Below are 122,012 nucleotides of genomic sequence, written 5' to 3'. Positions count from 1 at the left end.
AGTATCTGATCCAATTCACCAATTTCGACCAATCAGTGATACCCGTCAACGATTGGTACAACAAATAACCTATTCACTCAAACTTCCATATGCGCAGCCAGAGACTAATTAAGTCCGTTTTTGGGTACTTGATCAACGATACTGCTAGGACCAAGGAGGATCAGCAATGTTGGCATCGCATGATGCAACTTTCGCATGGCACGGTGAAAACAAACAATTTAGTGGTGTTTTACTTCAGGAATGGGACAATATATCATCTTAGCACTTCTTATATTTTTTTAGATTAGGAGATGAATATGTCGGTCCAGCATCACCTCATCTCGAACATGCACGTCGTTTGTTCAACAACGAAGTGGTTGATTCATCAACCCAAACACAACGGCAGAGTGGCCTCAAAGTAGCGTGTTCCGAAATCACGCGAGGCCGCACCGCCGGGGCGCGGCAGCCAAGTCAAACCCGTGGCTCCCTTGCCGCCCGTAGCCGGCCGCAGCGACGGCACCGCGGGTTGGTGCGTGCCGAGACCGCACGGGCGCTGCATGCTGCGCGGTTGCCAGGCGCGCACGGGACTCCGATCCGCCGCACTCCATCCCGCTCCCACTTCTCCTTGTGTTCGCCGCACGCATTGCGGCATGCCTCCCCCACTATCTAGTGCTTTCGATCGCAACTTGGCCGGCGCGGGCGCCCCGGCCGTCAAAACAATTCCGACGCGTCTTCTCGGCGGACGCGCGCGAGGCGCGCCTCGAAGCGCACGGCGGACAGCCTGTGCCACACTGGCACACTGCCCGTCATTGGGACGCTAGCACGCCGCACGCCTCGCCGTAACTTGACAAAGGCAGGAAAAGATTCACCTTGCTTCAAGGGCCCCCTCTCCCGCTCACGCGCCTGCCGGCTTCGCCGAAGGTGAAATGCACGCAGGCGAGATCACTTGGCACCTGATCAAGCTAGTGGACTACCCGCACTGTTGACCTCACTGGGGAAGGCGAGCATATCCAGGTAGATCAAGCAAACCTGGAATTTTTACGGGGTTCCAAGAAAATCGATTGGATCATAAGTACATTAGTTCATCGACCCGTGCTCCCACACGAGCTAATGCTTTTAGAAGCTATTGTATTTGAAAATTATTTAAAAATTAAACTTCTAGCTAATAATCAAAATTGTTTACCTACTACTCTCTTATTTTTCAATACTTCGACATAATGATATGTACCTATCTTTGTCCAGTTGTGATTGATTTTTAATTAATAATTACTCTATGCACGTTTTCATCCATATTCATACTTTTTCCATTTTGTATCGCACCTCCAATCTCCCGTACATTATGTTTAGCATACAAATCAATATTTTTCATCGATTCCTCACATACATGTATAAATGGTCTAAATAGTGGAATTCATCATGTGTATGTACTTTAACTTAGTATTTTTATATTAACAATGATATAAATAGGTAATTTTAGAATCATATATTAGTTTACTTTTTAACATTTCTGTATGATGCACATGAAGATAATTAAATTAATATTTAGCCTTTTTACTTTAGCTTATTTTTAATAGCGACACACGTCGATAACATAGATAAAATTTTAGAATGACATTTTAAGTTATGATTTATAATGATGTGTATTAGTAAATTGGATGAAGATTATAGGGTTACTTTAGATTATTTTTTATAATAGCTGAGCTCGGTAATTTAGATATAGGTTTAGAGCTCATTTTTGAATATTTTCATCATGATAGTGGTGGGTAACTTTTTAGAAAATATAATAGATCGATGGTTATGATTATTAGAGTTTAAAGGATTGGTATTTGATGTTTTTAATTTTATGAGAATTTATCTCTTTTTTCTAGCTTGTCTCATGTGAACTAATGCGGAGTCTCTAATGGAAAAAAAATGAAACTACATTGCTACAAAACTGTTACCATAAGCTACCCATTTGTTAAATATTTGAACACAATACTTATATAGATATATACTTAATATCTTCATCCAATTGGGTTAGATTTTAGTTAGTAATTACTCTATAATATTTTTATCCACATTTATAATCTTTAAATTTTCACTTTGCATCGCAGGTATGCGCTTGAATTTGTTTAATGAACCCTAAGTTTGAGATACAATTTTAGCATAGAAATCTATATTCTCATCACTTTATATCCTTATAAATGGTGTCACACCTCATGCGTATAGGATCTTAATTATTATATCGTATACCAATAGTGAAAGATATAGATGATTTAGAATCATATATTGCTGTATATTTCTAATTAAGATTATTTGATTGAAACGTAGGGTTACCTCATGTTATTTTTAATAATGGCATGTGTGGGCAATATAGATGCAAATTTAAGGGGTTACTTTAGCCTACAGTTATTTGATTGAAACGTAGGGTTACCTCATGTTATTTTTAATAATGGCATGTGTGGGCAATATAGATGCAAATTTAAGAGTTACTTTAAGTTAGTGGTAGGCAATTCAGTTGTAAATTAGGAGGTTATTTTAAATATTGTTTATAATGGTATAAGTGGGTAATTTGGATGAAGATTAGGGGGTTACTTTAGTTTATTTTATATAATGGCAGAGGTGGGTAATTTATATATAGATTTAGGTTGTTACTTTAGGCTATTTTCATAATGGTATAGGTGGGTAATTTTTTAGAAAACATAATAGATCTAATGGCTACGATGATTTGAATCTATCGATTGATGGTCGGATGTTCTGCTTTTTTGTGAGAATTTTTAGAATTTCTCTCTTATTTCAGAGTGTCCACCTAGAAATTCTACGTGCCTTTAGCTGAAGGCTTCAAAAGAAACCTCCAAGATGGAGATGGATTTGTTTTCCAACTGCTATATGAAATGGATTTGGGATTACGAAATGCAGGTAAAGAAATCGGACATCGAATCTGACTTCGCCATTCGCCCAGGCTGGCCTGTCCCTCGAAAGTCGAAGGCCCAGCACGGCAGCACCAAGATGCTGCTCGCGCAACCACGACCAGAAGGCGGCTGCAAACAGAAGAGGCACAGTCCAATACGGGCATGGGGGATACTATTAGATGATCGATACGATTCTGTCCAGGTGCACAACGTTGCACGAGCGCACGGTGCGTGCGTGCGCGCTCGCGCTGTAGCCACGTGTTACAAGTAGTAAAAGCCTCTGGCATGATCTCCGTTTTGCGGCACCGATGGAGACTTGGTCATTGGTCAATCAGGCACTCGATCGCACGCCACAATCCAGCTGTCAGATCAGCATGCATGCATGAACGTATCGCGAGTGTGGTCATGGGTCAACGAAGTCTTTGCTCGATCTTCACAACATTTCCTCCATCTCGCGCCGTGCATTGATCGGCCGTCAACTTCCACTCGGCGAATCTACAGCTCGTGATCTTGCAAAATCCGACGCGCACATGCAACTGTGCAGGGCACGCCATCTACTACGAGTACTCCTACTACTACCACGCCGGCGCCGGCCGGCGCCGTGGTTACTGCAGCATCGAGCTGCGGTTTGGCCGGCGGCGTGCGCGGTGCAGCTCCCTTCGACCCTTCCCCCGCGCCACACCTGGGGAACGAACCCTCATTCCCCGAAGCATATCCACATCTCGGGCGCCAAAGCCCCATCCGCGCGCGCGCGCCCAGTTCTGACCCGCGGCGCTGGCTGCTGCATGCCCTGCTCTTGGGAACCTTCCGCGGCCACATGCGTCGGACACCTGTTGCCCGTGGATTGGGCGCGGGAACCCCCGGGGTCAAATCCTCATCCCCATCCGGCGCGCAGGCAGGCAGGCAGGGGAACAAGAACAAGGCGTGCGGCGACCTGACCCGCAGCATTGTCTCTGGAGCCGTGCCCGGAAGCAACTGGACAGCGCAGCGCGCACGGTGAGCGACACACGGTGGCGTGCGCGGGGCGCGCCGCGCCTCGTTGCCTCCCCACGGTCCCCCCTCGTCCTCCCGCCGCGCCAATCTCTGATGCTACTGCACCAGGTGTAGGCGGCACGTAGGATAGGAAAGAACCGTCCGCGAAGTCTCTCGTTCTTCTTCCGTAGGCACGGGCGCAGGGCCTATAAATAACTCTGCCGGGGAGACTTCCACTCCATCACAACAACACACTCACACACAAGGTCGATCACATAGCAGCAGTGAGCTCACGACTCACAAGTTTCCAGGCCCAATTTTAATTAGCGAGTAGTTTGAAGAATTGCAGCAATGGTGTGTCGTGTGCTGGTAGCGGCGATGGTACTGATGAGCCTGGCGCAGCTCTCCGTGGGGAGCAGGAGGCTGATGGAGCTGTACATTCCCCCTGCGAGCGACCAGCTCACGTACCACCACGGCACCGTGCTCAGCGGCGACATCCCGGTGTCCGTCCTCTGGTATGGCAGGTTCACGCCGGCACAGAAGTCGATCGTCTCCGACTTCCTCTTCTCGCTCACCACGGCGCCGGGCGCGGCCACGCCATCCGTCGGGCAGTGGTGGGGCACCATCGACCAGCTGTACCTGTCGAGCGCCGCCACGAACGGCGCCGGGCCGGCGACGCCGACGCGCGTGCTCCTCGACGCGCAGGTGTCCGACGAGGCGCGGTCGCTGGGGAACTCGCTCACGCTGGCCCAGATCGAGGAGCTCGCGGCGCGCGCCGGCGGGAAGAAGGGCGGCATCGCGCTGGTGTTCACCGACAAGGACGTGGCCGTGGAGGGATTCTGCAGCAGCCGGTGCGGCAAGCACGGCGCCGATACCAAGTCCGCCTACATCTGGGTGGGCAACTCCGTGAAGCAGTGCCCCGGGCAGTGCGCGTGGCCGTTCGCGCAGCCGCAGTACGGGCCGCAGGGGAAGCCCCTGGTGGCGCCCAACGGCGACGTCGGGATGGACGGCCTGGTGATGGTCCTCGCCACCATGGTGGCCGGCACCGTCACGAACCCCTACGGCGACGCGTTCTACCAGGGCCCCAAGGAAGCGCCGCTGGAGGCGTGCACCGCGTGCCCGGGCGTCTACGGCAGCGGCGCCTACCCGGGCTTCCCCGGGAACCTGCTCGTCGACCAGACCACCGGGGCCAGCTACAACGCCAACGGCGTGAACGGGAGGAAGTACCTGCTCCCGGCCTTGTACAACCCGGCGACTTCCACTTGCAGCACCTTGGTGTAGTCGAGTCTGTACTCACTCTGTAGTGATGTAGTCTGTACCTGGACACCGTCCATGTTTCTGTACGCTTCCCAAAGTTGTACATATACGAGTTTGTTGGACTTGAAACTTGGAAGAAATGAAACTACTTTGTTCGTTTAAATTGTTTGATGGGCCCTATGCTTTGTCCCCAAAGTTTGAGAATCCTGTCATACCAGCCCAAGGACCATTAATACTGGAAGATCTCCATCCGGCCCAAATAAAAAAACCACGAGCCCGCTGTCGCCAACCAGGATCTGCACGAACCGCCTGATCAGATCTGTCCGCCGCACGGCGGCGCATATGCAACGACGACGGGCGCCGGCGGCCGGCAGCTGACTAGTGGCCGAACTGCCTGTCATGGTAGGCGAGCGAGACGGACGAACTCATGCATCAATTTCAGCAAGGTATCTCAGGTGGCACATAGGGGCTAAAATTTAGCCCCTGTCACATCGGAAGTTTGGACACTAATTAGAAGTATTAAATATTGGTTAATTAAAAAACTAATTGCACAACTTCGAGGCTAAATCGCGAGACGAATCTATTAAACTAATTAGTCCATGAATTGACAATATGGTGGTACAGTAACCATTCGCTAATGATGGATTAATTAGGTTTAATAGATTCGTCTCGCGATTTAGCCTAGAGGTTATGCTATTAGTTTTGTAATTAGCTCATATTTAGTCATCCTAATTAGCATCCGAACATCCGATGTGACAGACTATAGTTTAGCCCATGTCTTCCAAACACCCCCTCAGTCTCGAGTTCAACTTCTTAATCGAGTTCGTCTCTTTTCGCTGAAATTCGCAGTTTAACATCTGTACTGTAGCGCAATCGGCTGCATTACAACTTTAGAAGTCATAGCCGATTCAGCTCTCCTCCGTAGGTAAGGATTTCCTTCCCAGCCGGGCAATGCGAGCTTTTCGTTCACTATTACACACGTGACCTTGCTTGGCCATATGAGACGAGCAATCGAGAATACCAAACACGCCCTAAAATGCCTTTGGCTACTCCAAAAAAAGGGCTTTGTTGCTCCATACGTAGCTGCAGTAACAAGTTTTTTTAATTCACTAAACTTTTGAGAGAGGCCTACTTGATGAAAATGTGTTCTAAAACAACCAAAACAACCAAAGCGTGATATATCATACTAGGAAGCGTGATTGTGAGAGGCCTACTTGGTGAAAATGTGTTCTAAAACAACCAAAACAACAAAAGCGTGATATATCATACTAGGAAGCGTGATTGTGAGGAGGGCATGCTTCCTCGACAGATAAAAAGGGAAGCTACCCAAATCCCCTGTTACGAACCCATAACTATCTTTGAGGCTCAATTTCTTAGGCCAGTCTTAGTGCACGATTTCATCATAGTGTTAACAAGACTGCCATGTCATTTTTTCAATGAAATGAAACTGTCAGCCTCAGTGCAACAGCTGAATGGCACAGTTTCATAGATAGCCTGCAACATTTAATTTTAGCGTGGAGTTACAATCATATGTGTTATGCGATGAAACTATAACATCATTTTATTAAGTTTCATGGGACTTGGTAACTGTGCCAGGTGGGTATCATGGGGATGAAACTTCTCTCCTCACTCCTCATAATTAGGCTTCCAAGTCAGCAAAACTGCTAAAGTAGCATAGAATTTAATGCCTATAAAACTCTTCATGACACTTCACTGAAACTGGCCTTAGGATGTATCTTGGTTGATCAACTGTCCCGTTTCATTTTACCATGCTGTACTTCTCATAAAAACCAACTCCACTCCACCAACTCCAGAAAAATACGGAGCTGTTGTACGTGTTTGGCAGATTGTAGTGCTCCAGCTCCAGAAATATGAGAATTTAGTGGGAATGTTCTAATTTGCCCATGGTGGATAGTTGGTTGTGTTTTAAGCATTAGGAGAGTTGTTATTTTATTTTTTGCCGCTCCCACAGTACTGCCGCTACACTACTTCGTGGAAAAAAATAAAAGCTAGCTCGACAATGAGCATGGCAAGATATAAAATGAGATGTTCCATCCAATAATATTCCAATAACTAAAATGTTCAACAAAATAATATAAGTTATGGAGTAATGCTCCGTGCTTCCTTTGAAAAGGATCCCAAGCCGAGCAAACTCGAGTATGTACAAATAATCATCGTTCAACTACCATTGCTGGAATCCTCGTCGTTAGAGTCCAACTTCCACCATGACTTCCTCCTCGCCTTGCGTGCCAACTCCTCATCACCATCACCGTCGCTATCCTCGAACACCACCTCTTCCTCCTCGTACCTCCACTCTAGCCCCTTGAGCACATCCATGTCCCACCACTTCCTAGACACTGATGGCACAGCCGTCCTGGCCTTCCTGATGATCACCTCCGCCTAGCTGAACCCAACGTCCACCCACCTCGCAAGCCCGGACTCCCCGCCAACCACCACCGATCGCACGCCCCTCTCCCTCGCCACCCGAAGCAGGGAGGCGAGCTCGTCTTTGCCAGACCCTTCGTCGAGCACCTGCTGCGCGTGTTCCCAGAGGGACGCGGCGGGGGTGCGCGTGAGCGCGACACGGACGCCGGCGCGCCCGATCTCGTCGGCGGGGGTGCTGGCAGCGGCGTTCGCGCACACGGTGAGCTCGCGGGTGACCTTCTCGTACTTGAATTGAAGGAGAGCGCGGCAGCGAGGCGTACACGGCGGCCGCCGCGGGAGGAGTCGATGCGGGAGAGGCGCTTGGTGTGCTCATGTGCGTGGATGGCATTGAAGTGGCGCAGCAGGGCGCAGAATCGGCGCGCGTAGACGCGGCAGAGGTGGGTCGTGGCGGCGGACACGGCGGGGGCCAGGAGGCGGTGGCACGGGTGGACGAAGGCAACGGAGAGGCGGAGGCGGCCGAAGGATGTGGTGGCAAGGTGGAGGCGCACAACGGTGTCGTAGAGGGGCAATGTGGTGGGAGGACGCGACGTGGCCAGGTTCTAGTGGACGGCCACGGCGGTGCTCGGCTTGCGGGGTGCCGGTGCCGGAGCGGTCAGATGGAGCGGGAGATGGACGGGGCAAAGGGATGAGAGGGGGGCGACGGGAGCAGTTTGACGTTTTTTTTTCTTTTGTCCAACCGGTACGTTTGTGTAACGAGTGTAATGAGTGGTAATGGTGGTTAAATACTCACCAACTCCATAAGGAGGTCTGAAACTGGAGTTTTGGAGCATGTTTGAAGTACTAAAAAAATGTGGATTTGACCCCTAACTCCACCTCTTTACTGAAGCTGGAGTGGGTGGTGGTAGACATTTGATCGTGAGGTTCTGGAGTTGGTGGAGTGGAATTAATTTTCCTCGAGTGGAGAGAAACCCCCTTAGTCACGCAACACTCCCATTCGTGTGCCCTCAAGAATTCAGGGACACCGAGGGCATGTTTGGTTTGAGTTGCTTATTATAAGCAACTTAAAGTTGTGTTGGCGCTAGAAATCGGTCAACCGAATCCCCAGCGTCTGACACACGACCCGGGAGAATCTGCTTAACTCCTGTTCGGGTGATTGCCCTGGTGCGTTTCGCGCGGCGTGCCAGCCAATCTGACGTGTTGATTGGCAAGGAAGGATACGTGTCAGATCCAAAAGTCACGATCGGCTAAATTTCCGATCTCGAGGGAGCTTATCAGCGAATTAGCCGATTTGCCGTAATAAAGAAATAAGCTATGAAGCAACCGATTACTGTAGCGGCGTAGAAGGAAACTACCGGAGTAATCAGTACAACGCTACAATAACAGCACTAGGAACAGATCTAATCGGCTATATGCAAAATAAGTGAGTTAAATAGCAGAATATAAGGGAAGCCGAAACTGCCGATTCCTAGCTGGATAACTGGTGATAAAACTAGAAAAAACAGGTAAAACCTATGATTCTAGTAAATATCGATAACTAGTGAATAAAACTAAACGAAACAACAGCGATGCGCCCGAAGTTAAAGCTTAGAATTTACTCGGTAAACGGAACTTACAAGATCGGCCGGAGATCAAGTAGATGCAGCCCCGCCAACCCGTACGAACTCGTGAAAAAGAAGAAAGTATTTGGCGAAGTCGCCTGCTTGAAAGTAAGTACGAGGAAATAGTAGTTTGTTGTATTGAGTAGTTGATATGTTTACAGATCTACAAAGGTAGCTATTTATAGCCCCGTACAGGCGACTCCTTATCCGACTAGAACTCTATCCCTAATTCAAATAGAAAACAAATATTTACAAGTATGACTCGTACTAGGTTGGTTATTATACGCTTCATGGGCTGATCCCTTCTTCATCCTCATGATGCTTTCCAAGCCCATACCGGCCCAATTATTCCAACCTCCTAATCGGCCGATTCCTGATCAGCAAAAGGTAACCGATCGGGAACCTGGCGTGTTCGATCCGAACCCCAAGGGTTAAGCGAGGCAGAAATCGTCGGCCGATCCCGTACTGTAGCATCGGCTGATCTTGGACTGTAGCGCCAACCAACCGATCTCGAACTGTAGCGCCATTCGGCCGATTTCCAACTGTATTTTCCCATTTCCTCTCCTCCTGGCGCCGATTTCACTTGTGACGAAATCTGGCGTCAACAAGTTGCTTATTTGAAGTTCAGCTGTTTGGATATCTTTACTTATAAGCATTGAATGAGATGGATATTGTCATATTTGCTACTAATCATTGAGATAAGCATTGAATGAGGTGGATATTATCATATTTGCCCCTAATCATTGAGAGAGAGGGAGGGCAACCAGGCATTCAATGAGGGCAAGAGGTGTAAAGTGCATCTTTTAGTCCCCATAAGCAACTCTTGTGTTGCTTATGTGCTAAAAATAACCAGCCCCATAAGCAACCCAATAAGCAAGGATGATTGGTTTCATAAGCAAATAAGTTGCTTATTTTAAATTGCTTACGTATAAGCAACTCAAACCAAACAAATCCGAATCTATTTCTTGATGGGTCAAAGATGCCAAATTTAGAGCGAGGCCTACGTTGTCTAGTCCGTATCTACTTTTGAGTACAGCATCCATTCTGCGCATTCACCACTGACCAGTGTTGGTTTGACTTTGACCCTTTAACCATCGAGACTCGAGAGTAAAAACACCTCGCAGTAAAGTTCAAATCTCGATAGACCAGTCGAAAGAAAGTTGGGAAGATTCTGCGGTATCCTCGCGCAGCTTTCCCGGCTTCTGTGGGAATCCGGGAGGCACCGCGCCTGCGTCCCTGCCAGCCTTCTCCGCCGAAGCGTCCCATCCACTCCACTGCCATCTCGCAATCAGCAACCCCTTTGCTTGCCTATTCTCCCAGGTCCCCAGCTTTTCCCCGCGCAGAGCCTACCCTCCTCTGGTCATTGAAACAGGCGAAAAAAGCTCGGTCTTTTGATATCGCGGATCGCAGTCAGGCATGGACAGATTCCGGCGCCGCGAATTGAATCCGCTGCCCCGTCGGAACGGGTCGAATTCAATGAACAATAAACAGTGAGCACCATGTCAGGGGCCGGGCGCAGTAATGGCGTTCCATGTTCGCGGCACCCGCGCAGCCCGTCGATCGCCGTTATGGCCGCGCTGCGCTCCGGTTACCGGGATAGTGCCGCCGGACCGGACAACGTAGACCACATGCCATTGCTGGCCTCTGTTTCTGGCTTGCGTTGCAGCTTCAGAACCCCTCCTCTGCCTTTGAACGCGGCGATGTTTACTGCGACGCCGTTCTGGTCGCTTTGACCTGGCCCATGCGTGAAGGCGTTAACAGTGAAGAAGATACTGGTGGTATAGACCAGTGGCCAGAGGGGATGTTTGATGGTTCGATGCCAGGAATAAAGTTCGATTTTTTACCTGATTAGTTTCTGATTCGTTATCTCCTGCCGGCTTTTCACCCTGCGATCCGCTGCCTGCAGCCACCGGATCTACCCGGCCTGCCGTAGTGCCGTGCTACCGCCGGGCCTACACAAGGAACAAGGCCACGAGTGTTTGACCGATCTATTGATAGTCCGATACCGTCAGGCCGGTGGTTCGACGATTCCCGTTATCGTCGTACGGTAGTTGTTGCGAGTAAAGGAGATTCTGAGCCTGGGGTCCTTCCTTTCTGAAAGTGTCTCGATGGCCACCCTTGATGCTTGAACTATCACCCATACCGAGGAGCTAGCGTTTGCATTCTTCGGCTGGAAACTGCTTACTGAAGGATGGGTTGCTCTCAGAGGCCCAGATGCGTCATGCATGCAAGGTCGCCAGCCTACTCCGGCTCTGCTGGGAGCACTCAGATCATGGACCATCCATGGCATCGATCATTGGGGATCTAAGCTGTTCTCGAGCTAGCTTCATTGGCCTCTGTCTTAAACTTAGGTCCTATTTGTATACGTTTTTCCTAGCCACGCTTGGATTATAATCTAAACGAAGATTTTCTCCCTTCTCGCTTCTCGTAGTTCAAATCGTTGAAGCGGCTTACCACATAAGTGATTCTCGCTTATTTCCAAGCAAAGCGTTTGGCGGGATTCTCGCTTATTTCCACCGATAAACCGCTTATGAGCGGATACAAACAGGGCCTTAGCTGCTTCAGCTAGTGCAGATGGCTGATGGCAGCCAGCATTGGTCACTTGGCACTCATCAACTTCGTACAGCCTAGTCCTTTGCTCCTTCTCCTTCGCCATCACCTACTACATCCCCAATTTTCAAGCATCCCGTGAGGCGGCGGCATTGTTCATTGCATAGCCGATTTCATTCAATTCATACGTTCATTCATTGTGACACGACAGTCGGCCGAAGTGTCAAGCCCGGCCATGTCCCCAAAACGATAGCGACTGTCGTGGCGCCATTCAATCCCCTCCTCCCCTCGTTTCACTCCTCGAAAAGCGACTCGAGCCGAGGGATAGAGAGATGACGCGGTAGAATGCCATGCCACTAGCATGGGAGACTGTGCTAAACCAAATAGTGATAGGCTTACAAGGTGGTCACCAGCAGCCGTGTCCTAGCTGTGCCCTCCATCGTGCCGTGGCATCCCCCAGCCCGTTTGTACATATACGCCCATGCCACCACGGTCACCACGTTCCTCTGCTCTCCCTCCCATCGCAGCCTTGCCCTCCATAGGCCACTGTGACCAGCTTCTCTTGCGTTCCTGTGGCGCCATCTCGCTGCTCATCTCCATAGCAAACCTCAGTAGCTTACCATAGTAGCTCAAGGAAACCACACCTAGCTTCCGGCAGGATCTCCCTGAGCTTTACTGCGAGCGTTCATTGATGGAAGAGCCTGCGCGAGACAGGAGCTAGCTCACAGATAATCTCGCTCCAAGAAGCTTCCCTGCTTCCCTTTGCTGCCCTAGATCGATCTGGTGCCCAAACACCTTTACTTCCTGGCTGTACGAGATGGTCTCATGGCCGTGAGCTCACCTCGCCGGGCACTCCTCGCGGCCGTGTTCTTTGGCTTCCTCCTCGCCGCCGCGACCTGCATCCGCACGGCGACCTTCTCCTCTTCGCAGGTACGACACCATCTCAGCACCGCTTCAATTCTTGCAGTCACACTTTTCTTATGGTACCTTGTCTAGTGTCCGTCTCTGACAGTGCGTCGCGTTTTTTGAGCTGTGCAGAACCTGGCGGAGGACAAGTCGCGGCTGGGGTCGACGCCGCCGAGCTGCCACAACCGGTGCAGCGCGTGCAACCCCTGCACGCCCGTCCAGGTGACTACCGTGCCGGGGCTCGGCCGCTCGGCCCGCGTCACCGACGACACGGTGGCCGCCTTCTCGCGCTACTCCAACTACAAGCCGCTGGGGTGGAAATGCCGCTGCGACGGCCGCCTCTACGACCCCTAGCGTGCCGCCGCTTCCCTTCTCCATGGCGCCGCGGCAACTCGTGCACTCTGCTCCCTCCTGTGAAAAGACTGGAGGCCCAACACAAGTGTGGTCTGCTCTCGGTTAGGTAGCTCCTCTGCTTCCAAGATTCTTCATCTGTTCGTGCCCATGGTGGCTAGCTTCACAAGCTTAGATCGAGCTTGCTGCCTTGGAGCTTGTACTGGCCGTAGCCGTAGCCATATTTTTGCTCTCCGCTAGCTGAAGCAATTTAAGGGTTGTTTGGATACAAGGGATAAAGTTTAGTCCTATCACGTCGGATGTTCGGATGTTAATTAGGAGGACTAAATATGAACTAATTATAAATTGATTGTAGAACCCCTAGATTAATTCGCGAAATGAATATATTAAACCTAATTAATCCATCAATAGCAAATGGTTACTGTAGCATCATATTGTCAAATCATGGACTAATGAGATTTAATAGATTCATCTCATAAATTAGACTCCATCTGTATAATTAGTTTTATAATTAAATTATATTTAATACTTCTAATTAGTATCTAAAATATCTGATGGGATAGACTAAACTTTAACCTCCGGAGCCGAACAACCCCTTTACTCGCGTGTAAAGAGTGATTGGGGGGCAGTAAAAATTCCAGCACCACTGCTAGTAGTGCTCAGTGCTCTGGTAATGGCAGGTTATAAAAGGCAGGCCTGCATGGCAGCATGTGACTCGGCTCTGACGGCTGTGCAGGTAGCCTGAATCTACCGCTGGATCGCAGTGCTGCTGCCGCTGCCGATCCGAATAGCTAGCGTACGTACGTCGTCGTCGACGCTCGACAGGGCCCCAGTATTTGCCGGCTGATTGCGCTTGTAGCCTTGCGTGACGTGTGGCCGCGCGAGCGAGACCCATCAGGGGTATAGTACGGTGCGCCTGAACCTGATCATGATGTGATTTTAATCTGCTGCCGCTGCTGCTGCCTGTTCCCTGAATAACTATCGTTTTCGCTCCCGAGAAACACCTTTGACTAAATATATATATATATATATATATATATAAATATTAATATTAATATTTATGATACAAAATTAATATGATTGGATAGATATTTGAATCTAATTTTTTTAATAAATTTATTTGAAGATACAAATGACATATTTAGGGATGACGAAAGGAGTAGTTATTGTGAAATGTGACCATCATCGCCTCTGTAGTGTCTGTAGTCTGTACGGCTCTGATGGATCGCCATGTGTTGGGTTTACTGAGATGTCTCCCTCGTGCCGAGCCGCTCGTATGGGAGGGATCAGGGATCCCCGGTGTGGTGTGGGGCTCGTGGCGCTTTGGAGGTAGCAGCAGCAGCTTGCATGGGGGCGTTGCTCTTGTCGGGCTCGCGCGCTATGTAGCCTGTAGGATGTCGCTGTGTGTGCGGGGTCGGGGACGTGGGGTGGGGCGCTCTGGAATTCTGGATCCCCCGGTAGGGAGTAGGGACGGTGCAGGTGACCCCTGACATTGTTGGTTTTCAAAATTCATGTTTGATGCGGGAGTACTGGTGCTCCTCACTAATGATTTAGTGGCAGCGCGTGGTTGGGATCGGAAATGAGAAATTTGAACAGGTGCTCGGTTTTTGTTGTGAGAGGAACTGTCAATGCTTGATTGTTCTGTGGGGACAGGTTTGTCCGCCTTCAAATCTGGCATTTGTTGTTGCGTTCGTGGGTAGGTAGTTGTTGGGCCCAACCTGGATGGGCTTACTGCCTAGCGTTTGGTAGCCTGGATTTTTTTTTTGCGATGTCGGCCGTCAATTTGCAGTCGCTCATCATCGTAGCATACGGCCCAAAACGGCTATCATGGACTGGGCCCTTTCAAGAGCCCAAAGCGCGGCTCATTTGTTAGTGTTTTTTTTGCTCTTTTTATCAAAGCTACTATTAAGCTGCTCCGAGCACAAGTACCTACCACGGCACAAATTTCAATATTTCAGCATGGTTTGACTTGGTCCTCCGGTCGTGTGCGGTGTGCCATGCCCATGCGTGAATCATGCACGAGGCACTTTTTAATGTATGTACGGCGGAAAATATCGACCAATTTTACTTCTTAATTAATAAAATGCTTGGGCAGACAGATTCTCGAGGGAAAAAAAAACTACATCGAGCAATTTCATGTGACCTACACTGCCTGGAGATGGGAGCAAATCGAGATGGCCAGGGAGACAGATCTATGCTGCCAAACAAAGCCAAACTGCTGTCGGTTCTGATCCGGTGATCTTGATCTATCCAATAATAAATCCACCCCATCAGATCCGGAGTAGTAATGGTGAGATGCTATCGTTCCAAAATACGGTGACAAGTAATTTCCACTCCTCACAAAACAACTTATGGAAATGGTGAGATGCTGTCGTTCCAAAATACGGTGACAAGTAATTTCCGCTCAAAATATACCAAATTTTATAGATCCATATGTTTGCATTAAAAACCCGTAATTAAATGTTACGACAGATATTCTGGAGATTATTATTACAGTTTTTGCCTAGACTGGTTAACGGTCAGCTTCCGAACAACCTTCCGAAAACAAAGGAGTAAAGAAGTTGTAGACACACGCATACGATCACGCCAGAACTACACAAATGTTGCAACTTGCAGGTACCTCGAAGGTTCGAACCAAATAATCCTCCACAAAGAAAAATGAAAAGTAAAAGTAAATTACACGCACCATACAACAACTTGTCAGGTGGTTGCGGATGGGTCCAATAACTTATAAATACTTAATTTAGTGCAATAACTTGACAGTTGGGTGCACGTTGATCCAATAACTTGTAAACTACTTAATTTAGTGTAATAACTTGGCAAATTAGTGCACTTACGGTCCAAACATTATAACGGCAACGTATTAAGCAAAGTAGATGGACATGTAAATTTTCTTCCAACCAATAATTCTTAATTTTTGTCACTAAAAGTTGTTGATCGTGATCAGGCTGTTGTTTTTCAAGTGTGTATATAAATTACTTGTTCATTAGTTAAAATTGAATAATATTTTAGAATTACATAATTAGCATTACCGAAAGATTAAAGTCCAAAAATCAGATCATGTGACATTAGGTTTTTTCTGGATTCTACTCATGTACTCAACATTTTGTATACAAACATGTTTGTCTCATTTTTTAGCTCATTTTTCCTTTCTAAGCAAGTACATGAGGCTTTAAAAATATTTATGCCAAACTCCTAAAAGGTATTGTTAGTATGTATTAATATATTAGTATTTTGTGTAGCTGAACAATGGATATAATCAAATATTTAAAAAACAATGAGGGTGAACTTATCAATATCAAATATGAAATTAAATATTCCCAATCAAAATTAAATCATTATATAAAATAATAAATAGGAAGACATAGCATTAATTTCCTGAACACTAAGAGTTTTAATCTTGGTCAAATACAGTACCATTGCCATTGCGACGTGAATATCCATGGTCAAATAGTCCTCAATAATTTGTTCCGATGTGTAGAATTAGCAAATATGTTGCTTGTTATAACATTTAGACTGCGGATGCACCAATTTATCAAGTTATTGCGTTAAATTAAATATTTTGCAAGTTATTGGACCAATCTGCACCCACCCTATCAAGTTATTGTATTAGATTGAATATTTTACAAGTTGTTTGATCAATCTGCACCCACCTATCAAGTTATTATATTAGATCAAGTATTTTACAAATTGTCGGACTAATCTGCAGCCATGTGACAAGTTGAATAAATAGAGAGGGTGTCAGAAAACCTCCGGTCCGTATCAGTGAAGGCGTATCGTAATCTTCAGATCCTGACACTTCACTCAAGTCTCCTAGCATCTTGACATCGCCTGGTACCACCCGTTAGTTGTGCCTTCAGTCCGATTCAGTGCATGCAGACAAACTGCACCAAGTGAACAACTTGCCAATATTTACCAAGATAAGCATAGCCATTTGTCTCGGAGTTATACGATTTAAGGCTTGTACATTATTGGTTTGCAGTTTGCACAACCACACTAATTTGTTTGTTACTCCCCGAACCAAACGAAAAGAATTACAAATGACACTGACAAAAACACATTAGAAAGTTGAAGCCCTGCTGCCTAGTTCTTGGGGAGGAGCACGTCGCGGACCAGGTCGTCGAAGTTGCGTTGGGACGCGCCGCCGGGCTTGGCCGCCTCGATGGCCTTGTCCCTCCACTCCCGAGCCTTTCTCCTCATCTCCTTCCCCTGCTCCCCCTCCATGAGCTCCGTGATGAGGCTCGCCACGGCGTCGCGGCGGACGTTGCTGTCGATCTCCATGCCGACGCCCCACTCGCTGCACTGGTACCGGCAGTTGGTCTGCTGGTCGGCGAAGAAGGGCCAACTGATGACGGGGACGCCGCCGCAGATGGTCTCCAGCGTGGAGTTCCAGCCGCTGTGCGTCAGGAACGCGCCGACGGCCGGGTGGTTGAGCACCTCCTGCTGCGGGCACCAGCTCGCCATGAGCCCGCGGTCGGCCGTCGCGGCGAGGAACTCCGGTGGCAGCACGGCGCTGTCGCCCTTGACGAGGTCGCGGCGGATGATCCACAGGAACTGCCGGCCGCTGTTGGCAAGCCCCCACGCGAACTCCACCAGCTGCTCGTTGGTCATCACGGTGATGCTGCCGAAGTTAACGTAGACGACGGCGCCGGGGTCCCTGCCGTCGAGCCACCGGAGGCACTCCTCCTGCTCCTTCCACAGGCTGAGGCTGATGGAGGAGCGCGGGGTGGGCGGGTCCTCGCGCGCCAGCAGCGGGAGCGGGCCCAGCGTGTACACCTTGCGCGCCAGGCCCAGCGACTCCATCGCCGCCACCGCCTCGCCCTCGAGCTCGTCGAATGTGTTGAAGATCACGGCCGACGCCCCCGCCGAGCGCCCCGTCTCCTTGAGGACGTAGTGCACCATGAACTCGTCCGGGTCCGTCGTGCGGATGAAGCTCGGGAAGTCCCGGAACCTCATGTTCCGGAGCCCCGGCACGTCCTCCACCGGCGTGTCAAGGAATCCGTTCGTCAGCTGCTCGACATCTGCGCGCAGAAATAACAAGTTCAAGTCAGATACGGTTGCTCGGTCACTCACTGAAGCATGGACGGGTGCAATTAATGGCACATTTACATAACGTTCGCGGCAGAAAAGTTTGACGCACCTTTGAGCGGGGCGAGGCCACGGGTCATGAGGAGGCGATAGTGCTGGTAGCCGAGGAAGCTGATGGTGCTGGCGGTCCAGAGCTGGACGTAGGGGAGGCCGAGCTCCTTGGCGGCGTCGATGGAGAAGCCCATGACGACGTCGGAGACGACGCAGGTGACGGGCGGGTGGCCCGTGGCGGGGTCGTTGAGGGCCGCGAGGAGGCGGCGGAAGGGGCCGAGGCAGGTCTCCGTGGTGGACTTGCAGAGGGAGGGGATGTCCTGCGTGACGTCGTCGTCCTCCGACGGGGGTAGGCCGTCCGGGATGGTGGCGAAGCGGAAGCCCGGGACGCCGGCCACGGCCGCGGCGCCGCGGGTCCGGACGAGGCGGGCCTGGTTGTACTCGGTGTTGACGAAGGTGACGTCGAAGCCCCGGGCGTGGAGCAGCTTGGCCACGTTGAGCATCGGGGTGATGTGGCCCTGCGCAGGGTACGGCAGGCACACGGCGTGCGGCTTGCTCTGCGCGGCGCCGCCGAGAGAACCCATGGTGATCTGAGATCTACGGTTGCGTGGTTGCTGGCTCCGGCGTTGGCTCTGCTAGCACTGCTGCGTTGCACGGCGAGGGTGGTAGCTCTGGTCACTTGAGCTGGTTTCTTGGTGATTTTGCTGGGGATGGGGTCAGCACGGGCGGGGCTATTTATAGGCGTCGATAGGATAGCAAGTATGGTGGTGGATGGGCGTTGATAAATCCGGTGAGTACACGATGTCGTCTGCGATTGGGCGGGGATATTTTAATTTTTGTCGGTTTCGGCTCCTTCCTGGGTGGAGGCTGGCGATCTTTAGCAGCCTCGGGTCAACGTCGCACAAGCAGCCGGGCCGTGATCTTCTGCGCACCCTGCAGCAGGCAGCAACGCCATGTCGGCGATGCGATCTGGGAGCTTCGCCCGCGTGCGCGGCGTGCGAGCCGCGCGTCTGGCTGCCCGGATCGGCGGCTGCGCCATGCAAGGTCGGCGCACGCTGCCGGAAAACATTCGGTACGCGACCACGCGGGTGTTCTTTGACGGCAAGCAAGCCCTCGCCAGCCAAACCGGACGCGCGTTCTCATCATCGTCTCTCATGAGAGTAACGAGCCGTACGCTGAGCTGCTAGGCTAGGCATGCTGCAAAGCTGTTTGAGCGTTCGTGATTCAATATTTTATTGTTATCAGAGTCTACCTGCATTCAAACTCTTGCGTTGTGTTTGCGTACGTGCTGATAGCCTGGGGGTAGCTCCTCAATGATTGTTACGGAGTATTCTTGCAGCGAAACTCTGCACGCAGCTTCTTGACTACTCACAAATAATCACAACTGCCGTCATGCCTGACAACCGTTTGTGTGCTGGCTGATGGAAGCGAGAAGACCCAGACGCCCAGAGACGTGGAGAAGAAACTGAGTAGGCATGATACAGTTCAAATATTGCTCCGTACTATATTAGTACGTTGCTGTTTCACACAGTAACTGTTGCATGTCTAACGACGGTCAAACTTGGGTGTAACCATTGAAGTCGTTGACCCAAAATCATGTGCCATACTATTTCTAAACGAGGCAGATTGTTTATGGTTAGTTGTACCGATCAGTCAGCTGATGGCATCTTTCCCACACAACCGATACCGTTGCGTGTTGACAAGCAGTGCCTGCAGCTTTATTTTTTTAGAATATCTCTATATCAACTTGCAATATTAACAATTGCATATTCCTAGTAGTTTGGTATTTATTTTATCAGGAGTACACCTTGTACACACATACATCATTTCCTGATGCACTAGTACTAAATATTGCAATTTCACACAACTTACAGGTCATCAAGCACACATATCACTCCCGGTCGGCATTCATTGATTTCTGTGTCTTTGAACAGAGTGTTTGCGATTCATTGATCACTGAAGGTGTTAAAAATTTAACACACCATCCAAACACCCCAATGTGTTAAACTTTAGCACTTCATTTGAGAGTGTTAAAACTTTAACACTTGTTAAACTTTAACACAGGATATCCAAACAGGCCTTTAATCAACAGTTCCACGTGATTGCACAAGTGCTGAGCTACCTTCACTTATTTCTAAATAAATATAGTCGTGTAATGAAATTGTGTGGCGGCTTAGCCATTCTTAGTGGGAGTTTCATGGTCACAATTACCTCGAGTGACACATCATCTAAAAATGTTTGGACTAGGATGAAACACCTCCCCTCAATGCATAATTTTATCTCTTGTTGTTTCCTAGGTTACATGTAAGACACAAGCTGTCTAGAAACAGTGTAAACAGGGTTTCATCCCTTGAAACCTATTTCACATCTCTCTTCATTAATACACTGCCACATCATCAAAAATGCTGACATGACAGTCTATTTAATGCCCATAAAACCCCATTGAGAATGGCCTACGCTATTCCCACTTTTATCATGCACTTACTAGGGTTATTTTTGTTGACATGACATGGAGCTAAAAAGGGAGAGAGAGAAAGTTACATATTCATGGATGAAAGGATCCATGGCCCTTGAAAGGGGTTAAATTGGAACTTTTTTAATTTATAGAACAATAAAAGCAAATTTTAGCCTAAAGTTAGAGTATTAGTTGCATGGAACCCGCTAACAACTGACTATTAGTTGCATGGAACCCGCTAACGACTGATTATTAGTTGCGTGGTTAGTATATTGATATTCAAATAGGCCCTCTGGTAATTTTTAGAGCTAATGGTTAACTCTATGAGATCCAAGCATAATCTTAACTGGGTGGTTGCCTAATAGTTATCTCGATTATCAGCTGTATTTTTAGATCTATTATAGCTATTTCTATCATGAGTAACTATTACTTCTAATGGATTTATTTAAGTAGGCAAAAAATGTTAGAAAATTGGCCATTGCAAGTTGAAGTTGGCAACCTTGGTGCAGTGACAATGTTGTCGTCGTCGATCAAGTCTTTGACATGGAAATGGAATTGTGTACTCCCAAGCGAGGCAAGCAAGCAACCAATTCATCATTTCATCAATTAAAAATCTGTGGTGACATTCTTGCTACGTCACCGGAATCTCATCTGTTGATCAGCACTTCTCGTTGACCTCCAACCTACGCAACTGTATACGCAATGCTACCATATATAAGCATCCACCTAACCATTTTTTATTAGGACCAGCTAGTTTGTAAAATGGCTGGGGCTTTTAAAGGCTGCGCGTGCACACCAAGATCTTTAGCATATCTCCACGCAATTGTTTATGCGATGGTATCTTGTAAGTGCATCGCACTTAACATTCTTTTAAGACGATTAATTATTACTTTGTAAAAGCGGCGTGGTTGAAGTATCATTTCAGGATCTGCTTTCAGATTTTGCCGCTTGAAATAACGGGACGGATCTGGCAGAGATCACACCTGCAAGTGTGTTGTGTGGATCAGTAAAGTTGAAGTGGCTGTGCCTCCGAAGGCTGCGTGTGTATTTCAGTTCACCGAGTCATGCTCGACTTGGATCATTGCAGCTGCTCCTTCACGTGCTGTATATATCCCTATCAGTTGATATTTCTTTTCTTTTTTACCATATGATGATATGAAGTACTGTATCTGCGTATCATGAACTGAACTGGTGGATCATATCGTTGAATTGCTAGTGACCTCCGGCCCTTTTGATTAAAGCGCGTAAGATTTCCTCGTTTGACACCGTTCCGGTTCATCTGTACTTCCGACTTCCATGACACCAGCTTCCCTGCTTCGCCGAGAGGTTTCCTACTGATCGAGAAAGGTGCGCCGGCCGGTGATCCAGACATCAGCGGCTTCTTTCCGTCGACAAACGGCACCGGAGATAGAAAAAAAAGGCCGGCCGATGCCACATCGATGGTCGATCTCACTCTCATCCGGCAAAGAGCGCATGGCTTGGAGATCCGAGATCCTGAACCTGACCACTTTGCTCTGCTCGCGTAGTCGCATCGCTGTTTCCCTTTGTTACACTACTGTTCCATCGGTCGATACCTTTCGACGCGGACAGAGAGCAAGGCCTTTCACCCCAAATCCCAACTTTAGTACCGTACAAAAAGAAGATTCCCCATCACATCAAACTTGCGGTACATGCATGGAGTACTAAATGTAGACCAAATTAAAAACTAATTGCATAGTTTTGTTGTACTTTGCGAGACGAATCTTTTGAGCCTAATTAGTCAATATTTGGATAATAATTCACAAATACAAATGAAACGCTACAGTGTTGCTTCAGTAATTTGGCCATCCCAAAGTTGGGCACCTAAACAAGGCCCAACTTGGATGGATGGACGAGCAAAACCGAGTGCCAGTCGCATTGTGATTGGCTGCGGGAGTGCAAGGTGATGACGACCAGCCTGTTAGCTTCAGCTTATTCAGGGGCTATCAGCCATCAAATAGTATTTTCCTCTCATAACAAATCAGCTGTTTCAACTTTTCAGTCGGCTTATAAGCTGAAGTGAACAGGTCCGAGCCCAAAAATCGGTGCGTCCCCGGTGCGTCCCGCATCCGGTGCACACCCAGCCCGCGGGGCCGACAAGTAGAGCGCGAATAAGGAGGTGTTTGTTTCTTTAGTCCCTCCTAAAAATTTCTGTCAAATCGAATGTAGACATCAAATGTTTAGATACTAATTATGAGTATTAAATATAGACTAATTACAAAACTAATTGCACAGATGGAGATTAATTTGCGAGACGAATCTATTAAGCCTAATTAGTTCATGATTTGACAATGTGATGCTACAGTAAATATATGCTAATGATGGATTAATTAGGTTTAATAGATTCGTCTCGTAAATTAGCCTCCATCTGTGTAATTAGTTTTATAATTAACTTATATTTAGTTTTCCTAATTAACCTCCGAATATTCGATGTGACATGAATTTTAGGAGGCCTTGACCATCCAAACACTCCCTAAATCCGACGGACCGACGGAAGGCAAAGCGCGTCTGGGAAGGCAGGCGTCCAGCGGCTCGTCGCGCTCGGCTCGGCTCCGGGAACCGCGTAATCACTCGCTCGGATTAACGGCTCTACGCGACACGTACTGACTCACTGCTGGCAACAGCAAGCGCGGAGCTGCCGTGCCTTGCCTACGTGGTGTGCTTGGCCCAAAGATCACGTCCAGCACTATCTGTCTCTACCCTTCGACATTTGCGCAGGTCAGATCGGAACGAGGAGCGGTCGCGCACAAGGAAGGGCTCCGATCTCCAACGATCGCCTCCGGCGACAGTGAAAGGGCTCGGCCAGTTTTTGTCTCGACTCTCCTGTGTCTTCCATGTCACTGTGCGTGCTACAATTTTTTCGTTTGGCTCCTCCAGCTCTTTCTTTACGTACAGGAGTTCTTTTGTCCTCTTTCAGTGCACATCCGCGACTATTTGCTTGAATCTCTTACATACCAATATGCCATCTTATCGCTTCCGCTATTGCTCGAGAAGTCGCGAGGACACCAACGCCGGGGTCAGGTCGGCGAGCATGACGCCGTTTCTTACGTCAAATTAAAGCTCGTAGTGATTGCGATCGGGTGGCGGCTGATTTTTGTTAAACAAGAGAACTGTTGATTATATTAAAAAAAGATGAAACTTAGATGGGATAAAACGATAAATGGAAGAAAAAACAACACGTGCGTGTTGTATTGGGCCATCAACATATGCTCAACTCAACTCAACTATCGATCGGATTGGTACATCGACACGATCCGCAACAACTCTGACCGGCTGGATTGGGACATCGACACAAGCCGCACAACATCACTCCGCTCAACTCAGACTCAGCCATACTAGCCGGTCATCTCCAGCTATCACTCCACCCTAGCGCCATTCCTGCAATACCCATACAGGCTATCACTCCACCCTAGCGCCATTCCTGCAATACCCGTACCATCGGCACCACCACTTGCTACCTTCTTTTTTATTTTCACTTTTTTGAGAAAGAAAGACAAGAGAGAAAGGGAAGACAGCCTTGCCACGGCCGAGCGACGAATGCCGAACCACCACACCAGAAAGTACCCGATGTCGCCTTTAGGTAGGGCGCAATGTTAAAAGCACCGTCAACAGTTCCAAGGGTTAGATTTTCATCCACATTTTCATAGGACGGTGAGGATAAGAGAGGATGCCTCCAACGAGAAAGCGGCACCCTCAAACGTCGCCATCCAGAAGCGGCACCCTCAAACGTCGCCATCCAGATTTTCACTTAACGTCAACTAGCCTACCCACGGGGGAGCTGTGGGGGGAGCGGTTAGAGCCTAGCTGACCCCACGGACATGCGGTGCAAAGAAGGGACCGATACTGACTACACCACCATGGCGCTGCCAACGCACTTCCGCTTGGCCGCAGCCAGCCACACCACCACCACCGTGTCGTTGACATGCACCCGAGCAAGCCGCTACCGGCCACGCCACAACGACGCCAACGATGCACCTCCGCAAAGACCATGCAAACGATGGCAGGGACACAAGGCGCCTTGTAGCAGCCCTGGTGCCGCACCGTTGCTGCCAAAGCCCCGGGCCGCGAGCCACCCCATCGGGCTGATTCCGTCGACGGCGACGCACTACCCGCCGCGGCAGGCCACCCGCACCTCGTAGCCAGCGCGCCAGCGGCCGCCGGAGCCGGGCCTCGAGCACCCTCACGCGGCAAGGCGCGACGGAGGAAAAGCCGCCCGCCCAGGCCACCCGTGACCCCTCACCCTCACGTGGCAAGGCGCGACGGAGGAAAAGCCGCCCGCCCAGGCCACCCGTGACCCCTCCTGCAGCAGAGGGAGCCGACCGGCAGCCGGCGAGCTGCATCCAGTGTTGGAAATATTTTGGAGGTGGTCAAAAGGGAAACTAACAGAGAGGAAAAACATGAGGGATAAGGTGATGCCCGACTACGTTTCCCTCGCAAATGTCCACCTCGCGCCTCGATCGGAGGCGCAACTGAACTATGGTTGTGGCCCGAGCGACCCTGCGCTATAAGAAGTAGGGGAGCCAGCGGGTTTTGGGTTGACTGCTAACGCACCAAAACCTCCAGAGAACTCCCCCTACACGCCAACCCAATCGTGGCAGCGCTGGAATCACCCGAAGGCTACCGCCACACCACCATCGCCGTCCCTGGACAGACGAGGTGGAGGCCCGAAGGCAGGCGTGATCTACGTCAAGCTTGTACACCTACGGCGAGTACATCTATGGCAGCTCCCATCCCGGCCTCATCCACGACAATCATGGCCGGATCGTCGCAAACTATGGCTGCTGGTTGGATGTCTCATCCCTACTCTAAGTGGTGTTCATGTTCTTAGATGCGTAAGATCCTGTATAGATTAAGACTCAGTAATGTAGTTTCCTACATTTGGTATCAGTTAGCCAATGCATCTAGACATGGACCCTAAGGCTGTGTAGATTGAATCTTAGTGTGCAATTGAGTCGCATTGTACTGGTTTTCTTTGTTTTGATCTACACAGTAGCTGTCTAGTATGAATTGCTATGTTATTAGGCTTCTCCCTATTCGGCTACATGTCACTGCTCGAGTTTTAGTTCACTAGCATGATCTATTAAGTTAAGATTAGACCGAAATAGATCTCAGTTAAGCCAAATTTCATGCCTAAGCTACTAGATCAGATCCTAATTCATGTAAGTAAGTGATTAAGGTTAGGATTCAGCTACTGTTTTTCCCCAACTACCCACTGTTCAGATCCAAACCCACGCTGTTAGTACCCCACGCGCATAAGCAATTAAATCGCGAAAGCATTTAGAAGGAGGGGAGATCAATCGAAAGATCATAAGAAAGAAATCCCAAAAGAACCTCACCCGAACAAGCAGCCTCAGATCGCTGCGCCCGAAACTCCTCGAATTCGCGCAGCCATCAGTCTTGGCCGCCGTCATCATCGCCGGGCAGAGCCGCCGGACACTGGCGCCTAAGACGCACCCGCCCCGCCATCAGGTTCCACGGCGGAGCCCCTCGACGGATCCGTGCACGACCAGGTCGCACGCCGGCTTCGGCGAGAGGGCCCGCAGTGGGGCATGGCTGGGGCAACGGTAGGGCGGCCACTGGTGGCGAGGGGTGCTGCTGGAGGCAGAGAAGAAGGGAAAGAGAAGGGGAACAGCTGCTCGGGCTGAGGCTCTTGCGGCGCAGAATAGGAGCAAAATGAATTAGGGTTCACCGGGATGCGCACGATTGCTGGTTTTGCTCCTCCGAAACCCACGCACAGCCGTTGGATTGATCCAACGGGTGAGATTCAGGCGAGCGCGTCGCACGGGCCGAATTGGTGGCCTGCCCGTCTGCTGCTGGGCTGAGAGCCCATGCATGAGTGTGTTTGAAAGGTCCGGGCCGAAAGAACGTATGGACCAGGCCATAAGTTGGGCCGCGCGTCACGCAGCAAAAGTATTGCTAGGCCATAAATACTGCTAGGCTGTTCCATTTCTGCGTGGCAAATTCGTTGGGCCGTAAGTGGGCTGCTGCCATGCTACGATGCACCATGCCGTTCACAAGCCGCGACACGAGTATGCAGCACTTTAAGTTGGACTGAGCAAGTCTTGTTTTTTGCTTAGTGCGCATAGGGCCGGTTGCGGGATGGTTAGTTGAGTCTGGGCGTTTTGAGTTCTTCGCACAGTCCACTGATTATTATAAGTTAAGCTACTTAATTACGCCAATTAAGTTCTCAGTTGCATAATTAGTTAACTCAGTGATGAATTTCTGAATAAATAGAGCAACGCCAATTTTATTTCAGAATAATTTATTAAGGCACACAATTAATTCTGACCAACGTTGATATTAATTGAGTGTGCATTTTGTTTAAGTTTTAAGTATTTTGCTTCTGTCCAACGGTGTTGCAAAATTGATTCTTGTTATGTTGTTTAAAATTTGTCAGTAATTTGCTTCCGCCCAATGGTGATGCAAATTATTTCATGTCATTTTAATTGTGTCTTTGTTTCTGCCCAACGGTGACGTTTTTAATCGAGCCAACGCAGATTAATTTCGTTATTTACTATTGTCACCATTACTAATTAAGAAATTTCTTTATTTACTCAGACTTGACTCCATCAAGCGTCATAAGCTATGTCAACGGCATACAGAAGCTTGGGGGAGATAACTTTACCAACTGGAAGAATGATATTGGGTTGGTCCTTTGCATCATGGACAGGGACCATTCCATGAGGGATAAGTATCCTGGTGCTCCTACTGCTCAAGGGGATAATGACACCACCCTCCCTGAGCGCACTGCTGCCTATGAGAAGGAAAAGGAGCGGTGGGAGCGATCAGACAGGGTAGCCCTAATGATCATGGAGCAGACGATAAACCTGGCAATAAGGGGAGCCATTGAGAAACATCCCAAAAGTGTCGTACATTTCATGGAGAAGGTTGAGGAGTACTTCAAAGGCTCCAGTAAGGCTAATGCTAGCACCCTCCTGACTAAGCTAATGAACACCAAGTATGATGGACAAGGCAGTGTTAGGGAGCATATCATGAGTCTCGTTGACCTAAGGGATAAGCTCAACGACTTGAATTGCCCCCTTAATGATGAGACACTGCTTCATCACATCATGCTCTCGCTGCCTTCAGTGTTTGAACCCTTTAAGATAAACTATAATACCAGCGACGCGAAGTGGGATATTCCCACACTCATCGCGAAGTGTTCTCAGGAGGAAGAAAGGCTCAGATCAGAGAAGGGTGATTTTGCCAACCTCATCAGGCACGAGGTGAACAAAGGCAAGAATAAGCAAATCGCTCCCTTTAAGAAAAATAAGAAAAATAAGAAACCTAATCAACCTCCTCCTCCTAAGAATGATGGGTCAACCTCGTCTAAGGGTCCTAGATGCCATCACTGTAAGGATTATGGACATATTAAGAAGCACTGTGCTCAGTTCAAGGAATGGTGCATCAAGAATGGTAATGATGACTTGATTTCTATAATCGTTGAGTCTTTTTATGTAAATTTTCCATTAAGTTCATGGTGGATTGACTTTGGGGCTACCATTCATGTTACTAATTCCTCACAGGGATTATGTGGCGCGCGGACTATAAGAAGGGGGACTCACGCCGTTAAAGTTGCAAATGGGCTTGAAGCTGAAGTTGAGGCTATTGGAGATCTCTCTTTAGAACTTAGCAATAACTTTATACTTCATTTAAGTAATGTCCTTTATGTACCGTCACTTAAGAGGAACTTGATTTTAGTTTCAACATTAGATTGTGATGGATATTCTTGCAATTTTGGAAACAATCAGTGTGTAATAAGTTTTAATAATCAGATTATTGGCCATGCCCCTTTGCATGACATGCTTTACTTATTACCTCTAAGTGTTAATTCCTCTGTGCTGAATGTAAGCGATGTCAATCTAAGCGTAAGAGAAACACTGAGACTTCGTCGAAATTGTGGCACTTCCGCTTAGGCCACATTTCGAAGGGGAGGATGGAGCGTCTCATTAGAGAAGAGATACTTCCAAAATTAGATTTCTCTGACTTAGATAAATGTGTTGATTACATTAAGGGAAAATTTGCAAAACAAATTAAGAAGGATGGAGCTAAGCGCAGTTCAGGATTATTAGAAATAATTCATACTGATATATGCGGTCCATTTAATGTAAGATCAGTGGATGGTTATAATTATTTCATCACCTTCACTGATGATTTCTCCCGCTATGGATACATTTATCCCATACACGAAAAGTCTGAAGCACTTGATAAGTTTAAAATCTTTAAAGCTGAAGTAGAAAATCATCATGACTTAATGATTAAAGTGGTAAGATCAGATAGGGGAGGGGAGTATTATGGGAAACACTCCACATATGGACAAGTTCTGGGACCCTTTGCCAGATTTCTCCAAGATAATGGTATAGCAGCTCAGTATTCCACTCCTGGTGAGCCTCAGCAAAATGGTGTTGCTGAGAGAAGAAATCGCACCCTTATGAAATGGTGCGTAGTATGCTCAATAACTCTACGCTGCCAGTCAGTTCGTGGATGGAAGCTTTAAAGACTGTCGCACACATTAATAATCGTGTTCCAAGTAAGTCAGTCCCTAAGACTCCCTATGAGCTTTGGACTGGTAGGAAGCCCAGCATGAATTACTTACATGTCTGGGGTTGTGCAGCTGAAGCTAAGATATTCAATCCACAACTTGGAAAATTAGACTCTAAGACTGAAAGTTGCTACTTTATTGGATATCCGGAAAAGTCAAAGGGGTACCGCTTTTATTGTCCTAAGCGTACCACTAAGTTTGTGGAGACAAGGCATGCTGTCTTCTTAGAGGAAAACGGATGCATTGAGGCTAGGAAAATTGATCTTGAGGAGATTCGGACTTATGAGCCGTTACCCATAAGACAGGATTGTTATGCTCCTATGCCACATACCACAGTTACATCTCAGGTCGTGAAACCTCTGGTAATGCAAGGGGAGGTAACACCTACCTTAAGCGAAAATGTAGATGCACCTGTGATAAGTGAGCATCAAAGTGAAGATGTGACAGAACCTGCTGATGGATTGCAAGGGGAGACAACTGATGAGCCCGAGGTGGTTCAGCAGGACCCTGCTCAAGAAGAAGCACCACAGGCAGTAGCACCACAACCTCTGAGAAGGTCAACACGTGAGAGGAAGTCCAACCTTTCCGATGAGTATGTGTACACAAGTGAAGAAGTACACGACATGGGAAGGGTGGATGACCCAAACTCATTTAAGAAAGATATAGAAAGTGAGCACTCGCATAAGTGGTGCGAGGCCATGTAAGAAGAGTTAAAATCCATGGAAACAAACAGAGTATGAGACTTAGTAGAGATTCCTGAAGGAGCCAAAACAGTAGGCTGCAAATGGGTCTACAAGACGAAATATGACTCTAAAGGGAAGATCAAAAGGTTTAAAGCAAGACTCGTAGCTAAGGGCTTCACTCAAGTGGAAGGAGTCGATTATAACAAAACCTTCTCGCCTGTCTCCAAGAAAGATTCATTTAGAATCGTTATGGCCTTAGTAGCTCATTATGATCTTGAGCTGCATCAAATGGACGTTAAGACGGCATTCCTTAATGGTGACTTGCATGAGAATGTATACATGAAGCAACCTGAGGGTTTCGTCGTGGAAGGCAAGGAACATTTGAGATGCAAACTAAGAAAATCCATTTATGGATTGAAACAAGTGTCCAGGCAATGGTACCTTAAGTTCGATGAAGTAATTAAGCAAATTGGCTTCATTGAAAATAAGAAGGACAACTACATATATGTTAGGATTAAGGGGAGCTCTATAATCATCCTAGTGCTTTATGTGGATGACATCCTGTTAGGAAGCAGCGATAAGAACTTGCTGCATGAGACAAAAGGATTCTCTCATCGAAGTTTGACATGAAGGACCTCGGTGATGCCACTAATGTCTTAGGCATTGAAATTCACCGAGACAGGTCCAAAGGTGTATTAGGACTCTCTCAAAGAGCCTACATAGAGAAGGTCCTTGAGAGATACAATATGAGCCAATGTTCAGGCACAGCTGCTCCGATTGTCAAGGGCGATAAGTTTGGGTTATTTCAAAGTCCCAGGAATCAATTAGAAGTTGATCAAATGAGAACGATTCCTTATGCTTCAGCTGTCGGAAGCATAATGTATGCACAAGTGTGTACACGTCCTGATTTGGCCTTTATAAGCGGGATGCTTGGAAGATATCAGTCTAATCCAGGAATAGACCATTGTAAAGGAGTTAAGAAAGCCTTGCGTTACATGCAAGGCACTAAGAATTACATGCTAACGTATAAGAGAACTGAGAAATTAGAGATAATCGGCTATTCAGATGCTGATTTTGCGGGTTGTGTTGACACAAGAAGATCCACATCAGGTTATGTCTTCACACTTGCAAACACTAACAGCTGCATCGACAATGCAAGCTGAGTTTATGGCATGTTATCAAGCTGTGGGCCAAGCTGTATGGCTTAAAAATTTCATCCCAGGATTAAGAGTGGTAGACAGCATAAGCAGGTCACTGAAATTATACTGCGATAATAAGTCAGCGGTTTTCTATTCGAATAACAACAAGTCAAGTGATGCTGCAAAGCACATTGAGCTTAAGTATCTTGTTGTGAAAGATAGAATCCAAGATCACACCATTGAGTTAGAGCATATAAGTACTAAGAAAATGCTTGCGGATCCATTAACAAAAGGCTTACCTCCCATTATATTCAGTGAACATGTTGCCGGCATGGGGTTATCAGATAGCCTGTGATCTTGGAGGGTCATAAGACAACCATCTCCCATCATGATAAGTAGTTTTATACATTGTGGACAACTGTGTTACAGTGGGATTTTAATCACCATTGTCACACATTATCTCCCTATATAATTCTACTTTAAGAATGACATAAGTTATAGGCCTTTAGACCAAAGGGGAGAATGTTGGAAATATTTTGAAGGTGGTCAAAAGGGAAACTAACAGAGAGGAAAAACAGGAGGGATAAGGTGATGCCCGACTACGTTTCCCTCGCAAACGTCCACCTCGCGCCTCGATCAGAGGCGCAACCGAACTATGGTTGTGGCCCCGAGCGACCCTGCGCTATAAGAAGTGGGGGAGCCGGCGGGTTTTGGGTTGACTGCTAACGCACCAAAACCTCCAGAGAACTCCCCCTACACGCCAACCCGATCGTGGCAGCGCTGAAATCGCCCGAAGGCTACCGCCACACCACCATCGCGGTCCCTGGACAGACGAGGTGGAGGCTCGAAGGCAGGCGTGATCTACGTCAAGCTTGTACACCTACAGTGAGTACATCTACGGCAGCTCCCATCCCGGCCTCGTCCACGACAATCATGATTGGATCATCGCAAACTATGGCTGCTTGTTGGATGTCTCATCCCTACTCTAAGTGGTGTTCATGTTCTTAGATGCGTAAGATCCTGTATAGATTAAGACTCAGTAATATAGTTTCCTACACCCAGATCCGGCATCCAGCTGCCAGGACCAGGTCGCCAGCGCTGCGCCGGGGGGCGCGGTGGACACCCGCCGGCACTGCCGCCTTGTCCCCGCCGCCGATGGAGAAGCCATCACCACCCATCACCGAGAACGGCCGGGAAATGCCGGTAGAGCGCAGATCCGGCCGTCCTCCGCGCGGATCCGGCCATCTCCTGCGTAGATCTGGCTACCGGCCATGCCCACGGCGCTGCAGCAAGGAGAGAGGAGGGGAAGGAAGGAAAGGGTTGGGAGAGGAGGAAAAGGAGGGGGACGAGCTGATGGCCTCGGTGCCCTCCTTGCTGCCCGCCGGGCTTCCGGCGGCGGCGAGGGTAGGGAGAGTGGGAGGCGAGGGGCTGAGGCGGGGGACGGGGAGCCGCCCGTGTCGCCCAGTGGGACGACACGGGGGGGGGGGGGTGAGTCAGGGGCGGCTGAATTTGGGGATCAAACAAAGCTCAAAGAAAGTGGGAGGCCAGCTCGACGACGCGATTGTATATGGGCTCTCCTTTTCAACGTCTACTGTACGTAATGGTGTGTAGTCAGCACGAAGGAGGCCACGCCAGCAGGAGCCAGCCTGACCTGGCCACTCTCTGATGACACCTCAAAGATGCGTACGCGAGTCCAAGAAACAGGGAGCCGCCGCCGTGGGCCCACGCTTCATGTCTTGTTGCGCGCAAAGAAGATGAATCCAAATCTCATTTCGCCAATAAGTTTTTCTTAGGGCTGCCAAAAAGTGACAATACATGGTTGCACACCTTTGCACGTAACGGTTGCAGCTTACAAGAGGTGTGCACGTATAGATCTCCAGAGCTTGGTGGGGTGGGGTGGGTGAGACCCCGAGGAGTTATCAGCAGCCTGTTCGCTTCAGCTTATAAGCCGGCTGAAAAGCTGAAACGGCTGATTTTTTGTGAGAGGAAAATATTGTTTGGTGACTGATAAGCCGGCTGAATAAGCTGAAGCGAACACGTCATAGGTCTATAGGATATGGTTTGAATTTTTGAAGAAAGATGTGTTGCAATCATGGAGTTGATGGAACTTGTAATCTTCTAGCCTAAAAAAAACATGTAATCTTCTACGGCTAGGCGCTGGTGTAGCCGGCTGCTACCAATATGCCGTGAGAAAAATTCATGGGTACCAAATGTTTTACCACAAACTTGAAATAAATCCTAGAGCTGTTATATCATTTCAAATCGACATGGGAAGTGTCCAAATATACTGAGTGTTTTCCCCTTTTACCAAGCAAATGGTACTAAGGCTGCGTTTGGTCCCTGCACCCAACCATACGTGCACCGATGCATCCTGGATGGCTACTGGGGCCCACCCATCCCACCGTTTGCTTGCTGGATCGAATGATCTCGTTCAGGACCGAACTGTCTAGACACATCGAATGTTCTCCATAGATGTTGTATCCATCCGTGTGGGAGAAAACACCGAACGACGCCATCCAAGACGAGCGCCTCGCTTGCATCTCGCTCGCCCCCCACCCCTTCCCCTCTCCGGCTACACGGCCTTCCCTCCCGCAAGAGCCGCACGGACGGTATGCTGCTGTGCTGGTCGTTCTCTCCTGGCGGCGCCTTCACGAACTCCCCAGGCAATTAACCCTTCCTCATCCTTCCAATCTCTGATGCCCAATTGGATTGAATCGTAGGCTACGAAGGGGTCTTCTCTCCTGATTTTTTTTTATCTATTTGGGCAGTAGAGATATCTTGATGATTTTTATATTGCACAATGCAATGCTGTCCTCCGATACAATCTTCACGTAATAGCATACAATCTATTATTTAAATTAAATCTTATTTAATGTTTCATACGTTACTACATATATGTGGGATAAATTAAAATGTCTAACAACGTACATGCACCACTCGTACCATCACATTCAAACAACCAAACGAAAATCATGTATGATCATGTACAGTCAATCAAACACTTAACATATACCATGCCATTCAGGATTATTCCATAGATGACCTATCCCATTCAACCTCATCCAACCAACCAAACACTACCTAAGTTGTGAAGTGCCGAGAGGTGACATCGATAATTGATGATTCCAGTTATCAACATCAACAACATCAAGATCCCGACACTCGTGATGAATTATCCACAAGCTTGTGCTGTAGCGACTAGAGCCAGTAGCACCCTGTAGCAGATGTCACTTTGAGGTTCCTTCGGTTCCTTTGCTGAGGTTGCTTTGCTGGGCAATGCTTGCTTTGCCTAGCTGAGCAAGGTTAGGCAAGAAATAGCTAAGTTGTTTGGTTATTTTGTCTAGTGAGCAAGCTTGCCTGAGTGCTCTTACCGAAGCAGTAACATGTACAGACTTTTGCAACATATACTGCTTTTACCCACACCAGAATTACATGTACCTCAAATAAAATAATAAAGCAACAGCTATTGTGTCCCACTAACCAGCGGTACATGCAAGTAGCTGCTAGCACTTAATGCTGTTCTTTGATCAAAGCACACTTACATTGATGCTGGTGCTTTCCTTGCCCACGCCGGAGAGCAAAATTGGCTCGCCTAGCTCAGCAAGCTTTTCCTTGCTCGGACAAGCAAGCTTGCCCAGCAAAGCAACTTTCTAGAGCAGGCACCAAATGCATATCCTTGCCCAGCAAGGTCAGGCTAGGCTGGGCAAAGGATCCAAATGTCTCGTCTCCACCATGGCACTATACGTTACCACTAGGGACACGTGACCGAACAAAACCAGCCATCACTGTCACGCGCCACCTGCTTTACCACAAACCGGCCGCCTTTGTGGAGGAACATCACCTCCGGATCATCTGCGACTGCGAACACTCGTCCCTGAATCCCAGGCGTCACCGGCGGTCGGCGCAACTCCAGGCGGCCGGATACCGGGACCGGTGACGATGAGCTCCGACGACGCGCCACGGCGGCCGCACGCCGTGCTCATCCCGCAGCCGGCGCAGGGCCACGTCACGCCGATGCTGCACCTCGCCAAGGCGCTGCACGCCAAGGGGTTCCACATCACCTACGTCAACTCCGAGTACAACCACCGCCGCCTGCTCCGGTCCCGCGGGCCGGACTCCCTCGCCGGCGCCGACGGCTTCTGCTTCGAGGCCGTGCCGGACGGCCTGCCGCCGTCCGACAACGACGACGTCACGCAGGACATCGCGGCGCTCTGCCTCTCCACCACCGAGCACAGCGCTGCGCCCTTCAGGGACCTGCTGGCGAGGCTGAACGCCAGGCCAGGGAGCCGAGCGCCAGCGGTCAGCTGCGTCATAGCCGACGGCGTGATGAGCTTCGCGCAGAGGGTCGCCGAGGAGATGGGCATCCTGGCCTTGGTCTTCTGGACAACGAGCGCGTGCGGCTTCATGGGGTACCTCCACTTCGCCGAACTCATCAGGCGAGGCTACGTGCCACTGAAAGGTACCAGATTTTTGTAGGATTCAGATAAGAATTGCACCGAATCGAGTCCAAATCTAAATCCAGCAATTTGCCAAAATTGAGCAGCCTCACACTGAAATGCGTTGTCTTGTTCTGCACATTGCTAGACGAAAGTGACCTGACAAACGGGTACCTGGACACCGCGATCGACTGGATCCCCGGCATGCCGGGCATGCGCCTGAAGGACATCCCCAGCTTCATCAGGACGACGGACCGGGACGACGTGATGCTCAACTTCGACGGCGGCGAGGCGCAGAACGCGCGCAAGGCCCGCGGGGTCATCCTCAACACCTACGACGCGCTGGAGCAGGGCGTGGTGGACGCGCTGCGCCGCGAGTTCCCGCGCGTGTACACCGTCGGCCCGCTCGCCGCGTTCGCGAACGCCGCGCGGGGAGGCGAGCTGGACGCCATCGGCGGGAACCTCTGGAAGGAGGACACGAGCTGCCTCCGGTGGCTCGACACCCAGCGGCCGGGTTCCGTCGTGTACGTCAACTTCGGCAGCATCACGGTTATGACCCCCGCTCAGCTCACGGAGTTCGCTTGGGGCCTGGCGGGCTGCGGCAGGCCGTTCCTGTGGATCATCAGGCCGGACCTCGTCTCCGGCGAGAACGCCATGCTGCCGGAGGAGTTCGTCACGGACACCAAGGAAGGGGGTGTTCTTGCGAGCTGGTGTCCGCAGGAGCTGGTCCTCTCGCACCCGTCCGTCGGGCTGTTCCTGACGCACTGCGGCTGGAACTCGACGCTGGAGAGCATATGCGCTGGTGTACCGATGCTCTGCTGGCCCTTCTTCGCCGAGCAGCCGACGAACTGCAGGTACGTGTGCGCCAAGTGGGGGATCGGGATGGAGATCGACAGCGACGTGAGGAGGGAGGAGGTGGCGCGGCTCGTGCGAGAGGCCATGGACGACGAGAGCGGCAAGGCGAGGAGGGTGAAGGCGATGGTGTGGAAGGAGAAAGCCAAGGAAGCCGTGGAGGAAGGCGGATCCTCGAGGAAGAACTTGGACCGCCTCGTTGAATTTTTGCTCGCAGGAAATGATGATTTCCAAGCTGAATCTGCTTAAACATGAGCTGTGGTGATCTTCCAATTATCCTAATCTTTCTCCTGGGAATTGACTCCTTTTGTTCGAAGTGAAAGATTTCATGTCTCGACTCAACTATCAACAAATGTGTTCATGTCAATTATCGAAAGTTCGAGACGAACGAGCAAACATAGTTAGAAGATGAATGAATTGTGCGGTCTTACGAAAACAAGTACAGTGGAGTCTATGGAACGCATGATGCCTCTTTTTTATTTTCTTTTTTCTTTTTCTTATAACTTCTTTTTGTCAAGCCTTCTGTCCTTGGAGAACAGATTTTATCGGCCTATGCACAAAATGAGCCCAATATTCTAGGATGCGTCCCTTCCGGCTCATGGGCCGCACCACAACATTTGATCTTCGAAACCTTCCGATTTTGAAATTAGTGTTATAGAAGATGAATTACTGAGAGGAAGTATGAAGCAAACCAACCGACGACATATACATGACATTTGACATAATTTCGTTGGAGGGAATTGGGTGGGTGATTACCTAGCTTGATTCAGAAACTTAAAATGCATTTCCCCTCGAATTGTGACTATACTTTTTTATTTAAATTGGATGCCATATTGTTTAGAATAAACACAACACAATGAGATGGTTATAATAATAGATGGTTAGATCTTCCCTATACTATATACCACTACTAGTGTATTGTGTATCGTAAAAGAGCTCGTGATTGAAGTAGCCATGGTCCACGGCTGCCGTGTGCCGGCGTCCACCAGCGGGACTCCTGGAGTTTGCCAATGGTCATGGAGTCAGAAATTGGTGCCATTGATGTGCACGGCAAGACCAATCGTCTCCACTAGGTAATTGACGATTGAGGGAGAGATTATTTTGACGATGGACACGGCTGCAGCGACAAATTTTACCCGTTAGGCTTGTTCTGGTGCACCAAATGAGCCCAAGGCCCTTTCGGCTTATGGGCTGTGCGCAGTATCTTTTGTCCCGTTGCCACTAGCTACCATCCTACATGTCGACGTTAATCTCCACCACTACCTGTCAAAAATTGCTCACTACCAATAGCAACAGTTTCTACTCTTCCACGCCAGTATAGTATAATACGGACAGACAGAACAGTATAGCTAGCGGACTCCCTGGCCATTGGCAACTCCAGGACTCCCGCTCTGGTCGACGCCGGCACACGGCAGCCGTGGACCGTGGCTGCTCCAATCACGGCCCAGCGCCGGGGATAATAAATCCAGCCATCGCTGTAAGCACCGGAGCGACTGCTTCGTCGCGGCTCGGCGCGATGGAAACGATGCGCATATTTGATCTCTGCCCGGGCAACCTATCTGACAACCTCTGCAGATGGATTGGAGCAGCGGTGTATGAGAGCTCTCACTAGGTGATGAGGCCATCTGGCCATGATTCCTAGAGCCGTATCGATTGCGTCGTGTCGTTGATCGCTAGAGCCCTGGCCTTTCTGCCTGCTTCGCAGGAGATGCGCCTCCACATATACCACTATAAGGCTATAATACTAGGCTGCCGGCATGCCGTAACAGATTCATAGGGACCATCAGTGATCAATCCATCACCCACCACGTCATCCAAGCCCGCCATGGGCTCCAACTCGCGCCCGCACGCGGTGTTCATCCCGTACCCGGCGCAGGGCCATGTCACGCCGCTGCTGCAGCTCGCCAAGGTGCTGCACGCCAGGGGCTTCTTCATCACCTACGTCAACTCCGAGTACAACCGCCGCCGCCTGCTCCGGTCCCGGGGCGCGGACGCCCTGGCGGGCCTCGACGACTTCCGGTTCGAGGCCATCCCGGACGGCCTGCCGCCGTCCGACAACGACGACGTCACGCAGAGCATCCCCGCGCTCTGCGAGTCCCTGTCCCGGAACGCCGCCGCGCCGTTCGGGGACCTCCTGGCCAGGCTCAACAGCGCCCCGGGCCGGCCGCCGGTCACCTGCGTCGTGCTGGACAACTTCATGAGCTTCGCGCAGAGGGTGGCCAACGGGATGGGCATCCTGGCGCTCGTGTTCTGTACCATGAGCGCCTGTGGCTTCATGGGGTACCTCCACTTCAAGGAGCTCATGGACAGAGGCTACGTGCCACTCAAAGGTACGTTCACGTGTCCAGTACGGCAGGCTCCACATCCCCTTGATGGGTTCAAGTTCTGAACTGATTCTGTTTTCGCGTGAAATTCTACGTTACTCCTACTAGTTGTAGCTGTAACAGTTCGCACACATGTTTGTGCTGCGCATGTCGCAGATGAGAGCTACCTGACCAACGGGTACCTGGACACGGTGCTGGACTGGGTGCCCGGGATGCCGGGCATCCGTCTGCGAGACATCCCTAGCTTCATCCGCACGACGGACCCGGACGAGTTCATGGTCCACTTCGACAGCAGAGAGGCGCAGAACACCCACCACGCGCAGGGGATCATCATCAACACGTTCGACGCGTTGGAGCAGGACGTCGTGGACGCGCTGCGCCGCATCTTCCCGCGCGTGTACACCATCGGCCCGCTCGTCACGTTCGTCAAGAACTTGGCCGCCCACCCCGACGCCGCCGCGATCGGCGGCAACCTCTGGAAGGAGGACGCGAACTGCCTCCGCTGGCTGGACACCCAGCGGCTGGGATCCGTCGTGTACGTCAACTTCGGCAGCATCACGGTCATGACGCCGGTCCAGCTCGCCGAGTTCGCGTGGGGTCTGGCGAGCTGCGGCCGGCCGTTCCTGTGGGTGATCCGGCCGGACCTCGTCACCGGCGAGAAGGCCGTGCTGCCGGAAGAGTTCTTCGCTGAGACGAGAGAGAGGGGGCTCTTCCTGAGCTGGTGCCCGCAGGAAGAGGTCCTGTCGCACCCGTCGACCGGGCTGTTCCTGACGCACTCAGGGTGGAACTCGACGCTGGAGAGCATATGCGCCGGCGTGCCGATGATCTGCTGGCCCTTCTTCGCCGAGCAGATGACCAACTGCCGATACGCCTGCACCAAGTGGGACATCGGGCTGGAGATTGACAACAATGTCACGAGGGAGGAGGTGGCGCGGCTCATAAAAGAAGCCATGGATGGCGAGAAAGGCAAAGACATGAACGCGAAAGCAGCTATGTGGAAGGAGAATGCCGTGGCGGCAACGGAGGAAGGCGGGACCTCCAGCGTTAACATTGACCGTTTGGTCGGATTCATGCTTGAAGGAAGTGTTCCTACAACTGCAACCTGATTATCTGAACAGTGTTGTTGAATCAGTTACAGACTTGCAGTGGACTATGTACATGCCTATGAAAACCAAAGTGATTACCAGTAAATTTCCCCTGGACCACACCTGTTGTAATATGCAAGTACTACAAGTGTTCCATTCAGGATAGGACTAAACTGTTGTATTATGAGTGCCGCGTTTGTTTCCACAGTAGAAAACATGGCGGCATATGGACATTGTTTATTTTCAGAATGAAAGCGCATGTTTTCTTGTCAGTATTTTCAGGTAGGCCTGTAGTTTCACCTGTCATACTACAGAACGAACTGATTCTTCAATGAACAAAACAGCAGTATAATTCGGTGTCTGCCTCTTGATCAAAGGATTGCAAGTTAGTTCCTCGTAGAAGAACTATGCATATTTAAGATGACTAACATCACGACAGTACTTCGGAGTTTGGACAGTAAAATGCTGCTGGAACTTATTCTGGCGAATTTCTGAATTTTTAACTTGAAATTCAGTTGGCCGTACAATTGATTCAGCGAAGAAATGCATTGCAAGAATTAGAAAAGAATCGGAAATAATGAAAGAACAAATCTTTGGATGCTTTTTCAATCAAGATGTGAGTTTCATGGACTCTATCAGACCACTAATAGTCTGCAGAAGTTTGATATCAGATAATTTTGCCAGGATTTTCAGCAAGTCAGTTTGATGTGTTTGCATCTGAATTTGACGTTACAGGCCCTGAAGCTTCCTGGTTGTTTGTGCTTGTAGCTTCTGCAGAAGAGGTTGGTGGAGCTGATTGAGATCCTGCTAAGATATGCGAACAGTAAGAAGATATCAGTTTTGCTGAAAAAAGTTATGTGTACGTTGTTTCTTTGCTGCAGTTGACTTATGTCAAAAGTAAACATATAATCTTCTGATACTAAGACTTCATAGTAACGGGTACCTTTTGACATTTGAATTATATTATAAACTAAAAAAATGTGTTTCTCTTGCTGGTTTCAGCACCAAAACTAACTGAAAAAGAATGATAGGAGTGGCATACCGGAAGCATCATCAGATTCCCTTGAGACTGTATGAGGGGGCAGCTGGAGTCTGAAATTAGGTGGGAGTGAAGACCCCGATGGGAAAGAACCCTCCATCTGTGCCGTTGGCTGCTGAAAGAATGGGGGCCGTGCAGGTTGCTGCATCGACGACGAGAAGCCAGTCCTTGGACTCGGGCCACCGGGCATGTACCCCATGTATTGGTATGGTGGTCCTGAAGGGGAGGTTGGACCATACATCTGAGGGTAGTAATGTTGCAGCACTTGAGGATTGTACAATGCCTGCTCATAGGTTTTCAGATTTGATGTTTTCAGTTAGGCTGCCAGGTTGTGCTAGTGTCTAATTCTAGTATAAAATATAACACGATGCTCAATATAATAAACAAAGGCACTATCATGCAGCTAACGTGAAGTTTCACTACTGAAAATTGTGTATTCTAAGAAGAGGATTTTTTTCAAAAATACCGAATTAAGAGTTTCAGACCATGGACAGTAAATAGTACAGTTTAACCTATTTTTCATAGGGTATTATTGCCGATTATTGCGGATGTATGGAGCAAGGAACAACTAGCATGCAAGTGATGGGAGTAAAAACAAACAAAATGACATTGAAGGGAGTAGATCAAATGGTGATTGGATTGCTTGCCTGTTGGAATGGATAATCAGGTGGGTACCAGTACCTGCAAAAGTTTACAGAACATCTTCAGTGCATTATAAAAGATTGATAGTGATTGAGCTGAGCCTGAGGCCCATCATTATCTCTCACTCCCACCAATTATCATGGCTGTAAAGCCCAAAATTATCTCAGACACTATTATATGTCGAGCTAAAATAAGGAGCTCATCATACAGTGGCCCCCTTTTCAGTCCTGGCATCGTAGTACTTCGTTTAATAGTTCATTAGGAAAAAGTTGCTTGCTGTTCATTGCTCACAACAACCTAAAAACGCCTAACCAGCTGGCAGGATGGTATCAGGAGTACTAACCTTACTACAAACAAAAAAATGTCAGGTAGGGGACCTATAAGTAAACATGTAATTCGAATAATATCATCCTTACAAATCCCAAGGAAACCAGTATAGTAACTTGCATAAGTGTAAAAACAGAATCTACGCAAGGAAACCAGTATAGTAACTTGCATAAGTGTAAAAACAGAATCTACGAAGTAGCAAAATTGTTCATGAAATCCTACTACAAATTTATGGTGAGTATTATATACATGCCAATGGATTGGTACGGAGGAGCACAGCAAATATCTGTGAAGCCAAGCATTACTAAGAGCAAGTATAATAGCATGTTGTAAGTAGGCTAAATGCTGAGGTGGAGGAGAGAGGAGAGGAGAGAGAAGAAGCACGCTGTAAACTTACAGCCCACTTAGACACAAAAACCAAGAAACTTTGTGAGAGAGACAAGTGGGTCTTATATTAATATTGAAGAGCTCACTAGTATATGGGTGGGTTGAGAGATAGGCTGCAAAGATACTTACAGCTAGTAGCCGGCTGTATTATTAGGGGGCGTTGGGATACTAGGTGCTAAATTTTAGCAGTGTCACATCGGATGTTCGGATGCTAATTAGGAGGACTAAACATGAGCTAATTATAAAACTAATTGCAGAACCCTTGTGCTAATTCGCGAGACGAATCTATTAAGCCTAATTAATCCATCATTAGCAAATGGTTACTGTAGCACCACATTATCAAATCATGGACTAATTAGGCTTAATAGATTTGTCTCGTGAATTAGACTACATCTGTGCAATTAGTTTTGTAATTAGCCTATGTTTAATACTCCTAATTAGCATCCAAATATTCGATATGACATTTGCTAAAAGTTTAGCAAGGGGGTATCCCCTTAGGGGGTGTTTGGCTCAAGGTGGCTAAAGTTTAGCCCTGTCACATCGGATGTTTAGATACTAATTAGGAGCATTAAACATAGTCTAATTACAAAACTAATTACACAGATGGAGTCTAATTCGTGAGACGAATCTATTAAGCTTAATTAGTCCATGATTTGACAATGTGGTGCTATAGTAACCATTTGCTAATGATGGATTAATTAGGCTTAATAGATTCGTCTCGCGAATTAACCTAGGGGCTTTGCAATTAGTTTTATAATTAGCTCATATTTAGTCTTCCTAATTAACATCCGAACATCCGATATGACAGGACTAAACTTTAATCCTGGTATCCAAACACCTCCTCTACGATATGAATGCAGCCATTTAACTCTGCAGGAAAACAACAAGGGGAAGAGAGTGTTTGCAGGGCAGGCAACCACAGCCCATGGTGGTCTGCTGTCCGGGGTAAGAGAGAAAGAGAGGAGGGCCGGACGGGACGGGACCACCAGAGTTGAATTGCCCAAGCTGAGCTGCTGTCTGCCTCCCATTGGCCCAAATTTAATGGGCCTATCTCAGGGCCCAGCAGAAGAGGCATGGGGACACGTGGGCCCATCTGCGCGGCTTGGCAACTGAACCCACCTGTCCAATTAAGGAAAACGATAACGGAAAGCTGTGGCGTGAAAGGAACATGACCCTGATTCCATGAAAGTGAAACCCAGGCAGCAGTCAGCTACTCATCTCAGGCAAATGGAACCTCGACAAAGACCAATGCCTTTTCGCTGTTCTCGTCCCGCACAAGAGCAGCTCAAATGACTTGCTTTTCTATCACAACTCCATCTGCTTGCCTCTGAGGTCAGTTCAGCATGCAAAAGTCTCTGAACTAAAACCCTGCCCAGAGCATCAAAATTCATGCCGTGAAACTGCACGGCTCTCCCAAACTCCAAATCGTCCCAAAAGGCAGCCACTACGAACGACGTGGAGTTGTCACGACCTAACGAGTAACGCCGGCTATCCTCTCCGGATCAGAACAAGAATTGAGAAAGAGAACACAATGACAAGGCGCTGAAATGGACATGTGCCGCCGCTGTCAATTGAAAAATTCAGAGTTGCAGCGTGCTCGGATCCCACGATGACGACGCGCAGCTCCGGTGATACATTACACGCATGCACGCACGCGCACTCGATATCGACGCACGCGTATGCAGTGCTCGACTGCTCGTATCACCCGCGCATCATCGTGAGCTGAGCTCAGCTGAGCTGTGCGTATTGGCTCCAGGGATTTTAAGGCAGAACAGCTGAAACGTATAGGAGATAGGGGCACTCACCCGTACTGGGGATGGTAGAACACGGCGGCGCCGTGAGGCGGGGTCATCTGCGACGGCACCCTGTAGGGCGGACCAAGCTGCGGCTGATCCTGCATGTGGGGCCCCCGGGCTCCTCCTCCTCCTCCTCCTCTACCTGCAGGGAAACGGTGGTGGCAATGGCATGTTAAACAGCAGGGTGCAGAGGACGCAGCGCGCACCAAACAAATAATACACCGAGCAGCATAACATAGTACAGTGCAGAGCAGAGCAGGCGTACGCATGTTGCATGCATGTATTGTGGACAGGAGAGCATCGCTTGCAAGAACAGTTGTGTGGCCTGTGCAAGGGAGGTATCACCATGTGCCCTGCGCTGGACTGGGTTTGACTGACCAGAAGGGCTCTGGTTTCTTTCAGGGCATGATGGCTTGGCAAACCTACGCTTTTCTATGTTTTGGATAAATAAAAAGATAACACTGCTTCAAAAAGAAATCAAATCTGTTTCTTACTGCATTTGGTCTAGAATAATAGAAGAAAGAGGTTTCTTTAAGTGAGCACTGCTAGATTAGCACAGCGCCAAATGCTTCAAGGCTGTCCTAGCTAGCCAGCACTTGAACCTACTCCAATCTGGTGCTGCATTATTGTGTTTGTGCTGTAATACACTGAACAGTTTTGCAGAAATAGTATGCCAATTTGTTCTACCGTGAAACGGAGAAAGAAGAGCAATGCCATTATAACCCAGCTTATTCGAAAAGCGCCGTACCAACTGTATCATATCAAATCAAAAAGAAAAATAAAGATGAAAACACCACAATTTGGAATCCTAGCTAGGTTATCAGGCGTATATCGAGAGGCTCATATTGAAATGAAGGATTGCAAGGAAAATCTTCTATCGAGCGAATCAGATCGGAGGAAGAGAAGCAAAAAAAAAAGGTGCATCAAACCATCGGCACAACTATTTCCATGCACAGAATCGGGCATCTATTCCTCCAGTGGTTGACACTCAACCGGGTCAAAGTCTGAAAGACTACAGGAAAGGGTGTGTAGTACTAGTATATGCTGCCGAACATTTTGTAAAGCCATGCATCGGTTTTCACTAGAAAAGAAAGGCGGCTGGATGGATTCCCCGATTCTCCAGCGATAATTTCCACCCCTTTACACCTCACTGTCGCTGGAACGATGCAGCATACCACCAGTTGCATGCTCGCGGTCAATGCAACTTGGTCTTTCTCTGCAGGCAAAGAGGAAAATAGTACCAGCCCCACAAAGCCCTCCCATAACCGCCATTCTGCCAAGATGCTACCGGCATCGATCTTGCACACCAAGCAGCCGTTCACCCAAATGCCTGGACCAACTCTCCAACTCCAAAAAAAATGCCTAGAAGCTACTAGGGTCTGTTTGGAACGAAGAATTAGAAGAAGTCCTGGAAAAAAAAATCTCCAAAGGTAGTGGCACCCAGATTTCATGGCTGAAATACATGCGTGAGCGTGACTAGACTTAACAAGGTGGGGGGTGGGGGTGAGCAGACCAGGTAGCGTGCAGCGGATGCAGCGAATTAGGGGGCAGCCACTGCAAGGCCAGGCTGGGCAAGCACAGCCATGAGCCCATGAGATGAGATGAGACCATGACGACTCGTGAGGCCGTGAGCCATGAGCCATGGTTTGATTAGTGCCTGCTGCCTTCCCCGTCCCAATGCAGAAATAGTAGTGGCCGTCCTGGTTCCCGTGTGCTGGCGCCCAGTGTTTCACCAGCTGGGCAGCGGTGGGCCCCCACCCATCTGCCAATAATCCCCCTCCCCCATGGGAGAAATCAGGAGGAGAACACGGTTGCCCTAATCAAGCTTATCCGGTAAATCGCCGTACGGCCGCCGGCGCTAATGATGCCCCGGTTATTACTGCCATGCACATGCGCGTGCCTTGCGAGAGCAAGGGAAAGTAAAAAAGAAAAACAGAGAGAGGCAGGAGGAGCATTGATTTGGTTTGGTTCCTCGGGTCGCTCACCTCTCGCCTGCGCGGCGGGCCGCGGCGGGCCGAACGCCGCAATGTTGCAGTTGGCGCGCCGCCCGGCGATCACCGGGTTCGGGTTCTGCACAGCCCGCGCCGCCGAGTCAGGGTGCCGGAAGATCACCTGCGATGCGGAGACGACACATGGATGCATCTGGTGAGAATCGATCTGAGGCCAAGCGCTCGCGGCCGATCGGTCGGAGCACGGCACGCAACATATGGCAAGATGAGGGGAAGAAGCAAAGGAGGGGGTCGTCGAGTCGACTTACGAAGCCGTAGCCCTTGGAGCGGCCGGTCTCGCGATCGGTGATGACGACGGCCTCGAGTATCTCGCCGTAGGCCTCGAAGTGCTGGCGCAGCCCGTCGGACGGCGTCTCCCACGCCAGGCCGCCCACAAACACCTTGGTCAGCGTCGTGTCGCCGAACCGCGACCGGTTGTGGTACGGGGCCCCGCCCCCGGAACCCCCGCCGCCACCACCGCCGCCGCCCGGGGGCGCGTGGGCCGGGGACCCGCCGGCGCCAGAGGAGGACGATGAAGCCGCAGCCATCTTACGTTGACGCCGCACGCTCGCTCGCTCGCACCGTATGTATCTGCCGCCGGCGTCTCGTCTCCCCTCCGGTGTCTGGGACTCGCTCTGGACTTGCTAGTCCCCGATCGATGATGATCTTTGTGGCCGGGGACAAAAGGGCCGGGAGAGCAAAACTAAACCCGCCCGGACTCTGCTAGTGGTTTCGGGCGGGCCGGATTGCTAGGCAGAGAGACCTGGCCTCCTGCGGTTGCCCCCTCCCCTTAGGTTTCCTAGTATACTTCTCCCCTTCCATAACCTCCCGGTCTCTCCACCTCACAAGAAAGCAAGAGCAAGGATATGTCAAGAGGGGAGAGGGGAGAGAGATGGCAAGGCAGGCGGCCAGCCGAGGAGAAGGGGGGCCGTGGCTGGGCGCTGCGCTGGAAGAGAGGGGTTCGGGTGTGGGATGACAGCTGCTGCATGACCCTTTCTAGTTTCTAGTCTCGTTTCCGGTGGACTAAAATAAGCACCTGCAACAACGCCAGCCTCCTTGTTCTCCATACCAATTTCTTTATGATCCCTCCCTCGCCGCGCGGTGTGCTGCCACCTTCCCCCACTTGGGTGGGCGTCCTCCCTGTCGCTCTCGCCCGGGCGACCACCCCGAGCCCGGAGCCCACCCCGCGCGCGCGCACAAACGGCGACGGCGTAGCGGGATGCGTTCGCGCGCGCGCGCATCGCATCGGCGCAGACCGCGCTGGACTGGAGGGAGCCGTCGCCGAGTTGCCGTCGGCGGCTGGCCTAGCCGACTAGGCGAGTAGCCTAGGCTAGACTCTAGGGTGCGCCTAGTTGGCGTAGTTGTTCGCTGCTACACTAGTCGCGGCGGAGTTGCTTCCTTGCCCGCATCGGCTACCCCCGAACGAAGCTTTGGTTGCTTTTGCCATCGATGTGATCAGGTGTGGACAGGCGGACACACACGCTAGCCATTCTAGCTGGAGCAAGAGAGAGGAAAAAATCGAAAGCCAAGTGTGTAATCATTAACAAAGGTCGTCTCCGCTGCACGGTGTCGCCATTGATAACTTTGCTAGTGACGTGATTAATTGAGAGGATTCCCGTACGAGATCGTTGCCGACTCCGATCCATGCTACGCGGTTACACGGTTATGTGGAAAAACATTCTTTTGATGAAAAATCACGAAAGAGTACGAGCGGATTGCATGAAAGCGAGCAAGATCAGCTACTCTACTTCCGAGTTGACCATGCTGGAGATGGTCCCTTTTTTACTATTGATTTTGGCGAGGAGGGGAATTAAATGCGGTTCATCGTTATCCACAAGGTTGGGGCCTGGGGGCAGTGAGTCACCAGCCACGTCATCACGCAAAGCTTTGTTGATGAAGCCCGGTGCTGTGGCCTAGAACGCACTCGAAAATTTTAAAAGACATGTTGGGCTTGACCTCTCTCTCGCACGAGTTCTTGATCGGCCGTGGCGCGCAAATTGGTGGCCTGCGTCTGCGACCCTGGCGTTGGTTCGGCGCATGCTTTTGTCCTCTTGGCTCCGGACAAGTCATGTTTCAGAGTTTGGTTCGCCGAATTACTCGACGTGTCCATAGCGCGTCGTCGATTCAGTAACTCTGTAACTGACTGGATGTGTTCCCATGACAGTGCGAGTTTTGTTGCTCGATGATGGTACTTAGTAGCATTCCTAACATCCGCAATAGTAGCCACTATAAGGTAGTGGATCCAAGATAGCATGTTTGGACTTAACGACTGTTATTGTCCACTATTAATTGATATTGCGACCACTATTACTGATATTAGACCACTGTTTGCTACATTTATGATTCAAGGGATATATGAATATGAATCAAATGGTAATTAATAATGTTTAAAAGGATTATGTACATAATGATGAAGAATTATGAGATGAAAAATAAATTTTTTATTTATTGATATGAGAATTTAATGATAATATATATCCACACATCTTAATTATATCTATTTATCTGCGATTCTTACCATAAAATGTAATGGCTAACTTAAAGTTTTAATTTTTTAAAGTAAATTTGATGTTAATATTCATATACGCTCTAAATTGTGACTATTTTTTGAATTCCGCTACTGGGACTTAGCATCCGTTGTAGCATCCGTTATTCGCGATCCGCTATACCGACCCTAATCCGCTATCGTACCGCTAAATACTATTTAGTATCTTGCTTGCCACTATTGTACGCGGGATCGCCTGTTCGGAGCTAGCGGCTGCACTGCTGAAACTGAAAAGCCCGAAACCGAAACCCTTTGGGCGCAGACGATGCGGCCGGGGATATCAGAACACGCAACTGGTGATAGCAACAGACAGGCATGCACGCCGCCCCCGTCGACCTTTCCGCGGGTTTCACCACCAACCTGTCCAGACGGATAGCGCTCGCAAAATACTCCCAACAACGCCGGTCCCCGCCCAGGATTAACATTGTTTAATCCCCCTTTTCCTGCGTCGATCGATCGGCCATTAGCAAACGAGGCGAGCGAGGCTAATCCGCCCGTCGCTGTCAGCCGTCAGACGGGCCTACTAAATCCCCATGCGAGCACTAGCATTGGCTGGCCACCGGTCGGTTTCTTTAACGGCAAGCAACGAGGAGGGCAGGAAGAGGCCGCTGGAGGTCTGTCTCGTAGGAAAAAACCACGGGGCCAAACGCGAAGGACAAGGCCTTGTTGGAATGCACGATCCGTCGATCGCCACCCGACGAATAGTCAGCTGTATTACTTACTCTATCTAATCGCTCCGGGTTTCGGTTAGTAATGTGGCGAGTGAATCTTAGCTGGTGGCTGGCTGGTCGCGGTGGCGAATGAATGTCCATCAGCCGTGTAGCGGATATGGCTTTGTTTATCGCTGGTGCTTCGCATTGTTTAGTCGCTGCGCACCTGGCGTCTCTTTCGGGGGTTTCTTTTGTTTGTTGTCAACTCGCGCGGCGGGGATCGATCGCTCTTTAGCGCGCGGCGGCCGCGGCTTCCGCGCCAGCCAGCCGGCACGAAGCTTGCCGCGGCACGCCACGCGCAAAGAGTCCGTTTGTTTCGCGGCGAGCCGGCAGAGGCAACTGCTGTTGCCGGGAGGACGCGATCGAACTGCTCCGGCAGCTGGCAGACGCGACGGGCGTACGAGCGCCGAGAAATACCCGAATCGCGGTGCCATAACTTGGCCTGCCCGTAGCCGATGATGACCTGTGTTCTGATCGGTATCTTTGCCGCTGTGGCCGGCCCTGTTCTTTTCAGAAATTTTAGCAGCAGAGATCGTGTCGAGCTGTACGTCGATCTTATTAGCTGCAGTCTTGTGGTACTAGGCTGGACGTACACCGCCGGCACCTATAGTAAAGCTTGGAGGGAGTGATGCGTACGGCGAACAGGAACGCGATGCGATCAGGCCAGAGCTTAGAAGATATCTCTTCATGTGGTACGTACAATGCATGCATGGAGAATGGAATCACGGGAATGGCTTTACTGTGTCGGCAGTATCCGCGCTTTGGTTTGTTTCATCAGTGTCTTGTATGTACGGTGATTCACTTGCACTGTGGTGGAAAATTTTGCCTCGTCCAAATGCTGCAGACTGGCCGCCATTGCTGGATTCTTGACGACTGCACTGAGCTACACTACATTAATGGGAATGGTGGGAGGAAGGCTGCAACACAAGCCTGCGCAACGGGGGCGGTCCACCCGTAGCAGGCCTATGGGCGCATGGTTGCGGCCCGATGGGCTAACTCCGAAGCCCACATGGCCAGCAATCCAACATGCTTGGGCTTTAAAGCTGTGCTACCTTGACTACCATCAGCCTATTACTTCACCGTTGGGCAAGACTATAGTATATATGACTTTTCGAGCATCGATTCGTCCACTAATACTATCATCAATGCATGATAGTAGTATAGTACCGACAATAGTGGACTGGTGGGTGGTGGGTATATGGTTGTACAGTTTTGTTCAGGACTTGGCTTCTGGGCCAACCTGTACTTTCAAACAGCGTAACATCTTATGTTAACACACGGGAGAAACACCCTCTGATCTCCTGATTGTAAGTGAGGGATAAGGGCAGGCTACTGGTCGGCCCAGGTAGGTGGGTCCGTCCGACCATGCCGTGTGGGTCAAGACATGAAAACACGTGGAGCACAAGTCAGGAGGTCGGATGAACGGATTCCGTCCGGATATCACGGAATACTTATTGTGAATCGATTCGGATTGCTTTTCATGTAACAACCGACTAGGATTAGATCCTATCCGATTGTAACCCTAGATCGTCAGCCTATATAAGGCGGCTAGGGACGCCTCCTAAGGGGACATCAATTCTTCACATCCCATACCAGCAATACAATCCACCAGAACACAGGACGTAGGGTATTACTCTCCGGAGGTCTGAACCTGTCTAAACCTTGTGCCCTTGTGTTACCATTCAAACTTTTGGTCTTGTGATCTCCCCGTCTACAAATATACCACATGGGTAACCCCCTCGTGGACTGCCGGCCACTAAATCCGACAGTTGGCGCGCCAAGTAGGGGTGATCGTGAGATCCTCCCCAACGAGCTCGAGGCATCCTGCCCCGGCGTCATCTTCACCGAGAGCATGAAGGACTTTCTCGCCAAACAAATCCAGCTCCGCTTCGGGAGCATGCTGATGGACTCCAACTCCATCGTCTCCTTCGCCGACTCGGCGACCTCTGCTAGCTCGGCATCCGTCGGATCTGCACCGACAGAGCAAGTCTTCACCCAAGGATCATCACACCGCTTGCCCAGCAGGTTGGCGATCTCTATCTCTCGGAGAGGGTCTCACACATCCTCGCGGCAACCCGCCCACCCACACCCACCGATCTAATCGCGGGGCTAGATCGTATTATCAACACCATTGCTGAGTGCATCAACCACTTAGAGGCGGCACTACGCCCTGGAAGATCGGCGCGGGGAACCATGTGCCTCTTTTGGTATCAAGAACTCGGTTGTCGTGTTTTCCGAAAAACTCGGGCAGTCTTTCCAGATTCAATCCGACGTCCCACGCGAACCCACCCAATTTTCGGACTGCAGCGAGTTCCAGGTCCCTCAATTCGTCCTAACCCTAAACCCTTACGGTGAGGGCGATGACGGAAGCTCCACGTCACTAGATCGGGAAGTCTTCGCTGTCTCTGCCGACGAACCTCCTCGTGATGGCAAAACTTCTTCCCGGGAGGAAGGGTGCACCGAGAGGAATCGAGATCGCGGCAAGCGCTGCCAACAGGAACGAGCCGAGCCAGTCTGTCAGCCGCCTGCTGCCCCCGCAGCGGCTGGTGCACCGCCCGTCCTACCGGCACCTAACAACAGACACAAGAACAACCAAGGGTGCACTGGAGGTTGACGCAGGCATCCCTTACGTGCCCGCAGTCTGTAGGCCGACCTCGAACAAGCCAGTCATGATGTCTTCACCACACCCCATGCCAACCTGGGGGCTTTTTTTGCTGATATGGAAAACCTTCCGGATTCAGAGCAACTGCAGTGGATCTAGGCGCAACTCCGTGTCGCTAACGCCTAGATCAAGGAAAAGGCTTGAGCCCCAGCATGCTCAAGGAGCCGATCATCGTACTCTAGATCTACATCTATTTGGTACTCCCAAAGCCGATCTACTCAGAGTAGATCCGATCATAGCTGAGCCGATCACGGTCGCCGAAGGGGAAGTCGGCTGGAGCCCATTCAAGAGGAGGAGGTGGACCGGTCCCAGGGCAATGACCACCATCCTGACGACGACGACCGTCGACCAGATAACCACCACCACGACAACCGCCACCGTGACGGATGAGGAGACGGCGAACACCGCGGCTGGCCTGGTCGGCAACCTAATCGTAACCTCCGTGACAACCTCAACAACCGCCACGACCTTCGTGGTGAGCTCAACAACCATCACTGGGAGCGAGATGAGGCAGAGCTCCGACGGCGCGCCTAGTACGATCGCGACTTCGGCGTTTCGGGGGTCGGCAGGCAGCCAAACCGCAACGTGGAGCAAGAGGCCCGCAACCGTCGGGAGTAGAAGCTACGCTGCCACGACAATTAAAATCATCGCTATGGCGCCCCTGGCGACGCCCACAATCCACCCGAGCATGACAACAACGCACGTCCCTGGGCCCTACCGATACAATATCGCCTCATGAAAGACGATGACATGGACATCGACGGGTTCGCCGCGTTCACCCCCCGCCTCAGGGCTGTCTAGTGGCCACCCACTTCAAGGCAGCCATCAATGAGAAGTATAATGGTTGCTTCGACCCGACGATCTCACTAAAGACGTACTACACCGCGATCAAGGCTGCAAATGACACCTACGACTAGATGGCCGCCTCCTTCCCAGTGGTGATGGGAAGCGTATCTCTCCTATGGCTCGAGAACCTCCCACAAGTCTGCATCGACACTTGGGGTTAGCTTGCCATATCCTTCACCCAAAACTATCAGACTACTTACATCTGACCTGGAAACACAGAAAACCTCGACCAAGTCCACCAGCAGAAGAACAAAACTCTCCACGAGTATGTTAGCCGCTTCTTCGACAACCGCAACGCTGGCTGGCGTTGAGGACCGCGACGTCATCTGGTATGTCCGCACTGGCCTCAATAACTGCTCGATGTTCCGTACCATGATCCAGGTTGCTCCTAAGACGGTCGGACACATGATGCAGATCGTAAGTCTCTCCCGCAGTCTAAGCATGATGCGCACATAAGAGCTATGTGTATTAGATATCTTTTAGATTGACTCTAGTGCAAGTGGGAGACTGTTGGAGGTATGCCTAGATATTCCATTGTATCCATATTTTATATTGTGTTCCTTGAATATCCATTAAAGGATACTTGAATTGATTTTCAATTATGTGAATTGTGTGTGAAACCCTTTACTTGTATGGTTATTCTAAAAGTTGTCCCTAGTCGGAGTTCATATGAGGACACACATGAATATTAGACTAGCACATGTATTAGTTGATGACTATGTTTCACAAATCATGGATATGGAGATGTCAAACTAATAATGTGGGCACGCGTCGAGACATGTGTTAGGACTGACCCAACGCGAGTTACATAGTTCTCTCTTTACACAACGTGTACGCTTTATCCTTAGACCTGAGATTGTCGTATGTACTCAACATGTGGATCGACTTACTTAGGGGCTATCAAACGTTACACTGTAACTGGGTAGTTATAAAAGTAGTTTTCGGGTTTGTCACGAAGCATGCTGTGAAGCATGGTCAGTCGAGATGGGATTGGCCCCTCTCTATTTGAGAGAGACATCTCTGGGCCCCTCGAGTGATCGGATCCGGAAATGCATGGCCATGCTACGTGAGGTTAAGAGTTAATCTAGAAAGGGATTTCGAATCACAGAATCGAGAAAGAGAGGTCGGCTTGAAGGTAGACCAAATATCGTGAGGCAATGGGAATAGCATGTACATGATGTTGTGATGGTTCGCCTGATATGATCTTCGTGTGTGTATAGGAGTTGGACATCTTCCTAGAGGCCGCTACCAACTATTGGGCGAGTAGAAGTATTCGTGCCATGTCTATACGTATACGAACCTATAGGATCATACACTTAAGGGGCTGGAAGCTTAATGAGGATTTGATCCGAATTAGACCAGGTTAAGGAGTACTAATGGATCTCGAACCTAGAGGCCCGTTAGGAACCCCTATCTATTGAGGGGTGGGGGGCGCCCTAGGGTTTAACCCTTTTTGGCCGAACCACAGCCGCACCCGTTCCCACGCCCTCGCCTTTGTTGCAACTCGGCGGACTTTTGCTACGCTTCCTTCCCGCACCTGTGGATACCTTGGAGGTGTTGCATCTGCAGCACTTGGACGAGCCGCCGCACAATAGCTCTGACGAGGAACCTGACGAGTCGGCGCACGAGGAGGACGTCGCTGCACATGGACGAGCTGCTAAGGAGCTGCTCGACGTTGATGTGTGATTGACTACACTGCCCCGACACGCTTCATCAACTTCCGCATCTGGGCGTCTAGTGGTAATCCCGTGATCCACATACGACAGTTTTCCTGGTTTACGCGGTAGAAAGTTTTGTTTTGCGCTAAGCGTAGCCTACCTCGTATCCCACAAAATGCACTTTCAGTTATATTTAGATTGTTTTTTCTACGGAAACAATATATCATTTTCTTGACCATTGGACTGATTACTTTAATCGCTTCAATGCTCAGGGGCTACTCCATATGGAGTGCATCTTGCGACGCCCTTCATGTGCTTCCTTTCGATCAACAGGATGCCAGACATCCCGGAGCTCGACAGTCGCATAGCCATGCACATTTGGTCATATGCCTGTGGAAGCTTCAATTTTCTTCCTTTTTTGAACACTACGTAGCCTCTCCATCATTATGACAACACCGTATCTTGAGCCGAGTTCATTACAAGTTTCGTTGCGCATCCCGTCAGGTTCTTGTTTGACTCCACATCGCTCGGGGGCTTGAGGGATAAGGATACCCATGGGTCCCTACCGACCAGGATACTGGTTGGCCCTAGCAAGTGGGCTCACTCGATCATACCGTGCGGGCCAAGGCATGAAAATGCGTGGAGCACAAGCCAGGAGGTCGGGCGAACGGATTCTACCCGGATATCACGGGATACTTGTAAACCGATTTAGATTGCTTTTCATGTAACAACCGACTAGGATTGATCCTATTCGATTGTAACCCAAAGTCGTCAGCCTATATAAGATGGTCAGGGATGCCTCCAGGGACATCAACTCTTCGCATCCCAAACCAGTAATACAATCCACCAGAGGTCCAAACCTGTCTAAACCTTGCGCCCTTGTGTTACCATTCGAGCTCTTGATCTTGCGATCTCCACTGCCTACAAATCTACCACCTAGGTAACCCCTGGTGGATTGTCGGTCCGATAGTATGGCCCTGTTTGGCATGGCTCCAACTCCGGGTGGAGCTGCTCCACTCCAGAACTCCACATGGAGCCAGCTCCGCTCCAAAACTCCAGAACAAAAATGAGGTGTTTGGCTAGATGGGTGCTCTCAGCTCCAAAAAAGATCGATTTCAGTGTGGATTGCCATTGTTGGCCCCCAATTAAGGCCCCACTTGTCATCCTCTCTATCCCATCTTCTTCTTCCCCTTTTTCCACTGCACTGTGCCGCACACGGGAGACCCTCCACGGGCGGCGGGGTGGGTAGCGACGGGGCGGCGGGCGGCGACGGGCGACGACAGGCGGCGGGGTGGGTGGCGGCGGGCGACGACGGGCGGCGGGCGCGGCGACGGGTGGCGGGCGCGGCGACGGGCGACGGGCGGCGGCGGGCGACGGGCGCGGCGGCGGGTGGCGACGGGCGAAGGGCGACGGGCGACGGGCGGCGGCGGGCGACGGGCAGGGCTCTGGCGGCGAGTGGGGCTCGGGAGAATAGAAGGGAGAATAGAATGAAACGTTTTTTGTGTAACCAGTGGTATTGGTGGGTAATTACCCACCAACTCTACGAGAAGGTTCGAAAGAGAGGTTTCTGGAGCAGCAAAAGAGGTGCTCCAAAACTCCACCTCCATTTGCACTACAGCTCCATGGAGTTGGCAACTCCATGGAGTTTTGAAGTTGGGGTGTTTGGCTGAATTTTTTGATGAAGTTGCTGGAGTTTAGGAGTGGAGCCGTACCAAACAGGGCCTATATGTAGGTTACTTTTAGCTTTCCCAACTCTCTATTAAACACGGGCCATTATAATGATTATTAAGCAAGTTTTATTTTCTTCTCATAAGTTTTTTATATATCGAGAAAACTCATACAGAGACGAAAATAAAATTATCCCTTTATATATGAAAAAACACATGATTCCATTCGTTCTACGTCCAAGTACTTTTAAAAATAGAATTGACACATCCCGTCTTACGCCGTCCCACGAACCAAACACACCGTCAGTTACCACGGCCAAATTACCACACATCGGCTCAAGCTGATTCATTACCCCTGCCAGAGACGCGTCTGCGTATACTGTCTTCGCGTCAATTACGTCGGTCACGTAAAAATAGAAATACGCTTACTAAGTTGTTTTACGTCCACCAAGATTGCAACTCTTCTGCTCTTCCCCTCCGACTCCCCCCAATCCCGTTGCTTCCGCGGCTCCGCCCTAGGCCAACCCCTGAACCCTCCCAAATCCCCCAAATTCCCCGCTCCCACCCGCCGTGCTCCCCCGCCGCAACCCTCGTCCCCTCGCAGTCGCAGGCCCCAATGGAGGAAGGCAGCGAGGCGCAGCCGCCGCACCCACCCAACGCCGAAGCCGTGGAGCAGCCACCCCCCGTCCCAATGGACCAAGACGAGGGCCGGGAAGCAGCCGCGGAACCCATGGAGGACGGAGAAGCCGCCACCGCAGATGCCTCCGAGGCTGCGGATCCCATGGAGGACGGGGAAGCGGCAGGAGACTCCGCGGCGGCCGCGGAGCCCATGGAGGACGACGCGCCCACGTCCTCCCCGACCCCGTCGGCGCCATCCGCCACCGCGGCCGTCGACGACTCCACCATCGCGCGGAAGCGCCGCCGGCGGAAGAAGCAGTTCCCTGGTATGATTCCCACGGCCGGCGTCCGCGTCCTCCGTGGATCCTCCTCCTCCTACACCCACAACGCGTCGCATCTGACCGGCGTCCCGCGCCGCCGGGGGCGGCCCCCGACCTCCTCTTCCCTCCGCCTCGCCCGGGAGCTCGACTCCGAGGCCCTCATCGCTCTCGCCGCGGGGTTCCCTGCGGACTCCCTCTCCGAGGACGAGATCGCGGCCTCCGTGCTCCCACGCATTGGCGGCGCCGAGCAGTCCAACTACCTCGTCGTTCGCAACCACATCGTCGCGCTCTGGCGCTCTAATCCCCTTTCCCCCGTCGCAGCCAACGCCGCGCTTGCTTCCATTCGCTCTGAGCACGCGCCCCTTGTTGCCGCGGCGCATTCCTTCCTGTCCGAGCACGCTTACATCAATTTTGGCCTTGCCCCCGCTGTCCTCTCGCTTCCCCCACGGCCTCCTCCCTCCTTTCCTCCCCCATCCGTCCTCATTGTTGGTGCTGGCCTTGCCGGTCTCGGCGCCGCACGCCACCTCATAGCATTAGGCTTCAAGGTGGCCGTCATTGAAGGTCGGCTCCGTCCGGGCGGCCGTGTGTTTACCAAGACAATGCGTTCTTCTGCTGCAGAGTATCCTGACACTGTTGCTGCTGCTGATCTTGGAGGCAGCGTGCTCACCGGAATCAATGGGAATCCCCTTGGTGTCATTGCACGGCAGCTTGGATTCCCGCTCCACAAGGTGCGGGACAAATGCCCACTGTATCTCCCAGATGGCCGCCCAGTTGACCCTGACATGGATGCTCGTGTTGAGGCTGCTTTTAACCAGCTTCTGGACAAGGTTTGCCAGTTGAGGCAGGTGATTGCAGATGGTGTACCACATGGTGTTGATTTGTCCCTAGGCATGGCACTTGAGGCATTCCGAGCAGCGCATGGTGTTGCTGCTGAGCATGAAGAAAGGATGCTTCTGGACTGGCATCTGGCAAACCTGGAGTATGCTAACGCTGCCCCTCTTGCTGATCTCTCCATGGCCTTCTGGGACCAGGATGATCCATATGAAATGGGCGGAGATCACTGCTTTATTCCTGGTGGAAATTCTCAGTTTGTCCGTGCACTTGCTGATGGCATCCCAATATTCTATGGACAGAATGTGCGAAGGATACGGTATGGGTGTGATGGTGTGATGGTGCACACTGATAAGCAGTCGTTCCGTGGTGATATGGTGCTCTGTACAGTTCCTCTTGGCGTGCTCAAGAAGGGTAACATCAAGTTTGTGCCTGAGCTGCCAGCTCAGAAGAAAGAGGCCATCCAAAGATTGGGTTTTGGTCTGCTCAACAAGGTTGTGATGTTGTTCCCTTATGATTTCTGGGATGGTAGGATTGATACATTTGGTCACTTGACAGAAGACTCTGGTCAGCGTGGCGAGTTCTTCCTGTTCTACAGCTATTCTTCTGTCTCAGGAGGGCCATTGCTCATTGCCCTTGTTGCTGGGGAATCTGCAGTCAAGTTTGAGCAGGCTTCACCAATGGAAAATGTTGAGAAGGTGCTGGAAACACTTAGGAAAATCTTTTCACCCAAGGGGATCGAAGTTCCAAACCCATTGCAAGCAATATGCACTCGATGGGGCACTGACAGCTTTACTTATGGATCATACTCATATGTGGCTATTGGCGCTTCTGGTGATGACTATGACATTTTGGCTGAGAGTGTGCATGATAGAGTTTTCTTTGCTGGGGAGGCAACAAACAGACGGTATCCCGCTACAATGCACGGAGCCCTGCTTAGTGGGTATAGGGAGGCTGCTAACATTTTAAGAGCAGCTAGAAGGAGAGCTAAAAAGGTGGACTCTCCTGAGAAAATGGATATTAATGTTGAAGTAAAAGTGGATGCCAACGGTGAAGTCAAAGGCAATGTTAAAGATATAGATAGCAACATTGATTTGGATGATCTCTTCCGTTCTCCTGATGCTGCATTTGGGGGGTTCTCAGTTCTCCATGACCCATCTACCTCTGAACCCGATTCAATTTCCTTGCTGCGTGTTGGAATTGGTGCTAGAAAGTTAGGTTCTGGTTCACTTTTCCTCTATGGATTAATAATGCGAAAGAATGTAGCTGTGTTGGCTGCAGTTGAGGGTGATGAACGACGGTTGAGTACAATGTACCGAGATTTTGGGACAAGACTTGTGGGATTGGATAGCTTGGGTGATGCTGGAGAAAGCCTTATCTCTCGGATAAAGGCTGCTGCTAGGAAACAATACAAAAAGTATGCTTGGATGGTCAACTCTCACCTGTAATAGTTTTCAGCTCTGAGCGCTGAGTTCTTATGCTCGGCACGGTTACTGACCTCTGCAATTCATTCATTTGATCAATTGCCTAATTTCTATCGTCTCTCATCAATGTGTAAGTTCTGCCATGTTGTGCTGAACTGCTGATAAACCAGCAGAGAATTATCAAAGATCATATCACCACATCAAACAATGTGTGATTCTGATCAGCTTCTTGTTCATAACTGGTACACTTCTCATAAAGTAGTGTAGGTACGTTATTGTTTACACATGCTGCCTCTCTGTGATGTAGAATTTGTTACTTTCTTAGCATGTGATCTGACCTTAGTGGGGTTAAGATTTATCCGGATGAGTTGTTCCACCTATAATGTCATGGGAAACGTGGAGAACAAAAGGTGAGGTTCTTGATGACCTTAGCATATTAATATTCTGGTGAGCTATACATACTTATGGCTCATGTTCTGTGTACATTTTCTTCCCAATTTGTATTCTGTTTCCATGATTTTATGTGTCATTTAGAGGTTCCATGTTAGTTTTCTTTTTTATTTTGTTGAATATTGTGCTCTTCAAAATTTTCTGATTCAGTTGAGGTTCGAACAAAATTATAAGGATTTTGATCCCGATCCCCACTATCCATACAAGCACTCAGTAACATTTCTAGAACAATTTGGTCAGTGAGATCATCCATCCTTCTAGCTATCATCCAATCAATTTCTGTGGCCTAACAGAACAATTTGTGAGATCATAAGATATTAGCATTATTTTCTTTTTTTTAAAAAAAACAAGATATTAGCATCAAGTGTACATATCTTGAAAGGAAACACTTCTAAAGTTCTACTTCTCTGAGATGCAGGAAATAAATAAACAGGTCACGTGGTTAATTTCAGCATCATGTTTGTCCCAAATTAGCACCATATTATGTTTTTTCCCTAATAATTATGTGAAAACTTATTCTATTGAGCCCCCATCAAAAGTATGTTTGTTATGACTTTTTACTATCAAATCTCTGTTACATAGATCAAGGCATTTGAGCATGCCCTTTGATATATCTTGATACGGCTGTAAGAGTCAGGCTGAATCATTTTTAAATCTTGAAGTTTTCCTAGTTTGATTGGTTCTCATTGTTGCTAGTACCTTGTTTCCAAATAGAGTTTGTCTGTAGCAATTGTATATAGATGGCGAGCTCTTCGTGGCACCTTGCAAAAGCTTGTGTGAATTGTGATTAGTCATTGCACCTGGCGCTAATTTCTGCAGCTCATCTTTCTGAAAGGTGTCATTGGGTTCCTATACTATCATCCCCGCTCACTTTGATGCAGCCTGTCGGTTTGCTCTTGGCAGTGAGTAAGTACTGCCAGGTTTCAATAATCCTGCTGATTTTGTGGCAGATTTTCCTGAAATATCTTCAGCTATATCTTTAGGATTCATCCTGGGGGAATTGGATAATGAGCTGAAATTTGGCGAGTCTTTGACTACTCACGATTGAGGACCGTTTTGACTTTTGAATCATGTGTGCTTGCTGATCTGTTTGTCACCGGTTATTCAGCGTTATGCAACCTTGGCGTTGAATGGTTGGCACCAGAGTTTCTGGGTTATGATTCTGATCTAGACCACACCCAAGATAAATTGTAACCGTTGCTAAATTCTTCCATTCATTGTTCACGTTCTTTATACGTGGGTTGATGGTCTCCTGGATATGTTTTGGCTTCTTAAGTTGTGTGAACCTGCATATCTTTGCAAAATGCAATCTGGTGAGTGCTTTTTGTAGCAGCTCGTGAATAGAGAAAGAGCTCCCGTGTTTGGCCCAAAACCAGCAGCTAGATTGCATGCTGGTGGTGCGATGCTGGCCGCATCCCACATGGATCAATAAAAAGTGGCCATCTACCAACCTGAAATTTGACGTCGACGACCATGTCAAAAATCCTAGCTGTTTTCTGTTTTGTCTCGCCGACGGGTCCCGTCCGGTGCTCGTCACCACTCACCACCCCGACCTTTTCAGATCCGTGACCACTCGTGCCGCGCCCAAACCGCGTCGCCATTCAATGCGGTCGAGTGTAGAGATCTGTACTGTCCCGGCGGCCTTGTACTATTGTACATTCTCTCTTCATGTGCCATGCATTTTGTACATGTGGCACGCTACTTTTTTTTTTAGAAAAAAGGAGTTGCCATTGATTGCGTTGAGCTTACCATGAACTGGACTGGAGAAACAGGCAGCAAATGCAGAGGACGGTAGATGCGTTGTCGGTGGCAGCGACCGTGCAGCCAGCCAGGGAAGCAGTATGCAGAGTTATGGGCTTATGGCTGGCTCTACCAGCGGACGGATCGAACTCTACGCATGGAGAGCTGGCGATTCTCGCGACCGACACGAATGGTCCAGCATGGCATTGGCCATGGCCTACGCAGCACACCCCCCCATCCGATGTAGCATGGAAAAAGACAGGTGGAGTCCTTACAGATCGAGAGTTCAGAACTTCAGAGAATGGAGAAAGATCAGAGGCATTCCGTTCCAGCTACAAGAACTGTTTCTCGTTTGGAAAAAGAAGATCATTCCTGGAGAGCTTTCCTAAGGACCCCTGCTTTTAGGGAGGGCGGCTAGACGGCAATCACTAGCCAGTGGCAGTGTCCGGCGCGTCCAAATCAATCCTGATCAGGAACGAACTACCCCACCTTGTTTGCTGAATACAATTCCTATAGTGATGGATGAGCTAACGGGTGCTCTGCGTTTCCAAGTAACCAAATGCTGCTCGTGCACTCATTGCTTCACGCGGGGGGTGATAACTCGCGAGCTTTGTTTATGGAGGCGGTAACGGAAGCCGGGGGGACAGCAACACCTTGGCTCGGCTTTATGGAACATCACTGACCCACTCACTCATCAGTCCACCCTTTTTACGGATACGCACGACGTCAAATCAAGCAGCCAAACCAAATCCACTCGGGGCGGCAGTGGCAGTGAGCCGGCGACTAGCGAGTGCGCGACGAGCCCATGGCCGGAAAATGGGCGTTCCGGTCTCGCAGAGGAGAGAAGTGGGTCGGCTCAATCCACGGCTGGGTTGGATGATGTGGGGGCCAGGTGGTAGGCGGATTGCCAGACTGCCCGTTTCGGCTGGGTGCCCACCACCGGCGGCGAGGGAAGGTTCGGCTCCGGCCCGCCACGAGCGCGTGGGACAAGGGCGCGCCACGGCCACGGCCCACGGCGTCGCGCTGGCTCGTGTCACCGCGACGCGCGCGGTTCAGGCACCAACAGAGGCCAATCCAACTCCGGGTTGCCGCCTCCGCCGCCGATTCTGTGCTCCGACCGCGCGCGCCTTTCCAGCGGCAGCGAAGTGGCGGGCTCGTGGCCATCCCGTTTGATCAGTATATCCCCCGCCGCAAAAGCGGCGTCGGCACACGGGGAGCCAGCCAGCCACGCGCACGCGCTTTTCACGTCGCGTGCCCACCACCGGCGGCTAGGGGGTGTTCCGGTGAGATCTCTCGGTTTAACGAATAGCGATGGCGTCACCTGGCAGGATTTCAAAATGTACCGGCTGGTTACTCCAGGAACATGAAGAAAAAGATGGCGCTGTCGACTAGTCAGTCATAAACTTGTACCCATGATGGATGGGGTCCTGGATTTATTGAACCAGAATCTAAGACCATGACGCCATGCTATTTTTTTTCAACTCTAAGAACCAGTTTGGTTCTGGAGTCCATGAACTAAAGTTTAGTCTATGGACTAAAAGTGGATTAAAGTGGTGTTTGGTTTCTTAAACTAAAAGGGATTAAAATCATTAAATGCTGTGGAAAGAAGACTATTTTACCCCTAGCCTCAAACTGCATCATCCATCCTATGCCAACTGCCTGGTGCCAAAATCTTCTAGCGCAAACTCCCACCTTTCTGCTCTTTCACTAGACAAATCTCATGGAACACAAGCTTGCTCTTCTCACGGCGCTTCTCATTGGTGGGCATGAAGAACATCCCTACGGCGTACTCACCTGGCCGTTGAAGCTCAAAACCAACATCTTTGGTTACCTACCGTAACCTAAAAACGAAAAAACACGTCCAAAGTGAATCCCTCGACCACAGAAAGCTCTTCTCACTCGTTAACAACTCCAACTAAACTTGCCTCTCTGAAAAAGGCATGCGGTAGTGCAACCTCGAGTCGGCGACCTTTGCACTGCCCCCTCCGTCGCTGCCTCTGCTCTCCGCCGCCGCCTCTGCCCTCCCCCACCACCATACTCTCCGCCGGTGCCTCCGTGACCCCACCTCCTCTTCCCCCGCGGACGTCCTCGCCGCACTCAAGACCCTCCACCTCCACCAGCACGCGCTTCGCCTCTCCTCTGCGCACGCCGCGCTCCTCCTCCCTCTCCTTCCCGGACTCCCTCCCCATCTCCCCTTGCCTCCTCCTCCTCGGCACCTGCGCCTTCGCCATGAGCGCCAAGGATCTCCCCAGCGGTGGATCCGGCGTGTGGAGCTTCAGGGGCGGCGAATCCGGCGGGGGATATGGGACCAAGAGGGTGCGTCCGCCGGCGTGGAGGGGGGAGCGAGCGGTGGCCGGTTTCGGGGGAGGGAAGCGCGCGGAGGGGGGCGTGCGGCGGGAGTCTACCGGCGGATCCGGGAGGGCGCGGCACGCCGGCGTGGAGGGGGGAGCAAGCGGCGGCAGGCTTCGGGGGAGGGAAGCGCGCGGAGAAGGCCTTGTGGTATAGTCTGGCAACAGTGGTGGTGCGGGGTAACGGGTGGGAACAAAAGTTTTTAGTCGGTTTTAGGAGGGGTGGGAGGGCTAAAGGATTTTAGTCTTCTAAAGTTTTTTAGTCACTTTTTAGTTAAGTTGTTTGACTCTTTAGTCAGTTTTTAGTCACCTTTTAGTCAAAAAATTTTAGGAGGTGCCTTGAATGTCGGCAACATTTAGTATAAGTAGTAGCAGTTCAATAATGTTGAGTATAGCCTGCCCTGTACAGGAGTGCCCCATGACCAAGAATCTAGCCAGTTACAGGCTTACAGCATGACACTTATGATGGTCAACGGAGCAGCGCGTTCCCTTTTCCATTTCCATACCGCCAAGAGCAATGTAACGTAACGGATTCCAATCAATCGCTTGCCTCCCAGGTGCATTGCTTCTTCTAATGATGATGCAAAATTGTAAACCTGCAGCTGCCAACCTCGTAGCACTAGCAGCAGTACACATGCTGAACCTGAACAGTTTTTCTTTAACCTGCACTCCCCCGGGATTGCACATGACATGCGGCGACGACGACAGCGGTTTTGGGATCTAATGTCCAGCACAATTATTAACTAATCACTCCATCAATCATCAATTTTATAATATTAACCTCTAATCTACACGTCAGAGTTTAAAATTCAGCAGCAGGGGAGTGTGTGACATTCTGTAGTATCACGAGACCGGCCGAACCCAACACACGTCAAACGAAATCGGTACGCCTCCAAAAACCCCGCCGGGCCCGCGCGCATTAATTTTCGGTTCCGTCCCCAACAGCCCCGCCACCCCACCTCTCTCCCACCGACCGTGGGCCCGGTTGACTATGGCCCGCCTGTCATCCAGACGACCAAGCGCCCTAATCCCCATCTCTATTTATACCAGTCTGAAGACACTTGCTAGTGATAGCGTCGCGTTCCCGTCCCGTGTCTTCCATCTCCCTGCTCTTCCCGTTCCGTCCTGTGAGCTGTGACGCGTGGGGGTGAGAAAGAGATCGGATTCCGGAGCGAAACGGCCAAGGACGCACTCGATTGCTACTTGGTTTGGTGCTGCTGCTATCGCTTCCACCCCTCTATCTCCATTACTCGAGTAATGGTGAGGAGGCAGTAGCGCTCAGTGGAGCAGCGGCCGGCAGCGCGGCGGAGGGGAGGGGACATCGCGGAGGAGTCACACTTCGCTGCTGCGGTTCCAGTGGCGGCCCGCGCGTGTCGCGCGCTCCATGCGGCTCGGGTGCGGCCCGTGAGATCCGTCCGCAGCAGCAGGCATGTCGCGGCCGCTGTACCGGGGGGTGTCGGGGATCGGCGGCAAGCCGGCGGCGGCGGTGGAGGGGGCGTACTACGACCCCAAGGAGCCCGGCGAGAACGGCATTGGCGGCCGGGGCGGCGCCCGGAGGCGGCACCTCGCGGCCGCCGCGGTGAGGATCGGGGTCCTGGTCCTGGCGGCGGCGGCGCTCGTGGGGTCGGTCGCGTGGGCGGGGACGCTCTACGCGGGGCGCGGCGCGGCGGCGCGCGCGGCCGCGGCCGCCGCGCACCGCGGGTACCGCCGCCTGCAGGAGCAGCTGGTCACCGACCTGCTCGACATCGGCGAGGTCGCGGGCGGCGGCGTCCGCGCCAAGGAGGCCGAGGTGTGCCCGCCCGAGTACGAGAACTACGTGCCCTGCTACTACAACGTCACGGACGCCGTCGACGTCTCGGATCTGGGCGGCGGCGTCGTCATAAGCTACGAGCGCCAGTGCACGCGCGACGGCAGGGTCGCCTGCCTCGTCGCGCCGCCGCGGAGCTACCGGATCCCCGTGCGGTGGCCCAGCGGCAAGGGCTTCATCTGGAAGGACAACGTGCGGATTAGCGGGCAGGAGTTCTCGTCCGGGAGCCTGTTCAAGAGGTGTGTGAACAAAACTTGCTTTGTAGAATTCGAGGGGTGGGTTTGGTCTACTGGTTGTGAATTCGGTGGTTGCTCATTGATAACAGGATGATGGTGGAGGAGGACCAGATCTCCTTCCCGTCGGACGCGCACATGGCTGACGGCGTGGAGGATTATGCCCATCAAATTGCCGAGATGATTGGGCTGCGGAATGAATTCAATTTCAATGAGGCTGGGGTGAGTTGTTGCCATTCATTCAGTTTTAACCTATGCTGTTAATTACTTATTTGACTTCCATATAGAGTGAATGCATACCCAGAACTAGCTGAAACTGAAAGTATAAAACTGAACCAATGGCATTTATGCCAGTGGGGTGTCATTCTTTGGTACACAATCTAATTCTTAAAAGAGTAACCCACTCTGACTAGTGCTCTTTGTCAACATCCTATAAATTTTCTGGCTTCTAGCAAGATTTTCCACCCACTTTAATTTTATCAGGATTCAGGACACCTGTACTTTATAGTGGTTGCATAAGTAGGTCCTGTGATTTCTGTTGAGCAGCTGTTTCTGGGCTTGGTCCTTGGTTAAGCATTACCTTTTTTACTTCATTGTTTTCAATATAATCGCGATGCAATTTTAAGCGCATAATAACTATGCATTTTTTTTGGGGGGGATCGTTCTTTTTTTTTTTTTGGTACAGCAGCATTTTATTGGCAAGCTGTTGCCCTGTTTGATTTTTTCAGTTTCAGATGATCCTTTTTATATTCAGCTCAGTACTTGTCCGTTGTGGTCTTTCCACTTGACGGCACTTTAAAAATCTTGCATGTTGAGTGGGCTGGCTGGAAAGTGCCAGTCTATTTCGACTAAATTTGACTTTGGAAACTATACATGCCCAATGTGCTGTAAAGTATATATCAGGGTTTCCTGTGTTGTACTGGAAAAGTATGTTGGTAGGGCCCTAGGATCTTAATTTAATCCATTATGCAAAACATAGTTGGACATACCTTGTTAACTTTATGCTCTGATATTTTACAGTAAGACTTCGAATAATTGTTATGTTTACAGTAACATTTATGGTATTCTTTCTGATTGTGTTTCTTGCCATGCTATTTTCAGGTTAGGACAGTCCTTGACATAGAATGCGGATTTGGTACCTTTGGGGCACATCTTTTTGAGAGAGATCTCTTGACCATGTGCATTGCTAACTATGAGCCATCAGGTAGCCAAGTGCAAATTACATTAGAGAGAGGCATTCCTGCAATGATCGGTTCATTTGCAACGAAGCAGCTTCCATATCCCTATCTTTCCTTCGATATGGTGCATTGTGCAAAATGCAACATTGAATGGGACAAAAATGGTATGTGCTAGTCTTCTTCTTTCATGTGTCTTGTCTCTCATTGACTAAATGCTAATCAGCAATATCTTATATTAGCACATGCACATGTAAAAATCTTTATAAATTTCTAGTTGAATACTGAATATTCAAGGGCATGCAGTTGTGGGTTACTTTTAGTCGATGTGTAACTTTTGCCAGTGCAAACTTGCATATACAGAATTTCTGCAAAGATGGATTTATAGTAATCTGGTTCTTTAGGGTGGCAATAAAGTAGTATCTGTTACAGTCTTATACTAAATAAGTAAACATTACTTTACCCTGTAATTTTGCAGATGGCATTTTCTTGGTTGAAGTGAACAGGCTTTTGAGGCCTGATGGATATTTTGTATGGACATCGAATTTGAATACACATAGGGCCTTGCGTGACAAAGAAAATCAAAAGAAATGGACAGCCATTCGTGACTTCGCTGAGAGCCTTTGTTGGGAGATGCTATCACAACAAGATGAGACAATTGTATGGAAAAAGACAAATAAAAGGGACTGCTACACTTCAAGGTATTGTACTGCACACCAACACCTAGAGACTATAATAATAAATGTTTAGACTAGTATGAACTTATAGTGTTGTTTTGCAGAAAATCTGGGCCTGAGCTTTGTGGCCATGATCTAGAATCACCATACTACCAACCACTAAACCCCTGCATATCAGGCACAAGAAGTCAGCGTTGGATCCCCATTGAACATCGTACGACCTGGCCATCTCAGGCTAGACAGAACTCAACAGAACTTGACATACATGGTAAGCATTTGACTACATAATAATGGACCAAACGAGTGAACAAATAAATAAAGTAAAAGTATGTAAGTGTCTTAATGTTCAAATGTTTCTGCTTTGAATTAAAACCTTCTAATTTATCAGGCGTGCATTCAGAAGTATTTGCTGATGATACTTCAAGCTGGGACTCCATGGTGCGAAACTACTGGTCGTTGCTGTCTCCACTTATATTTTCAGATCATCCAAAGAGACCTGGTGATGAGGACCCACAGCCACCATTTAACATGCTAAGGAATGTTTTAGATATGAATGCTCACTTTGGTGGATTTAATGCTGCTTTACTGAAGGCTGGAAAGTCTGTATGGGTGATGAATGTTGTTCCTACGAATGCCCCAAACTATCTACCACTAATATTTGACCGTGGGTTTATTGGGGTTCAACATGACTGGTAAGTAAATAGTCCATGATCTTTTCTTTTTTTTTCTCGAGTTCTTTTCCCCTCTTTTTGTTTCAAGTGCACCGCTCTGCTAATTCTAAATCTTGAACTACATTTTCTTGATAAAGTTTTCCAAACTACAGTTCATATTATGGATGCATAGACAGTCATAATTCACAAATGTTGATACATGGAAATTTTAGGCTTATGGAAAGTTGCTGTAGAGGAATCATAGCATCCTCAATTTCACATAATTTTGTTAGAGTACATGGAGATTGATGCATGGTTGCATAAGTAAAATATCAATTTCATAGACAACTTTTGGCATTTGGATCTTCGGATCAACCTTCAGTTGATGGATGGCTAAACATGTGTTTAGGTGTGAAGCATTTCCAACTTACCCAAGAACATATGATATGGTGCATGCTGATGGCTTGCTATCACTTGAGAAGAGCCACAAGCATAATAGATGTTCTACTCTTGACATATTCTTGGAAGTTGATCGCATCCTACGACCAGAGGTAAGCAATTTTTTGGCCAATTACACTGATATGGGAATCGATTATTCTGTTGCCAATCATGTCTGTAATTCACATCTAGAGGTTGTTCGATGCATGTGTAGGATAACTCATAAGACATAACATTGCCCTCGTCAAAAAGGTTCATATGGCTTTCTGATTAGTGTTGTTGTGCTCGCGCCATACTGAAAGAGTCAGGGATACTCATTCGTACTAACTTGGTTTAGTTCCTTGAAAACTTTAGCCCTTGTCTGGCTGGCCATATACTTTGGTAGGCAATCATTCTGATCATGGTCTATTGGTAATGTAGACTCTACTACTGAAGAGGTTTGACATTAGTTTTTGCAACAGGAAAGCAAAATACGCTTTGCTATACTTACGGTTATTTATGGTACAACTATAATGCACAATTGCCTTCACCCATGATGAAGGCATGCAGCATGATGATCAGATTAGTCTTGCACTTGCATATTTCCACACATGTGGAGCACTATGCATCACTTTAAAATTATTTTTACATGTGTTGTCCAAAATTTTTATACTTGTTTGATGTTGATGCAGGGCTGGGTCATAATCCGTGACACCGCCCCTCTTATTGAAGCTGCAAGATCTGTTGTTACTCAACTCAGATGGGATGCCCGTATTTTAGATCTTGACATAGCTAGTGATGAAAAGCTACTGGTCTGTCAGAAGCCCTTTGTCAGAAAATAAGGAGCATAGTAGAAACTGACACAAGATATGGACTTATTCTTTCCCCCTACACACTGTTACATTGTTGTCTGAGCACAACTGAGTACAAATTTGGGTCAAGACACGGGAAGCGTGATTCTGCTAACTTGTCATGCATCGCCATGGAACCGCAAGGTTCCATTAGATTGATCGGGCAAGTGCATGCGGCAGAGAACAGGCTTGGTGGCTAAGCTTTCCAGGCCAAAGTTTTATTGCCAGGATACAGAGAGGAAGCCATCAAAATTATTTGAGTAGCGAAAAACCATATCCAATAAAGGGATGATGCTGCGGTGTACATAATCGCGGCCAATGTGCCATATAGGTATAATTCATATTCCCCCTTGTTACGTTTTTCTTTTTTTGTAATTGTACCCATTTGTTCTTGTATCATGTATGTAAATTGGTTGGTTTATATACTTGTCATCCCAGACTACAGCCAGTGAAATCAATATAATTATTTGGAGATGAATGATAAGCAATACTAAACCGTAATTATTCCATTATTACATGTTTCCACCATTTCTGTAGTTCAGAATTTTTGTACATCGTCTGGAACAAGTGTGGTTTCGTCCATTATTCTATAAGAATACATGGTTACCTGTAAGAAGAATGTACAAGCTTACAAGCAAGTTTCTTGCTTCTGATGGCTGTTTGGCGTTAGCTGGCGCCAGGAGCTATTGAGGTGAGTTGGTATTGGGGTGCTGCCATGTGGTTTGAGCCCCCCGTGCTCCTGGGCAGGATAGAGCGTCCAGTTGGCCGAAGTTGCTATGTGCCACAACAAGTGGGCGATGGCATTGTGATGGTGATGTGCCACCTTATTCCGAAGGAATTGGATGTCATTCTTTCTTTGTTCCATACATTTCTTTTTCCTTTTGGGTTTGCTGCTTGTAATATGTCAACTCTGCTAATACTCTGGACAAGCATAAATTCAGTCAAAAACGGTACCAGCGGGTCAGAGGCTTAGAGCATAGTTCATGAGGTCTGGCAAAAGGCATCGCAACGACTTCTTTTGTGTGGTCTTGGCTCTTGGCTGTGGCTGAAACTAGTGCTTTGATACTGCAATCCACACTTGATTGCGAATCATAATTCCATTATTCGCCAGCTGGGATAATCTTGCTAGCAAGTGTAGTTGTAGCGACAGTGACATGCCATCTGAGCCCAAAAATGATTGCCCCTCTCATTACTCTTCCCATGGTTCACTTCGATTCCATCACACCGCTAGCGCCAAGTGCCACGAACTATTTCCCTCTAATCAACCAGAATCGAGTCTGATTGTTTGCATAAGACCATGGATTACCTTCCCGGACGCTACCGTAAAAGGCGTAAAAGCATTGCACTACCAGCGATCAATCTCGGGCCAAGTGCGGTTCTTTTACCTCTTTCGACACAGGTACCAGATGCAAAGTTTCTCCCCAAGATTGCCACAAAACCAGCAGCAATCCGCACAGATTCTTCCCTGTCCAATTTATCCATGACCCCAAAAGCAAATCAGATTCTCCACGGCAGATGCGGCGGAGGCCGCCGGAGCCCAAACTCCAAGGTCGCGCGTGCCCACGCCCGCAAGGCCGCAGCTGACACTCTGACAGGTGCGGCCCCAGGCACCAAATGCCACGTGGACCCACGCCCGACCTGCGGGAGGGTCCACATCTCATACGCAGCGCGCGTAGCCATCATGTGCCGTCAATGCCCGGACACCTACTGCAGGCGGGGCCCACGCCCCCCAGCCCATCACCGCGGTTCCGGGTCCCGCACGTCATGCTCGGCGACGACCGCGTGCCCCGAGGTCCAGACTGGCTGGCGAGTGGCCCCGCGCCGCCCGATCCTGATCCGACGGTCCGGTAGCGCCCGAACCCGATAAAGCGACCCCCAACAACGCAAACCTCACACACCGAACCCACCCCCCCGCACCCACCGCCGCGCCCGCCGCCCGAGTCGCCGTGGCCGCCGCGGCAGCGCCCCTCCCGGCGGTGAGCGCAGCCCAGCGCGCCCGCCGCGGCCGCGCCCGCCGCCGCGCTCGGGGCGCCCAGATCTAGGCCTGATAGAGGCGTCTGCCCCCGCGGCCAGCCCCCATGGCGCCGCGACAGCCGTGGTGGATGGCGCTGCTCCTACCCTTCCTCCTCGCCGGCGTCGGGTCCTCCGCCGCCGCGTCGGTTCCTACCGATGCGTGCCGGGTCCCTACTACCGTGGAATCCGTCCTCGGGACTCCCGAGATGTGCTCGACGCTGGATCGCCTCGGCGACCCGGTCGGGGTCATCGAGGTAAGCTATATGCAACGTTGTGATAAAATAGCCGAAAAATGGTACCTATGCGAATTTGTTCATAGCACTACCATGTCGAGGTTAAACTAGCACATGATTCGTGATGCGAATTGTTTAGCGTGAATTAGTTTTGGTTGCGAATTAGGAAAGAGAGAAGTCCATTTTACCCCCCTATGTAATCGCTCAGTCTGAAAAACACCCCCAAGTCAAAAACCAGGAATCATACACCCTCCAACTCTCTAAACCAGACAAACTACCCCCTTGACCATTTCAACATGGTTTCTCATGTGGTTTTACTGATGTGGCAAATACATGGCATGCGGGTCCCACGTGTCAGTTGTTTCTCAGGTGGTTTTGCTGATGTGGCAGATACAGCACAAAACCAGAGCGAATTCCCTCCGCCTCGTCCCCATCTCCGGCCTCCTCGTCCTCCACCGCGCTCCTCGCCGCCGCCGCCGCCTCCCCGCGCCCTCCCCTTCCCTGAAGGACCTCCAGGCGCTGCTCCTCTCCGACGCCGCCACGCCCTTCCCGCCGCCCGCCGCGCCCTGCTCCCCCTCCTCCATCCTCTAGCCTCTTCCCTACCGACGATCCTCTTCCTCCCGTCCCCACATGCCACGCCCGCAGCTCACCACCTCGCCCGCGGCGGCGCTGAGGCCCGCACGTCGGCTCGCCGCACTCACTGCCCCGCTTGCGGCGCCGGCCACGTGCCGCCCGCCCCGTCCGTCTCGCTCCGAATCGGCGGCGCCCGCGCGTCCCGCCCCATCTCCCTCGGCCGCGGCGGGGCCGAGGCTTGCCCGCAGCCTCGCCGGCGCTCCCTGCCCGGCCCGCAGCCCCGGCGCCGCGCCGCCCGCCCCATTTTGCTCGGCCGCGGTGGCGCCGATGTCCGCCCGCAGCCTCGTCGGCGCTGGCCCGGCCGATTCGCGGCGGCGGCGGCGGCGGCTCCGCTGGAGGGAGTGAAAGGCGTCGGCGATGTAAACACAGAGAAAAGGAGAGGGAGGGATGGAGAGGTGAGTGGAAAAAAAACTAGTGACAAGTGGGACCTGCATGCCACGTAAGCAAAACCACTTGAGAAACCAGGTTGACATAGTCAAGGGGGGTAATTTATCCGATTTTGGTAGTTGGAGGTGTATGATTTCTGGTTTACGACTTTGGGGGTGTTTTTCAGACTCGATGATGACTTCAGGGGGGTAAAATGGACTTCTCTCAATAGGAAAAATAATCTTGCGAATTAGGGGGGAAATTTTTCTCTAGGGTTCATAATAACTACTTGCAAGATTTTTTTTAGCAGCTTGCGGAATATAATGAACCTTAGAGACAATTTTGTTAATATTTGTCTGTGGTTCTCAGGTTATGCAAATAAAAGTTTCTGTTCATTGGTTTGGACTTTTAGCTGCTTGCAATGGACACTTGCATATAAATTATGCTATTGCTTATGACAAAACAAACAAAAAATAATCCTTGTAGGGAGACGAGGTCACATTGGCAAAGGCAGTTAATCTTCTTCACATGAACAAGGATGACTATATTGCCATACTTTTCTATGCATCATGGTGCCCATTCTCACAAGAATGCAAACCAAATTTTGAGACATTGGCTTCCTTATTCCCAACTATTCGGCATTTTGCATTTGAGGAATCTGCAATTAGGCCAAGGTAAGTCCTCAAATCGTGTAAAGAAAATTTTGTTTCTTAGTGTAATACTTCTGTTTGGTGGAATAGTAATATGTTGCTGGAACTGCAGCATAATATCAAGATACGGGATTCATGGTTTTCCAACACTGTTTCTCTTGAATTCAACCATGAGAGTGCGGTATCATGGACCAAGGACCGTTAAATCACTCGCTGCTTTCTACACTGATGTCTCAGGTGTGCTATTTGTTCCTTATAAACTCTTGTCTCATTTTTCTTATTGGATGGCTTTACTTGAATGCTTGTCAAAATTCATCCTTGTTGCTTTGCACATCGAGCAACTGATCCATGTAAGATTATGAGCTTGGCTTTTTTCAGCTCACTTGTGGTCTCTTCATTCCAAAACATTAAACATTGTTGTTGGTTCTTTCTATGCTTAAGTCGTTTACAATTCGTAAATTTATGTGATGAAGGTATCAATGCTTTGGTGAAGTCAACTGCAGGGGAGGCCATGGTACATTCCTTAGATGATATTGAGCATAAAAAGGACGCCGAACAGGAAAATTGCCCATTCTGGTGGGCGCGTTCGCCTGAGAAAATACTTCAGCAGGATACTTACCTGGCATTGGCGACCACATTCGTAATTTTGAGGTTGCTGTATCTTCTTTTCCCCAAGATAGATTCCTTTGCCAGATGGGCCTGGAGGAGGCATAATCTCTTTGCAAACTTGACGGGTGCACATGAATATTTTCTCAACTACCTTGAGCAAGCAAGACAGAAATTCCATAGGCTCTACCCTTCAAGTTCAAAGCGGGGGAATTTGCAGGAGGGGGCAATGAACGCCACTGCTTGGGCCTCAAAGTCATTAGCTTCTGTATCGATCGGAGAACCAAGCACCATGGGAAGGACAAACTCTACGAGTGAGCTAAGATGAACTGTAGCTTCTTTTTGTCCGCAGGGATATATATGTACAGTACAGTAGAGTGATCAGGATATGAACACCAAGAATCTGTTGTAACGGCTGTATTACTCATTGTAACATCCTCCTTAGAATAAGCACATTCACTGTTTCGGCCCCTGTTTCTCGTTGTTGTTACAGCCCAATTCTTTGGAGGAATAAAAGTCTCTGGTGTATTGCGCAATATCCTGTGTTCTGAAAATTGGTATGGTGACCTCTGCGTTCTATGTTGGGTGCATCCAATTTTCTGCTGAACCTAATGTCATCGTCCAGGGATGACTCTGCGGAGTTCAGAAGCAAGGAAAAACGCATAGTATTACATACGTTCATTATGTAATTGGAGTCAAATGTCAATATGAACTTTTCCTTTTTGCTATACTACATTCATACACAAGCACTTCTATGGAGTTATATGCTACATGGTTTCCACTCTGCAGGCGATGAGCTACGCGAGCAGCCTGCGCGACTCGACGTACCAGCGGGTGTAGGGGGACTCGAGGTTGGGCCAGTCGGTGTCCGGGCAGGCGGCGAAGTGGTGCAGCCAGAGCGAGAGGACCTCCTCCCGCTGCTCCCAGCTGAGCTTGTCGATCAGGTCCTCCAGCACGGCCACCATCTCCTCCCGCTCCCGGCCGGTCAGCACCGGCGCGTCCGTGCCGTTGCTGCCGCGGCACAGCAGCGGCAGCCACGACCGCAGCATCGCCATCCGCTGCTCGGCGACCGCGCCCGTGTCCTTCCCTCCCGCACCCTGCTCGAACTCCCTCGAGTTGGCGTGCTGGAACAAAAACACTGCGCACGAACCAATCAAACAGCCCTTTCATCAAACTGGAAGCAAAAAAAAGGTACGAATATGCTCAAGCAGGACTGCAGAAAAAAGAAGACCAGGGACATTCTGGGGAATCAACAGGCATCCAGAGGGCCTTATTGTTTCTAGGTCCAAGATGTAACGTTCCGGAGGGTACAACTGCAAGGAAAGGTCTAGGACGGACCTAAGTGAAAAGGCACATGGACCTCGGGGTAATAAGTAGAAAGATGGGAAGGGGCAAAAGAGCAGCACCAGGGGCATATATGTAAGGGACCAGGAACCTGTGCGCAAAATCTCAAAAATTTTGGACCATTTCTCGACCTGGGCTGGACTAGAAGGCCCAAGCGGTTTGGCTAAGCGGCGGACACTTCGGAGATTCTCTCCGCCGCGAATTTTATTTTTGCGAAATTCCTAGTTGCACTGCACATTAAGAAAATAGCTCATCACTTCAAAAACAAAAAATAAGAGAAGAAAATAGCTCCATGATCTAAAAAAGAAGCTCCATACGCAGCAGGCCATTAACTACTGCGGTTCGCTTGCTTAAAAAAAACTTGTTTACTTGAGCACTGCAGCAACGATCCTATGCAGGCGGTAAATTAACGGATAGTCTCATAGTAACATATATGCCGAGGACGGAGAGGCGTAATGTGATGTCTAAAAGGGCACTGCTATGCTAATCAGCTCACACCATGCTCCCCATGTTCGAAGCCCTCGCGACCACGGAATAATCGTCATCTCCTCCTCGTCGTTCGTCAGCCACACCACGGGCACCGCATTTTTGCCCCGTCAAAACGTCGTGCGCACATATCAAACCACGACGATTTTCGTCACAGGCGCTCGTGAAACCACCACGAATTCGCGAAACATATCATGTACGCTACGCTCAATGCAATCTTCGCAAAATTTGGATCAGAGCAAAATTCGCAGCGCTGATGTCTTTGTCTGAAACCGCAAAAAAATGAAGAGCTTTAATTTATTTCCACGTACCGGCGAGCCGAAGCAGCGAGACCTGTAGCGCCGGCTCGGCGACGAGCGCGCGGCTCCCGAGCCTCGCCGCGTCGCCGAACTGCACCACGGCCTCGCGCGCCGCGCCGCACTCGGCCATCTTCTGCCCGAGCCACAGCAGCTCGGCGGCGAGCTTCTCCGCCGCGGGCCCGCCGAACCCTTCGTCCAGCGAGGACGCCGCGGCGGGCCTCCACCACCGCACCCCCGTCCTCACGGCGCGCACGGCCAGCTCCATCCCGGGCCACTCCCCTCCCGCCGCCGACTCCAGCTGCCGCAGCGTGCGCGCGAACGCGCCGGCGAGCGCGGCCCGGTTCACGGCGCCGGCGCGCGCGCGCACGTTGTCGTCGAGCAGCCGCTCCGCGAGGCCCCGCACCAGCTCGTACTTTCGAGAGGCGACGGGGAGCCTTGACGCCACGGAGAGCACGTGCGCGAGCGCGCGCCCCACGCAGGTGTCCCCCGCCGGGGACCCCGGCTCCGCGCGCGGAAGCGTGGGCGCGAGCGCCGGCGGCTGTGGTGGCGGCGCGGGCGCGAGCGCGGACAGGAACATGAAGAAGAGGGAGATGAAGGCCTGCGTGGCGAAGAGGAGGAGGCGGCGGAGCACGGTGAGCGCGCGCGCCGCCGCGACAGGGAGCGGCAGGAGCAGGAACTGCTGCTGCTGGTGCTGCGCCGACGACGACAGCAGCGGCGAGAAGGCCGAGAAGAGGCCCGAGGCGAGCGACGCCAGAGGGTCCATCGGCGTCCGGAGCTGCTGCACGGGCTGCTGCGGGAGCACCCGAGCAGGGGAGGGAGCAAGTCCGTGGAGGAATGGAAGAAAGAATTGCAGGTGTGCGAGGCTCCCAAAGTCGCAAGTCGCAAGAAACGTCCGCGCGCCGAGGACGGAGACGACAAACTGGCTGTCCCAACCTGTGAATATGATTTTTCACGTATACATGTTACCACTTGAGTTATCCAAACCATTCATTCTTAAATTAACGTGAGATGGATCGTAGGGATGCGAGAAGTACGTGAAGTAGTTAGTTGGTTTACGGTTGGATGAAGAGAAATCAACGAGTGAGATAAATCCTGTGATCACCCCGGTTCGTCTAGTTCCGTCGATGTGTCAAATCCTTCGCCGAAGAGAGAGAGATACGGTGAGAATGCGAGCTCTTTTAATTTTTTTTTGTCACGTTTGATAGTTGGACTTCGGGCGTGTTCATGTGGCGTAGAGTTGGTTTTACGGGATAGATATTTCTGCCGGAATACATGTCGCTGAAAGAACGGTAGAAATTTCTTTTCTTATATTGGTCACATGAAGAAAACAAAAGGTGAATTCAGAAGGGGAAAAAGAAGTTTGCTTTAGCTAAGTGTTACGAACCTGCAAGCAATGAAATACGTCCGTTCAATACTACGGAAGTACGGATAAGAGGAACCAGGGCAACCTTGACACGGGCACTGCACAATCAGACTCTAGGTGGCCCAAGCACTGGAAAGTGTTCTCGATTTTCATTTCGAAGCAGTACAGCCATATTATATAATACAAAATTTGCCGCCTGCCGTATCGCACGGCGACGACTGGATCTCACAGTATAGTCGGTTGAATTTCGGTCGACTCAACGACAGAGCCTCTGTTCTCAGCTCAGGAGATACAAAAATCTCCTCACAGTCGTCCTGACCTGACTAGTGAGGCACAAATTTATGAATGACAGAAAACCGAGCAAGAGTTCAATGACTCGTGGATAGTTTAACTGGCAGATCGCACGGACACTCCTTTTCTCTGTTTTTTTACAAGTGACCGATCAAAATTGCCTTCAACCAAGGCGCAGCCAAGGCGCGTCTCCAAAAATTTACAGGTTTGAGGCTGGCACTCCTCATCACTTCAGGAGTTTTTGCAGCCTTCTCTCTGCCGCAAGAGCTGTTTTGTTCTGTGGTTCCAAAGCCAAAGCATGCCGGAAATCTGTACATCCAATGGATGATGCAGGTACAAATTGGGTTATTCACAAAGTGTATTCGAGAAAGCTTTGTAGATCATACAGTGTAGATAATGCTTCCATAAAAAACATCAGACAGCTCAAGACATGCATGAAACTATTTTGATTCTGATAGCTCAAACCATAATAGCATCACTAAACTCTTCTCTCAACAATAAAATAAATTAAATTAACTAAATGCTAAGACCCATCCTCAAGAGTAAGAGGGAAAGAGAGCGTGCAACACATAAAAAAAGTGATTATGTTCAACCAAACATCTAATGGATGCAAGTTACTGGCTACTGGCTCAATTAAATGTCAACTTTAGCATTTTGATATGTGGCTAAGAACTGAGAAGTTAATGCAATGACAGAAAACTGCCTCACCTTGAAGAGCTTCTTTGTAATTCAAAGTTACTTCCCTCGCACAACCTCGCCGTAGGTATGCTTTAACGTTCTGAAATAAACAAAAGTAGTTCAGAGGAAGGATTTATATCACCGTAACAGCACAAGATGGGAAGGCTATTAGCATCATACAGAACTATCTAATCTAACGAATCTATACATATTCCTTTTATAATGGTTAGCATTACTTACTGGAATGTTATGTCGAAAAAAATCTCTTACCTTTCTATCCAACAGTAAGGCCTGGTCACAATCTGCTTCAGCTTGTTTAAAACTGCACAAGTTTAAATATGGCAGATTTAATGTACTCATATTAGAAAAACTTTGAGCGGAAAAATATTGTTGGTAGCAAGCATACCGGCCCAGTTCCAGGTAAGCAGCTGCTCTATTGCAGTAATAAGTTGCATTTGTGTCACTCAAACTGATGGCCTCTGAATAAAACTCAGCAGCCTTGCTCCACTGTCTTCTTTTGAAAGCACTATTTCCCTGTGAACATGTGTTCAAGAAATGAACTCGGCTGCTTTAAGTTGGTGGCAACAGACAAGAGTAACTTTCTTACACCCCACAACCACTTAATAAGTAACTACTTTTTCTATCTAGTATTTTAATGCTGTGCAATCAAGACGCTGTCCTACAATATAGATCCAGACAAGATTAATGATACTCAATTACGCCCCAAAAAATGATACACAATTACACATGAAAGAATATAACATAGCAGTATCATATCCCTCTACCCAAACAAGCCTTTCTAGACTCGGAAATAAGAATAAACATTTTCATAAAATAACCCTTTAATCCTATTATAGTTTCTTAAGATCCTTCTAATTAAGGATCGTAATTTTTTTTAGGATTGAAGAGAGCGAATGTGATGACATCTTCTAGTAAAGGTAGAAAGACTTGTATCAGGAAACGGTCTGTTAAATTCACAATTAGCATGGAAGGCTGGAACATGGTAATAGTGCTGATTGTTTTTAAACTTGTTATTAGCATGGAGCCCTGGACTACGGTGTTGCTCAATTTTAAATCAGGCCCAGGACAGAAGGTGCCAAAGGCCTTTCAGGACAATATTCTCTAGAAATCAGATCATACTAAACTAAACACACTCAACCCATACTCTCTCTTAGCAAAAGAATCCAAGGGTCAAACAGATAACCTTGTCACTCAAAAAACAAAACTAAGAGACTGTTTGCGGAAAATAAACCTTTTCTTTCAGCAACTCTGATTCATCAATATCAACGTCACCATTGACTACTGGTGCGGCTACCAACTTGGATGCCAAAACTACTTGGTCCTGGATGAGAGAATATGTATCCAAGATAGTACGAAGAAGGGATTTGTCTGATCCATGTGCTGCTACAAATGAAAGAGAAACATGATGATCCAGATTTGACCAGGGTATAGTGACCTGCAAAAGTGAGGAGGTGGTTTTTATTTTTATTTTTCCCAAGAGGAAGAAAATAACACAAATAAAATCAGTGGAAATACTCCTCTACCTCACAACAGCCAGAAAGTGCAGCAATGCCCACAAATTTGTACATTCTATCCTCAAATCCAGATGATAGTCTTTCTTTAGAGTTTCTCTTCAGAGGATATCCAGCTGTGGTTGGTAGAACTAAAATTCCCGAATCCTAAATGGCACCACATGAAAGAAAGAGTTAAAAGCAAAGACATCATACAAATCCCATTCAATCTACCAATCAACTCTTGGCAGAATTTACTGTGAATCCTCTTGGTGATACAGTAATATGAAGGAATTCTCATGTGATCAATTTTGTAACTTAAAGGATTAATATACATGCACACATTTTATCATTTCCTCTGGGTATACTATAAAAAGATAAATGTAAGGATTCATTATCGGTTCCTTTTTAACAGAACCAAAATCCTCCATTTAAAATCACTTTGTTGTTATCCTATACAAGGTACACTCTTATTCACTAGCTACTGCACTATTGCAGCATGAACTTTCTAGAAAAATATAAAATGCACGCTGCCGAGTATCTAGTTAAAAACCTGTGAATAAGAGAAGGGCTTAAGTGGAAGACTACCTTGAGAAGATTCTTGAGTGCCGCCCGCAATTCATTTCTTATTGCATACAAAGATTTAATGTTATCATGTGCAAAGTTCACAGCTCGAAGCACACAAGTAGAGATATCAAGGCCAAGCTTAGGTTTAACAGTGTTAACCCAATTCTCATGATTTTCCTTAAACTCGTATCTGAAAATTTTATTGACATGTAAGTCCCAGGGTTGAGCTAGAAGCACCAAGCAATAAAATAAATAAATCCAGTTTTAAAACAGTAGCGCAGCCCAAAAAAATGATTTCCCTTGCATTAAACTATTGAACAATATCTTTCATAAAAAACACAAGAAACTTAGCTGCATTGAAAGTGAAATGTAGCACCAGGCATGGAAGATGAGTAATCCTCCCAAAAGCATAAGAAGGTTTGCTTGCAAATACAATCACAAGCAGGATAGACTCCCAACTCCCAACTAGTAGATCTAATCAGCAATCCAGAAATCCACAAGTTCACAAAGTACAAGACTATTTTCACTAAAACAGTACAAGACTATTGTCACTAATACAGACGTTTCCACGCATAAAGTACAATTTAACTATCTGAGTACCTGACATGGTGCCCCAACCTGCCAGTAATTCACCCATAAAGAACTAGGCAACTCAGGATATCCTAAAATTCAAAGTTTTGACATCAACACGTGGACGCAGACCGCAAAATAGCATAATAATATGACCAGACCAAATTTTGACTAGCTCCTAAAAAGTGTATCATCTCTGGTATTTACAGATGAAGATATCAGTACCTGAATACTGCAAATGAAATTTCTAACGCTTAGTATTTTAGGCATTCAAGATCCTTACTCCCTAGTCGGCTAGTTGTTACTTATTTGTTTCATCACCCATCCCCCCGAGTGAAAGTAAATTTTTTGTATTCTCTTTCTAAACTGGGGCAAATGATTAATGAAAGCAAACCTCTGCAGTAACAGCATCACTGTGGACAGCGCTTTCAAGGCTGACATTCCTTCTTGTAACTTCGTAGCAGGTTCGCAAAACTCCTTCAGGCTAGGTACATTTGAATAAAGATATTGGCCAATATTGATGTGTTTAGGTGGCTGATCTGCAAGATATGGGATTAATTGTGCCAGATCTGGCTTGGTAAAGTAACAAATCTATGAATTAAAGATTAAAGAAAAAGGACACATCACTATGATGACTTACATCCGGGTAATGTTTGGACAGCATTTTTTATGGCATGCACAGTTTTCTGGTTAGAGACCTTTAGCAGCTGAAAGCAATCATCAGCAAAAACAAATTGCCTTGTTTGCTTAAGTCCACCTGCAGTAGCTGGTAGTAGAACTTCTCCAACACGATGAAGAACACATGGATCTCGCGCAAACCATCCTACAAAGGTCCAGAAATCCAGTGAAATAATACATAATAAACAATTTTTATTTCCATTTAAAATCTAGCTATGATGCTACTACATGACACTAACATCCATAAGTGGTCTAAGGCTGGTCTGATTGGAGAAGGCTGTTCCAATCTATACAGTAATATTCTGTAATGAGAGGGCTGGATCTTTCTTGGTCTGTGATTACTTATTTGGTTGAATGATATTAATCATCAGTTCCTTACTCTACAGAAAAAATTGTTCATCAGATATCCTATATATGTAGTGTGAACAATTTTTTTCATACCGAAACTCTGTATATTTTAATTATGACTCCATTGTATGATTGAAGTCGCAGTTATTTACTATCTTTTAATCTGATTACTTCTTTTTACAATAAATATTTATATGGACTTGACCTTCTTTTTACAATAATCATGGCACACAAGGCTCTGCATGCTCACAAAATAGGTACTAAACTTGTGTCACAGAAGACATGAAAATGCTCGTCATAATAAGTATTAAGTAATAGATATAACATAAAAGTAAGAGCAAGGAAATACCAACTGTATCTAGACTTTGTGAATTTGCTATTGTCCCAAGAGTAGAAACAACACCATAAGAAGGCCTGAAACAAAGTAACCCACAGAAAGAAGCTGGAATTCTCACATCACCAACTGTATCGGTGCCTACAAGAGTTTAAGGGATTAAAGGGTCAGGAATAGAAGAAAAAAATATGGAGAAGTGGAATGGGCAAAACATAACACTATTTTACACATAAAGGCAGCATCGATATGACGTGGCAGAAAAAAGGGAAAATATTTCATTTACAAGGACAAGTAGGGATCTATAATCAGAAGAGGAAGTTGGTAGCAATCTTTCTGAAATACCAAGAGCAAAGTCGACAAGTTGTGCAGCAACTGCCACAGCAGATCCACTGCATGATCCACCAGGGACAAGTGACGAAGAAGCAGGGTTGATTGGTGTTCCACAGTGCAAATTTTCTCCAGTGACACTGACAAAACATGGTAAATGAGTTTGCAATAAGCATGGTAACTGGTAAATTTTAGAGAGTTTTTCACCCAAAAAAGATCCTAATTTCCTTGATATTTACGCAAACAATCATGTAATTGTGAAGGTTTATGGATCTGGTCACATAACAAAAGTAAAACTTAGAAGGTACTTCTGAGTTACAACCCCATAAGGCAAACCATTGCAGTTTTAATGCTTAAGTTATCTGCGAACTCAATGTTAAAATTTTAGTATTATTCTTAACCATTTTGGCCTTTACCATTCCATTCATATGCATCATTAAGTATACAATCTGGAGCTGTCTGAAATCATGTCAGTAACTGAGTGACCTGAGGCCAACAATTTACAACATTAATAATCGTTTCAAATCAACTCAATTCGAAGCAACAAAAGGTACAAACCCGAAGCCGAGTTCATCCATGACTGTCCTTCCAACGCAGGTGGCCCCCTGCTTCTGCAGCAATGTGACAGTCACTGCTGTGTGCCTGGGCGCCTCGTGAGTCCTCTTCCAGTCCGGGTTCCCAAACCCAGCGACATAGCCCTCGATCTCGAAGCTAAAACAGGACAAAAACGATCAAAAACACGGCAGGCAACTAAGATCGCTCGGAACAGCGAAGCAGAGCAGGAAGCTTCCAGGGCTTACTTGTCACTGGCGGCGAAGGTTAGGCCCGAGAGCAGATGGCGCGCGGCGGGAGGCGGCGGCTGCGGCGGAGGGGAGAGCTCGAAGCGGTCGCAGAAGGCTCCAAAGTCGGGCGGCGCGCCGGCCTTGCCCCGCAGCCACCGCCTGCGGCGCCGCGCCGCCTCCGCGAGGACGATGACCCCCGCGACGGCGATGCCTGCGACGATCCAGACGCGGGGGTTGGAGGCGATCGTCCCGCCGCCTCCGGCACCGCCCGATTGCGCCGAGAACGCCATGGGTGCGGCGCAGGCGTACGGAGTCTAGGGTTTTTGGAGGGTTTTGGAGAGGGCTCGAGAAGCCACGGAGGCGGAGTGGGGAAGAAGAAAGAAAAATGCTTTTGCGTTGGGGCGGTGAGTTCCACTTCAGCTTTGCTTTCTTTGGATTTTTTTCGCGTTTATTCCGGGCGATTGTTTATTGCTGTGGGGCCCGATGCCAGTGACGTTGAGGCTGGGTTTTCAGGGGACCGAGGCCGTCTTTATTCTTGTTTGACAAGTCAAGGGAGACGGACGGTCCGCGGGCGCCGGGCGGTTTGTTCCGGTGGGCTTATCTCGGGCCCTGTTACTTTTCTCGGCGGGCTGTAAGGCGACTGACAGACATGGGCTTGGTTGGATTCTCAGGCCTACTAACATATGAACAAAATGAATACTGGGCCGATTTCAGTCTCAATTTAAGAAATCATTTTTTATTTGAAAAATGACACACTAAAAAATGAAACAGAAGTGCTGCTTATGATCTTGCTTACCGACAGACCATCTGCTTGCAATTATCAACTGCAAGAGGGAGCATTTGTCGATAATCAAACTATAAGCTAGGCAAGGATGATGAACATGAATCTAACTGGTTCTAGTCATGCATCTTCTCATATACGAAGAATAATACGTCATATGTCCAAGAAGCTCCAGTTTCTGCAGTACGTTCTTCAGAACAACAATTGCATCTGCAGTCGCCAACTCGCGTCACATTCTCGTCCTTTACATGAACCATTAAAAACTAAGCAAGTTGGCATTCCACAACTGCAAGCACAGTATGCCATCTGTCAATGATAAACAAAAGGGTTATTATTTTTATCGGCAGACACTCACACCCATGATTGTAAGTCAAACAGCCAATGTCATCACTATGACGGATTAACCATCTTTGACATTTTTAAGGGCACCCTCAGCAGTCAGCAGTCACTATGCACTTTTTAAATTATCAGATTTTGGTGTTAGCCATCCCTGAAATCTGATCAGATTTGTGACACATATGCTTTAACTGATAAATTGGTTAACTGAACTGTGATTGTATTGAAGCCTGAAAGCAACCAGTACATTTGTTACTGATCAATCCATCTGCACTTGCTGGTTAACACATAATGAAATTATACCGTTAGGAATGCTTCAAGTGACGGTCATCATTTGCAGGAGATTTGCACCTATCTTCAGTTTTTTCAGTCAGTGCCCCACTAAAGCATATTATTCATAAAATGAAAAAAATGTCATAAAATGTCATGAGTGTAATATTCCAAAAATTTGAAATATTAAATTGAGAGAAATTTTCAAAAAATTAAAACTTTTGTTTGAATTGTGTGCTCATTTCATAATTGTAATCAAATTCCACTCTCTTATCTAAATTCCCTATTAATACAATCCCAAACTATTTTCAAAATTTGTGTGCTTTGATTTGGTTCTTTTTGGATTTTATCTGGACCTCAAATATGAGTATGTTTGAATTTTGAATCCAAATCAACATTCGAACTAAAAATAAAAACAAACCTAAACTAACAAATCTAACCTATCTAACCCACCAAGCCAGCCTGTAACCCAACCGGCCTGGCCTGCCTAACCTTCCTGAAACAGCCTAGCAGGCTGACCCGCGAAACCAGCCCACCGGCCTGCCAGCCACCGCATCCCCCCTCACCATTTCTTTCTCTTCCACTGATAGGTGGGGCTCACCTATCAGTTTTACCCCTCACCTCTCGCCACCTCCCTCCTCCTCTCTCCCGCCTGCTCTGTTCCGCGCCGCGCACCTCGTTGGCAGCCGCGTCGCGCAGCCGTGACCTTACGAAGCCTTCCACGAGGGGGAAATCCCCGCCGTGCCCCTGTAGCTCCCGCCAGCCGTGCCCCAAACCCTAGCGTCCAGGCCGTTGGATGGCCGCCACGCCACCCTCAGGTGCGGATGCCAAGGATGGACGGCTGCGCATGCTCGCGCCCGCGCCGTAGCCCTAGCCTCAGCCGAGGACTATAAATACCCCCGGCTGGGAGGCCTCACCCATCCACCCAGAGTCTCCCTGTGCCGCCACCGCCAGTTGAGAGAAGAGGAGGAAGGAAGAGGGGAGGAGAAGAGAAGAGAAAGGGAAAGAAGAGAGAAAGAGGAGGAGGCCGCACCGCGCCGGGAAGGAGGAGTCGGAGCTGCCTTGTCACCGCCCAAGGAGAAGGAGTTGCCGTCACCGTCGCTAAGGAAGCCACCGTCGTTCCGCGAGCCTTCACCACGCTGGCGTCCCTCATCTCCCCCGCCTCACTATGAGTGCCGCCGCCCTTTTTCTCTTCCTTTCTCCCCTTGGTGCCTCTAGCCGCCGCCACGTCGCGCTGCAACGTTGCGTTGTGCCGCGACGTCGTGGCCGCCGCCCTTCGCCGCGCCATCGCGTCGCTGTCGCTCGCCGCGCCGCAACCAATCGCGCGCATGCCACACGCGCAACCCCACGCGTGCGGCACACGGGATTCGACGGGCACACTGGATCCCGACTAACCCCGTGTGCGCCACGTGGCAGTGCCACGTAGGATAGTATGGCCACATGGAGCCACGTGATGCTGACGTGTCAAAGGACCAGGCCCACTCGTGAGGCCCACTAACAAACAAAGGGGCCAATTGACTAGTGGGGCCCACCAGCCAATCGGTGGGGCGTAGTTGACCGATGATCGACAAAGTCAACGTTGACCGTTGATAGGTCAACGCTAACGTCAGCTGACGCATGGCACCTCCCGTGCTGCCATGTGGCACAACCGGAAGCTGACACATGTCACCCTAATTATTGTTTTTTTTCCGAAATTAATTAAATAATTAAATAAATTTTTAATCTTTAAAAAATCATAACTAATTCATTTGAACTCCGAAAAATATGAAACCAGTTGCATTAAATTTATAAAATTGAGCCCGTGCTATTTGTAGCTTGGTTGATGTTATTTGGATCTTCTAAATTTGGTTTTCTTGAAGTTTTCATCTAGATGTAATGTTGATTAATTTATATTGCACCATATCTCATTCTGTTCAGACCCGAGCTACGACCCAGAAGACTCTCAAGACCCCGACTACACTAAGGAGGATTCCAACGACTACGGACAAGGTGTCATGTCACTCCCCATCGTATAAATCCTACGCATGCTTAGTTGTTAGCGCTTTATTTATGATGCTTGGATGTTGATTTATTGCATAGCCTATGTTTCTAGCAATACCTTGATAATTATTTATCCTGTTTTCCTTGTTACCTACTTGTGGACTAGCTACAGACCTCTATCTAGTCCACCTTACTTATATCCATATACATCCTTCTGAGTTATGGATGGGCATATGCCATGACTTTGGTGATAGGATTTCTTGTACACTCTTGCATGTGTTTTGGGTAAGTGTGATTCCTTGACATGTTTTGGCGGGAGCGAGCCGCGGTTGGTACTGGGGAATGCCTTAACAGGGGAGAGCATTCTGGACTCTCTCCACCCCCTTGTGCGTGTGGCGGGTACCTTGTTTGACACTGAGGAGCAGGTAGCGTACTTGTACGTTGCAGGTGCTTCGGCACATAATTGTGGAGTTAAGTGCTCGCTCTCGACCCTTAAGGACCGAGTCAGTTTACCACTAGTCAAAGTATCTATTTTTGTACATACCGTTCGCCTTGTTATGGGTAGGGTTCGGTCTGAGACTAGTGGTGGATAGTGCTCATCCTATAGGCAGATTGGAGGATCAGTGTAAGGAATTCGAGGCATTAACCTGCTCTGACCAGACTGCACCCCGGTGTGGGTAGGTTTCACAGCTTCGAGGACCTCAACTGGTGACGGCGTGCCCTGCAATTGAGGATGGTTCCAGACTCGAGGAAACAGGAGAGTACTACCCACTTACCAGGGCTCCAGCTGTTAGGTGGGGTTTGGACAGATCGCTACCGCTCAGGCTCCATCCGTGCGGGTACAGTTGTACAACCTCTACAGCGTGTATAAACCTATAATTATAGTCTGTATCCACTGGTTGTGGATAGTATTGTTGACTACTGCTACTTCTTACTAAACTTATACTATTATTCGACCTTCCTTTTTTTAGACAGGCCGGCATTTGTCGTTGAGATGTGAGGGAGAGAGCTGTTGACGTCGGTTTTTGATACGTGTTAGGGTTAGCATCAAGAAGAGAAAAAGTGGTTGATGTGGATAAGCAAGAAGCTGTGGCTGGGGAATCGGCCGATAGAGCTACAGTGTTTCGGCCGATTAGCCGAGGGAGTCGATGAGGACTAACCGATTGGGAGCCAGAGCAGCTTGGCCGATATGGGCCTGAATGGGCCAAGGCGGTGACAAGATGAAGGCGGGGATTAGCCCATAGAAAAGTTGATTAGTGTTCGACTCCGATGCGAGTTATATCCGTATGTAAATATTTGTTATTTTGAATTAGAGATAAAATCATAGTCGGTTAGGGAATCAGTTGTAGCAGGGTATAAATAGGTGCCTCGTAAGGCTTATAAAACAACACAATAATCATCAATACAAATCTACTTTTTCACGTAACTTTACTTTCAAGTCGGCGACTTTGCCAAATCCTTTTTCTTTTCACGAGTTCGTGCGAGTTGGTAGGACTGCATCAACACGACCTCTAGCCAATTTGTAAGTTTCGCGTATCGAGTAATATTTAAGCTTTAACTTCGGGCGCATCGCTATTGTTTCGTTTAGATTTATTCACTAGTTATCAATATTTACTAGAATTATAGGTTTTACCTATTATTTTAGTTTTTATCAGCAGTCATCCAGCTTGAGACACGAACTGTCGACTATATCAACATTTTGTTTATTATAGTACAGCCGAGTAGATCTGTTCCAAGTGTTGTCCCTGTAGCATTGTTTAGGTTACTCCAGTAGTTTGTTTTACAATTGCCACGTGGTTGTCGGCAGTTTCATAGCCAGTCATCCTTACACTAAATCAACCGATTCGCTGATACATCTTTCGGAATAGATCGGAATTTCAGCCGATCGAATCTTTGGGATTTGATATCTTTTCTTCTTTGTCAATCAACAGGTCAGATTGACTAGCACACCGCGTAAACCGCACTAGGGCAATAACCCGAACAGGAACTAAGCAGATTCTCCCGGGTCGTGTGTCCGACGCAGGAGTCGGAATCATCGTCCGACTTTTAGCGTCAACAGGAGCTCTCACATCACCTAGTGTGTTTGGGTGTTGGATTCTTGAGTGAAGGATCTGGTGGTTCGTGATGACTTCCTTGATATGAGGTGTTGACCTTGGAGATGGTATTGTTTTGATGCATCCTTGATTGCTGCCGCTGCTGCTGCATAAACCTCTACAACTATATATAAGTTTATCCATGCATATAGTGTTATTTTCCTGTTTCTTTGGCTTGCTGCTATTGCGAGTTGACATGGCCTACCCGCTTCTTGGGTAGATGGTGGCTTTTCAGGATCGGAGTCCGACTACGACTTTGACAACGACGGATGGGAAGACTAGGGATGGTCCCTCGCTCAAGTCGCCTCTGGAGATGGTGTTCACCATAGCTCATATTTCCGTTGCGTAGATGTTTTATCTTCCATGATTCAGTCCTGATGGACTTGTACCGGCATGTGCTAAAGTGTTGTACTCGATATTTATGATAATATTACTCTGTTGCTACTCTATACTTCTGTGTTGGTATGGATTTGTACTATCTGAGATAGGTGTTCGCACGTGATAGTCTTTCTAGGACTATCATGAAAGTGCGTAGATTTGAATTCTTAGAAATGGAAATTTGGATCGTTTCACTGAGAGCGCAAAAGGTACATATTAGAAGAGTTAAACCGCAGCCAGTTACCGAATAAAGCAGCAGGATTGACAAGAGTTAGGTCCGGTTCTATTGTCATCTGTAGCAAGTGGGCTACGATGCAGTCAGAGCGTAGCAGTTGCAGCGAGGATAGCGACTGATATCAGTTTAAACAGGCACCACAGTGTGGCGCCGGGCAGTGTCGACAGCGAGTGAAATCAGGCAGGCAGGGCTCGCTTTCCTGAGAAGTAGGACATTACAGTTGGGAAAAACTCTGGCGGAGATGCCACCTGTCCATCGCCAAAAGGGGAACACGCCTTATGGGCCTATCTGCATCTCTAGAGCTATAGGAAAGCAACATTTTAACAGCTAGGACGAGGTGTCATCTGCATGATTTTTGCGGACAAAATAAACACAGTTCTGAAATGTGATGGGCTAGGTATTCAAAATTTCAAATGAAGAAGAACTGAAAATTGTGTGCTACTCTCACTTAAACTGTAGACATGTAGTGGCTGTAGAACCCATACTCATCCATATTCAGCATTTGCTCTAAAATCTTATGATGGCATCTTTTCAGTCATCCTGCAATGTGCGCTTACAAAAAGCAAATATGTTAGATATCCATACCACTCATTGTCTCCAAAACATTTCTAGAGTGGTATAAGAGAAAACAAATACGCGTGCCTTCACTTGTTTCAGACTGAGAAATGTCCTTTTCAGTTTTGTTTAGACGAAGCTACGTCCATATTCAGTTGTCTCTAGTACACATAGGACACTGAAGCTCTTATAATGTGATGGACTCGTGCTCACGACTCAACCAGTGAGTGATTTGGACAGTGAAGGCCTTAAGTCACACCCACTAAGGAAGATGGGGTTGAACTAATCATGAAGGAAAGCTCCCCTTAACTTCGCCTGTTATTGTCGATGTTTAAGCAGTACAGATCGGATGGAATTAGCATTGGATTTGCATGTTCCTACAGGCCATGGTATATATTATAGCAGTAGACAGTTGTTGGATACAATAGTTTACTGAGATCGTTGATCCCTGATAGATAAGTGTGATATGGTCTTACTTTCTTCATATACATTTTTTTTGGCTATTTATCAGGATAGCGTAACAAAGTATTAATATGAACAGGTCTTAATCTTATGACCATTTGCAACCTAATCATGATCCATATGTAAATTGACGCCAATGCACTGCATTTTGTACCTGCTGAATTTTACCTGACCCCGTATCTTTAAACCGTAAACGAGCAACAATATTAAAGAACAGTTTATCTGTTACTGCATTTCATCAACCTGATTGCATCAACAGACCGTACCCAGACAGATGGTTCACTGAAATAATATCCTATGGCACAGTTAGAAACCCATGTCCATAAGCAAACATCTTTCAGTTGGACATGATGGGCAGACTTTCTGTCGCCGAAGATCGGTGACATCAGAATACCTGCAAGTGGACAAGATAATCATTTCCTGGAATTGTCTACATGTTAATAGTTTCATGCATGGGCAGTAGCTTCAACCTTCAACAAGGAATGGAGCCTCTATTGAGGACCAGGAAAAGGTATCAGAAGCTGCCTTTCGTTTCAGATAGCAAGCGCAGCTTTATCCTATTCGCTTAACTTGTTGTCAGTGGCAAGTGATGCAATTTCATTCACAGTGAACAAAGGAGACAAGTCGCGCAAGACATCAGTCGAGGAAAATTGGGGACCAAGAATCCTCCATCTCCTTGTGTTTGTCCCCTTTTGTTGTCCTATCTGGCTCTGTTGCTCCTGGCATTGTGCATTTATACACCTAAAGCAGATGCCTGCCAGGCAAACTCTGAAATCTTATGTAGGACAACATGCCGTGCAAAACGATGCAGATTTTTTGTGTTGTGTCTAGTTACATTTATCCAGTCTTGTGAACAATTTGAAGCCCTTAGCGTTCACCAGTAGTAAATCATTCCAAATACAAACGACTTGAGTAAAATAGTCCGTAGATTCAACGAACAAATTCTCTCCTTATGTAGCTAGAAATGACTAGCTAGAAATCAGAAAATCAGGAGGACAATATTAAAAAGCTATGCAGAATTCTTACTTGAGATGAGCAGTAGTAGCCGGGAGACACAAGGACCAGAACTTTAAAAAGGAAGGTTGGTACATGTGTGTCTAACCATCAAAGATGGCATTTCCATACCCTTTTGGGTGCACACACCACACACGCACTCATTGTGGTTTAACCTCAAAGTGAGCATGGTCTGAGGCATTTGTCTGCTTCTGACGATGACGAGACTGCTATCTTCAAGAGTGTCGATGTGGGCAAAGCTCGTCATCAGAAAAAGGATGTTCCGGATGGAAGCTAATAAATTGTTGGAAGTTCTTGGTCGCTGCCTGCACCAACTCCCTCGCATATGTCAAAGGGGGTGTCATCACTTGCTTGCTCCAGTTTACATGGTGAAAGAAACTACCCTTTCTACCGCCATGAAACAGGTGTGCGTTGCAAGCAACCGTGTCTGCTCACTGTTCAGCTACCCATCTGTGGCTTGTACACAGCTGTATCAGTGATGAGGCTACTATACAAGGCTTTGAAACTCTGGACTTCCATCTCTGAAATCTGGCAATGCCATAAGCTCAAACTCTGAATTCCCATTTCTTAAATTTGGTGATGCCATTATGTGAAATTCTGAATTTCCATTTGATATCTGAAACTAGGCAATTACCTGATCTGGAACTCCCCTCCATTTACGGATTTTGGCAATATATGATCTGATCCTCTGGACAGATAATCTCTCAGTCTGTATCCATAAAACTCACTGTCTCTCACAAATCAGGCCCCAACTTTCGCCTAACTACTCCAACCTTAGATCCTAGCTGCCATACAGCAAGGTCCTACGACATCGACACATGAATGAGCACTTGCAAGAACTGTCTGCTAAAGCTATCATTGTTTTTAAAGCACAACATGGTTGAATTCATCTAGTAGCAGCCAATCCAGCGTCAGCGAAGATATCAGCAGATCACGAATTAAAGTATGTGGCCTATGGGAGGGCGAGTTGGTGAGAATTTGAGGCCGTCCGCTATGTGTTGTACCTCGCATGACTCGTGCAGAGATCTAAGAATCTTTAGCTCCTATTTGAACTTATCAGGGGAAGCACACATATATGCATGGCTGCCAGGCCCGTACCTAAGTTTAGGTGGCCCCGGTGCAAACACAAACTGGGCCCCATATTTCGAAGATACAAATAAGAAAAATATAGTTATACTTCACAATGTAATTACCGTAATCATTAATGCCTCGCAAGCTCATGCTAAGTTGCAATTTCACTAAATGCTGATTGCATCTGCATCCGCATCAGCCTTGTGCCGTAGTTGCCGATTGAAGGTGAGACGTCATGACTAGAGACTCTTTTTTGTAAATGCCTGATTTGATCGTCTAGGTTATGAGCTATTGACTTGACTGGCTTGACGTGCTGGATTGTAACATATATATATATTTTAGTGGGGTAATTGTTGCTTAGGGTGGCCTCTCAAAATTGGTGGCCCGGTGCGATCGCGCCACTTGCGCCACCTAATGTACGGGCCTGGCTGCTATCGTTTTTGTTAACCCTGGCTACTCTTAATTATTTTAACTTAGGCTGCATTAACGCTGACAGTAGTTTTTCTACGTGCTGCTGGAGAATTATTCGGTAGATTAGGTGCTTGTCTTCTCTTGCCCATCCCTCCATGAAAGCTCTGGTAATCAGATTTTAGTAACCCCTTGACTACTGCTACATATAGCTAGATACATTTAATTAATATGTCAAAACTTATGTATTTGCCCAAGTCTTCAGCATGAGAGAGTACAAGTAGCACTGTGCTATTATGTATTGTGGGTTCAGATATAAACTACACTATGTATTTTAAATTCAGATGTAAAACGGTTGAGCTGCAAGCCGGCAACAAAATTCTAGTCAACCTTATGAAGCTGATGCAGAAAACATCATCAAGTAAGAAACATGCATGGATAAGTAGCACCCATAACGGTTCAGATGTGTAGACGAAGAATTGTATATACGCATGTATGTTGGTATACTGACTTAGGATGACACATGCAAATGACAATAACTAGGCACGAGTAAATTCATAAGCAATCACCTCATGACACAACTCATAATAAAAACTAGTCGCTATACAAGTGGACGATGCATGCCATTTTGATAAGGAGAGCTTGCATTGAAAAAGTTGGCAGGACCAGATCAAACAACCTCGAGTCGGATTCGCTGCGTTTATAATTCAACGGTCCTGCAAAACAATCATCACAGTCAAGCACCATTGTCCTACTACATGTCTGTGGAAAGTAATTCAAAATTTCAAACCAAAGCAGAGCATAAATTAAACCAGTAAAAAAAGGTAAAATTTCTGAAACCTGAAAAAAAATACACGATATATTGTTCTGCTGGGGTCTGGCAAAATCTTCGGGAATGAAATATCACTATAAACCTCAACAGTATAAATTCTCGGCGAAATCCAACGACGCTATAGCTTTACTAGGATCATCCAATAACATGAGATATGATGAAGAACGGCGCTGTCAGGAGCCGAGAGACACCCTGAAAGGGACGTGGAAACGCTAATCAATCCTTACCGCGCGTTTTGTTTCTATACGTAGTATGGTTGTTTCTTCCAACCGCTCTATAATTATTTTGCAAAAAAGTCTCTCAACTTTTTCATAATCAACCTGCAATTCGGAATATGTCTTGACGATTTTGCAAAAAGGGGCTGGGGTGGCTGCTGCGCCTGCTGCCGACGTCGGGCTGAGGTGGCCATGCCGGCCGCCAGGGCTCCTCCACGGGGTGCGCCGAAGAGGTGGGAGAGAAGAGAGAGAGGGAGGAAATAAGGTTGGCTAGTTGAGAGGGAAGGGTAGGAGGAGAGTTCGGAGTTGTAAATCGATGACGTGGCAAATGTGTTTCTTCTCCGAACTTATAACACATTTTTGAACTACTAAACAATCTCAAATGAAAAAGTTGTCAACTACAAAGTTTAAAATCTCATCGAGCTCTATAATTTTGATATAAAGTTTGTATTCATCCGAGATCGTATACAAAAGTTTGTATTAAAAAAATACAGCCTTCAAACTTAATCATTCCCATCCTTAGCTCTGTTTCTATTTACGGAGCCCAACAACGGTTGCGCCGTCATCGTCATACATCTTGATACCGCTCCCATCGTAGGTCGTCTTCTACCGCGGCAATAGGACTCCGAACGGCGGTACGCCACTCAAAGCTATGCCCGCCCCCGCTTCCGTTGGAACACACGAGTTCCATGTGTGGGTCATACGTAATAAACAGATAGCATCAAACCACTCACAAATATCTTCTACTACTATATTTGCAAAGAGAGGACTACTAGAGACAACGCACCAACATATTATAAAGCGAAACCAACATATCAGGAATAAACGAATAATAGCATGAGAGTAAGTAAGGATGTTGCTACGGGTATTTCTGCTACTAATATATAACGGGCCACGGGGAGCAGGCGGGCGGGCAGGCAGGAGGAAGAGGTGACGACGACCGCGCCCTTTCCCCACTCCCATGCTCACGTCCCTCACGTTTGCGTGCATGGGGAGGCATCTCGCCCCGGCCCCACGTCGCCAAGCACGTGGAATTCATCGCATCGAACCTGCGTGCAAGCCGCCAAAAAGTCGCAGGAGGAGAAGAAACTAATAATCTTACAATCACGGCGTTGAAAGGAAGGCTTAGGTGACCCTCCATTGCTGTGGCCTGTGGGCTATGGAGCAGGAGATAAGAGTGTTACCCCCACCCTTCATTGCTGTGGCCTGTGGGCTATGGAGCAGGAGATAAGAGTGCAGTATAGATTACTGGCAGCCATACACAGCCACAGGCAATACTTCCTTTTCAGGCTAAGGATCCCAGCTGCAGAGTATTTTTGCTTGATCTCCGTGCAGTTGTTAGAGCAATGCGAGCGAATCTATCATCGCGGGACCTGGGCCTCACACGCCGCTTTTCAGATATAAAGTTTGGTTGCAGTTCAGCGACCTGATTTGTCAATCATGTAGGGTTCCAGAAAGTGGATATATATGCTGAAGTTGCTGCATATTTATTAGGACCTTTTGCAAGTGTCATATACTACAGATCATGGAGTGCTAGCTAGATCCAGTGTGATGTTAGTATGTTTACACATATACATATCTAGATTCAGTAGTGCAAGTGTTCCGATACATACCATGTCTGCTCCCTCAAGATGCTGCAAGCTATGCATTGCAAAGAGATTGGTGAAGGTCAACAGGCAAATGATGGATCATTTCCCTAAATCCAAAATTTTGATGTTGGGATTTGACTCTTTTTTTTCCCAACCAACTTCTTCACTCACATCATGAGCTCAAGCTGAGTAGTCATGCATGTACCCTCTGCACTCTGAAGACTCTGAACATGTGGTTCCATTCTTCTAGAACCATGTTCAGACGTTCCATTCCCACCATAGGACTAGGTAACTACGAAATGCAGCAATCACAGAACAGTGCTCCACCTACCTAATCGAGGCATTTACTCTTGGGCTGCAAGAACAAGCTGAAGTCAAGCTTCTGCATACGCAATTCCAGCTGTACACTCTCATCACTTGGAATCCTTCCACCATATTTTTCTTAGGTTCTTTGGCGAGATACAATGTATGCATAGGTGGCAATATCACCTGTACTTCCCTCACTTGAGGAAAAAAAAATCTAAGACTCTGTACGATGACATTCAGGAATATACATGTTGACATGCAAATGGTATATTTCGTGTGATCCTGTAGCTTTATTTGATGTGCTACCAGGTACCAACCTGTTCCAAATACAATATGTACGAACTTTTGAAGCAGATATGGCTTGTTTTCAAAACGAAAACCAACTAATACTTGGATAATCTAAGACTCTCATATAAATGTGTACTAGGAGTTGTTGAAATTGTGCGGTGCGCCCTGCAATCTATGTGCTTTCTGGAGTAACAGCCCTGACAATTTGTCTGAAGAGACTGAGATATGATAAATCTCAAGATCATGCTGAGCTGAACTAATTAATGGTGATCTTAGAAGAAATATTGTAAATATAATACAACTATTAAGGTGGCCTCTATGAGACTGAGATTGCTAAGCCAAGTAGCACTGTCTAGCAACCTAGCAAGCACACCCAGGACAAGTCAGCAAAGGATCAAGGATCCTTATATTTTAGTGTGGACACCAAGACCACTGCCCTTTCTACGACGGACGTGCACGTCGGCATACTCAAATGACCAAGGGCAGATTAGTCATTTCTACTTGTATAAACTATGTTTAACCTGGGTTTAGGAAACAGAGATTTCCGAGTCTTTATATACCGGAAGCTGTGTTCTGGTGACCAGCCAGCAAAGAAACAGGGAGCTTCAAGGGCCAAAGGGAGGCAGCAGGCAGGTTGTCTCCCTCCTTCCCAACTGCACCACCCTACCCAAGTCCCATCTCACCTATCAATGGGAAGGTCTCCTTGCTGTGATGAGAATGGCCTCAAGAAGGGCCCCTGGACCCCTGAAGAAGACGAGAAGCTCATGGAGTACATCCAGAAGCACGGCCATGGGAGCTGGAGAGCACTGCCGAAGCTTGCTGGTATGCGGCGCAAACTTCCTCTTCTCTCTGCGCAAAACAGTAGATTGCTTCCATGAAAAATGTAGCTCATCGATCTGATTTGTTCTTGCAGGGCTCAATAGGTGTGGCAAGAGCTGCAGGCTGAGATGGACCAACTACCTCAGGCCAGACATCAAGAGAGGGAAGTTCACCCAAGAAGAAGAACAAACCATCCTCCGGCTCCACTCCGTCCTTGGCAACAAGTACTGCACCTTACCGGCTAACATGCATCTCTAGCATGTCCAGCATCTCACTAGTCTAATCCAGTGTAAACTGTTGCCATGGCCAAACCAGGTGGTCAGCCATTGCAAAGCACCTGCCTGGGCGGACCGACAACGAGATCAAGAATTTCTGGAACACTCACCTGAAGAAGAAGCTGATCCAGATGGGCTTCGACCCGATGACGCACAGGCCAAGGACCGACTTCTTTGCTGCGCTGCCTCAACTCATTGCGCTGGCCAACCTCCGCCAGCTTGTGGAGCAGCGTCCATGGGACGACCACGCCGCAAGGCTGCAGGTTGAGGCAGTCCAGGCTGCAAAGCTCCAGTGCCTGCAGAACCTGATCCAGTCTGCAGCATCCATTGCCACTAATCCCAGTTCCAGCAGCATCAGCACCATCCCCGACCTGGAGCAAATTGGCCTCCTGAGTCCTCCGCAGATGTCTTCCTTGTCTTCGTTGCCTTCTCCGAGTTTCCTGGAGAGTATCAGTGGCCAAGACATAGTAGCTGGACAACTGCCTGACATACAAATTCCTAGCTCTTTCTCTGAGCAGCCCACCAGCAACGATGCCAACCAGAACTCGGACTTCACTCCAAAGAGTAGCGTTGAGGGGGAGAATGAAACCCCTAAAACGCTGCTGCTGTCAGAAAACTCCCTTCCACCGCTCACCGACTTCCCCATTTCCAACTTCGGCGATGCTTGCAGCGCCTCAAGCTGTGATGGTAGCAGCATTCAATTCCCGAGTTGGCCTGAGTTGTTTGATGAACAGTTCTTGAGCGAGTTTGTATGAATTCTGGTCTGGTGTGTGTGTCTGTGTTACTCTATGGTTTGCTTTTTCAGTTTTAGTTTTCTTCCTTTCCTACCGCTATTTTTGTGCCGTATTCTGGTGTGAGTCTCAGTTTGAGTGCAAATGCATGCTCCTATGCATATAAACTATACACCGAACACTTGTAAATATACAACTTTTATATAAATTTTGCAGGGTTGGATTCTCCATGCCCTTTTTTGCAAGACTTTAAATGTTCTCTGCAACCCACTCAGACTCAGGTGCTTTGTAAATCCTAAACAATATATAGTGCCAATGTGTGTCATATCATATGATTGTTAGGCATGAAAATAGTAATTGCATGCGGCATGGTGATCATATATATGAGCAATGCATATTAGTTGAAGAATTGTGCACTTGCAGATTTTAGAAGTTAGAACAAATGGAATTTAGAAGGAAAAAAAATGTTAAACTCAGAAATCATATTCTAGAACAGACTCAAATCATTAAGAATTTGCCATTACCAGCAAACAACATATTTTTCAGACCAGTCTTCTTTTCCGAAGATAAGCTTGTGTTCTATTCAAGTTGTGAGTGTTCTCTTGAAGAAATGGTACGAAGTGATCCATAATAGAAGAAAACGTCTATATGCTACACTCTGAGAAAGAAACTTGTCTTCCCAGGCAGTTATCGGGAGTTGACTGAAACCTGCTGTATCCAAAGAGCGACAGAAAGCAAGTAGTGCTGATAGGAAGGATCCAAACAGCTAAAACATACACTGCTGTCACTAATAATATTTAATTACACTAATCATGCATCAATCATAAGCTTTTCTGAAGCACTACTAGTGTTTTTCCTTAGTCAGTTGTCCTATGTCCTTGTCAGAGATCGAACATCCTGCAGCTTCAAACTATTTACAGATTAGTTTCCTTTTCAAATGCTATGCTTTCTTATGAGCAGGTAAGAGTTGATGCCTTTTCCTCCAAGATATTGACGGCTAGCGTTAACAAACTCATTTTAAATCTCTACCAATAACAGCATGGCTTTACCTGACACTGACATGTATCAATTACAAGGTCTTTTTTCCTATTAAAAAGATCGATGCATAAGCTTTTTGGGTATAAAGTTGTGAATACATTTTGGTTCAATTGTCATACAGTTGAGGACATCTGGAACAAGGAGAAAACCAAGGCTCTAACTAATTTGTGATGCCATAGGTTAGACACCGCATTAAGCTTCCCATGTCACTGAAGAAAACTAACATGGAGGCACAGAGTGATTGGAACTGGGAAAGAAAAATGCACATAAGACAAACTCATCCAGGTCACTCCGTACCATGCTTTAATATTTCAAATAGCTCAGCTCTTAGTATTCCTACAATATTCAGTATTTCAAATAGCCCAGCATGAATCCCAGTGTATAATTGACAGTGAGGATAGAGAGTGCAACGTGCTCCTATGGGTGCCTTTCCCGCCTTTTCCGCTCAGGATCATGATTTAAAGAGAGGATTTATGTAAACAGTAGCCTCCTTTCCTGATTCAAATTATCAACAAGACAACAAGTGCTAAGATAATCTACATAAAACCATAATAATCATGGATAACTCTACAAACATGATCATGAATGTGAAAGGAGTTTGTGGTAGTAATCTTATTCTGGTCCTGTGTCTTACAAATATAGTTCTATTTAACCTTTAGTTAGGAATTTAATTTTCCCATTCGATAAAAGAAAAGGGAATTTGATATTTGCTAGTTGTCCATCTGGAACCAATGTAAACAAATATATAACAGGAAGATGGGTAAAAAAGCCAATATCAACCAGAGAGTTGCATCGCTCTAGTAATTTGCACTGCACTACCTATTGATTTTGACACTAGAGTCCGAAATTCCAAATCGCTCTCACCAGCAGAGCAGTAAACATAGCTTTGTTTTGCATCAGTCAGAAGATAATGGAGTTGTTTTGTTCTATTGTTCTGACATTCACCACCTCTAAACGTGTCCTTTTTATTACTGCCCCATTGCTAGTTCTAGTTTGTATAAAGTTTTTGTGTTACCTATGGAAATCTTTGCACCATATGACATAAAAGCCATTGTCTCATTGATAAGGGTTTTGTATATGTCTCTTGCTAATTACAGCTATTTCGTACAGGAAAATGCCAACAAATTACCTCCTTAAAAGGTTAAGCTACCTTTTTTTTTGAAATGAAAGGTACCAATTTTGAGCAAACATACATGGTTCTATTCTCTCTTTTTTCACTTTTAATAACTGTTTTTATGGTGTTAGGTAAGCATAGGTGCAATTATTTGCTTATGCTTTGTTGACACTTTTTTTTAATATAGAATGAATGCTTATGGACAACTAATATAATTCACAAGTCATAACTATTGTTCATTCCCAATCTCTGGTGTCTGAAGCTTCACTGATGAAACTGTAGTAAACTAGTACTGTACAACTAATGGTCTTATATGATCAGTCTCACCAATGGATGTTCTGAAGATGGAGGTTGGCAAGGTTATTCTTGTAATCCAGCAATAGAGTTACAGACCAGCAGTATAATGAACTGGTAGGATCAGAAACTATATTGGAAACTACCTTTTCTAGCCATTAAAATAAAGGTATCAAAGCCCTCAGATTTTATTCAGCATGGCAAGAAACTAAGAAAGCATGTACTTTCAGGTGCATATGATTGCTCATTCTCAATTTCTTGATAGCATACACTTCTAAAGGCAGTTTCATATGTGAAGCAGATAAGAAAATACATCGATAATACAGATAGAAGCATAGATTTAAATAAATCAAAATTTACAGAAGAGACTAACAGCCGAAATTCAGGTTTAGATAGAAATACTTAGCAGAATGTTAATACGGAATACATAATAATGAAATAAGGGTTGAAATTACAAAGGAACCTTCCTGTTACACTCGCATGAAATGACTTTTGCAGATTGCCCTCGTTTGGTCTTTTCTATTCCTCTTTTTTCTCCCTTAGAGATGGTGGTGGTCTGACCACAATGCTCTTCTTCCATTGCCTATCAAGCTTCCTAGACAATCTCTTGTTGATTCCTTGCTCAATTTCCCGCTCTCTTTTCACAGTCAACATACGAGCAATCTGAAGTAAAGATAAAAGTATAAGTAAACAGATAATTCTAAATAAATGGCTAATTGGGAAAAAGAAGCATAGGAAGTGCAAAATCAGTATTAACTTGATTGATGTTTTTGTGAATGCTAGCTCTATTGATCAGGCCAGATTAGAGGAACAGAGGTATGGATTAATCTGCAGCGAATTGTTTGTTCTAGGTGTGGGTACCTAGCGCAGTGAAGAAAGTTTGAAGAAGGTGATGATTATGGTTCCTAGTCATGTTGTTGTAAGACATATGTTTCTATGCCAAGCAAGTATATCTCGTAGCAAGATCAGTATTAACTTGATTGATGTTTTTGTGAATGCTAGCTCTATTGATCAGGCCAGATTAGAGGAACAGAGGTATGGATTAATCTGCAGCGAATTGTTTGTTCTAGGTGTGGGTACCTAGCACAGTGAAGAAAGTTTGAAGAAGGTGATGATTATGGTTCCTAGTCATGTTGTTGTAAGACATATGTTTCTATGCCAAGCAAGTATATCTCGTATACAGTGAACGACTTCCTTACCATTTTCTGGCTAACACGATTCTTTTATCTGCGCTTAGATGTCCTCGGGGAAAGAAAAAGGTCTAGCCATTTTCAATGCAGATTGTAATATAAGCATGTAAAGATTAAGCTTTGAGATATCCTTGAAACCAACTAACACAAAACACGAGCTTTGGAGCTGCCACGGTGGCATTATAAATCACAGGTAAAACCAGTAATATTTCAGCTCATACTTCATATTCCACCCACAAAGTGGCAAGTAACTACAAGTATTGAGAAGTAGCAGCTTGATGTCATACTAACTGTTCCATTCAGGAATCCCTTTATTATAAGCTTGATGTCATTGCGTTGAAGCCTTGAATTGATTTATTATAAGCTCTTTAACACTGAAGCATACATTAGAATTCAATAAGACAGATTGTCAAGTGAATATATCGGGCAAACCTCTCCAAGCACCCAACGTTTGACAAGATAAACTATCAATTTGTCATTCATAACTTATCTCATTTCTGACAATCGATGCTAATTTCCCAAATGAGGCCAATAACTTCATAAACAAACTTCGAACGGTAACAAATGGAGTGAGCAATATTACCCTCTTGCGCATGCGGCAGAACTCGCTGTTCTTGAACTCCTGGCGCGCGGAGCGCTTGAGGCGGAGCAGGAAGAGCTCCCCCTTGAGGTCCACAACCTCCTCCTCCAGCTGCTCCGTCGTCATGCCCCGGATCTCCTCCAGCTCCTGCTCTCTCTTCGCCATCGCCACCACCGCCGCGGCGCGGGGCTCCGCCGGCTTCGATGACATCGCCAGTCCGGGGAACCGCGTAGCCTGAGCGACACCTGAGCGGAGGCCAAGGAAGGCCGTGAGAGGTGCGGGTGCGCCGATGGCGCGGGGAGTGGAGGTGAGGGGCGACGCCGCGGCGAGAGACATTGTCGCCATTGTTCTTCCGCAGGGCTCGCGTTTTTCGCTATCGCAGTTTGGGCTCGAGGATAAGGGGATGATGATGGGGTTTATCTGGTTGTTCTTGGTGGGTTGCTAGCACCAATCTTGAAGCGTGATCTCATGGCCGCTGTCATAGAGTAGCTTCGTTGTGCTTAGAAATTGAACCATGACACTTGTAAATCAAACGGAGCACATTTTGAACATCAAATCTTGTTGTTAGAGGGCAAAGTTGAAGAGTCCGTTCAGTTAGAACCATGCCAAATAAAATGCCATACTATTTTACCTGAGATGGACAGAGAGAACCAGGCATAATCTGATATATTTTAATTCTAATATTAAACATGTAAAAAATTAATATTATCATAACTAAGGTGAGTGAACCAGAATATGTGCACATGTTCATGTTTAACATAATTTTAATCGTGAACAATATGGAAAAAAAAGTTTCAGGTTGTGCCCTAAGGTGGGACCGGTGCTTTTGGCACCGGATGCATCATTACAAACTGAATTAGTCATACTAGTTCCTTTGCCACACCGTGACTACTAGTTCCTTTGCCACACCATGTTGTGTGGCACACCACTAAAGATGGCAAAATCTATGTTGCTAGGTCATATCCTTAAAAGCGGGATAACCTAAAATCAGATCCCTAAAACAAAACCATTCATTATTTCGAGCTTGGCAAAGGAAAAGAAAGCCCCACGTAAGATGCAGCTCCTTTTCAAACAAAATTATGAATTGATTTCAGAGATGATGCAGCGCAATGCGTACCTTCCCTATTCAAAGGACAGACAACGAAGCCAAGAGTAAAAAAAGACATGTAACTTTTTAAGGGGATGTTTGGATACCAGGGGTTAAAGTTTAGCCCTATCATATCAGATGTTCGAATGCTAATTAGGAGGACTAAACATACTAATTGCAGAACCCCTGGGCTAATTTGCGAGACGAATCTATTAAGCCTAATTAATCCATCATTAGCAATGGTTACTGTAGCACCAAATTGTCAAATCATGGACTAATTAGGCTTAATAGATTAGTCTCACGAATTAGTCTCCATCTGTGTAATTAGTTTTGTAATTAGACTATGTTTAATACTTCTAATTAGTATCTAAACATTTGATGTGACAGAGTTACTGTATGAATCAAGTTCCCCTTGCCTTCACCGTGCCATATAAACAGTACTCATGCGTGTGGCATACAAGTCACCTCCTGCCTTTCCTAAAAAAACGGCTCAATTTCAACTTAGCAGTAGGAAATTACTCTCTTGATACACCTAACTACAAAACTTTCAGGTGCTGGTATAGAACAGCTGAAGCATCAGCAGGTCGGAGAGCGGGTGTCTCGGAACAAGTATTTCCGCCAACCACGGAGGGTGCAACTTCCTCCGGATGAGACAACAGGTGACAGAACTTGGCTCTTCACTCTCTTAAGGCTCGTTTGGCTCGTTTCTAGGACTGCAGCAGTGACTGAAACAGTTGCGGCTATAGCTTCTTTAGTGAAGTAGCTTTTTTTTCTTCAGCTTACCTGGATGGAAAAATATTTAGCAAAACTACTTCTTGTGGCTATGTAACATGGATAAAAACGATGAAATGCCCATAATGCGCTTATCCTTTTTATTTTTATTTTTCAACTTTCTCTTTTCTTCCTATTTTTTCTCCTCTCTTTATTTCCCCTTCTCTCCCTTTTCTCTTTTTTTTTTCTTTTTTCCTTTCTCCTTTTCTCTTCTCTTCCTATTCTTTCTCCCTTCCTTTCCCTTCCTCTCTCTTTCTTATCCATTCACCCATGGCCGGCCACCACCGCCTCGCGCCTCTACTCCCACCGCCGTCGCCCTCCAGGCTCACGCCGCCGCCGTCACCCATGCCCCGTCGCCCTCCAGCTCTGCCCCGCCCCACGCCCCAGCGCGCGTCGCCGGCCGTCCTCCGCCCCGCGCCCGCCGTCACTGGCCATCTCCCCTGCCCCCGTCCGACCCCAAGCGTCCCTGCAGTGGCCTCGCGCGGGAGCTCGACGCCACCGCGCCGCAGGTCGAGGCCACCGAGCAGGAGGTCGACGCCGTCGGGTAGCAGTTCGAGGCCGCCAAGGCTACGGCGGCCGTGGTCGGGAACTGCTCCGGCAAGTTGTCGGAGGCCGCCGCCACACCCCGCCGCCTCCCTCTGCCTCGCGCCCCAAGGTCCCAGCGCCGCCTTTCTCCGCCTTGCCCCACTGCGTCTATCGTCCTCCGCCGTGGGCCATGGTGAGCAAAAGGGTCAGATGCCCCCGCGACTGAGGGTGAAGCTGCAGGAAGCCCTTTTTTCAGCTTCTCCTCCTCCGAAATGCTCCAGAGAGCGGATTTCGCGGAGCTTTTCGACACGAGCCGTTTTGCTCCGTCCCCTTTGGTAGGGCTTCGCCACAAACCGATGGTGAAGTCCGCCAAAGGGGGAAAAACTTCCATGCAGGAGTTCTGTAAAGCTCAGCCCCTGCAGTCCTGCTCCCGATGCTAGACATCTGTCCACCTAGCGGATCGGACGGCAGGCCGGTGGAGCGACTCCTCCCCCCGTCTCCGCCTGGGAAATTACGGCTCGGCTGAGCGCGTGAGCCCGCAGACTTCTTCGGCTGCTTCATCCATCGAAGAAAATATTGCTGCCGCGTTCTCCGGCTGCTTCTTCGATCAAGTCGCGGCCTCCTTTCCTTCTCCAGGAAATGAAAATCGACCTCCCTCTCTTCTCAAGGAAAATGAAAACAAGTCTGCGGAAGATCTAGATAAACAAGTCTCGGAAGATCTAGATGATGTAATCTACGAGAATGTGATCCATCCGCTGCGCTGGCATCAAGCCATCAACCCTAACAGCAGGTTGCCGTGACAATCTCAACTTGATAATTGCTGGCATATACCCCCGCTGCCGAGGCGTGCGCCGCCATGATGTCTACCTAGCACCATCTACCCTCACGTTGAACCCTGCATAGCCAACGAGACCACACTGTGCACCGGCTCATCTTCATTCATCAATGATACAATAAAACGTTTCATGTGCTCTTTTCATGTGTGATCTATACTCTCAAATTATATCAGCGAATGTCTATTCATGACAGTAGAAGCTAAGTGCTAACTCAAGAAGGCCTACAAAACACAACTGAATACATTACTGTACCCAAACTGAAAACCGAAGATTACAGTGTCTTCCTTAACAATTGAAAACCCCCTTGCAAGCAATTCGTATGTCAGCATCTTACCAAGGAATTATGTCTTCCTGATTTCTAACATGAATTTATGGATGAGACTATAGCCTGACGAAACTGGCGAATTTCGTCTCATGTGTTCTGAACATTTGAACTAGCCATGCAACACCTTTAACAATTAGGTGCTCGATATTGCGGATTGCAAAACATTCATGCGTATATTTCAGATAAAGAGATACATTGTACATTGATTGAAATCTTTGTACATGGACACTAAGTCAATACAAAATCTTTGTACATGCAGACATCATACACAGACATTTTGATTATGTCAATATAATGACATGTATGTACAATTCACAAGCCCCCACCTTTCCTGTTTTACTTATCCAAAGGCCAAGAGAGGGAGAGATAGATCCACTCATTGCAGAATTTTCTTTTACACACGGACCTGGATTTCTGAATTTTGAACACATTCCAGAAAACACATCCATCATGTTGCATCACTATGTTGTTGCCTTGCAAGTGCCGCTGGAGAAGTGACTGCAGACCTCTTGAACATTGACCTGGACCGATTCCACAAAGTCAGCACCTTCTAACTTGATTTTTCAGTAGGGCATTATGCAGAACACCATGAGTTCTCAATGAAAGCCTTATCTGTCTTCAGGCTCAGCTGAGCGCGGGAACTCTCGAGGCAAGCACATTCGCCACAGCGGACGAGCGCGCCAAGGAGGCATAGCGCGGCGACAGCGAGGCGGAGGCCGGCGGGTTGGGGACGTCCTACGGCTTGAGATTGGTTTGGGACGAGGACGGGAAGGACCCTGCGATGGTTGTCAGGAGCGTCAGTGGCACGGATCGCGAGTAGGGGAGGCGGCACGACCAAGCGAGGCTCAGTCGAGCCGTGAACCGTCGGGATTCCCGGGAGGAGCGGAGGGGAGGAGTCGTTCCACCAGCCTGCCGTCCGATTCGCTAGGTGGACAGATGGGTAGCATCGGGAGTAGGGCTGCAGAGGCCGAGCTTTACAGGACTCCTGCACGGAATTTTTCACCACTTGTTTCTGACTTGTAGCTGCATCAAAGAGACATATATTTCTATATCATTACTACAGCAACATGACAGAATAACGAGGAGACATTTATGAGAGAAAGATATTGTACATTTCATTCTTCCCCGGTTCAACCTTTTTTACATCATCATCTCCATCACTAGATCCTGACTGGAGGCTGCAACAAAGACAAGCAAAGAACCAGAGGTCACCGTTTATGTCTTGACACAGCAAAATGGCAAAGAATAAAAATCAGGCATCTATAAGAAAAGGAGATTGTACAATTTTATCGCAGACTTGGCCTTTTTGAATTCTGCAGCGCTTTTGTCACCTGTACCTGATTGGGGTCTGCAACAAAGACGTACAAAGAACCAGAGGTCACCATTTAAGTATACATCATCAATACAGCAACATGACAGAGTAACAAGCAAACATCTACAAGAAGAGATCGTACTGTTGTGTTGTCATCTTCATCCGCACTTTTGTCCCGAGTACCCCTCGTACAGGCCGTGGTACCCCCATTGGAGGGTGACCAAACCCATCCGAATGGTACCCGGGGTCGTATCCTCCACAAGAACAGTCGATGCTAGATTGGGCAGGATGTGGCTAGAGGTAGTCCAGCCGGTGTCTACCATTACGTTTAGTGATGATGATGATGCCATGACTTGAAATTTTTCTTCCAAAGGGATCTATTCCTCACAATCCCTTTATAAGATCATTAATTTTAGAGGTGTTCTCCCTGTGTATGTGCCTAGCATTTGGTCCTTGAAAATTTCCCCAAGGGTTCAGTTCTTTCTCTTGTTACTGTTTAAAAACAAAGTCCTGACCAGAGACAATTTAGCTAAAAGACAAGAGGTGGAAGTGAAAACTTGTTTATTTTGTGATAAGATGGAAACCAGCCAACATCTCTTTTTTGATTGTGTTGTAGCAAAACTTATATGGGAGTTAATTTCTCGGGTGGTAGGTCGTGATCTTAGCAAGTCCTTTTATACTATTGGTGCTTGTTGGCTTAGTAATAAAAGATTTGTAGCTGTTAATATAATCAGTTCTGCTGCCCTTTGGGGAATTTGGAAACTAAGAAATGACTTATGCTTTCAGAACATGTCTTGACGAAGCATGGAGTAGCTGATGTTGAGAGTAGTTGGACTGGTACAAAATTGGCAAATTCTATGCCCAGTCGACAAGAAGGAAGAGCTGTTAACTTTCATCTCAAATCTACGACTTTTGGCAAGAAGTCTAGGAATGTTAACGAGATGAGAAACCTTTGTGCATGAAGCAGTTGGTCGCGCAACTGCATGAACCGGAGGCGGTGATGTTTCAGAAAAGCATGGTGGAGCCTGAGGAAGTAGCAGCTAATGACGACCCAATCTGGGTGAAGACACGAAGAAAAAGACATAGACAAACCTGATATTCTGTTTTTTCTCTTGTCAGTTAACTCTGTATGTGAGATAGGTTTTGTGCTTCAGACTGTTGGTGTACCCATCTTTCACACTGTAAACCGGATATTATGTCTTTTTATTAAGGCGGGCTAGAAAGAAATCGTGAAAAAGTATAGAATTATCACCGACAAATCGATTGATTAGTCTATTGCAACCATAGCGGGATATATCTCTCTTTTTCATGACATGTCTTTAAATTAACTTTTTTTAATCAGTGATTTAACTTTTTTTATATAAGTTCTTTCTCCTAGTCAGCCTGACACTACGGGCGTGATTGGTTATCGAATGAGACTAGCCTGGCTCGCACGATAGATACAGCCTTGTTTAGTTGGCCAAATTAGGAGATGCAAAATTACTGTGCTGGCACTGTAGCACACTGTAGCGTTTCGTTTGTATTTGTGAATTGTCTAAACATTGACTAATTAGGCTCAAAAGATTCGTCTCGCAAAGTACAACAAAACTGTGCAATTAATTTTTAATTTCATCTACATTTAGTACTCCATGCATGTACCGCAAGTTTGATGTGATGGGGAATCTTCTTTTTGCATAGTGCCAAAGTTGGGAGTTGGGGGTGAAGTAAACAAGGGCACAGGCTCCCGCTGGCCTGGCTCCCCAGATGCAGCAGCCTTTTGTTTGGTTTGCATCTACGGCCATGTTTAGTTTCCTCCAAACTTCCAACTTTGACACTATGCAAAAAGAAGATTCCCCATCACATCAAACTTGTGGTACATGCATGGAGTACTAAATGTAGATGAAATCAAAAACTAATTACACAGTTTTGTTGTACTTTACGAGACGAATCTTTTGAGCCTAATTAGTCAATATTTGGACAATAATTCACAAATACAAACGAAACGCTACAGTTGCGCATTTATGGCAAAATGCCAATTTTGCCACTCCCAAATTGGGAACTAAACAAGGCCTACGTTCAGCCAGGCCGTCCGGAGATGGTATTCGGTTAGCTATTTTGCGCTGCCTTTTCCCTCACAGCATACTCTCCCATGCGTTGATCTTGCACCACGCGAGCCTGCCCGCACGGGAACGAGGAAAAATTTCGAGCCTGATTGGTTTGATGCTAAAATATTGGCCACTATTTGGTTGGCTACCAAATTTTTGCTCAGGTCTCCCATTCATCCTACCAAAATATTGGCAAGTTTTTTGCCTAACTTTTATCAAAACTCTAGTATGCTAAAATTTTAGCATCAACCAACAAAGCTCTTCGTCTCCCACGGGCCTGGCCAGAAGGTGCTGATTGCATCTCGGTGGCCTGGTCCAATAGGTGGTGCAGACATCCAGGGCGCGTTTGGTTCCTCGTATATGTTTATAGTTATCCATTTGGCCCGCGGCCCGTGGACCGGCCCACGGCACGACATTTTGGCCTGGTCTAGGCATGGCACGGCACGGCGGCCTTGGAGGCCGAGCCGGCCCGGCCTCCACCTCGGGCTGTGCCCGGGCCACTGCCTCAGCCCGTGGGCTGGCCCGGGCACGGCACGGCCTATTTAGCCTGTGGGCCGGCAATAGTCAACCCGGCCTGTTTAGGCTCGTTCGACCCGTCTCATATAAAAGCCAGCCTCCTATTCTCAAACCCTATCTGCCTCATCCCCAATTCCCCACCCCACCGACCGCCACCTCTCCGACCCCCGCTCCCTCGCGTCGCGTGACTCGCGATTCACGCTCCGCCGCGCCTCTGTCCTTCCCTCTGCCCTCCGCCTCCCCCGCTCCCTCGCGCAACTCCAGTTTCTGTTGATGGCACCTTCTCCGGCACCATATCAACAGATACATTACCGACTTCTGGGTCGGTCACGGCCATTTCTTCAGAAACAGCCTCATCATCACCAAGCACAGTATCTACAGCCTTTACGAACAAGATAAAATTCATCGCATCAACAGCAAGTTCAAATTCATCAGCCACGGATACATTCACGACTACATACCTTGGTACCCCGAGAATTCTCAGGGGTTGAAGCAGACTTAGCCGCAGACATCTTGCGGACTACTCTGCGTCTCTTGACAGGAGGAGAGGGCTCGTCCTCCGACTCCTCAGCAACAGCTTCTGACTCTTCTTCCGACTGTGCCAAGTAGCCGGCAAGAACTGGAGACTAAAACAACAAGTCGGTATCAACAAACAAATATCACAAAAGTCAAAAGAGAACAAGTCAGGTGCAAAAGACATACCACTTCTGGCTTATACCAGGCGTCATACTGATGAAGGGCCGCAGGGATTACTGGTACTCCCTGATAGTTCCTGAAGAACTTGGCCAGGAGCGCCTCTACGTCATCATCGGATATATCCTCATCGGACATACGCGATGGATCCTTAAAACCTGCATACTCACTTCCCGAGTGAGCACGTTGTTGAAGTGGCTGGACCCTTCTCTTCAGGAAGCTGGCCGCCACATTGATTCCAGTCAGACCGAGTGCCTTCAACTCGGTAATCTATTGCATCAAGTGCTCAAGTTCCGGGGTGTCTTCAGGTTCGCTCACCCAGTTCTCTGCATGCTTGGGCGCGTGACCAGTCACCACAGGCAAGCGAGGTTCATGGTTCCCGATGTAGAACCACCTTTTTTTCCACTCCCCATGGGAGTCAGTCGGATTATACTCAATATATGCGCCCGAGTTCCTGAGTTGGAACCTGGCGCCCCCGAAGACTTATGTCCTTTGTGCACTTGGCTGAGGCTTACAGCGGAACAACTTCCTAAACAACTCGAGGCTTGGAGGAACTCCCAAATAAACTTCGCAGAGGTGTACGAAAATGGACATATGCAGTACACCAATGGGGTTCAAATGAACAAGTTGAAGCTTATAGTACTCGAGAATACCTCTGAAGAAGTCGGAGGTGGGCACTGCCAACCCCCTTTCCACAAAATGCGCGAGCATCACTGTCTCGCCTGGATGTTCCTCAAATTGCCACGCATTGGGAAACGCGGGGCGCCACTCAAGAATCTCCTTCGGCTGCAGGAGCTTTGCGTCGACTAGTGCTTGGACCGCCTCCTCCTTCATCACCGAATGTTGCCACGTTGCCCCAGGTGGCGGCGGCGCAGTCTGGTTCGTCGGCCCCACCTTCAGCGCCGGCAGCACCAGCTCTTTCCCCTTCTTGGATTTTACCTTGCCCGTCGTCGGAGCCTTACCCTGGATCTTCTCAGGTTTCTTGCCCATCTTCTTAGTGTGCATCCGACGGACTCAACTTCAAGCTAAAATGGCACTCTCCCTTGGATCTCCCTCAGGGGACGACAATGGTGGCGGCGGCACTTGCAGCGGGTCAAATGTGGAGCAGAAGATGGGGAGGCAGAAAAACAGATTTGATTACCGTACGACGTAAAACCAGCTGAAAAGGGACCTTCCAGTTTTATCTCCGCCAGCTCCGGTTTCCACGCGTCAGTTGCGCAACGGAAAGATTAATTGCAGATTAATCGCCTTTAACACCCCACGGCTACTCTTCTCAACGGACTGCTGACCACTTCAACGACAGAGATCGCCCAAGTGCTCGGGGGCTGCGGGTACCGTACCCGTTGGTCAGGTTTTTCTTTTTTCCCAAAATCTCCAAGGGTAAAATGGATAAAAGCTGGTTTAACCCAAAGCCTGACTCTTCGACTCAACCTAAGGCTCAGGGGCTACTCCATATGGAGTGCGATTGACATCGCACTACCATATAAAATTACTCGGGACGGAGACAACTCGAAGGAGCAAAAAGAGTACCTTCCAGCCACGCGACAGTACTCAAGCACTTCAGTCTGCAACCTCTACGACTAGCTACTCGGATAGTGCCCGCAGTGCCCGAGACTGTGACGCACGACTACAAAGTACTCGGGGGCTTGTCGGGCATACACCCCAGGTCCACGAGTAGGCCTTGGACGGCCCACCAAGGGACGTACTCGGACAAGATCAGAACAAGGATGGGCGTATCCTACTCGGACTAGTCAAGTATGTTTATGGAAAACTACTCGGGCCATTACCGAGTAGAACTCTGTAATAGTACCCGACTAAGACTCAGACTTGTAACCCTGCCCTCCCATGTATATAAGGGCGGGCAGGGACCCCTCTCAAAACACGCCTGGACAGACCTCAACACACGAGGACAACTCTAGATCATCAAATACAAACCAACATACAGGACGTAGGGTATTACGCGATCTAGCAGCCCGAACCTGTCTAAATCGTGTTCCTTGCGTCACCATTGATTCCTTGATTCTCAACGACCCTTACCGCATAAAAGACCACCTAGGGTACCCCCTAGGCGGGTTGCCGGTCTAAAACACCGACACCCCCAGATCCTCCACTGCCGTCTCGCCGGTGGCTCGTCGCGGCCTTTGCTGCCTCCCTCGCCCCCCAGCGGCTCGGCCGGTCGACGCGCGACCTTGCCTCCCCGTGCCCCTGGATCCGGTGGGTGGTGACCCCTCCGCCTCCCTCTGCCGCCATCTCGCCGATGGCCCCTCCGCCTCCCTCCATCGCTTCCCCGCGCCGGTGCCGTGCCGCGGGAAGGAGGAGCCGGTGCCGTGCCATGGGTCCCGCCTAAGAAGGCAGCAGGCTGGACCTGGGCTGCTCCTTTGGCACGTGGGCCGGCACGACCCGGCATGATTACTATGTGTGCCTAAACAGGCTGGGCCTAAATAGGCCGGGTCTAATCGGGCTCGTGCCAAGTCGGGTCGGGCCGTCTGTTTGGCCATCTATATATATGCCTCGGTCTGGCCCTCGGGATGCAGTTTCTGAGTGATTGGATGCCTGGATGGGGTCCTAGGCCTGGCCCTCGGAGTGCAAGCCACTCCCCCAAGCCTGGCTGTCGGGAAACGAAAATGGATTCCGTTTCTTGGCGGCCTGGCTCGTGCAGGATGCGAGTGAGCACTCGGTGACCAGAAAAATTGGCTCTTCGGATGCAGGAGGGAGATGCGGGCGCACGCGCACAGGAAGCTAGGGTTACCGCCACCCCTTTCGCGCCATCCATCTGCGTTATATCCTCACCGCCGCCGCCCCTCTCCCCATTCTCTCCCTCGCACTCGCCCTCTGGCTCTCCGCTCTGAGCTCTCCCGCTTCCTCGTGTCTTCCTCTTCCTGCTCGTCCAGATCCGACTGGTGCTAGCAGGTGATGCATCTTCTCTTCCTCATGCTCCAGATCCATGGTGTTTGAGGCTCAATTCAATCGATGGCTGGCCTTTCTCTTCTCCCTCTCTTCATTTTCTGCACGTTTGAGGTTCGATTCGTCGGGGTTTCGTGGCAAAGAGAGCAGGTAACCTATAATCCCTCACAGATCTGGTGTTGCTCCCTTTCCCTATTGGTTTTTTTGGGTCCTAATGTTTGAAGCATTTGTAGGGTCCGATCTGTGCTAGTGATTTCGTTGGAGGTAAAAAGGCAAGTTTTTTTCTTTTAGGGTTTCGATCTGCTCTTGTTTAACCGGTTGGATCTTCCATGTTGTGATACTAATCCCTTTCCCTCATGTGCAGATCTGCCTTTATCTTGCCTTACCTGTTGAACTCTAGAAAGCCCTCCGACTTTGTTTGCAAGGAGCTAGCGGTAACGATTTTTCCAGTGAGCCTATGTCATTGGTCGATGATGGTTGCTTACTTACTCTGAAAATTGAGCACATGTTCTTAGCCGATCATGAATGCTTATTTACTTTCAAAAGTGAGCACATGTTTTTGGCCGATGATATTACTTTATAAAGAGCACATGTTCTTAGCCGATGATAAATGCTTATTTACTTTCAAAAGTGAACACATGTTCTTGGTCGATGTTATTACTTTATAAATATGAAAATTGAGCACATGTTCTTAGCCGATGATGCATTCTTATTACACTGAATTAGCTATATCTGAGCACTTGTGCATTAGGCGATGATGCAAATTTTTTTCCTAACCCACTTGTTGAATGCTGAAAATGATCTATTGTTTTATTGAGACATGCTTTACATTTTGTAATTGCAATAGATGAACCCTGTCGAGCAGAGACGCATGCTTGTGATAAAAGCTGCTGCTTTTGTGTCTGTCATCTATGCATACTTCATGAGTAGGCTGAGGGTGGCACGTAATTCATAGACTCGGATCTCATATGCCCCAATGAGTGCCATGAATGAGGAACGCCAAGCCAACCTAAATAAAATTTTTAATTGTAATGACATACAATGTGTAAACATGTTGTGTATGCGTAGAGCTCCCTTTTTCAACCTGTGTAACCTGCTTAAGGACAAAAACTTGCTAAGAGACATAATAAACAGTACTGTGGAGGAACAAGTAGCAATGTTTCTCCATGTTGTGGGACACAACTAGAGATTTAGAGTAATCTACCAAACATTTAGGAGGTCCATGGAAACAATCAGTAGGTATTTCAGAGAGGTCTTGTATGCTATTGGTGAGCTTAGGGGAGAGATGATAAGGCCACCATCAACTGAGACAACACTTAAAATCAGAACAAGCCCAAGGTGGTATCCTTATTTTAAGGTAATTAAATGAATCTAAGGTTTAACTCTACCTAACTGCAGTTCTGACCAAACTTTAATCACAAGTCTTGCTATAATGTAGGACTGTATTGGTGCAATAGATGGTACTCATGTTCATGCTAGAGTACCAGCAAAGATATCTGCAACATTCAGGGGTAGGAAGCACTATCCTACTCAAAATGTGCTTGCTGCAGTTGACTTTGATCTGAGGTTCACCTATGTGCTAGCTGGATGGGAGGGATCTGCACATGATGCCCTCATTCTAGATGATGCTCTAGAGAGGGATGATGGGTTAAGGGTTCCTCCAGGTACTTGTAACAGAAATTTTTAAACAAACCACAAATGGAATTTCACATAACCACAACAACTGATTCTTGACTACCTAATTAATTGTTTAGGTAAATTCTACCTAGTGGACGCTGGCTATGCATGTCGTCCTGGATTTGTGCCCCCTTACCAAGGCACTATATACCACTTGAAAGAATATGGTGGAAGAAATTATCCTACCAATAAGAAAGAGTTGTTCAACTTGAGGCATTCAAGCCTAAGGGTCACAGTTGAGAGGGCATTTGGGACTTTAAAGAATCAATTCTGTATTCTAGACAATAAGCCCTACCACCCATTCAAGACACAAGTCAAATTAGTTCTTGCATATTGTATTCTTCATAATTAGATAGTTGGCCATGGTCAAGATGAGGTTTTTCCTGATGAAGCAACATGGGAACATAATTCTAGTAGTACTGCACCTGCTGATGGTACTCAGACAGATGACAATGTAGCTTGGGTACTAGAAAGAATGAAATTGCAAATGATATGTGGAACAATAGGGGCACCTCTTATGTGTAGAGCTTGCTGTTTTGTGTGCAATGATCAACTGTTGTTCTGTTAGCTGAGCCTATGCACTTGTGCAATGATGATGTAATAATTTGTTGTATGAATAACCAAATTGAGGCTATGGACATGTGCAATGATCATTTCATCCTCTATTCCTTTTAACTTCACTGAGGCTAAGTACATGTGCAATGATAATTTATTCCTCTATTCCTTTTAACTTCACTGAGGCTAAGTACATGTGCAATGATAATTTATTGCTCTATTTCTTTTAACTTCACTGAGGCTAAGTACATGTGCAATGATAAACATGCATGAATTAGTGCAATGATGATAAACACGCATGAATTAAATTCTGTTTTGTCTGATCATATGGCAATGGGTTTGTGCAATGATGTTAAGCATGCATTTCATTTTGTTAATCTGAAACTGGTGCAATGTATGACTGACTTGATTAGGGATGGCTGAGGAGGTTGGTAGGATTGATCTGGCAGTGGCTGGTGAGGTTGTCCAGGTCGGTGAGGACGGTCAGCAAGTGCAGGCTGGTGCTGAGCAGCGCCCTAGGGGTGCTATGCGCTGGACTAGTGCTATATCTTCCTTTGTCCTACGCCGTATGTTCCAGCTGATTGAAAGTGGTGTTAGAACACACAAGGGCTTCAAGGAGGTGCACCTAAACCAAGTTGTCAAGTACTTGCAGGAGTTTAGTGGCAATGAAGTGATTGGTACTCAAGTGTATAACCACTTAAGGAAGTGGAGACAGATATGGATGAGGGTGTCCAAGCTTAGGGAACTCAGTGGTGCCCTCTGAGTTGACGAGACGTGCATGATCAGCCTTGATGAGGAGCACTATAAGGGACACATCAAGGTGTGTGGGATGCCTAGATCTTTCTTACCTTATTCTTATCCTGATCCTTTAGTTTTATTTCTAACTGATCATACACACTAAAAGTACGCACACCCTAAGGACGCTGAGTTTTTGAACAAACACATAGAACTACAAGGAGATGGTGATCATTTTTGGAAATGGTTTGGCCACTGGCAAGTATGCTATGGGTTCTAATAAGGCTCTAGGTAGCCCGTCTAACTTTACAGATGGCTCAATCAAGACTGAACCATATGATGAGGAGAAGGCAGCCAAGTGCATTGATGATGTTGCTAAGGTCTTTGGAGAAGCACCCAAGGATACAAAGGAGGTCACTAGTGGTTCTATTCCTAGCAACAAGAGAAAGAGGTTTGTCCTCACTGAGGAGGATCATGTGGTGATGACCAGTATGACTGAGGCAGTGAGGGATGTTACTTCTGCTATCCATGAGACCAAGGTTGAGGTGTTGAACCCTGATCTGTATAGTGCAGTGATGTACATGCTAGGGTTCAGTAGGAGGCTCTGATATGTGCTTTCTTCCATTTAGTTGACAACAAGGCTCAGGGTGATACTTTTGTCAACATGATTGAGAACCATCGTGTCCTTTGGCTAAGGACATGGCTTGCCAAGAATTACTACATGTAGATCTATCTACATGCTTGCTGACTGATCTGTCTTTTGTGGAGTGAAGCTACCATCTTGCTGCTTCCTCCTTTTGTTTAGTGACTTCTTTTGTGCAGGATAGAGCTGACTGGAGCTTCCAACACTATGCTTCATTTCTTTTAGTTTGAGGCAGCATGCTTGTCTCTGTAGGTACTTACCTTATAGCTGGTTAGTATGGTTAGGTTGTGGTCTGAGAGAGGCACAAACTGTGGTTGTGGGTTAAGGTGCTAGTAGCACATGCATTAGCTCTGTGATGATGTATTTGATCAGTCAGTTACATTGCCTATGATGTCATGGATACTTGGTCATGGTTGCAGTTATGGCCATGTATTTATTTCATGAACATTCATCCATTACCTTCTGTTGATTCAGTCAGTTACATTGCCTATGAAGCCCTTATTCATTCATGCATGATCTGAGTACAAATCCATTGCCTTTATGATGACCTTATTCATTTGTGCATGAGCTAAGCACAACTCCATTGCCTATTATGATGTCTTGATTGATTCATGCATGCTGAGCACAACTACAAATATTTGTTTACATTCATACTTGATTCTTTTTTACAACTCACACATTGTATTGCTGCATTGTAACTAATCTAGTACTTCAATTATGACTTGGTATGTTGTGTTCTATGGGCGTAAAACTGGCATCTTCTCCACCTGGAGGGATTGCCATGAACAAGTCAATGGCTTCAAGGGAGCCTGTTTCAAAGGGTACAAGACTGAAGAAGAAGCTTGGGCTGCCTATCACAACCAACATGTTGATCAAGGCCCTGCTAAGTTCAAGGGTGTCAAAGAACTGAACAAAACAAGCACATCAACCAAAAATGTCACTATCATTGTTCAGTTTATTATTATCCTAGTTTTATTGTACAAGTTTGTATAATCCTTTGTTGTAATATTGAGACGTGGTATGAGGACCATTGGTATGAACCTGTTGTATGAGCAGCTGGCCTAAAAACTGAGCTGTGGTAACCTCACCAAATTCAATATTGAGGTATTCAAACTCTCGTACATGCAGCCAACCAAACACCTACCTTTTCTTCTCTGTTTCCCAGTTCGTAGCTCATACATGCAACCAAACATGTGCTCTACTCATCATGTCTGTTTTCAAGCAGGTAACCAAACAATAAGGACGCGTTTGGTTGGCTGTAGGAGCTTCAGCCAGGGTCGGCAAATGCACGGTTCCAACGATTGGTTGCCTGCACTGGGAGCGAGGCCAGGCCTGCTGCATGCAATCGGGGATAGCGAGCCAGGCTCCAGAGAAACGAGAACGAATTCCATTTCTCCGGAGCCAGGCCGGTGCGAGTGCGTGAGTGAACACATGGGAGAGCGTGCAGACACAAAAATCTACTTTTGTGTGGAGCGTACAGGCAACCGAACAAGATTAGTAGCTGGCCTGGCTGCTTGCATACGCTAACCAATAAAATGGACCTATCACTGAGCCAGCCAGGCCACTGCGGGCCTGCATGCAGCGTACGAGCTAGGCTGTGCTCCCCAGTAAACCAAACGCGCCCTAACCACCTGCATGCAATCAGCTTGTCCCGGCTTAGCCTGGATACCAGATACGAGCCAGGCTACCGAGGGAAACGAACCAAACGCGCCCCCAATCACCCGCAAGCTACATCCAGCGATCCTGGACGAGGGCAAATGCAGCCATCCAATCGCACCCTATGCGCGCCGACTCCTGCACCGCCTTCGCCCTGAACGCAGAGTACCAAAGCGTGAACCTCCTCCGACTCCGATTGCCGCGATCAGCTCCTCCTCTGGTCTTGCTGCTTGCAGCTGCTTGCCTCCACCCCTGGATTCAAATTTCTCGAAGCGACGCTGATGTTTCTCCATCTCGCAGCGCTCGCCTACTCCCACGCCGCCTTCCCCCATCTCCCGCACTCTTTGGCCACCCGCCGGTGCCGCCTCGTCTCCGAGGGCTCCTGGTTTGCCGGCGTATTCCTCGGGAACTCCCTCTCTCCATCAAGCCCATCGAACCAGTGGTGAGTTTATCTGCTTCTTCGTCTCCTTGTGTTGGTGCTGTTTAACTTCATTTTTTTGGCCGCAGTGGGGATCTCAGTGGCGGTGGAGCGGCGTGGCCGGTGGCAAACCCCGGTGGTGACGTGAGAAGATGTAGAGAAGGCTGGATTTCCCAGCAGCTTCGTCGCCAACACCTTTCTCTTCATCCAGGTTGGAGCTTTGTTGCTTTTTTGTTTGGTCACATCTGTTAGTGCTTTGTTTTAGTCAGGCAATCACTTGTTTATGCTAGCAGGATATCAAAAAAAGGAGGATATGATTTCTTGTTTCCTTATGTCGAAGTGGAGTTCTGGATTGTACATGGGTTTCATTTTTGGATTGCCACTGCATTTTCATATTCCTTATTTGATTTGGATTTGTAGTGAGAGGAGTCAGTACTGGTGGTGTATCACCTCGTGCATAACTGATTAGTGGTGAGAGGAATCACTGGTCTTCTTTCATTTGACAGTCTCTGCACTATCAGTGATATGCCACAACCTCCTATTTCTCTTTCTCTTCCTCAGAACAAACTGATCCAAAAATGTGTTCAGAAGGTTCTGGATTTTGGGAGGAAGGTTTGGTGGTAACTGCATCCTCTCAATCTAATTTTAGTTTGAAATCAATTCAGCAGGTGGAATGTTCCTACTCATGGTTGTAACCCACTAAGATGTGAAAGAGTTTATGTTTTTAGTTAGCACTGATGTCTCTAAGTTAGAGAGTGATGTTTATTAAGTTAGAGTGGTTTAAGATGCTATAAGGCAACTGGTTATTTGATTGTGTTTCTCTCTTGACTGCAACTCCAGTTTGGTAAAACAATGTCACTCACCCAAAGCTTGGTTGAGTGTAAGGGTGCGTTTGGCAGAGCTCCCAGAGCTTATTCTCGGCTGAATCCAGCAGGAGCTCTGCCAAATAGTTTTTCAAAGAGAAGTGATTCTCTGCTGATTCGGTGAAGTGATTCTCTGAAATGAACTAAAAGGATGGGAGCTAAAAAAAGTAGTTTCTCTTGATACTGTGAAGTGATTCTCTACCTTGATTTTAAGAGTTTATGCTAGAGAATAAAAGAGAATCACTTTTAGTTACGGAATCATTTTTCTCAGTGAATCAGCTCCCAGAATCAGATGGAACTCTACTAAACAGACCCTAAGTCCCTATTTGGCAGAGCTCACAGAGTTGATTCTCTATTGAATCCAGCAGGAGCTCTGCCAAATACTTTTTCTAAAAGAAGTGATTCTCTGCTGATTCTGTGAAAAGAACTAAGAGGCTGGGAGCTGGAAAACGTGGCTTCTCCTGATTCTATGAAGTGATTCTCCATCCTAACTTTCAGAGTTTATGCTAGAGAATCAAAGTAGAGATTTACTTTCAGCCATGTAATCACTTCTTTTCGAGAATCAGCTCCCATAGAAAATTAGAATTAGATGGACTAGGAAGGATCAGAACTGGTTACAAGGTCTGGTGATAATCTTAGTTTCCCTGGAGCTGGGACTCAATTCAAATATAGCGTGAGAACTGAGAAGATACATTCGGTTCGATTTATTAAACAGGTTATTAAGCAGGTAACGTTACCATACCACCGTCCGATGTTTTACCGCTTCCAGATAGGGTAGTTAAACCGTCCGACGGCGGATTCGGACGCTAGCAGCTTCGTAATCCGTATAGAAAAACCGTATTGCCTCTCCCGTTCACATTTAACTGCCCATCCATTGTAGCCCATGAGAGGCACTATTGGGTCGGAAGCAGCCCAACCAATAGTCCTTTTTGCCAGGCCATCTCTCTTCTTGCCTCTCCTCCATAAATGCCCTTTAGCCTTCCGGTCCATCCCGTCACAACTCGCCCCAACTCTTCACCGCAGTGCCTCCATCTCCGCCCCCTAATCCCCTTCCTCGATTCCTCCTCGACGCGGCAAGTCGGCCAACACATAAGGTGCGTCCTCCTCCCCTACCATGTTCTAGCAGAGGGGCGAGCGAGGCGGCTGTAGTGTTCTTGTTTGGTGATGGACAACATCTTTCAGAAAGGGAAGAGTGTAGCAGTTTTGGTTGATATTATACATGTGTGTGCAATATTCTTTATGGTTTTTTTGGACGACTATTCTTATGTGATAGGAACTGATGTTAGACTATGCTTCTATTTTTTAAGGATATATCACATCTTATTTTTGAAGAGTTGCTTTGTGCCGATGAGAGAGGCACCTGCTAACTGGAATCAAGTCCACCGGTCAGGAATTGAAGTTCAAGATGGACAACAATATACCCCGTGCTTTTCAGTGGGTAATAGCGTCATCAATGTCGTCAGCATTGACGATTGGGGAAAGGAACAAGAAGATGAACATGTGTCGTGGTGTTGAGTGGATAACGGTCGTCTGCATGCCACCTATTTTCATCTTCGGTACAGCAGGTGCAGCCAACATCGTGTATTGCAAATCCTTCTGGAGCGGCTTCCCATGGTGGCTGCCCATTATCATGTTGACCGACGTCTACCCAGCAGTGGTTTTTTTTGGCCATGGGGCACATCACCCTCTTCTTGCCGGAGGCACCCTTTGCGGCGCGGGAAGCTCTCTTCAATGTCGGTTACAAGGGGATTGGCCTTGTTGTTGCCTTGACCTCTGGCTTCTCGGTGTTATTTATTGACCAGCCGTGGGTACTCATCACCTGGGCTTGCCTTCAAAGCGCCCTCATTGCTACCATCCTTGCCTTTTGGGTCTGCCTTGTTCGCGCCTATGGGAAGCAAGGAGCTACGGGAACAAAGTCGTAGCGGCTTAGATGGTAGGTAGAATTACAATAATGCGCCTTTTTTGGCACTCTCTCGCCTCTTGGATGGTTAATCATTTCCTATAAACAGTTGGTGCCAGTTTATCGTTATTATTTAATAATGTGCTCGTGTGCTTGTACAACTTGTTTTATGTATATGTGATTGGCTTGTGTCTTGCTTCTCAGCTTATATTTTCATAAAACGAACTTATAAGCTTACTGATCAGCAAGCAAAAACAAACAAATTTGAT

General features: G+C 48.0%; 13 protein-coding genes and 2 pseudogenes across 15 annotated transcripts; 9 read left to right on the top strand and 6 right to left on the bottom strand.

Annotated features, from left to right (window-relative positions):
- Positions 1-4,064: 4,064 nt before the first annotated feature.
- LOC117860170 (protein EXORDIUM) lies at positions 4,065-5,262 on the top strand. The gene has a single exon (XM_034743417.2). It carries the CDS (start codon positions 4,194-4,196, stop codon positions 5,121-5,123), a length of 930 nt encoding a protein of 309 aa, XP_034599308.1. The 5' UTR covers positions 4,065-4,193; the 3' UTR covers positions 5,124-5,262.
- Positions 5,263-7,277: 2,015 nt separating this feature from the next.
- On the bottom strand, positions 7,278-8,314 carry LOC117856671 (uncharacterized; annotated as a pseudogene).
- Positions 8,315-11,959: 3,645 nt separating this feature from the next.
- Positions 11,960-13,252, top strand: LOC117838619 (EPIDERMAL PATTERNING FACTOR-like protein 1). Its single transcript, XM_034718719.2, has 2 exons — positions 11,960-12,562; positions 12,671-13,252. Exons 1-2 carry the CDS (start codon positions 12,458-12,460, stop codon positions 12,890-12,892), a joined length of 327 nt encoding a protein of 108 aa, XP_034574610.1. The 5' UTR covers positions 11,960-12,457; the 3' UTR covers positions 12,893-13,252.
- A 3,548-nt stretch (positions 13,253-16,800) lies between these two features.
- On the bottom strand, positions 16,801-18,690 carry LOC117838610 (7-deoxyloganetin glucosyltransferase). The gene is made up of 2 exons (XM_034718708.2): positions 18,030-18,690; positions 16,801-17,910 (listed from the first exon to the last, which is right to left on the bottom strand). The coding sequence occupies exons 1-2, from the start codon at positions 18,550-18,552 to the stop codon at positions 16,973-16,975; spliced, it is 1,461 nt and encodes a 486-aa protein (XP_034574599.1). The 5' UTR covers positions 18,553-18,690; the 3' UTR covers positions 16,801-16,972.
- Positions 18,691-33,259: 14,569 nt separating this feature from the next.
- Positions 33,260-36,469, top strand: LOC117841661 (7-deoxyloganetin glucosyltransferase). Its single transcript, XM_034722114.2, has 2 exons — positions 33,260-35,264; positions 35,390-36,469. The coding sequence occupies exons 1-2, from the start codon at positions 34,745-34,747 to the stop codon at positions 36,340-36,342; spliced, it is 1,473 nt and encodes a 490-aa protein (XP_034578005.1). The 5' UTR covers positions 33,260-34,744; the 3' UTR covers positions 36,343-36,469.
- A 1,147-nt stretch (positions 36,470-37,616) lies between these two features.
- On the top strand, positions 37,617-39,774 carry LOC117838582 (7-deoxyloganetin glucosyltransferase). 2 transcript variants are annotated; one of them, XM_034718668.2, is made up of 2 exons: positions 37,617-38,423; positions 38,526-39,774. In XM_034718668.2, the coding sequence occupies exons 1-2, from the start codon at positions 37,919-37,921 to the stop codon at positions 39,521-39,523; spliced, it is 1,503 nt and encodes a 500-aa protein (XP_034574559.1). In that variant the 5' UTR covers positions 37,617-37,918; the 3' UTR covers positions 39,524-39,774. The 2 variants fall into 2 exon arrangements, with proteins under 2 accessions (XP_034574559.1, XP_034574567.1); XM_034718676.2 differs by having other exon boundaries at positions 37,637-38,423; positions 38,574-39,774.
- A 191-nt stretch (positions 39,775-39,965) lies between these two features.
- Positions 39,966-46,764, bottom strand: LOC117838599 (probable RNA-binding protein ARP1). Of its 2 annotated transcripts, none has more exons than XM_034718697.2 (6): positions 45,951-46,764; positions 45,679-45,805; positions 43,703-43,835; positions 41,189-41,222; positions 40,545-40,824; positions 39,966-40,306 (listed from the first exon to the last, which is right to left on the bottom strand). In XM_034718697.2, exons 1-6 carry the CDS (start codon positions 46,227-46,229, stop codon positions 40,200-40,202), a joined length of 960 nt encoding a protein of 319 aa, XP_034574588.1. In that variant the 5' UTR covers positions 46,230-46,764; the 3' UTR covers positions 39,966-40,199. The 2 variants fall into 2 exon arrangements, with proteins under 2 accessions (XP_034574588.1, XP_034574577.1); XM_034718686.2 differs by having other exon boundaries at positions 39,966-40,309; positions 45,951-46,757.
- Positions 46,765-56,246: 9,482 nt separating this feature from the next.
- LOC117838574 (lysine-specific histone demethylase 1 homolog 1) lies at positions 56,247-59,201 on the top strand. The gene has a single exon (XM_034718656.2). It carries the CDS (start codon positions 56,386-56,388, stop codon positions 58,984-58,986), a length of 2,601 nt encoding a protein of 866 aa, XP_034574547.1. The 5' UTR covers positions 56,247-56,385; the 3' UTR covers positions 58,987-59,201.
- Positions 59,202-64,562: 5,361 nt separating this feature from the next.
- LOC117856660 (probable pectin methyltransferase QUA2) lies at positions 64,563-69,788 on the top strand. Its single transcript, XM_034739013.2, has 8 exons — positions 64,563-65,546; positions 65,633-65,762; positions 66,642-66,882; positions 67,194-67,416; positions 67,497-67,660; positions 67,781-68,084; positions 68,452-68,593; positions 69,152-69,788. The coding sequence occupies exons 1-8, from the start codon at positions 64,930-64,932 to the stop codon at positions 69,299-69,301; spliced, it is 1,971 nt and encodes a 656-aa protein (XP_034594904.2). The 5' UTR covers positions 64,563-64,929; the 3' UTR covers positions 69,302-69,788.
- Positions 69,789-71,217: 1,429 nt separating this feature from the next.
- Positions 71,218-74,347, top strand: LOC140223522 (5'-adenylylsulfate reductase-like 3). The gene is made up of 4 exons (XM_072295370.1): positions 71,218-71,577; positions 73,042-73,229; positions 73,318-73,442; positions 73,679-74,347. The coding sequence occupies exons 1-4, from the start codon at positions 71,389-71,391 to the stop codon at positions 74,137-74,139; spliced, it is 963 nt and encodes a 320-aa protein (XP_072151471.1). The 5' UTR covers positions 71,218-71,388; the 3' UTR covers positions 74,140-74,347.
- A 105-nt stretch (positions 74,348-74,452) lies between these two features.
- Positions 74,453-76,841, bottom strand: LOC117838566 (uncharacterized). Its single transcript, XM_034718644.2, has 2 exons — positions 75,953-76,841; positions 74,453-74,949 (listed from the first exon to the last, which is right to left on the bottom strand). The coding sequence occupies exons 1-2, from the start codon at positions 76,701-76,703 to the stop codon at positions 74,609-74,611; spliced, it is 1,092 nt and encodes a 363-aa protein (XP_034574535.1). The 5' UTR covers positions 76,704-76,841; the 3' UTR covers positions 74,453-74,608.
- Positions 76,842-77,421: 580 nt separating this feature from the next.
- Positions 77,422-83,780, bottom strand: LOC117838558 (outer envelope protein 64, mitochondrial). Its single transcript, XM_034718636.2, has 13 exons — positions 83,408-83,780; positions 83,166-83,318; positions 82,623-82,747; positions 82,296-82,421; positions 81,561-81,743; positions 81,315-81,459; positions 80,372-80,540; positions 79,817-79,951; positions 79,525-79,728; positions 78,679-78,806; positions 78,543-78,594; positions 78,303-78,372; positions 77,422-77,903 (listed from the first exon to the last, which is right to left on the bottom strand). The coding sequence occupies exons 1-13, from the start codon at positions 83,677-83,679 to the stop codon at positions 77,821-77,823; spliced, it is 1,845 nt and encodes a 614-aa protein (XP_034574527.1). The 5' UTR covers positions 83,680-83,780; the 3' UTR covers positions 77,422-77,820.
- A 12,995-nt stretch (positions 83,781-96,775) lies between these two features.
- Positions 96,776-98,272, top strand: LOC117838535 (transcription factor MYB93). Its single transcript, XM_034718600.1, has 3 exons — positions 96,776-97,024; positions 97,116-97,245; positions 97,337-98,272. Exons 1-3 carry the CDS (start codon positions 96,892-96,894, stop codon positions 98,049-98,051), a joined length of 978 nt encoding a protein of 325 aa, XP_034574491.1. The 5' UTR covers positions 96,776-96,891; the 3' UTR covers positions 98,052-98,272.
- A 2,570-nt stretch (positions 98,273-100,842) lies between these two features.
- Positions 100,843-102,647, bottom strand: LOC117838543 (large ribosomal subunit protein uL29c). The gene is made up of 2 exons (XM_034718612.2): positions 102,247-102,647; positions 100,843-101,136 (listed from the first exon to the last, which is right to left on the bottom strand). Exons 1-2 carry the CDS (start codon positions 102,586-102,588, stop codon positions 100,993-100,995), a joined length of 486 nt encoding a protein of 161 aa, XP_034574503.1. The 5' UTR covers positions 102,589-102,647; the 3' UTR covers positions 100,843-100,992.
- An 11,934-nt stretch (positions 102,648-114,581) lies between these two features.
- Positions 114,582-116,871, top strand: LOC117856651 (uncharacterized; annotated as a pseudogene).
- Positions 116,872-122,012: the final 5,141 nt, after the last annotated feature.

This window comes from Setaria viridis, chromosome 1 (genome assembly GCF_005286985.2).
Source record: "Setaria viridis chromosome 1, Setaria_viridis_v4.0, whole genome shotgun sequence".
In the NCBI taxonomy this organism is placed as follows: domain Eukaryota; kingdom Viridiplantae; phylum Streptophyta; class Magnoliopsida; order Poales; family Poaceae; genus Setaria; species Setaria viridis.
This window is presented reverse-complemented; position numbering and strand designations above follow the sequence as displayed.

Coding starts and splice junctions, on each gene's coding strand:
- LOC140223522 (XM_072295370.1), top strand. CDS start 71,389: ATGGCGCCGCGACAGCCGTGGTGGATGGCGCTGCTCCTACCCTTCCTC. Junction 71,578..73,041: donor ACCCGGTCGGGGTCATCGAG/GTAAGCTATATG, acceptor TAATCCTTGTAG/GGAGACGAGGTCACATTGGC. Junction 73,443..73,678: donor TTTCTACACTGATGTCTCAG/GTGTGCTATTTG, acceptor TATGTGATGAAG/GTATCAATGCTTTGGTGAAG.
- LOC117838582 (XM_034718668.2), top strand. CDS start 37,919: ATGGGCTCCAACTCGCGCCCGCACGCGGTGTTCATCCCGTACCCGGCG. Junction 38,424..38,525: donor AGGCTACGTGCCACTCAAAG/GTACGTTCACGT, acceptor TACTCCTACTAG/TTGTAGCTGTAACAGTTCGC.
- LOC117838619 (XM_034718719.2), top strand. CDS start 12,458: ATGGCCGTGAGCTCACCTCGCCGGGCACTCCTCGCGGCCGTGTTCTTT. Junction 12,563..12,670: donor CGACCTTCTCCTCTTCGCAG/GTACGACACCAT, acceptor TGAGCTGTGCAG/AACCTGGCGGAGGACAAGTC.
- LOC117841661 (XM_034722114.2), top strand. CDS start 34,745: ATGAGCTCCGACGACGCGCCACGGCGGCCGCACGCCGTGCTCATCCCG. Junction 35,265..35,389: donor AGGCTACGTGCCACTGAAAG/GTACCAGATTTT, acceptor GCACATTGCTAG/ACGAAAGTGACCTGACAAAC.
- LOC117856660 (XM_034739013.2), top strand. CDS start 64,930: ATGTCGCGGCCGCTGTACCGGGGGGTGTCGGGGATCGGCGGCAAGCCG. Junction 67,661..67,780: donor AACAGAACTTGACATACATG/GTAAGCATTTGA, acceptor CTAATTTATCAG/GCGTGCATTCAGAAGTATTT. Junction 68,085..68,451: donor ATTGGGGTTCAACATGACTG/GTAAGTAAATAG, acceptor ACATGTGTTTAG/GTGTGAAGCATTTCCAACTT.
- LOC117860170 (XM_034743417.2), top strand. CDS start 4,194: ATGGTGTGTCGTGTGCTGGTAGCGGCGATGGTACTGATGAGCCTGGCG.
- LOC117838599 (XM_034718686.2), bottom strand. CDS start 46,229: ATGGCTGCGGCTTCATCGTCCTCCTCTGGCGCCGGCGGGTCCCCGGCC. Junction 41,223..43,702: donor TTCTACCATCCCCAGTACGG/GTGAGTGCCCCT, acceptor AAACTTTTGCAG/GTACTGGTACCCACCTGATT. Junction 40,825..41,188: donor CTGATTATCCATTCCAACAG/GCAAGCAATCCA, acceptor ACCTATGAGCAG/GCATTGTACAATCCTCAAGT.
- LOC117838574 (XM_034718656.2), top strand. CDS start 56,386: ATGGAGGAAGGCAGCGAGGCGCAGCCGCCGCACCCACCCAACGCCGAA.
- LOC117838543 (XM_034718612.2), bottom strand. CDS start 102,588: ATGGCGACAATGTCTCTCGCCGCGGCGTCGCCCCTCACCTCCACTCCC. Junction 101,137..102,246: donor TCTGCCGCATGCGCAAGAGG/GTAATATTGCTC, acceptor TCTTTACTTCAG/ATTGCTCGTATGTTGACTGT.
- LOC117838535 (XM_034718600.1), top strand. CDS start 96,892: ATGGGAAGGTCTCCTTGCTGTGATGAGAATGGCCTCAAGAAGGGCCCC. Junction 97,025..97,115: donor AGCACTGCCGAAGCTTGCTG/GTATGCGGCGCA, acceptor TTGTTCTTGCAG/GGCTCAATAGGTGTGGCAAG. Junction 97,246..97,336: donor CACTCCGTCCTTGGCAACAA/GTACTGCACCTT, acceptor TGGCCAAACCAG/GTGGTCAGCCATTGCAAAGC.
- LOC117838610 (XM_034718708.2), bottom strand. CDS start 18,552: ATGGGTTCTCTCGGCGGCGCCGCGCAGAGCAAGCCGCACGCCGTGTGC. Junction 17,911..18,029: donor TGGCCTCGCCCCGCTCAAAG/GTGCGTCAAACT, acceptor TTCTGCGCGCAG/ATGTCGAGCAGCTGACGAAC.
- LOC117838566 (XM_034718644.2), bottom strand. CDS start 76,703: ATGGACCCTCTGGCGTCGCTCGCCTCGGGCCTCTTCTCGGCCTTCTCG. Junction 74,950..75,952: donor CTCGCTGCTTCGGCTCGCCG/GTACGTGGAAAT, acceptor GTTCGTGCGCAG/TGTTTTTGTTCCAGCACGCC.
- LOC117838558 (XM_034718636.2), bottom strand. CDS start 83,679: ATGGCGTTCTCGGCGCAATCGGGCGGTGCCGGAGGCGGCGGGACGATC. Junction 80,541..81,314: donor GTGATGCTGTTACTGCAGAG/GTTTGCTTTCAT, acceptor TAAAATTTTCAG/ATACGAGTTTAAGGAAAATC. Junction 79,952..80,371: donor CACTCAAGAATCTTCTCAAG/GTAGTCTTCCAC, acceptor GGTGCCATTTAG/GATTCGGGAATTTTAGTTCT.